Below are 144179 nucleotides of genomic sequence, written 5' to 3' on the forward strand. Positions count from 1 at the left end.
GAGGTGTTGCTTAGCAACCAGTGAAGGTGGCATGATCTTTAGTGACGAGAAGCCTACTTCTATTCAATTTTCTGGGGCAATATTAATAATAATAATAATAATAATAATAATAATAATAATACCTTTTTTCAATGTACAACCTGTGTACAATGAAATTCCAAGGGGCAAGGCTGGTGTATTTGCCAAATAGGGCACTGCCCTGCCAACCTCAGTTTGCCCTCAGCTAGTCCCAATCTGCCCCTTTTCTACTTAAAAACCCGCCCCTCAGCAAACTAGCATTTGTTAGCTCTGGCGCCACCTAGTGTTTACCTCCCTGCTTTCCACTCCTCCACTTTTATCTTGGGCGGCCTTTGAAGAATTGCTGTTTGCTGGTAGCTGTTCGTGGTTTCTTTTATTGCTTTTTTATGATTTAGGGGTTAGTTTGACAGCTTTCTGATGACTAGTTTCCTATTGGTGTATTGGTTCCTTTTGAAAGCTGGCTCTGATGAGACAGAGTTATGTGTTTTAATAAAATAATAAATAAATAGAGCGGGTTCCATTTCTTTTCTAAACATGATTCTCAGTAAACTAATTATTGTGTTAATTATGGGAATGGATTTTATAATCACAGCAGCTCCTGCAGCAATCATAGCGTGGCCTGCAGAGCCGCAAACTTCACTAGTAATTATTTTGCGGGAGCGCATTAAAGGCAATGCTGAACAAATCTGCATACATTAGTAATTCCATCTCCCGCCCCATGTTTCTCGTATGACTTCTGTTTCAATGACTATGTTAATTGACAGCCGGAAGTAATGGAGAAGAAATTGCATGCACTCTTTAAGCTGCATGTACTTCCATTTAAATTGACAGTGTTTATTTATCTTTTTGTTGTTTTTGAATTGGCAGCAGAATTAAACATTCTAAGCTATGTTCATTTCCCATAGGTGCACGTTAACCGCAGCAAGACTTTGGTCTAGATGCCGCTCTAGGCACCAAATGCAACTCTTAGTTACCGAAGGAGCGCTTGACACCTCTTGCTTAGAACGTCAGGTGAGCAGAGCGAGGTTATTCCACTTATGGAAGCATCGCCTCTAGAGAACTAGCTTATGCTGATTTGTAGGGCCTGCCCACCCATGAGGCAAGGCAAGCTGGCTGCCTCAGGCGGCAGGATCCACAGGGGCAGCAGATTCAGTATTCCTCCTCTACATTGGCCTCTTTGTGAAATAGGTGCTGCTGGTCTTCTCCCACCTTTGTTCCTGATGCGTCTCCAACCGCATCGTTCTGCCTGGATACTGAGGTCCAGCGCCGAGGACCTTCTGGCGGTTCCCTCACTGCAAGGAGTGAGGTTACAGGGAACCAGGCAGAGGGCCTTCTCGGTAGTGGCACCCGCCCTGTGGAATGCCCTCCCACCAGATGTCAAAGAGAAAAAGAACTACCAAACTTTTAGAAGACATCTGAAGGCAGTCCTGTTTAGCAAAGCTTTTAATGTTTAATAGGTTATTGTATTTTAGTGTTTTGTTGGAAGCCGCCCAGAGTGGCTGGGGGGACCCAGCCAGATGGGCAGGGTATAAATAATAAATCATCATCATCATCATCATCATTATTATTAAGATAGTCACTTACCCCTTCTTGCCTGGCAATGCCATTTAGTGGTTGGCCTCAGGTGCCAAAATGTCTTGGGTCATCCCTGCTGATCTGTCCCTTCTACAAGTGCTTTGTTGAATGGAAGCTAGAGGCTATTAACTTTCCATTTGCTGAGTTTTTCCATCTCTTAATTCCTCCTCCGTATCGCTCATTTACAGAGAGAACAAAACGCAGAGGATGCAACTTATTAAATGTCTTTCCCGTTGTCCTGTCACCCACTGTTAATTTGGTCTTGCATAAACTTAGCAAATCAATATTGCCCCTGTGACCCTGTGCAGGTTCTGCACTCACCAAAGGTTTAAAGAAATCCCAAAGCACTTGCAAGAAGCAGGGGGAAGAAATGAAGTCTCATTCACGGGTGATAAAAGCTTTTTGAGAACTGAGGGGAGGGGGCAGATATTGGCACAGCGCAGGAAAAAGAGCTTCAGGGAACTGGGTATAGTCTTCCTCTCTCAGCCTGAGCAGTGTTGTTGCTGAGAAAATCAGGAAAATTGGGTGCTATAGCCCCTTACACCTGCTCTTGTATTTACTGCAAAATGGTTCAGTGAGATTAAGCAACGAAAGCTTTGATTGAGACTGGGCAGAGGGGCGGGGAGCATCAATTGTAATTGCCTTCTAATGGACACCGTATTACTTCTGAATTATCGTTGCATGATCATCTCTTTACCTGCACTCAGCTACATTAATCAGCCAAATCTCTTATGTTAAGTGATAAAAGCAAACTAACGGAGGACGCAACTATGTTTCTGAGGTGCTGGCTATTACAGAAATGGGATAAAAAAACAGCTACAGTGGTACCTCAGGTTAAGAACTTAATTTGTTCTGGAAGTCCGTTCTTAACCAGAAACTGTTCTTAACCTGAGGTGCCACTTTAGCTAATGGGGCCTCCTGCTGCCACCGCATGATTTCTGTTCTCATCCTGAAGCAAAGATCTTAACCCGAGGTACTACTTCTGGGTTAGCGGAGTCTGTAACCTGAAGCGTCTGTAACCTGAAGTGTCTGTAACCAGAGGTACCACTGTACTAACATTTCCTTATTATAATGAGCACTGCCATTGTTTATTAAATTCGGAATCCCCTTAACTTTTTCTTCCACACAAGATGCTACGCTGAGACTTTAGAGGTGTGAACTACTAGGCCAACTACTAGGGGCTGAGGGGTCTTTGCCCCCCCCCCCCCCAGTAAAATATTTGAGGGGGCCGGGCCCCAAAGTTGATGGGCATTGCCATTCAAATGGTGGGCGTGCACCGTGTCATGTGGTCGATTATGCAGGGTGGGGCTTACCTGCCCCACCCCCCACATTTTATTTAAGTTGCCAGCCCTCGGTGTGGATATGCAATGTTAAGAGAGATGATTCATCCACTATGCTCTGCAGCAATGCTGGGGAGCCTGTGGCTTCCTAGATGTTGTTGGACTCGCCTTCCCATCTTCCCTAGCTTGTGGCCACGTCGGCTGAATTTGATGGGAGTTGGGAGTCCAACAAGGCCACAGATTTTAAGTGACTTCCTCCACGGAAATCAGTTGCCGAGTCTGGTTTTAATTTTCTTGCTGCTGAACAAAATTGCTGTATTTTCCCATTTCATCTTAATAGTATTCCTGCTTAATTATTTTCAAGTAACAAAATTAGTGCAGCGGGTAATTTAACATTTGAAGCAAAAGGATCTAATTTTGTACGTCTTGGTTTAATTTAATTTTTTTAAAAAAAAATATATATTTTCCCCACGTTACACAATGCATTTGCCAACCAGAACAGCTTCAAGTTCATCCAACCTGCAATTAGCATGTTTAATCATGACATTGTGAATTTGTGTGCAATTACATTATTTGTACAATTACAATGTTTCAGCATGTAGTAATAACATTTTTGCACAGGATAGTGGCCAACCTGCAGGTGTAAATAAATAGAGTGGATACTTTCCAGGCACTTGAAAACCTGCCTGGATTTGCTGACAAAATTAAGGAATTAGATTATTTCAGATCCACAGCGATAAGTAAGAAGGGAAAAGAATTTGGCCAGCTGGAGCAGTTGCAACGACACATTGTGTGCTAATTCAGAAATAAAAATTGAATGTAGCATAAGCTTATTATCCTAGCTGCCAATGAGAGACCAAAGCAGATTGGTTTCTCAGTCATTCTAATTTTTTTTTAACTCCTGCTCGTGACAGAATCCTCTACGGGTGGCGCTGTGGTCTAAACCACTGAGCCTCTTGGGCTTGCTGCTCAGAAGGTTGGCGGTTCGAATCCCTGCGACGGGGTGAGCTCCCGTTGCTCAGTCCCAGCTCCTGCCAACCTAGCAATTTGAAAGCACACCAGTGCAAGTAGATGAGTAGGTACCACTGTGGCGGGAATGTAAACAGCGTTTCCGTGTGCTCTGGTTTCCGTCACGGTGTCCTGTTGCGCCAGAAGCGGTTTAGTCCTGCTGGCTACATGACCCGGAAAGTTGTCTGTGGACAAACGCCGACTGCCTCGGCCTGAAAGTGAGATGAGTGCCGCAACCCTATAGTCGCCTTTGACTGGACTTAACCGTCCAGTGGTCCTTTACCTTTTTACCTACACATCATTTCCTTGCTCATAGGGCTACATGTTGGTGGGTTAATCTGGCAACAGAAAGGGCAGCAAAAGCAGGCATAGCAATTCCTTGGAAGCACGCGAGATCTGAACTGTGGGTTTAGAGCATCCATGCTTGTCCCTAAGGACTGTTCCAGACATTTAAATGGAGGTACAACCGGGGGGTGAAGAACGCACTCTCTCCCCTGCAGTGAATGACGGAAAGCCAGCTGACAAAGGGACTGAGCAGAATTTGTTGATATATTTCCATCCCACCTTTCCTGTGAGGAGCTCAAGGTGGAAAACATGGTCCCCGTTTTATCATCAGTGAGCTTCCTGTCTGAGTGGGGACTACAAAACAAGACAACACAATAGCTTCTGAGTAGGTAAGTGAGAACAGCAGGCTCACCACCAGCACCCCAGGGCAGTATATATAAATTGATTTAATACTTAAATGGTAAGAAGGGGTCCATCAGAAGGAAACTTCCCCCGGGGCCTACTCAGGCCTAAAACTAGTTCCGGGAAGCTGCGAGATACGTGAGGTCCCTCTTTAACAAGTATTCAAGCTCCATTTTTATTTTTTTAAAAAAGAAGAAATAGTCTGGATTGGTTTTTAAGAGTTATCAATGCCTTTTTATTCAAAGATTCAACTAAGAACACACATATTTTGCACATTAGACTTAAATGTGCTGCTACAAAAAGCACTTCTAGGCAATTTGTTATGCACTATACGTATCATCACATAGATCTCACAGAAGCAGGTAAAATACAGATCTCTAATAAATTAATCATTACACCATGCCTGCAAATATAGCAAAACTTCTACATACAGCAATAATGGAAGAACAAGACCATGAATTACAAAGCAATTGGTTAAAACACACTGTAATAAACAAATTAAATAGAATGGATTAAACCTAGTATGGGTCTTTTCAGCTTCACAAAAAGTATTTTACTGTAAAACTATGTCTCTAAATATTATGGACAAATTTCAACTTATTACACACCTATATTATTTTTTTAGTGTAATCCCTCCATTTATACTCTGCTCAAGTGAAATTTGATAGTTTTTACATCTTTAGAAACACACCAGTGGATGAATCAATACAGTAATCCTTACCTTAAATAGCCACACAGCATAAAAAAATACAACTCTAGGAGATATATACACACACATACACATGTGGAATTTATTTAACTTCAATAGGCCTCTAAAATGCTTAAGAAATACCTTGCTGATGTTTTAGCAATAGAAATTTAATACAAACTGTCTTAGAAACTGTGTACAATCCCTCTGACCCAAGATAAAAAGAGAAAAGGATGATGGATGTGTAAATTACAATAGGATGGCTTCAGACTAAATCGCACTTGATGAACTTAGATCCCATTGAAATCATCACCCACTTTCCCCTCCATTTTAATGGTACCTAAGTAGAATTAGCTTAGTCTTGCCCCAACCCAGTATTTTGTATGTAGCATTTTGGATGTTTCCAGGAAAAAATGGTGGATGGTAATTAGTGCACAACACTTAATTTCCTAGTTAGTAAGAAAAAAAACCTCTTGCATAAGTGGAGCCCACCAATCCTGAACATCTAATCTTCACAATGCATATAAAGGTACTTTTTTATTTAATACCCACTGATCTGGCCCTACTACAGCGATGGCTTAACTCCATTCACTTTAACTAATTTATAACAATATATGTTAGCAGTTAACGGGGCCCATTATTAGCATTCAGTTATCAGCCAATGACATATCAACGTTAGACACAAAATGTCTAGTTTTGAAAAGTATCGGCTCTTTATTACAAGCAAGGCTACAAAGAATTGACAACCACTTCTCTAGGCGTTCCTGGCAGTGGCTTCAGCCAGCTGGGCATTGATCTATGGATTACATGGTCTAATACCATCATGTCGCAAACATTCTTACAGTACAACCCTAGACATGTCTACTCAAAGGTCAGTCCCCTAGAGTTCAAGGAGGCTTACTCCCAGAAAACTGGGTAGGGGGGTGGCTAACCTTTGGCCTTCCAGATATTGTCGGACCCCAACTCTGACCAGCCCCGGTCAGCATGGCCAATGGTCGTAGATTATGGGAGTTGTAGTCCAGCAACATTTTGGAAGGCCACAGGTTGGGCGACAATGCTGTAAACTGCACAACTAAGGAAAGCCTAGCGCTGTGAAGCATCAACTACAAGTCCTTGCCTAGTGAGTCAATCTCGTCGAGCAGGAAGTCCATGTCCTCTCGGCTCACCTGGGGGCTGATAATGACCTGGCGGAAGAAGTTGACTTTGCCACGATGCGGCTGGTAGCCCAACATCATGCTGCCTTTCTTCATCAATCTCTCTTTAATGATGGGTGCAACCTGAAGGAAGGAAGGAAGGAAGTCATATATTAAGGATGACAGTTTGCAAAGGGACTCAAGTAGGCAAGAAAGGGTCAAAATCCTTTAAAAGAAAATGAAATAAAAAGGGGGAGAATTAATTATTGAATTTATATACCACCCTGGTGCTGGAGGAGACTTCTTGCAGTCTATGGGGCGCTTGAGAGTCCCATGGACTGCAAGAAGATCAAACCTATCTATTCTGAAGGAAATCAGCCCTGAGTGCTCACTGGAAGGACAGATCCTGAATCTGAGGCTCCAATACTTTGGCCACCTCATGAGAAGAGAAGACTCCCTGGAAAAGACCCTGATGTTGGGAAAGATGGAGGGCACAAGGAGAAGGGGACGACAGAAGACGAGATGGTTGGGCAGTGTTCTCGAAGCTACCAGCATGAGTTTGACCAAACTGCGGGAGGTAGTGGAAGACAGGAGTGCCTGGTGTGCTCTGGTCCATGGGGTCACGAAGAGTCGGACACGACTAAACAACAACAAAATATACCGCCCTGTACCTGGAGGTCTCAGAGTGGTTCACAGGAAAGAATCCACATATATGTATCAAACCTTACATATGCTTGGTTTGATAAGAACCTGCAAGTTTGTACTGGCCTCCTTAAAATCTTAGGCTCTGCTTGTTTGCTCAACCAAATCTCCCTCTTCCACAATGCTTCTACATATGGAATTCTGTCCCACAAACACATCCTGGCTGGCTGGCGAACCCAGAAACTGACCTCCCTCCCACACAGGGAGATGTGCGCACAACAACACATTGGCAGGATCATGCCTCATTATCAGTTAGCAGAATTAAAAACTATGGTTTAGATAAAGGGAGAGGTGGGAAGTGCAACAAAGCAGCTAAAATTAACATTATAAAACATAAATCAAGTGCAATGAAATATACATGACACCCCTTTATGGGTGGTAGCATACATGTTCAAAAGCAAGAGGTGCTCACTGTTTAATACCCAACCCATTACGTTACAAAACTCAAAATAGTTCACTGTGGATCTGCATTGTCACTGGCAGAAAATGACAATTTTGCAACGAGCAGCTAGAACCTTATTGGCACCAAGGCGGAGAACAAGTCTAGTTCCCACCAAGGAAGGATGGCAGTGTAAAATGCTTGAATATGCTGAAGTGGCTAAGTCTGATGAACAGGGTAAGAGAAAACAAAGATAAGGAATATAAGGAGGAAGGGATAATATTTATTGAATATTTTAAGAACCAGTATAGACAAATACATAGCTTAGCGGGTCTCGAGTAAATCCACCAGAGTTGAAATAGATGGAGTATTTAATAGATAACAAACTGGATGATTAAAAAGATGTGGATTATGCAGAGTAGTAGAAAAGCAAAGGAATCAGGGAAAGTGTGGAAGGGAAGTCATATGGTATATGTATACATGCTGTATTCGGTACAAAGCTGTAAGTGGGACAGGGGGAGGGAAGGGTATGGGGGTTAAATATGCTCTGTTCCCGTTTTTGAAAATGCAAATAAAAATAGAATAAAAAAAATTCTGGCGCACCGCTTATTTTGTTACTACCTTTGTTTTTCTCAGTCAAAAGAATACACACAAGTTACTCAATTAGTTAATGTATCGAGAAAGAAATGTTGGATTAAAACATATCACTTGAAAATGAGAACTACAAGGGTTAGATTCTGCTCCCTGATATAGTCTCTCTTCAAAACAAGCAATGCTGCTTTAGATTTATGTGCGTGTGTGTCAATGAAAAAGAACAACTGGCCTTACAAAAAGTGTAGTTTTGGGAGTGGGGTGTCGTATCCAATGGAATGGGACATTCCATAGTGGAGTCACCAATTTGGGCGGGTCCCATCTCTGCAATACGCTGAGTATAATGCCTGCTGGAGCACTGTACAGCCAAAGGCTGCCTCGACAGCTGGTCCAATTTGTAATGTCTGGTAAAGGTGGAAGATGACGACGAGGTGGCTGCCCTACAAATGTCCAACATGCGCTAGAACGTGAGATGGATGGGGTAATTTAAGGGACTCGTAAAGCCATGAAAATATAGGCCTTAATCCACCTACCTAAGGTTGCTTTGGAAACTTTAACCCCTAAGGAAGACGGGTGAAAGGATACAAATAAAGAGTCGGTTTTTTCCTCCATGGCGGCCATTAAAACGGCAAAGAGGCACACACATAAACACACAGCCTCTGATTTTCACCAAATAAACACTCAACTCCTTTTGCCACACCGTGGACCGGGAGGAGGATTATAGAAATTCAGCCCCAAAAGTCTCCATTTGCCACTCAGTGGACCAGGAGAATAAGGGGGCAAAAGCCTCACTCCAAACCACTCAACTCCAATTGCCACACCGTGGACCAGGAGTTGGGGGAAACAGAAGCTAGACACACACTCCCCATCACAGCTGCCGACCAGGAGGATAAGGATGAGGGCAGGCACTCCATCAGCGCCAAAGCGAACCGGGAGGCACTCAGTCAGGACTCAATTTCAAAGGCAAACGTAATAGGAACGCTCACTCCGTTGCCCGTGTTAAAACAGCGAACCGGGATTAGGTGGCCAAGTCGTTTTTAAATCCGAGCAAGAGAATGCAAATGCCACACCAGCAGTCACACAAGTAGCACACACACCAAAACGAAAGAAAGAAAGACAGTTGTGACCCCAGAAAAATGGGGGCAGCTGCTGAGGGAAAGAAAAAGAGCGCTCCTGAAGGCGGCAACGGCCATTGGTGCCGCAGCAAGGGCACCGGTTCTGGAGAATTTATCAATGCAAGTAAACAACTAAGGAATAAAAGAAAGGTGGCAAATAAGCAGAACGGCCAAACGTAGAGCGCAAATGAAAGGGTTTGTGGGGGGGAACACAACACGCAAAGAACTGTAAAACTAAAACGACAATCAGGGAAATCTAAAGAAAAAAAGGAGGGTTCAGAAACTAGTAAAAAACTTAGGTGAGTCAGGAGAGCTAGGAGGAATGTACTGTTTGTGTCTAGATAGGAGGAAAAATTGAGGGTTTAGCCTATTTCCCACAAGTCTTTGTTCCTGTCTAGTGTCTCGCGACATGGTGAATACCCATTCCACTGGATACGACGCCCCACAAACTAAAACTAGTATATAACTCAACCTCTCCCTTGTTCTTCACCAGGTTTACACAAAAACACACAACCCAATTCACTTTACAAAGGCAACAAGCTGATGGTAAATTCTTCTGATACACTCAAACCTTTCTCTCATCATGGCACAACTTTCAGATATAAATATTCCTGATAAGGAGGAAGGATTTCATGAAAGGAGAGGACACAGGATCTTCCATTTTGCAAATTAAGTCCAAAATGACACGTAGCACCATCTTACACATGTTCAGGTTTACTCAGAGGATACCGAGTTCGTTGGGAACACTTCCAAGTGAGTGTGCTTTTAGGATTGCAGCTTCAGCATGTGATCTCAGGCATGTTGTTGATAACATAGGTGTTCCACGAATAATCATAGCACAGAAATTCACCCAAGAGTAGCTGCATCTAGGTCTTCCCAGACTATGCTGGAAATCTTGGCCTGACAAGTTCTTAATTAGAAAATAAATACTTGCCATATAACCCTAAAAAATACAGCCTCCATTCAACCTGCTCTGGGCTCCTTCCTATGAGCAAATATACTGCCTGCTTTGATTTTGAAACTCATTGGCTCAACCTCAAAAAGGCAGTGTCAGAAGCTGCTGATCGATCGATACAATAAATATGATGATGCCTACCTTTACTTAATAGCATTATTTCTCCTGCAACAAAGATACACTTCACTTGATAAAGCCCAGGTAATTAATTTTAATATAAATGTCAAAAAATTACTCAATATATTTCCCAACCTATCATATTGTACACACATCCCTTGCTATTTTAATATCTAATGTGCAAGAGAATCTTGGCTTGAAATCAATGTTAGATTCAAAAGATGGCATGTTTTCACCTGAACCTGCCTCTGCTCATTTCGATTTGCTTTTGCAGTAAGTCCTGCTTTTTTTATTATAGGCCAACCCACTCTCTGGATATTAATTACACATCACAACATGACACAAGCACGAATCAATGAGCACAAAATACAGAATGTGATACATGGCCCGAATATTCATTTCAATTTCGAAAGTAAGGAAAAATACAAGAGCGAGAGAGAGAAAGAGAAATAGAAATAGAGAAGGCAGATATTGTTAATAAGACGTGTGTTGCAAAAGATCTAGAGTTAGTTAGGAAAATGTATGGACAAGTGAAAATGATAATTAGAATTGTTGATACCTAATGGAATTCCTTTCGCCCCCTTAACCAGCCTTGTAGAAAAATTCACTAGACGGGAAAAAGAATTTTCCTACCATTTTTCTGTGCAGCCAGATGTGTCACTGGGCTGTTTGAACTGGTAAGCTACACCTCTAAAAGGAGTAAGAATAGCTATAACATTCTCTCTTCAGATGATGAATGTAACCTAAACCTTGTTTTTGTGTTTTATCCCAGACATGTTCATAATGTTGCTGCTCAGTTCATAATCTCATCAATAGCTTGCTTTCTTCGTAAAAGATGTTCCTATACAGAAGAATGGAGATTTGCATAAAGAAATGTTGTTGCACAACCTAAACACTACAGTACTTTAAATAAAACCCATGTAAAAATTGAAGTGGCTTAGCTAAGTTTCTTCCCCGTGTCCTTGTTTTGAAATTTATAGGAACTTGGCCTAGTGACCTACTTGACCTAGGTCCAGGAACAGTAATTTATTCTTGACCTATTTTGGAGCAGAAGCTTAAATTAATTTGAATTTGGGGACATTTCGCTGACCTACATGCCAATATTCAGTCTAGTGCTTGAGGACAACCCTGTGGCTTAGTGAGATTCTCAGGAGATAAATGCTCATCTTGTAGGATGTGCTTGGGAACTTTGCAAAGTGAAAAGATGGAAATGTTTGGGAGATTGCCAGTATTTATTTATGTTTTTACATAAGAGCAATGAAAAAGTATTACTTGGCCTTTCCTCAGTCTTATGCTTTGTCCCTCCCCAATGTCATTTGTATATCACAAAAATAGCAAAATAAATGTGGAAAAATATCTACAACATATGTTTCATTATTAGTGGACAGTGTATGAGTTCTTGGTTTATGAATTGGTTTAAACAATTAGGAAGAAGAAAAAAGGGAAAAAAGGGAGAGGGGGAGTGGCGGAGGGTCGGGTGGTTATGCTTCTACTATTCTACTTAGTGTGTGTCAGTGTTACTTGTATGGGTTCTCATACTATTCACTTGTTGCATGCATTGGGTTTTCTCTCTCAATATATATATCACTAATGTGATTCAAAAATTGTAGGCTCTGTAACATGATTTTTAAACATTGTGTTTGAGAGCTTACAAGTTTTGGAGGCTGTCACTTCAATACCCAAGTCTCTGACCCAGGCTTCCTCCACCTCGGCCCTCCAGATGTTTTTGGCCTACAACTCCCATGATCCCTAGCTAGCAGGACCCAGCGGTCAGGGATGATAGGAATTGTAGTCTCAAAACATCTGGAGGGCAAAGGTTGAGTAAGCCTGCTCTTACCTCACATGGAGGAAAGAGCAAGCTTGTTTTCTCCTGCTCTGGAAGGTTGGACTTGAACCAATGGCTTCAAGCTCCAAGAAAGGAGATTCTGACTAAACATCAGGTAAAACTTTCTGACAGTAAGAGCTGTTTGACAGTGGAACGGTCTCCCTCAGGAGGTGGTGGACTCTCCTTCCTTGGAGGTTTTTAAGCAGAGGTTGGATGGCCATCTGTCATGGATGCTTTAGCTGAGATTCCTGCCTTGCAAGGTGTCAGATAAACCTTGGGGTCCCTTCCAACTCTACAATTCTATGATTCTATGATCTCATAGCAGACTTTGCAGTTGTGAAACAGACTGTGGATAGATGCCAATCATAAGGACATTCCCAAGTCCAAGACAAAAACACCGAAACAAATCCTGTAGTAAATGGGTCAATGAAATTTGCAAATGATTTCTTGCATTTACTGAGCTTTCATTGACCTCTGAGGGTCTGTAAAAAAAAAAAGGCATCATCTTTAGATTTCTGGGCTTTGCCTTTCTCAGGATGTCTTCATGAAAGTGATATTACACATATATTACACAGCAAGTGTTGGTGGTGACCTTTAAAGCTCTAAACGGCCTTGGTCCTGTATACCTGAAGGAGCGTCTCCACCCTCATTGTTCAGCCCAAACACTGAGATCCAGCGCCGAGGACCTTCTGGCGGTTCCCTCACTGTGAGAAGTGAGGTTACAGAGAACCAGACAGAGGGCCTTCTCAGTAGTGGCACTTACCCTGTGGAATGCCCTCCCAACAGATGTCAAGGAAATAAGCAGCTATCCTATTTTTAAAAGACATCTGAAGGCAGCCCTGTTTAGGGAAGTTTTTAATATTTAATGCTGTATTGTTTTTAACACTCGACTGGGAGCTGCCCTCAGTGGCTGGGGAAACTCAGCCAGATAAACAACAACAACAACAACATATTTGTGCTTTGCTTGCATTGCGTCTTTCAGTGTGTGAGGATGTGATTTAAATGTGGCGATTGACACTGCTAAACCATGGCAACCTCATGCCCTCTAGCTGGCAGGAGGCATGATGGGAGTTGTAGTTCAAAACATCTGCACATTTGGGTTGGGGAAGGTGCATGTCTGTGCAGACAATGGCTTTCTAGAAGTAATGACTTTTTCCATGATTAGCATTGCCATTCTGACTTTGTACAGTATGCTTTGTGGATAGCGTGGCTGGACTCTGGTCACCCTCAGCCAGCATGGCCAAGTGGCAGGGATGATGGGACTTGGGAGTCTAGCCACATCTGGAGGGCCACAGATTCTCCATCCCTGCTGCACATTCTGCAAATCGATCATATGTGGGAATTCCTGCCATAGGCTTTTCTATGCTGAAATGCAACCCATAATACCACTACCATCATGTGTCAGCAAAATTCAGCTACCCACTCCCTTTCACCGGTCATCATTCTCATATGGCTGAAAGGAGACCAGATTCCGTTAATAACTTCTGAATACTTTTTTTAAAAAGAAGAGATAAATTTAATTGAAATGAAGGGCAGCATGGTTTCAGAAAGAGCTGCAGCCCCCAGAGCACATTAGAGAATCAGGTGCAAAATACCAAATATTGGGTCTTGATTTCAGTCCTAGGAACTCATCACAACCCCCAAACAGGCCATTGTTTCATGGTGTTAAAACTGCACCCTTCATTTACTGGCGTTAAAAAAAATAAAAATCAGTGAAATGCCACAAATACTTTGCTTGTTTATTGCTTTGTATTGTGAAATTGGTTGCAGATGAATTCAAAGGCTCCCTCCCCCCCCATCATCTCCAGCGGTAATTAAAACCAAACCGAGGTCATTTGTCAGCTGTCACCCCGACTGGGATAAACGAAATACCAAATGTTGGCACTCCCAATTGCAGCTTTGGTCCTTTTGCCAAAGCAGTCTGTAAAAACCCAAACATGTTTTTCTTTTGTCTAGAATTTGTTCTGGGCCCACATCCCTAAACCACTAATAAATTATTGCTGCGCATGAGTGCACCAGAGTTTCCCTTGCACTGCATCGTACAACAAAATGGAGAGATAAAGGCATTTGTCAAAATAATTGTAGCCGCTTCCACATTCCTCAGAGCTACTGGATGTTATGAAGAGGAAGAAACAGATGCCTCCGTATTTGCCCTACCCGTTTCATTTATTGGGGGGATGGGGGACGGTTTCTGGCTTAGACATGTTTAGTCATAATTCCAAAGATGGCAGGTTCACCTCATTGACTTCACCACCAGGCACATAAGCCAGATGACCAGTCAAGTGTCATTGGTCTCTGTCAGCTACGATATGGGGAATTGCGGCCATGAAACATTGTGACCCGAAAGCAGACTTGAGAAATACTGCGATTAGATAAACAAAAACTATTTAGGAAATCCAGGTTGTGAAACGCTAGGGCCCATCCTGCTGTATTCTCCTGTGGGGCCCGAAAGCAGCTGCCAAAAGTCAGGAGTAGGGCTTGGGAAAGGAAAGGAAATTAGCAAAGCCCCATTAGGTGCACCGATGAGTTTCAATGTGTTCTGTATATATGGAATAAGATCAAGCAGCCCAGTGCTTTCTGGGAGCAGAAGACCTCCCTAGCTTGACTATTACAGATAAAGGTAAGGGTAAAGGGACCCCTGACCATTAGGTCCAGTCGTGGCCGACTCTGGGGTTGCGGCGCTCATCTCACTTTACTGGCCGAGGGAGCCAGCGTACAGTTTCTGGGTCATGTGGCCAGCATGACAAAGCCGCTTCTGGCGAACCAGAGCAGCGCACGGAAACGCCGTTTACCTTCCCGCCAGAGTGGTACCTATTTATCTACTTGCACTTTGACGTGCTTTCGAACTGCTAGGTTGGCAGGAGACTATTACAGATACCAGGGACTAAATTCACATGTGCTCTACTACTGAGCTATGGATCCTTCCCAGTCCTCAAAGCTTAACCGATGACATGGAACTAATGGTTTTAAAACAACTTGTTTAAACAGCTTTTAAGAAGTTATGAAGCTTTTTCCTCATTTGTAGATATAATGAACATTGTGCTGGGCTTGGCTACGGAAGGTTCAAATTCTGGTGGCATCTCTGTTCTATTTATGTGCTTCCAGTTCTTTCTGAAGAAAGCTCTGGGAAGCACATGTGGAAGTAGCTCGTTTCATGCTATTTATCTATTTGATTTGTATACCGCTTTTCATCCGTAGATCTCAGCATAAAGATACAAGATTAAAAACACAAAATACATAATGAAAACACGAAGATGATAATAAATAATGGTAAATAAAATAAGAAGAAGATCTCGTTGGTGTTCCGCAGCATAAAAACACAAAACAAAGATTAAAACTCGAGCAAACCAGTAACACCCCTCGCACAACCACGTTTAAAGGTGAAGGGATCCCTGACCATTAGGTCCAGTCATGACCGACTGGGGTTGCGGCGCTCATCTCGCTTTATTGGCTGAGGGAGCCGGCGTACAGCATCCGGGTCATGTGGCCAGCATGAATAAGCCGCTTCTGGCGAACCAGAGCAGCGGGCGGAAACGCCGCTTACCTTCCCGCCAGAGTGGTACCTATTTATCTACTTGCACTTTGACGTGCTTTCGAACTGCTAGGTTGGCAGGAGCAGGGACCGAGCAACGGGAGCTCACCCTGTCGCGGGGATTCGAACCGCCGACCTTCTGACCGGCAAGTCCTAGGTTCTGTGGTTTAACCCACAGCACCACCCGCGTCCCACACACGTTTAGAAGGATATAATTGCTCTTCCAAGTAAATAAAGCTGGGAGACAAGGCTGCTTCAAGCATTCTTTTAGTCGTCCCAAGGAGGAGGAAGGGGAGAAGAGAGATCTTGCTACCCTGCTGGCATGACCCTCTTGTCCGACCCCCATGAGATGACTGCAGGGAGAGGAGGAAGCCTGTGCATTTTAGAACCACGGTCCTCCAGGCTTACAAAGCGAGCCTGCAAAGTAGAGAAGGCTCCTTGCTGTACACAGATGGCGTCCAACTGATGGAGAGTGACAGAGGCAATTGGGCAAGAGGGGGCTTGCTCCCTTCTTCTCCTACATGCAGAAAAGAAGGTGTGTAGATCAGGAGTCAGCAAACTTTTTCAGCAGGGGTCCAGTCCACTGTCCCTCAGACCTTGTGGGGGGCTGGACTATATTTTTTTTAAAAATAATGAACGAATTCCTATCCACAAATAACCCAGAGATGCATTGTAAATAAAAGCACACATTCTACTCATGTAAAAACACGCTGATCCCCGGACGTTCCGCAGGCCGGATTTAGAAGGCGACTGGGCCAGATCCATCCCCCGGGCCTTAGTTTGCTTACCCATGGTGTAGATATTAGCTACTGGCCAACATCTCCTTCTGCGTGAAGGAGGAGCTTGAATACAAGCTCTAACCTCTATCTACTTCTTCCACACACTGGTTTTCATGCCACAATCACTCTTCCTATAATACGAGTAGCATTTAGCAGTTATCGGGATTTATATACCACTTAGTCACTCATAACGTCTAAGCGGTTTACATAAAAATAAACATTAAAAACACTGATAAAAATCTAATGTCAAAAGCAAGTTAACACTGATCAAAAGCCAAGTAAAACCAGATTTTTCTTTTTAAATGTACCGAATAAAATAAAATTGCTTGTTAAAAATGTATTAGCCTAATGGGGCAAAATCAAACAAGAAAGTATTTAACAATGTAGAAGAAAATTGCCTGCCTAATATCAATCCTTGCAAATACAAAGTATGAAGGTCACCAAGAGCACGGAAAATTAAAACTAAAGGTGGTCTATTAATTAGCAGAAGTTATCCTTATCATTGTAGTGTGTCCTGGTTGGTCATATCAAAAGTACAAGAGCTACGGTGTTAACATCTATATCAATATCTATCTATAGTTACAGTGGTGACTCGCAAGACGAAATTAATTCGTTCCGAGAGTTTTTTCGTCTTGCGAAGCACGGTGTCGGAAAAGTTTGGGAAAAGCTTCAAAAATCACCAAAGTCTTCAAAAACCTCAAAAAAGGCTACCACACCGCATGCTATGAGTTGCTCCTCGAAGTCAAGTCGCAACTGTATTAACGGTTTTAAGAAAAAGGAAACAAACTTGCAAGACGTTTCCGTCTTGCGAAGCAAGCCCATAGGGAAAATCGTCTCGCGAAGCAACTCAAAAAACCAAAAACCCTTTCGTTTTGCGAGTTTTCCGTCTTGCGAGGCATTCGTCTTGCGAGGTACCACTGTATTTGTTTACACACAACCAGGTCATTTACTTAATACTCATCTATAAAGCATGTCATTAAAATATTGTTCAGAGAACAGCCCCCAACCGCCTGCAAAGTGATTCCCCCGCCCCCCAGAGTAAAGAAATTGCAGCAAGTCATCTCAAAAGACTATTTTAAAGATCTTTTCATAGTTTGTGTGCACTGGGATGAGTTTTGTTTTTTGTTGCTCTCTTCCTCTAGGGGAACAGAAAAAAATCACAGTACAAATGTACGTTCAGTGGGAAAGGATGCATTATTTGATGATTGGCTATTAAAAGGAGAGAGAGAGAGTTGTACAGTACTGTAGAAAAATAAATGCCTCATGAGAGATTTGGAACGGCTCCCTATTATTCACACTGAATATTACCGTTGTCTGAGCTAGCATGTGTAGCAACCTCCAGATTTGCATTGCAGTAGGGATTAAAGAGTTATAATGATAGTTGTGCCTGTTTTAGGTAGATCTAAAGGGAAGCATTAACATTTAAGAAAGCCCAAACTCTTGTATATGGTTTAGCACAAAATCATTGCAATGACCTTCAGATCAACTCCAAGGAAAGTAAAAGAATCAGCAAAATATACAGCGCTGCGTGGCCATACAACCTCATTAAAAAGAATTAGGGGAAACCTCTATTTCAAAAATCTATTATCCATGTTCTTTATTTCTATGCCTTTCTCGGGGTTGTTTAAAATCGGTCTTTCCCATCTCTGCATATTGAGCCAAGCAGATATTATTGCAAGTAACTTGCATGTAGCAGTCATCTATGGACCAAGGCTGTGCTGAAAATTTCTCTTGCATATATTTTCCCCCCTTACCATTCTCTACCAATTTATGAGAAAAGAACATCTGAAATATCATGAAAGACAGGATAACATTTTGCAGAAAGTTCATGGGCAAGGTATATTGCTTATTTCACTTTCAAGGTGGCAGGGGATGTTTCGGAATGTCCTTCCTTTCATTCTCCAAAGCATCTTTCCAAAGGTCTACATTATGCAGCCTCCCTAGGTGCCCACATTTCTGGAAAACCTCATTGCATCCTCACTTGGGCTTTCCTGTAAGCATGAGAAGGTGGGGAGGCTGCCTAATGTTTTCTAAACAGTGGTAAACTGTGAGTGTTTTCTTTAATGACTTTTTAATATATATATATATTATTTATTATATTTGTAAACTGCTAGCACATTTGCAAAGCAAAGCTGGGTCTGGTATGGTTTCGAATTGGATGGGGGACCACATGTTGAGATTTATGCACTGAAGGGGGTTAGACTATGATCACAGCATAAAAATACAAAATGAGAACACAAAGTACATAATAAAAACAAGAACAAGAACAAACCAGTAACTCCCACTTCCACAGACACATTTAACATGACATAGAATGTTAATCAGCCAAAGGCCTGGTTAAAGAGAAATGTCTTTGCCTGATGCCTAAAGATATGTAATGAAGGCACCAGGCGAGCCTCCCCAGGGAGAGCATTCCACAAATGGGTAGCCACCACAAAAGAGACCCTGTTTTTGTGTTGCCCCATACCTCTCATGGAGGATGCACACAATGATGATCACAGGGTCTGGGTCGGTTCATATGGGGAGAGGTTGGGCGGTGGCAGTCCATGAGGTATTGTGTTCCTGAGCCATTTAAGGCTTTATAGGTCAGAAACAGCACTTTGGGTTGGACCTGGAAACCAACGGGCAGCCAGCATAGTTGGACCAGGATCAGTGCAACATGCTCAAACTGTCTTGCCCCGGTAAGCAATCTGACACGCTGTAAATCAGGTTTTCTAAACCTAGTTTTTCCACCAAAAAAACTAGGCTACAAGTGCATTTATATTTTTTTTAGGCATTTATAAAATCTTTTGAGTGCTGGTGTATTCCCCCCCCCCCTTTGAAATCCTCATCATTTTATTGAGCTCTGTGTAAACTTTCAAAGAGATCTGATCATTGGTTATGGAGGAAAAAAATTAAAATGTGCACAAGCATATCTTGTGCCGAGGGTCTCAAGAGGGACAGACAACTCAGATGTAACGAAACTTTGAAGTGCTATAAAAGTAAAACCGTGTGAGATAGAGGGGGGAAATTTAAGGTTGTTTTTTTCAACCATAAGGGAAGGGTGTACACCAAATTTCATCAATATCCGAGACAGAGGGTGACATGACCTCTTTGAAATGATGTGGAACGACCCGCTTTTAAACAGAGATTGGTTAGCCATCTCTCAGGGTTTATTTAGCTGTGATTTCTACATTGCAGGGGAGACGGCGACTAGATGACACTTTCAACTAGATGATTCCTTTCCAACTCTGCAATTCTACGATTCTATGGTTTGTTGGCAGCTTAAGATCCAAAATAGTTCTTAACACGGGTATTTCTCACAATATGCCTTTTTTAAGTGATCCCAGGAGCATTCACATTTTTTAAAATGAGAGGTTATCTATGCATATTTTCCTGGGATAGTCTCATGTCAGTTTCATAATTCTAGCTGCCATGTGTTTTTAGGATTAGCCCTGCAAAAGCTGTGTAGATCTTCGCAGTGTAATTTCCCCCACTTTTTCCTAATAAAATCTTCCTGGGAATATCAAACATTACATTAGAATAAGTTCTAAATTAAGAGAAAATAACCATATCCGATGTCCACAGAATATTTCTGCTATTTCTTTCTTTCTTTCTTTCTTTGCTAAAAGGCAAAAGCTGTTCACCAGTTGGAATTCTAATTTTCTTTATAGCTATATTGCCAATAAACAATTTTATTAAATGCAGTTATATGGTTCTCATTAAATATTTTACAACTGCTCCAATAAAAACTTTAAAATTAATGCTTGCCCTAAAACGCAAAAGAGTAGTAACCTTTGTTATGTGAGAACATCCCAATCCAAATATTATAATTAAAAATGAATAGCAATAAGCCTTCACCATTGATTAATTACAGATTAATATTTTAAGCAGAGTTAAGAGTTCACCTTACAGCACATTAATTCAGAAATTTTAAATCTAGAGTCTCTTCACTTTTTCCAGAAAGCCCAAGGGAATTAACAGTGGAAACAGTTTGCAGGGGCTTTAGATATCTGCTAATGTAAAAGGACATCTTTATTATTATTACTGCATTTTACAAATGACTTTGAAAACAAATGAGGGGGCAGGACACACAGTGATGAGAATATGGATCCTGAATTTTTTGTTTGGAATATGGTTATTAGGGACGCGGGTGGCGCTGTGGTCTAAACCAGAGAGCCCAGGGCTTGTCGATCAGAAGGTCGGCAGTTCAAATCCCCGCAACGGGGTGAGCTCCCATTGCTCAGTCCCAGCTCATGCCCACCTAGCAGTTCGAAAGCACGTCGAAGTGCAAGTAGATAAATAGGTACCACTCCAGCGGGAAGGTAAACAGCATTTCCGTGCACTGCTCTAGTTCGTCAAAAGCGTCTTAAGTCATGCTGGCCACATGACCCGGAAGCTGTACAATGGCTCCCTCGGCCAGTAAAGCGAGATGAGCGCCGCAACTCCAGAGTTGGCCATGACTGGACCTGACGGTCAGGGGTTCCTTTACCTTTACCTATGGTTATTATTTATGGTCCTTAAAATAATTTCTTTTTAAAAAAGTTTTAACCACTGCGTACTCTTCTTCAGACAGGAATGTTTTGTTGGCGTAGTCACAATCAGAAACAAATGATGCTGTAATAATTTGTTGTGGTGGATGCACCATGAAGAATTTCTGGCCTTTCAGCCTTATCGTAACCACAACCAATGCTTTAAAAAGTGAGCACAGGGTCACAATCTGCCACATTATGTGCTCCCTCTGTATAGATGCTGCTCTTTATAGCAAAATTAATAAAATGCTGTGAGCTTTATTCAGAGTCAATTTTCAAACAGTGTTTTCCAGCTGTGTGTTTAGTGGTTTCCACATGTCACATTTTAATACGCTGCTTAATACAAAAGTCTCGAAACCGGTGGAGAGCCAGCTTAGAGGGTAGAAGAAGTCGAGAAACATAGAAAAATTACAACTGAGCTGAAGTGTCTCGCAAACTATTTCCACTATTACAGTGGAAGGTCCCCCAAAACATGGTGATTTAGAGCACAGCTAGTCCAGAATCCCATGCCAGTCTATTTGCTGGAGAGGAGTGCAAGCTATCTACAGTGAATTAAAGAACAAATTAGTAACCATAATAATATTGGGTGCTGGTATCACATGAAATCAAGGTTTAGAATTATAGTCATGAGCCTCAGGCTCCCCTTGCATGCAGAGTACATAAGTTCTGGTCCAGGGTGAAATATACTCTGGTGAAATATACTCGGAGTCGAGTGTGGATTTCATGCTCTTTATTCAGCTCATAGTAGTGAGGAATGGAAGTTCCCCCAAAATGTCTGCCTTATATAAATTATTTACACAATGGCCCCCATGTGATTGGCTAATTCAGGGATTCTCCTGTAGGCCAATCAGATTGTGGATTCACTTTCACCTGGAGTTGGATTGGATGGCTCCTGCGGACCAATCAGACTGCTGCATTTTGGATCCTATTCAACTCAGTACATAACAATCGGTTTGCAGGCAAATTATTGCACACATAAGTTTGGATGAAACAGCAAACTATGGTTTGCTCCTAAACTAGGATTGGGAACTCTTTAATCACCACATATGAGGTGGTGGAAGGAAGGGAAATGGAGATGAAGACCATGGCTTAGTGTCACATCTGAGTAGGGTCATTTTTAATAATGTTTCTTTATGCTGATTCCCCCCTGTCAATTTAGTAATCTCGCTTGAAAAATCTGATTTTTGAAGGAAAGGACTAGGGTGCTTCTGTTTTGTAATCAGTAAGAAGACTCCTAATCTTCTCACTGATTTTTCAAACAGGGAGAAGTAAAGGAGGTGGGGAGCTGAACTTCACAAACACTTACAGAGTCCTCTATATGGATTCAGGTGCCAGTTTAAGAGAAGGTCAGACATAAGATTTATTGACCTCATATTCTAGAGGCCAATATTTATTCAAAGAGCTATAAATCTCGCTGTTTTGGCTCTCTAACAGATGTTAATCCTCCTATTATTCAATCCGTTCTATTAGTGTTAATTAAATTCAGTACACTTGTGAGTCATGTGTCAATATTCATTACCACAACGCAAGTCGCAATTACCGTAGTCCTGATTATTAAATCTAATAATATTCAATATATCAAAATGTTAAATAGTTGTTGCTGGTTTTTTAAATGCCATCACTTGTATTTCTGAAACTAACTGTATTTATACTTTGTGGGTTTAGATTTTCCTTATATCCGCCCCAGCCTGAGAAGAATATAGCATTAACAAGACAGATGTGGAAAGTTAAGAACGCAGGCATCTATAAGCACAAGTTGAGAATTAGAATGGTGTTAAAAATAAAATAATGAGAAATCACTTCGGTCTCTGGACCTGAAATCCCTTCTTTGAGATACTGTGGTTACAATACGGTCTCCTGCTCCCATGACTCCAGGATACATACCAAACAGTTGTCACAAGCAAGCACAATTTCTTACATCTTATTATACTGTATACACATTCAGTTTTACATTGCTGCATTATTACTTTTATGGAAATACCTGGGAATCAGAAGCGTTATTCTTCTACACCATCAGATGCATTCCAAACTGAATTAGGAAGATGGCATATTAATCTTCTCTACTGCTTAGTAGTCTGTGTGCATTCCCTGACGGCAGCAAATATCGCTAATGTACAAGTAGCAGCTAGCTTCGCCCTAAATTATTTTAGTTTACTTTCACACCTAGAATGAACGTTAGGCTCATTCTCCCCTCCCTTTTTAAGCTAGCTGTTCATAACGTTCTGACAGTTTTGTGTAATTCTGATGCAGAAAGCCATGTCTTAATATAGCAGCTATACTATCACTAGGGTTTTGACAGGGGTGAAATGAATGACATGGCAGAGAGAGGTAACAGCAAAGAAAGGTGTTTAATTCTGCTTGTTCTTCCATGTTTCAGAAATTCAGAAACCTAAAAGGTATCGGGCTTAATGGCTTACAAAAGCCTTTCCACGACCATTACGTTGGACGCCTTTCACCATCTATAATAATGCAGCCCAAGACTCTGCCAAGTAAATGGGAATTTGATATGTAGAATAAGTTTGTCAAAGCTTCAGATGAGGAATTGAAATTCCTTACCTGGCTCTGGAGTTTGGAGTTGCCCTGACCATTCATTACGGCTTCCATTCCAGTGGCCTCTTGTGCCACAGTCTTCTTGTGACTTTCTTGTGTGTCTTTTAGCAAACCGGTGGTTGTATTTAGCATGCTCGGTTCCATTACGGGTGCCACAGCTGTACATACATACAGGTGCAGAATCATGTCCTCAGTGGCCCACAGTATTTTGAGGCAAAAGTACTGTGACCTCCCTTGCTATTTTGGACAATACAAGTGGTTCAGCGGTAAAGTGAAATTGCTTTGACTTTCCTGGGCACCTATGATTGGGGAGAACAGTATGAGCCAAGTTCTCTTATGACAAGGGATAGCTGCTCTTCCCTCAACGGCGAACAGTGCTGGAGTGATGTATTCTCCTTCTGAAGACAATATGGGAGTAAAATACTGCCCGGACACTGAGGTCCAGCTCCGAGGGCTTTCTGGCGGTTCCCTCACTGCGAGATGTGAGGTTACAGGGAACCAGGAAGAGGGCCTTCTCCGTAGTAGTGCCCGCCCTGTGGAACGCCCTCCCATCAGATGTCAAGGAAATAAACAACTATCTGACTATTAGAAGACATCTTGAAGGCAGCCCTGTTTAGGGAAGCTTTTAATATTTGATGTTTTAATGTATTTTTCATATTTTGCTGGAAGCCACCCAGAGTGGCTGGGGAAACCCAGCCAGATGGGCGGGGTATAAATAAAATTATTATTATTATTATTATTATTATTATTATTATTCTGCTGTTTGCGAATGCGGGTGCGAATGCATCCAGAATCAAGGGGCGAAATGCTCCTCCGATAGCATAGTGATGCTTTGCTGCACAGAATGCATCAGCCAATGATGTTTTGAGATCTTCATTGTCAAGATTATTGCATAAAATTATTCCATTACTCCTGCTGCAGTTGTGCCCTGCCACCGTATTAATTACTGGTTAAACATTGGTTGCATTATCGACAACCAAATGAAACACATAAAGAAGACAGCAAGAAAGGATTCAGTTACACAAGATCTAGGTTTCAAACAGAAGTGATCGAAGGGAAAGTGAAATTACTGAAGGCCGCATACAGCATATTATTAGAATGGGAGACGAAAGATGAAGAGGTAAAATCAGTTATGATTAAATGGGCACAAGATGTAGGTCACAACATTATGATGGAAGATTGGGAAAAATTATGGAAAACTGATTTAAAATTTACAGATTGTTCCCTACTGAAGGAGAATTACATGAAGATGATGTACAGATGGTACACAACACCAGTGCAGTTAGGGAAAATGCACAAAACTAGTTCAAATATATGTTGGAAGTGTAAGGAAAAGGAAGGGACATTTTATCATATGTGGTGGGATTGTAATGTAATTAAAATTTTTTGGGAAATGATATACAATGAATTGAAGAAAATGTTCCATTTAACATTTGTTAAAAAACCTGAAGCATTTTTGTTAAGGATTGTAGGGAAAGACCTGCCAAAAAAGCTGAAAAACATCTTCATGTATGCGACAACGGCCGCGAGAGTTCTAATAGCACAAGGATGGAAGACTGTAGAAACCCCAACTAAAGAATCATGGCAAGAAAAATTGATGGACTATGCAAAACTGGCAAAACTGACATATAAGCTACGGGACAAGGATAACTGTGACTTTAAAGATGAATGGGAACCCTTTACAAAGTATTTGAAGACGCAACAAAGCGAACCGGACTCCTTGGCTGGCTTTGAATAAACATTCACAAACTTTTTTTATTGATGATAATCAGCTAAATAGTTTGAGGATCTATACTGTTGGTTTCTGCTTTCCTTCACTGTGCAGCGAAAGGGCTTGTCACGAGACAGGTGTTTACATTCCACAGTCTGTACTGTTGGAGTTTCTCACGGGAAAGGGAGACTGGATGTGACGTACACTGGTTTCCTGTTTTTCACTTTGTGATTCTCTCCGAGCTGTCGAGGAGAGAGGATGCATTTTTTTCTGCTCCGGCAGAGGCAAGATGTCTTTCTGTAATATACCAGCTTTGAACTGTAAATAAAGCAATATAGAGTATGCAGCACGTACTCCTCATCCTTCCGCTGGGCACGAGACTCTGCTTTAAATCAACACGTGGTTATGGGCCCAGAAGTCGAATCGGAGTGCCGGCAAAGGATCGGAATGCAGAGGGACAGATCGGAACGGAATCTGCTCTGCGCGTAAAAGTGATTGATGAGGTATGTGCTACTGCTCCGGGCAGCCTGCCAGCTTCTAGTTAATGGCTTTATGGCTTTATGGCTGGACTTTGAACTTTCAAAGCCGTTTTGCCGGGAATAGGCAAAAGGCTCCCAGGCACAAGTTACTATGCTGGGGAAATCGAAAGTAACTTTTAAGTGCGCTTTTGGAATAAGGCAGCTGCAGCAGTGACGCAGCAAGATTTAAAGCAGCATATATGACGCTGAAGGCTAATGCCAGAGTCATGATGGCCCTTCAGGATGCTTGTGGGATTCCTAAGCTCAACAAGAAAAATTACGCCGACTGGGTTCTGTATGCAGAGGCAATTCTGCGGAAAGAGGGTTTGTTTGAGGTGATTACAGAAACCCCCCCAGTTCCAGTTACAGATGCATGGGAAGCTAAGGATTCCAAAGCAAGGGGAACTCTTACATTGATAGTATCCCCAGAAGAGCTCTGTCTATTGCGTGATAAGACCTCAGCCAGAGAAATTTGGGACGCTTTGAGAGAAGCTCACTTAAGGACAGAAGCTGGATCCACTATGTTTTACTTTAACAAGCTGCATAATATGGCTCTTGCTGAAGGTGGAGATGTGCGTTTACATCTGATGGAGATGCAAAATCTGAGACATGAGCTGCAACAGAGAGGACTCAACTTTCCAGAGGCTGTGTATTCTTTCATGATACTACAATCTTTGGGTTCAGGTTGGGAGTCTGTTGCAACCCAGATTGCTGTGCAACCAACCGCTCAGCTAACAGTGGACTATGTAACTGCCGTGATTTTAAATGAAGCAGATCGCCGGGGTGCTAGCTGCATGGGCAAGGGGGAGTCTTCACAGACGTCATCCCATAGTGCAGTGGAACCACCAGATGGCGCCAAAGCTTTGAAGGCAGTGAAATGCTACTCGTGTGGACGTCTAGGCCATATGAAGAGGGAATGCAGATATCCCAGGGCCAAGACAGAACAGCGCACCGAAAGCTCATCGCGCGGAAAAGGCCGAGGCAAAGGCAAAGGTCCGGTGTCTAAGACAACGCAGCACAAGGCTATGGTTTCACGCTTCACTCCAAAGGTTGCAGAGGTCCAGAAGACGTCTAGATCTTTCTTCGTTGTTGATTCAGCGGCGACCCACATGTGCAATGATAAGAGACTGTTTGTGTCTTTTACACCGCAGGAAGGTGCGATTCACCAGGCGGATGACCACACTATTCCCAGTAAAGGCTACGGAACTGTTGTTCTTCACAGTTTGGACTTATCGATACAGAATGTGCTTTACGTGCCAGACGCCAAACATAATCTGCTCAGCGTTGGACAGCTGAATGAGCGGAACATTGACGTTTCCTTCAAGAACAAGAAGTGCATCATCACAAAGAAAAATGATTATGTATTGCATGCTGAATATGTTGATCGTTTGTTTGTTTTGTATTATGATGATGTTGAAAAGGATGACACTTGTTGCATTGCAGGTTCTAACAAAAGTTTGCATGCAGAATGTATTCACGATTTTCACAGGAAATTTGGTCATTTGCATTTTGAGGCAGTATCTAAAATGCCTGCCTTAGTTGAAGGTATGACTATTAAACCCTGCAGGTACCACATGAAGTGCAAAGCATGCGCAGCAAACAAGGTGAAAATGGCTGCGAAAGGTAAGGTGTCTAGTAGGCAAGCTACAGAACCATACCAGGTTGTTCATGCTGATTTGGTTGGACCACTAGCGCCCTCTTTGGGTGGAAATAGGTACTTCATGGTTCTCATTGATGCATTTTCTAGATATATTTTTGTGTACAATCTCAAGCAGAAATCAGAGGCTTTTCCTAGGTTCAAGGAATTCTGTGCTTGGTTGGAAAATGTGCACGGTAAGAAGATAAAGACTCTTTTCACTGATCGCGGGGGAGAATTCACTTCTCAGCAGTTTGAAGCTTTTCTGACTGAGAAAGGAATTCAACACGATTTGTCTAGTCCTCGCTCGCCATGGCAGAATGGACTTGCGGAAAGGGCAAATCAGACATTGCTTCAAGGGTTAAAAACCTTGCTGCATGATGCCAATCTTCCAGAGAGTTATTGGGCCGAATCTCTCTCGTGTTTTGTTTACAGTTACAATCGCAGGTTATCTTCAGCGATTGGTTGTACCCCCTATGAGAAGATGTTTGGCAAGAAGCCATACATCAAACACATGAAGATTTTTGGTTCTGACATGTGGGTTCGCTCACCACAAAACTCCAAGTTAGACAAGCGTGGATTGCATGGTATCTTTCTAGGTTATCAGAAAGGGTCTTACAGAATAATGATGACTGACTCTAAGACAATTAAGCTCACGAGAAGTGTTGAGTACAATGCAAAGTGGGGGGAGAATGTGGGAATTTTCCAATGTTATCCTGATGACGGTGATGAGACTCAGGATAGTCAAAAGCAACCACAACAACCCACACCCACTGATGAAGGTTCTGAGTCTGAATCTGAAACTGAATCGGGTGATTCAGAGGATTTCAAGAGTGCGAAAGCCTCTATGCGACCCTCTGAAAGCTCTGATCAAGAATTGGAGGAACCATTGTTCACAGTAGGTCGTTTTTCTCCTAAGAAGGAAGAGGAGAGTGTTGAAGACTTAAGGCTAATTCGCAGGTCACAAAGAGCCACAAAAGGCAGACCTCCAAAGAGATTTGCTGATGAGTTTGCTACGATAGCAGTAACAGCTGTTAAAAGCTCCAAGAAGGTATTTGAACCTTCAAGTTTCCAAGACATCCAGGGTTTGGATTCAAAGGAAGCTGAGCCATGGTTAAATGCCATGAAGGCTGAGCTTGATTCCTTAGAAAGGAACAAAACATGGGAGCTAGTTCCAGTAGTTCCAGGAATGAAACTGCTTGGAAGCAAATGGGTCTTCAAAGCGAAGACAGATCAAAATGGCAAGATAGTCAGACACAAAGCCAGATTGGTAGCCAGAGGTTTTGCACAGGTACCAGGTGAAGACTATCACGAGACCTACTCACCGACAGTGAGATATGAAAGCATTAGGCTTATGCTCAAGCTAGCTGCAGAGGAAAATCTACACATTAGTCACCATGATATTAACACAGCTTTTCTGTACGGATCTCTGGATGAATCACTTTATATGCTTCCACCTGATGGCGTACAGGTAAAACAGGGATTTGTTTGTGCTCTGAAGAAATCCCTTTATGGTCTCAAACAAAGTGCACGGTGTTGGCACACAAAACTCACTGAAGTATTGTTTTCTCTAGGTTTTCAGCAAGGGAAAGCTGATCCATGTGTATTTGTCAAAGAGGAGGGGCAAAAGAAACTGTACTGTTTGTTTTATGTTGATGATTTATTATTCTTTTGGAAAGATGTCGCAATGTACAATAACGCCCTAGCTCAACTGAAAGAGCACTTTGACATGAAAGATCTTGGTGAGGTAAACAACTACCTATCTCTGGAAATAGAGAGAGATCAAGATGGTAACATTCTAGTACACCAGTCACGGAAAATTGCTGATGTGTTAAGCAAACTAAATCTGATGGATGCTAACCCTGTAGACACACCGATGACAACAGGTTATCAGGTAGATGACACTGAAGAAGCATTTTCTGACACTACACTGTACAGGAGTGTGCTAGGCAAGCTAAACTTCATTGCCAGATGTTCAAGACCAGACATTGCTGTTAGCTGTAATTTGCTAAGCAGACAAGTCAACAATCCTAGTGTCAAGGATTGGAAAGCTCTGAAACGCATAGCGCGGTATTTGAAAGGCAGTATGCATTACAGACTGAGATTTAACAATCAGAAGTCTGGTGGTCTTGAGATATTTGCAGATGCAAGTTTTGGAAGTGACACTACAGACAGGAAAAGTACGTCTGGAGTTTGCTACATGTACAATCAAGGTCTGTTTGATTGGTCATGCAAGAAGCAAACAACAGTTAGCTTAAGTACTTGTGAAGCCGAACTGAATGCACTGTCTTATTCACTTAAGGATTGTGAATGGTTAGTACAATTGTGCAAAGATATGAAAATTCCTGTCAAATGTCCAATCCAGGTTTACCAGGACAACAAAGCATGTTTGGCTTTGCTGAAGTCTGAAGGTTGTAAGCAAAGCACGAAGCACTTGCAATTAAAGTTGCAGCATGCTAGGGAATGTATTCAGAAGGGACTCGTAACGGTGTCCTATATGCCAGATAATGAAATTCCTGCTGATGTATTGTCCAAGATTGTATCAAGGGATCAACACTGTACCTATGTGCAGAAGTTGGGTTTGTACTGATATTGTACGAACACGCTGCCCAGTGATGTTCACAGAAAGGGGGAGGATGTTGGTTTCTGCTTTCCTTCACTGTGCAGCGAAAGGGCTTGTCACGAGACAGGTGTTTACATTCCACAGTCTGTACTGTTGGAGTTTCTCACGGGAAAGGGAGACTGGATGTGACGTACACTGGTTTCCTGTTTTTCACTTTGTGATTCTCTCCGAGCTGTCGAGGAGAGAGGATGCATTTTTTTCTGCTCCGGCAGAGGCAAGATGTCTTTCTGTAATATACCAGCTTTGAACTGTAAATAAAGCAATATAGAGTATGCAGCACGTACTCCTCATCCTTCCGCTGGGCACGAGACTCTGCTTTAAATCAACATATACAACTGTGTAACATGCAGAAAACAGCATTCTTAGAGAAATCAAAGACTGGAACTGAGGTAAGCTGGGGGGTGGGGGGGTGGGTTTTGTGTGGAGGATGGGGGGAGGGAGGAAAAATGGGGGGGAAGGGGAAAATAAGGACGATATTTTTCTGGATAATATGTTTTGTTTTAATTTTGAATTTAAAAAAGTTTTAAAAAATAGTTGCCCTGCCCTGCTGAGCTCCACGTTACATGTGCTGTGAAGACATGCTGGGCTGGTGTTTCCAAGTATATAAAAACTTGGTGTTTTTTTTATGACCTACAGTCAATACGAAATAAATAGCTACATTGTAAAACTGCTCCATTTCATTTTCTCATCTTTTCCAGCAGGAAATATATATATATATTATTTTCTGTAACAGTTCCAGTGACTGATACTACTACTATTACTACTTAAACATTTGTTTAGCTCTGGCAGCTTTCAAAGTGCTGGAACCAACACTCTGGAACTGTGAAGAGTTCCTGTGAAATATTACCATATAAAGTTTATGAGTCAGCCAGACAGATTTTTATTGTTTGTGCGCAATGACCAGTACAATGTGACTCACAAAAAAACCCCCACAACATCAAACAAGATAATCCAAATGTAGTAAGTTAAAATGCAATGCAAAGTTCCCAGAATCGTTTAGATTCAAAAATGCATCTTGGCAAATCTGGCCCAAAAGGGTAGTCCATAATTGTTTTACTGCTAATGTATATTATTACCCAATTGGTAACAAGTACAAACCCCCGCCAATGACCATCTAATTTTGAAGTCACCTGACTGATGAAATGAGCAGAGAAATCTATTGCTAGGTGAGTTGCATAAAGGACCACTTTTGGTTATCCGTTTTAACACAGATTGAGGAAAGGCCATAGCTCAGCGGTGGACATCTGCTTTGCATGCAGAAGGTGTCCGGTTCAACCCTTGAACCCAGGGAAGGATGCCTGCCTAAAAGCAGGGGTTGGACTAGATGACCCTAGTGGTTCCTTCCAATGCCACAATTATATGAAAAAGCAGCTCTTCCTATGTTTTCTACAACAGTTCCTTCCCAGCAAGCCTACAACTAAGCAAGGAAAGTTAGCCAAAGACAGGGCAAATCGCTTTTCACATATGTAGTTATAATTCAGGAATTCTGAAAGCTAAGGAGGTATTTACATAATAAATATCTTCATGTATCTGAGAAGCACGCTTCCCCAAGACTGTCCATCTCCCCATAGCCCAGGCTGCTACTGCAACAACTATAAAACTTTTCTGCCCAGGTTTTGCTGCTTCCATATCCTTGGTTCCAGGTTCTGACAAGAGAAAGATAGAGAACCTTGTAAAAGGAGATAAGCCAACCAAGAGTTGCTCTCTTAACTGCCTTGGGAACCACACATAACTTCCAAGATACAGTTTGGCCTTGCTGCTATAGATTAATTCCTCTGTTACAAGAATAACAATCTAATTTTACCCCGCAGTTATGGGTCACTTTATTATGGTCAGCTGATAACGATAGGGAGAGAAATGGCTTCCTTTGTGCCACAAAATAAGCAGCACGATAATTGCTGTAACAATAGCACGTAACGATTTAACAGTTCACCATCCCTCCAAACCTTCCCTTCCTAGCTTAATCGCCAAAAGGATTGTGGAAAAAAAGATTAATCTTTCTGGAAGTGGAAAGAAAAAGTTTAAATGCTTGGCAAAGGAGATAGTCGATACGTTTTCATTTTCTGCTAGGTGACTGAGGGAAAAGAGGAGGGGGATATCATTTATGTTGCTTTTGATCTCCATCTAGCGAGCGAATTAAGGAACTGCGCACATGGCGGAGATAATTTCAAAATGGACTGTCATCTCTACAACAGGATTGGGATAATTTTTCAGCACGTCCAGCGGGCTCCCTTGAAAGACTGGATGTTTTAAATGTGAAAGCCAGTATCTTCAAGTATCAGATGTCCAAGATATTTTGGGTAACAGAAGACAAAATCACAGGAACACAATTTAGCAAAAGTAAAAGCAATTATTGATAGAGACATAGACGAGGCAGCAGAAGAATACAACGGACTTCAAACAATACAAGCCAAGGCCATTAAATGAACACAAGCCATTATGTAAATAACATTATAGTTCTTTAGATATACAGGACTTGCACCTCTTTTCCTACTTTTTCAAATACCATTTGGAGACTATTCATGGGTGACAGCTATTAACCCCTTATTCAATCAATTATATATTCTCCCTCTTTCTTCCTTTCAGGAAAATATCACTCCTGTAAATCTTGCTTTGATTCTGTGGCATGTTCCTGGACATTTCAGGGCTTGTTACTCCAAACACTGTGGACCAAAAATGAGTAAGCTTTCATTCATAGACGACAAGGTGAATTTATTTTATTTTTTTAAAAAGCTGAGTATGTCAGCTCTTTTTCATGCAAAAACAAAAAACCCTTCTGCAAAATTTTGCAGTTGAGGGGGTGGCTGGTCAGGTGTGATGGAGAGATCAATAAGCAAACTATGTGTCTGTATGGTGAAGGAGAAGGCAACTAGCTCTCTAGGGCAGGAATCAGCAAACTTTCAAGCAGGGGGTCGGTCCACTGTCCCTCAGATCTTGTGGGGGGCAGGACTATATGGGGGCGGGGAAAATGAACGAATTCCTATGCCCCACAAATAACCCAGAGGTGCATCTTAAATAAAAGCACACATTCTACTCCTGTAAGAACACCAGGCAGGCCCCACAAATAACCCAGAGATGTATTTTAAATAAAAGGACACATTCTACTCATGTAAAAACACACTGATTCCCAGACAAAAAATGTTTAGGGGTACTCTCATTTTGACTCAAGAAAATCACCATTTTATAGTTCAAATCTGGGAAAATAAATACAATAAATGGACAAAAGTACAAAGATTTACAAAATGGGGTATATGTACCCCTGTGCCCCCCTGAAAAAAACACTGCATCCTACCCAATAATATTGGACATATATAATTGCTGTGTGGAAATACATCTACAAACCTTAATACATAAATAAAAGAAAACTTCAGTGACTACTACTGTGAAGGCATCTTCAGATTAAAGTTCTGTTTAACAAGCAGGCAGGGAAATAACAGAGCGACACCCTCTCCTGTTTAATTTTACAAAACTATCCAATTTGCTAATGTTTTCTAAAGCATTGTTACTTTATCATGCAGCCTAACAGTGAATGGGGTGAGGATACCTTCAATCAGCACTTTTTTCTGAATTAATATTAGGTGCATATTGACTTTTAACTTATGCAGTAGTAAGAAATGTCGACCCACGAAGCCCTCCTTTGTATCTCTGAATGAGTCACTGTTCTGGATATGTCTTCTGCTTTGAAGGAAGGGGGGGAAAGCCCAGGGACAACCTCTCTGCAATGGAGTGCAGAGACACAGTGAGCAGGCTCCCTTAAATCCAAGAAATTCTGTTACATCACTAAATCGGGAGTGAGTGAATAATCCAGCCACTCCGATACAAAGACAACAGAATTAGCCCTCTTTGGGAGAGCATGGTAGGAAGAACTCAATGCCAGATTAGGAATGAATGTAAATATGCACTGGGCAGCCTCCTTTGCATTCACAGAAGACTTCAGAGACTAATTTTTTTCCTTTATAGCCCACTAATGTGTTCTCACACATTTGGCGAAATTAGGCCCTAACTGATGTTTTCTGATCCTCTTTTAACAACTTCTGTCATCCTGCTGGCCCCCATCTTGTAAATACTATACTTTCCAACAAATAATACTTGTACTCAATTATAGTCAGATCAAATTTACTAATGTCCTGGGCAATCTGTCCTGCAAAATGAGAAGTTTATGATACACTCACTGAATTTATACCTGCTAACAGCCAATATTGGTAGGCACTTTTCTCAGCTTCAATAAATAGACCTTTCCTATTTTACCAAAGCAATCCTTAAAAAACCTATTCTTACATAGGGATTTGTGTCCCATCACTTGACTCCTAAAAACCCTTACTAGGAAGCAAATCCAACTGAACACAGTCTTTCACTTTTTCTTAAAAAAAGAAGAAGATATGAATTAAAGACTCAGAATACTCCAAAAAATATAACCCAGTACATAAAGTCTCATATAAGAAAGGAGAACAGATATTTGCCTGATGGAAGGCGGAAGACAATACTAACAAGCTGTAAGTTATTCCCTGGTAGTAGCTTAGCTCCCCAGAAAAACAGATCATCCTATAAATGCATCAGAGGGGAAATATGCTGATGTTTAAAAATATATATTAAAAACTGGAGCAGACTTTTCTTTTAGATTAAGATTTGCATGATTGCACCAAGAAGAGATTAAGAACATGCACACTAATTAGAAGTTTAAATACATTTCTGTTGCACTGGTGCCCCCTGATGGCCTATTCTTTCACTACTGGTCAAGACTGGTTTGATAAATGAAGTGGTTTTTTTGTGTGTGTGTTTGTCTTTTTTTGTTAAAAGATGGGGTGATTTGAATAAAAATATTTTTTGGGGGCATATTTCCTGTAACAGTTCACCCTCATTTAAAGCTGATGGAATTAAGAAGATAATTATGTGATGAGGAAAGTAGAAGGAAGAAGGCTTTCTTCTTTCAAAGATATGCTGGGATATATACAGTGGTACCTTGGTTCTCAAACTTAATCCATTCCGGAATTCCGTTCCAAAACCAAAGCGTTCCAAAACCAAGGGGCGCCTTCCCATAGAAAGTAATGCAAAACGGATTAATCCATTCCAGACTTTTAAAAACAACCCCTAAAACAACAATTTAACAAGCATTTTGCTATCTAATGAGACCACTGATCCATAAAATGTAAGCAATAAACAATGTACTGCAGTCACTCACTCACTCAATCAATCAATCAATCAATCAGTAGCTGAACTGGGTTCCACACAGTCACAAAAACCAAACAGAAAAAGAGCTACAAAAATGCAAAATAAATAGCAAAAGCAGGCAGACCTCAGCGTAACACTCAAAATGGAGCATGTTCGGCTTCCGCAAAAAGTTCACAAAGCAGAACACTTACTTCCAGGTTTGCAGTGTTTGGGTTCCAAGTTGTTGGAGTACTGAGACGTTTGAGAACCAAGGTACCAATGTATTGCTTTTTTGCCAGCAACGGCTACTATGTGCCTTGCAATTTCTTTTTTAATTTTTGTAAAACCTGAGCTGCAGATGCTTTAGGCTCTGGTGAAGTGGAACAATTCTGAAACACACGGACAGGATTACAGTGACTGCTTTCTGTTGGTGCGAAAGCCACTTGCCTCTGGTTTTATTTTCCCTGGCATTTTGGTAAAAGAACAGCAGTGGTTCCATGCTTCATTTATATGGCTAACTGGCAATGAAGGGTTGTTGTAGCCAACGCTAGTCCTACTCACTGCAGACCCATTGAAATGCATGGGTACTACTGTATTAAGAATTAAGGTCAGAATGCAAGATGCTCTTTTTCATGAAGTAGCAATAATGAACTGGCTTCTAACAATGAACGCTTAATTTTACATGTTAATGGTAATGCTGCTATGACAGACTGAGCAATTAATAGCAGCCTCCCCCTGCAAATACACAACTTTCCCCTTCCCTTCTAACTTGGTCTTCTCCAGCCTGGTTCTCCCCAGATGTTCTGGACTACAACTTGTGTCTTTGCTGACAATTGGCCATGGTGGCTGGGGCTGATGGGGACTCTGTCTAGGGAGCCATTTTTGACGAGTGACGGCCACCTTTCCTATGCCTGATGCCAAATACATATACCAGGTACAAGAAACTTCCAGCTGCAGCTGCTGCAAAGGAAGAAACAGGAGTGTACATTTGTAGGCAAAATACGGTGCTTTTAAATTTTGTGCCTGTCAACCGGCAGGAAACTGTGAATTTTGCCCACAAAGCATTGGGGGGAGCGGTTCCTGCAAAGGAATAATCAGGAATATACTTTGAGTGTCCTCCTGGGTCTTCCTTACTAGCCACGACTTAATTTCCATAATAATTATATTATATATCCCAGCCCCTCGTTATGTCTGTAGTCAGCATACAAGGGACTCCTTGTGTTGGTGGATGATGGAAGCCAAATTGACCATCCTCACAAAAGTGTCCCAACGTAAAGCACTTTATTTTCTAGAACATCAGTGAATGTTTTGCTTTTCTTTCTGATGGGGCAAAGTAGAGAAGTCTCCTTAGGGACATTATTGGGGAGGAGACAAAAACTGCCCCCTACTCATTGATAATCAAGCTGGTCTCTGTCAGCAGAATCCCAACCTGTTCCTTGGTAAAAGTACAAAAAGAACACTTGAAAACATCTTTTATCATATACAGATAGAGCATAGAATCAGAGAATCAGAGAATCATAGAGTTGGAAGAGACCACAAGGGCCATCGAGTCCAACCCCCTGCCAAGCAGGAAACACCATCAGAGCACCCCTGACATATGGTTGTCAAGCCTCTGCTTAAAGACCTACAAAGAAGGAGACTCCACCACACTCCTTGGCAGCAAATTCCACTGTTGAACAGCTCTTACTGTCAGGAAGTTCTTCCTAATGTTTAGGTGGAATCTTCTTTCTTGTAGTTTGGATCCATTGCTCCGTGTCTGCTTCTCTGGAGCAGAGGAAAACAACCATTCTCCCTCCTCTATGTGACATCCTTTTATATATTTGAACATGGCTATCATATCACCCCTTAACCTCCTCTTCTCCAGGCTAAACATGCCCAGCTCCCTTAGCCGTTCCTCATAAGGCATCGTTTCCAGGCTTTTGACCATTTTGGTTGCCCTCCTCTGGACACGTTCCAGAGCAATATAGGAATGAACTCTCACGGCATGTGTGGTCTTTCTGAGGCACCTAGATCTGTACAGTGGTACCTCCAGTTGTGAACTTAATTCGTTCTGGAGGTCCATTTGTAACCTGAAACCGTTCTTAACATGAGGCGTGCTTTCGCTAATGGCGCCTTCTGCTGGTGCCGCGCCGCCAGCGCGCGACTTCCGCTTGCATCCCGGGGCAAAGTTCGCAATCGGGAGCATCTGCTTCCAGGTTAGCGGAGCTCGTAACCCGAAGCATTCGTAAGGAGGGCAGTATGTAACACAAAGTTCCCCTGTACCTTGGTACCTCGGGTTACATACGCTTCAGGTTACAGACTCTGCTAATCCAGAAATAGTGCTTCAGGTTAAGAACTTTGCTTCAGGATGAGAACAGAAATAGTGCTCCAGTGGCGCAGCAGCAGCGGGAGACCCCATTAGCTAAAGTGGTGCTTCAGGTTAAGAACAGTTTCAGGTTAAGTACGGACCTCCGGAAACAATAAAGTACTTAACCTGAGGTACCACTGTACTGAAATAACTCAACACACAGTATATTTCACAAAACGCTGGTCTTCAGGCCAAAGACAGGAACGGGTCACACACTCTAATCGCAATTTATAAGGGGCTGAGTCACTTCTACAATCCATCTCCATTGTGCAGGATTTGTCGTCGTAAGGTGTATGAAAGCACGTATTTCAAATTGATAGCATTTCACAGATGAAAGAAAGTAATGTTTGAATTTCAGCCCCAGACCCACAAATGCATGACATGGAGCAAAACACCATCTTTATAGCTCTCTATAGGTCACAAACTTCCCTTCCTGTTGGGTTTAATTGCATAATTCTTGTAAGTGAGAAGAAGCGGAAATTCCACCAGGGGGCATGTACAGTACTAGCAAAAGCAGCTCAAGGTTTGTCCCACTATCTACAAAGCTACAGAAGTTTCAATTCAACAGCAGTTTTCATCATAAGGTTAGCAAAAATTATTGTCATAGCTATAAACTGCTAGCTGTTTGTAACATTGGGTTTCCATTTGCCAGGTTATATTTTTGCACAGACAGAAATGCTTTCCTTGTTTCTTACACCTGCATAATCACGCTTATTCAATGAGCCCTGTTTAGCAAAGGGATTCACGATCGCAGTCATCTAATTGCTCACAGCTAATTACAAGTGACATAAGCTCTTAAGGGCAAATACTGATTACATCTAGGCTTTATCATAGTCACCATATTTATTTCATAAGATAAACCAACATATATAATAGACGCGCTGAGCCCAAGAGTATGAATCACTGCTTTAAGCACTTAACATCTTTTAAGGGAACCGAACCATCTACTGGGATTAGACATTCATAAAATTATTGGTTCCTTTTGAATCAACCTGAGACAGCCAGTTTAAGTTAAATGTGAAGCTGCAAATTGTACAGATTTGCTCTGTGTGATATCAAGAGGGAGACAGGGAAGAGGCTCATCCATCTTGGCCTCAGGGTAGCCAAAAAACAGGCAGTCAAATCCAGTTGGTTCTCCCCACTTTGACAAAGAAGCTAGGATTTAATTGAGGAGTGCAGATAAAATCCACAAGCAGCAACAGAGATCACTTCTTTCCATGTGAAACGAACAATGATAAGCAATGCATTCCATCATTTTAAGAAAACTTTACAACAGGTAGTAGATTAAGTCTGAAGTCCTAATCCCATTTACCTAGGTGCATGTCTCACTGAATTCAATAGGATTTGCTTCTGAGTAGACATGGCTAGGATTGGAGTATTAGTGTATAAAGGTTGCCTTTAAATAACACTTCAGAAACAAGAACAGCAGAACATCAATTAATATGTAAATAATGTATATTGCAAAGCCATTTATGTATCAATTTACACATAATGTGTTCATGGTAAAAAGTAACCTTAATTGTACAGACCTACATTCAAAAGCTTTCCATGCTGCAACAGGGGTTGAACAGGCAGCCTGAAGGAAATTCACTTGCTAATCCATTCTCAATGGATTCCTTTTACATCTTTAGTCCTTCAAGCTGTTGTTGTGATATCCACTCCCACCTGTCCTAGCCAGCATGACCCACAGTCAGTGATAATGAGAGATTAATCCAGCCACAGCAGAATCTAATATCCAGTAATACAGGACCAGAATTAACTACACATGTGCTCTGCTGTTGAATTTCAGCTACGTTGTTCTCCTTCCACTTTGGCTTTATATTCCAAGTGCTTATATAGCAAATAGGGACGCGGGTGGTGCTGTGTACAGGAAACAGATTTAATATACATTGTAAGAAAATAAATACGATATATGGATTACAAGAGGGACGCGGGTGGCGCTGTGGGTTAAACCATAGAGCCTAGGACTTGCCGATCAGAAGGTCGGCGGTTTGAATCCCTGCGAGGGGGTGAGCTCCCATTGCTCAGTCCCTGCTCCTGCCAACCTAGCAGTTTGAAAGCACGTCAAAGTGCAAGTAGATAAATAGGCACCGCTCCGGCGGGAAGGAAAACGGTGTTTCCGTGCGCTGCTCTGGTTCGCCAGAAGCGGCTTAGTCATGCTGGCCACATGACCCGGAAGCAGTACGCCGGCTCCCTTGGCCAATAAAGCGAGATGAGCGCCGCAACCCCAGAGTCAGTCACGACTGGACCTAATGGTCAGGGGTCCCTTCACCTTTTATACAGCAAATATTAAAGATGGCAGGAAGAGGGGTGGCTGAAACAAGGCACAGTAAGCAGTATAAGCTATTCCGTATCCTGCTTATTGCAAATTTTTTTCTTCAATTAACTTGATGTTCAACACCTTTTATCAAAAGAACCAATTGCTAAATGTCCCCCCTCCTTTCCTCAAACTCAGGCATTTTCCATCTTTTATAAAGGTTACCAAAAAAACCCTTTGCTATGAATTCTACCCCATTCTGATTTCTAATTCCATTTACAGGCTGTACCACCTAACCATGCTTACTAATAAGTCAAGTCCTATTGAATTTAATGGGGCTTACTCACAGGTAAGTGGGGCTGGGATTTCAGACTTAAGCTTTCCCCCGCCACCCCCTCGTATTATCCATTCATAATGCAGAGCAAGTTCCAAGGACAATGTTAAATGTCTAAAACAGGTAATGAATGCTCTGTCTAGACAATGGATGCAGGCACAGTTGTTCATCTTCGCTCAGGTCTGCCATCTGTTAGCAGCTTTGATAGCAAGCGGAAGGCTTGTATAATGTCTGCATCTATTATATTAAGGGGGGAACTTAATTAGCCTTGTCTAAACTGAGATCGCGGCAAAATTTAGAATCCTGCAGATACCTATCTAGGTTCAAAATAACACTCTGAAGGTGAACCAGGATTGTGAGCACGTGGCAAAAGAAGGTTTCACTTTTATTCCAATGCGTATCAGGAACATAAATCCTTAACCAGTGTACAGAACTGTGATTGCCAACTTCTTCCCTCCTGATAGGGCTCCTATGCCTTTAAGAGCTAGAGGACAAGCAGAAATCCAACAGATAAAGGTATTATCAACACACTGCATACTGGGAAAAGCACCACCTGCTGAGTGGTTAAGAGCGATAGACTCGTAATCTGGTGAACCGGGTTCGCTTCCTCGCTCCTCCACATGCAGCTGCTGGGTGACCTTGGGCTAGTCACACTTCTCTGAAGTCTCTCAGCCTCACTCACCTCACAGAGTGTTTGTTGTGGGGGAGGAAGGGAAAGGAGAATGTTAGCCGCTTTGAGACTCCTTCGGGTAGTGATAAAGCGGGATATCAAATCCAAACTCTTCTTCTTCTTTCAGCCGGAACTCGCCGGAACTCAGTTCCGGCATCTCTCAGGTGGGCGCCATTGCCATTATAAGACAACAAAGGAGGTGTTCATGGAGAGTTCCAGCACCTCTTTCTCCAGAAAACTAGTGCTGCACGCAACTGTTTAAAGCACAATATCCAAGTCAGAAATCCCATGAACAAAATATGGTACTCACATGATTGAGCTTCTCCCAGAACTCCTGCCCTTTCTCCATGTTTCTCAGACTAGGTGGAATGTACCAGAAGCAAATATTTGCATACTCCGGCTAAAGGAGAGAAACAATTTAAAGTTTTCAAGATGCATACGAAGAAAGTTGGCAAATCTACTCATTTTGTACATATACGAGAGACAATATAGGAAGAGGGCAAATTCTACCTCACCCCTGATCTTAATAATCAACCTGCCCTGCCAATCTTATTAAATGTCATTAACTGCCAATCTCATTTAATATTTCTTTATAGCAACACAAAGGTTGACCTTTTACTTATTCCAGGTCTTTCATTCACCCGTAATTGCAGCGTGGGATTCCATTCTTTCAAGTAATGTGTGTGTATACATGCATGTACTAAAAAACCCCAAACCCACCCACCCACACAAGAATTAAAGAATGAAATTCCCCTCTCTGGCTGGATCTAGACACATCAAAGAAGCGTTTCAGTTTAAAGCGTTGTAAATTTAAACAGGGAAACCAGGTAGAGAAAAGGGGGACTCCACATCGCCATCTGCAGGCACAACGTTATATTGCACAAACAACACATATAATTCGCTTTTTCTTCACCAGTCTAGCCGAGTCCTCTATCAACATTTTGGCTGGAAATATTTTGTAAAGGAACAATGGCAGCTGCAGCACATTTCCTCCCGCACATAGCCAGTTCTTTCTGAACACTTCCGATTAATAAAAGTTGGCGGGGGGGGGGGGGAGAGAGAGAGAGACCATAATGGGCGAGGGAGGGCAGTATCTACTGCGCATTGTCATTTCCCCCCAGTGTGAACACTACCTCAATTACAGTTCTAATCTTCCTCCCAAGTGGGTAGAAACTACCAGCTGTGCTAAATTCTTTCATGAAAGGGCACTGGTTCTTTTCATAATATCATTTTCTGCCTTCCTTCAAAGAATGTATTAAATACGGTTTAATCATCAAGGAGAATACAGTTGTCAGCAGGAAGAGATCAGCAAGCATGCCACCTGCTGCTATGAAATGAGATGAAGTTAAGCTTTTCCTCTAGCATGAACTGGGCCCAGGTATGCTATGCATAGACTTGCGCTTGCTGAATACTGAATTTAGTTTTCAGGGAGAAAAAGTGAGAGCCCTATCGCCTGACTATTTTGCTAGCCACAGATAAGCCACTGGGTCATTTAGACTCAGACTTCCTGCCATACTAAGTAAAGCTTGTTCCTTATGGAGCAAGTAATCTAGGCCTATTCATTCAAGAAGAATTCACACTGTCAGTTTATGTTGTTAAAGTTCTGTTTTGGTTTTTTTAGTTCTCAGACAGCAGCTCAGTTAGCTGTAGAACTTACATTCTAAAGGTCTGCTCTCCCGGAAGCAATCAGGATGATGATATGAAATATGAATTCAATAAATAACAAAAACAACCATTATAATAATAATAAATACTGCCTGCATCAACTAGCTTTGCACCACCAGTTTCAAAATGATTGGACATACACAATATTTGGCACAAACCTCCAACAGCAGCTGGAATCCTTCTCTCTTCTTAATTTCATCCACTAGGTATCTGGAATTAAACATAAAGATATACACGAATACACTAACTTTTGAGTTTTAAGATCCTGTCAACTGCCTACATTACTGAATATGAGATGCATTGTTAAACACGCGGTTGGTGTAAATTACTAAGCCTGATGCTTAGCTACAAAATTTACCATGCCTTGCTCAATGTATACACTCATATCTAAAGAATATACATTTGCTTTGGGCTGAAAGACTCGGAACTAATTCTCCAATTCTACTCACCATACCAACACAAATCTGGTCCAAGAATTAGAGAGAATTTATTTGCCTAAAATGACTACTGTATGCTTGGTGGGGTTTGCAAATGGAATATCGGTGGGCCCTTCTTATTGATCCTTCGCGATGGAACTCAAAATGATGCAATGGTGACTGAATGTTTCTGCAGAATAACTTAATATTAATTCCCAAGGTACCCAAAATCTACAGTCATGAGAAGGTGTATTTTATTTAAGGAGAAAGAAGGGAAAGGGTGCAGGGAGTATTCTATCATATTCTTCTGGCATTCAGTGTTGCAACAAATGACTGCGAAGGCGCTCCAGTGATGGGCAAGCACCTGGCAATTTCCCTTTTGGTATTAACAAGATGTTTATTTGGTTAACATGTAATAAATGAAAACAACCTATTTATTCACAAGACCTATATTCCATTTTCTGCTGCTTTGTGTCTCACCCCACCCAAAATTGCTCATCCCAAGCTGCTAACTTTTACCTGCACATACCCCAACTGGTCTAACCTGGGGAGAAGAGCTAAAAGAATATATATGTGTGTGTGTTATAATTATTTTATCATAATTTATTGTTTTGGGTAACCCAAGGAGCAAAGTATGTTAAAAATGGATGACCCCAGTATGTGGTCTGTTCTTCACATCATGGCAGAAACAGTTTGGTTTTTTTAATCAAAATACAGCCCCACATTAGCCAAAGAACAAGAGTCACAAACAAAAACCGAAATTCCTATGATGGCTACATTCAGAGCATTTCCAGGTGGGGGAAAGAACAATCTCTTCTAACAAGAATTAATCGTATCAGCCCACTGTTCCTGAATGGTTGTGTTCGTATTCTAGCTAAGGCTTAATAGCAGGAATATTGCTTGGTAACAAGTCTAACGGACATTATGTCTAATTGCCTATATAGGGCCTCTGACTCAGCCTCCCCCCCTGCTTCTTTGAAGTAACTCTTAACACCTAAGTAGATTTACTGCCTATAGGACCAAGAATAGCCTAGCTGGGTATTCCATCCCACTCTGGCCAGTTCTGTATCTCCCTCCTGCGCTAGGCAATGTCGCCTTGATTCCTCTCTCCAAACTTACACTACCCTTCTTTTCACCTTCCCCAATTCCCACACCGCTTAACCACCTTTAGCTGTGCCAGCAGCAACCCACAATGGGGCCTAAGTTTGCCACAGAAAGACGGGTGGCTTACGAAATGTAATTTTTTAAAAATCATAATTGGCCACGATAAATTTGATGAATAATCGGAGGGGAAGCAAGCAGGAGGCACAGTCAATATTAAGCCCATGCAAAACTCTATAACCACTGGGTTTTTTTAATGGGGAGGGGACCGGCACCATTTCTGTTCCATTGTATTTTTGCAGTATGATTTTTTATATATATATCAAAAAAATCATTATAGTATTTTTGTTCTCTGACTAGTGTTAAACTAAGGCTGTGCAGAAACATAGTATGAAAAAGGAGCCACTGCAGTTTCCCCTGGGAGAATTCTTCCTGCCATCACAATGAATGGCAGAAATACTTAGCCGTGATTCAGTTGCTGATTCCATCATTTGTCTTGCCCTTTCCCCGTGCTGCAAGCAGGGAGCGTGGTGTGTGTGTGTGTGTGTGTGTGTTTTAAACTACTGCATGCACATTACTTGACTAAATGTGCATTTTGAACTACCATATTTTTCGCTCTATGACGCACTTTTCCCCTCCTAAAAAATAAGGGGAAATGTGTGTGCATCTTACGGAGCGAATGCAGGCGGGAGGCTCTGCTCAACGCTCCCTTTAAAGAGCCGTGTGGAGCGTGTGTGTCCGTGTGGAGCTGCCCTTCTCCCGCCTCGGGGAAAAGCCTCCAAGAGCCGCACACATGCTCTGCGTGCTCTTTAAAGGGAGTGCGGCTCTTGGGGGAGCCGTCATCCCGCTGCCCTGAAGAGGCTTCACACGGCTATCCCAGAAGCCAGAACAGCAAGAGGCTATCCCAGAAGCCAGATCCCTCTTACTGTTCTGGCTTCTGGGATTCAGAATATTTTTTTTCTTGTTTTCCTCCTCCCAAAACTAGGTGCGTCTTATGGTCTGGTGCGTCTTATAGAGCGAAAAATATGGGACTTTCAATTTGTGGAAGACAGAAGAAATATTCAGTGGAATAATGTACGTGTTGTTGCTTTTGTGATGTTCCACGGTGTGCAACCCTGTGTGGTATGCATGGAGGTCCTGGGCTGCCCAGATGACAAGACCCTCCCTCTCAGCCTTGCTGATGCGGTCCAAAGGAAAGCAGAGCAATATGTTTCTATGTGTAGCGCTTCAAATATTTAAAGAAACAGACAGCCTGCCTTCCCTGCAGGGAGGTGTGTTTATGACATCACACGTCCCAGCCTATCAGCACTGAGCACAGCCGTTTTCCGCAGTAAACATACAGAAACCATTTCCCCCGACCTGATCAAAGGCTACACAGAACCAGGTGAGCGGACTTCCACAATAGCCTTTCCTTTTGCTGTCCTTTGGTGGCCTGGCTTTCACAGCAAACCCTCAGGCACAAGAAGTAAAGGATGAAGTCCGAGGCAAATAAGTAAAATGAAATACAACCTAGTTTAGAATGGTTCTGCACTTTCAGAATCATCCATGTATATGGCAGCAAAGAGATTTTTATCAAGGCTGCCCAGGGAGTCAATGAAAGGAACACTCTACAGAGTGTTTACGTCAGAGCATGGGGACTTGACAAGATGTTTATTGTTAACAAGACTTGCGCATGTGACTTCTTTCTCTCCGACGCATATCCATGCAACCAAGATTGCCATGGTGAATTGTTGCCACTAGCACCAACACTGTATAAATGAATGCACTGCAACAAAAACGATAATTTCAACTCATGCTTATCATTGCATTAGTATCATTATAACCTTCAATTGCCTGGAATGTTCTTTTTCATTCCTTCTCAAAACATGCTGCACAGAAGGTTGCTATTATTCACATTGTGTAGACCACAAAAAGAAGACAACCAAGGAGTGCGCAGCGGCGATGCTGTGCCACAAGCAGCGAGGCAAACATATCTTTGGAACATATTGCTCTAAGCTCAAATTAACAAGGTTTCTGCAGCACTGCTACAAAGCTCACAAAATGTCCCCTTAGGGATCAGCTGAGCCCTCTGTTGCACTTATCTCAAATGCTAAGGTCTTGTAAGGAAAATGGCTCAACACAAGTCTCGGATCTTCTGTCTAATAAGAAGCTATGGAGCCCAATACTGCCCAGAAAGCAGGGGGAAATGCTAATAAATGGTGAAGGTGCACTGATGGTGCAAGACACGAACCACACTGTAGCATGAGTTTAAAAAAACAACAACAAAAACCTTTGCAGTTCAGTCTGGCAATGGAAAAAATTATTGACCTCAAGATATAAGGTCAGTAGGCTAGCTCCAGAATGAAGACAAGTCTATATTCGGGGACCTTGAAATATTATCTCTGCAGCATCAGAGGGAAGCTTACTGTAACATATCCGGAAACATGCAGTACAGTTGGTCATGTAGCTAACCTACCTGGCTTATCGCCCAGAGAAACTGATGTTTCAGCTGTAAAGTCTTGGTGCCTAATGCTCCAGAGCTAGCTCCTGTGCTGAATATCGCTGCTGGTCATTATCAGATGAAGGCAATTTTCTTCTTTGGAAAACAATGCCACTTTTGCTTAGATACACCACTGGCTAAATGCTAGCCATCAAAGGGAAGTATTGATCTCAACAGGATCATTAATCTGTATATTCTTAGCAAAGTGAACTTGGGGAGAGTGACCCTGATGAGCAATTCTTTTGCTGGTAGGGGGAATCAACCAACAGACTCTGAATATACACAGGATAATAGGATGTGCCTCAAATGGTTTGTTCAGCAAGCTTCAAGGACATCTATTCCGCAAAACCACAACGGCTTTGTTTTTCAGAGTATCTGCCTCTATAGAACTTCATTTCTGGCTGAGTTCATGGTAACATTCTACATAGAGGAGTCTTTTCTGCAGATGTAATCCTGGAGGGGGGAAACCAGGGTATTCCCAGATGAAATCAGAAACCACAGGATTGCTTCTGTAATTCTGTGAATGTCCCGGGGAAATACATTTTGGGGCCTTGAGGCAAACCACAAACTGACACTCCCACCCACCCCAGGACCAGATTAGTGCGATGGAGGTGACAGTACAAATCCAGACTTCTAAACTCAACTCTGATACTCACCACCCTGTAACCCCCCACACAATGAAGCACTAAAAAAAATCTAGGCATAGTGTTCTGTGCCCTCTGAAACTTTCAAGAGGTTACATTTTAGGGAATGTTTAGGGAATCTTTTAATGTTTAGGGAAGCTTTTAATATTATTATTAGAATCATGGTTTACAAGACTAACATTATAATAACTGAACTGTGACAATTCATTTCAGGGTCTCTCATTTTCCCGGCTATACTTTCACATTAGGTAGGCTTGTCATACAGTGGTACCTCGGGTTAAGTACTTACTTTGTTCTGGAGGTCTGTACTTAACCTGAAACTGTTCTTAACCTGAAGCTAATGGGGCCTCCTGCTGCCGCCGGAGCATGATTTCTGTTCTCATCCTGAAGCAAAGTTCTTAACCTGAAGCACTATTTCTGGGTTAGTGGAGTCTGTAACCTGAAGCGTATGTAACGTGAAGCATATGTAACCCGAGGTACCACTGTATTTCAAAACGGAAAACACCAAAATTGTTGACCTTTTTTAAGGAAAACGCTGAAAAATCCACAACTGACCCCTACAAGAAGGCAGCGGAGGCGAGGCAGTGCCCACTGCCCGCCCCACCATCACAGTTAATCCTTTCCATGTAATAATGCAGCTGCCGTAACTGGTGCCCCTCATTTCCCCAAAGCCCAATACGCACCCTGGACCCTCTGCCTTCCTGCTTTCCTTGGTGGACACCTCTGGCCATTGCTGCCCTGCTGTCTCTGCAGCTCCCCTTCAAATCCACTCTCCTTTCCCACCGCTGCCTGCAAGGACCCACCCAGCCTCCTGCAACCATAGAGTTGCCTCAGGCTGAGAGGGGAGGGTGGGGGAGAGCCTATTCTGCTAAGGCTAGAGGCCACCCAACCTCCCTGGATCACAGAGCTCATGGAGAGTGAAAGCAATGCTCTCGCTTCCAGTTTCTGGAATAACACACACACAGACACACACACACACACACACTTGCACACGAGCCCACGCTGCCTTCCATTTACCTGCAGGAGACAGTGGGAAGCGTCGGGGAGGAGCGCTCACACCTTGTTGGCTGGGTGGGCAGGCTCACAGATGTAAACGGTGGGTCCAGGGCCCAGGGAAAGGCATGCCAGGTGATGGCACTGCAAGGGGCCTCCGAGCTCAGGACACAGTGCTGCTGCCTCATGCTAAAGTGGTTCCCCGACAGGGCAGCCACGCACACCCAAGCGAGGGAGGCAGCAGCCAGTGCCAACAGCAGTGGCGCCATGGGTGGATGGAGCCCTCACAGTGCACTCCATGAAAAGCCCCCGGAAAAATATTCCCCGCGGATGCCATTTTAGGCGTCCAATTTACGTACATGTCCAGAATTTTCCGGCAAGCCTACGTTAGGGCACTTAGTAAAAATACATGTTAAGCTTAATAGATGGATCTTCTCGCAACAACTCATCATTCCTTAACTTGACATGATTTTATACACTTGGTGTCAAAACCTTCAGAATTGAAAGGCTAACGCCTGGACGCGGGTGGTGCTGTGGGTTAAACCACAGAGCCTAGGACTTGCTGATCAGAAGGTCGGCGGTTCGAATCCCCGCGACGGGGTGAGCTCCCGTTGCTCGGTCCCTGCTCCTGCCAACTTAGCAGTTCGAAAGCACACCAGTGCAAGTAGATAAATAGGTACTGCTCCGGCGGGAAGGTAAACAGCATTTCTGTGCACTGCTCTGGTTCGCCAGAAGCGGCTTAGTCATGCTGGCCACATGACCTGGAAGCTGTCTGCTGACAAACGCTGGCTCCCTCGGCCAATAAAGCGAGATGAGCGCCGCAACCCCAGAGTCGGTCACGACTGGACCTAATGGTCAGGGGTCCCTTTACCTTTACCTGGCTAATGCAAGGGCTCTGTTTACTCTCTCCTCCAGGCCAGTTGTGCCCAGGGCCTTCCAGGTCATCCAGAACTTGAACGCATCTGCTCTTCTGCTACACTGGATCGATTTGTCACCTGTGTCGTAGCTGACGTCATAGAACTTGTCTTGCTGGAACAGGTAGGACGCGTTGGCAGAGTAGCATCGCTTAAGCAAGTCCTGTTATAAGAGGCAACATGAGATGAAACAGCATGAGTCTTACCTTTACAGTATTCACGACAGGTAATTAAAAATGTTGGAATGCAATAATGCTTCCCTTTTTTGTGTGCAGCACGGACCCTTTAAGTTCTGGCTTTGCTGTGGGAGCTACAGTTTCAAAATAGGAGCCATGGTTACCAAGATACCAGCAAAATGATGAGCTCAGCAATTCCAAACCTCTTTGGAAAAAGGAGGATTTAAGGGGAATGAATTCGGGTAGCTGGTGGCTAACTTATCTCCATCTGTATTAGGAACTGAATTTCATTCCATAAATTAGTAGGGCCTTGATTTTATTCACAAAACAGATTTGCTGTAATTTAAATTTAATGCAAGGCAATGGGTGTAATTACTTGGCACATTGAATCCCTACAAACCTTGTGCTTGAACCGCGCTATCCAATTCTGCATCTGTCCTATAGCTCGGAATAACTGCTGTAAACTCTTTCCAGAAACTGACTCAACAATAGCCAAGGAGCTCCAGGAATTTGTATTTAAAACACAGACACACAACATCTCCAAGTTACAGGGAACCAGGCAAAGGGCCTTTTCGGTAGTGGCACCCACCCTGTGGAACGCCCCCCCCATCGAATGTCAAAGAGAAGAACAACTACCAGACTTTTAGAAGACATCTGAAGGCAGCCCTGTTTAGGGAAGCTTTTAATGTTTAAATAATAATAATAATAATAATAATAATAATAATAATAATAATAATAATTTATTTATACCCCGCCCATCTGGCTGGGTTTCCCCAGTCGCTCTGGGAGGCTTCCAACAAAACACTAAAATACAATAACCTATTAAACATTAAAAGCTGCCTTCAGATGTCTTCTAAAAGTTTGGTAGTTACTTTTCTCTTTGACATTGGTGGGAGGGCATTCCACAGGGCAGGTGCCACTACCGAGAAGGCCCTCTGCCTGGTTCCCTGTAGCTTGGCTTCTTGCAGTGAGGGAACCGCCAGAAGGCCCTCGGCACTGGACCTCAGTGTCCGGGCAGAACGATGGAGACTACAATAGACTATTGTATTTTAATATTCTGTTGGAAGCCGCCCAGAGTGGCTGGGGAAACCCAGCCAGATGGGCGGGGTATAAATAATAAATAATAAATTATTATTATTATTATTATTATTATTACTACTACTACTACTACTACTACTATCTCAGGCCAAGATCTTTTTATGTTTGTCCCCCCCTCCCTCGTAATCCTATCCTCACTTATTTGAGAGCAGGCCCCATTGAACTTAGTAGGCCTTATTTCTGAGTAGACATGTATAGGATTGCACTGTTAAGTAAATTGTTGCTGAATCTTGTTCAAGGCTACATGATGTTTCTTTCACAATTCTCAGTGGTTTATGGGCTTCAGAGACAAATGACAGCCACATGCTCGAAGGTTTTCCACATTAGCACCTGCACCGATGGGCAGTGAAATGTTTCATTATTACCATGCGCAGCTTCTAAATGTTATCATATAACTCTCTCACTCCGCACCATAAAGATACACTCAAGAAGAGCATCAACTCTGATCTCTCTCTAAAATTCTATAGTGCTTCACATTTAAAACCAGGCAGCAGGGAGACCATTTTATTACATGATGATTCCAGCTTTAAAATGAAATTATTTCACTCAGTGATTCATTGGCTTTTTACTCTCCAAATTAATTCCATAGAAAATGCCATTGCAAAACATCTAGAGCACTGGAATCTTAAACTGCAATGAATGTGCCTTGAAAATGAATTTCAGGAACAACACCTGCAAACAGAATGCAGAAGGAATGGGAAACACAGGACTAAAAGTAAGAAATTGAAATGTAAATGTGAGGTCTCTCAATAAACAGTCAATATAAAGCCTGTGGATAGCAGATACTTGCTATGCAATTTTTATTGGTTTCAGAAGGCCTGTATGGTGGGAGGGAAAGGAAAGTTAAGAGGTGGAAAAAATATTAAGTATCCTGAGGCACTTTCAGGTGAATAGCGACTCCAGAGACTCGCACACAGGGCTTTGCGACCTTGTGGTACACAATATGAACCACTTTTGAGGGGAACCTGGGTCACTCACTCCAGGTTGTGCAGCTTGGGGAGGCCATGGATGGGGAACATCTGCCTTTAAGGGTGCGGAAGAGGGGAAAGAGTTGGGTTTAAGACCAGCTTGACACTCTGCGGGGTGGGCTAGCCCATGGCCAGCAGGCTTAGGAGTTTAAGAAGCTTTTGGGATTTTCCACCACGTGGTCTAATTCCCCTGATGCAGTTCAGAAAGTTTAATAAGTTCTTAAGTGCTGAAGTTATAAAGGGCTGTCACATGGAAGATGGAGCAAGCTTGTTTTCTCCTGCTCTGGAGGGTAGGACCCAAATCAATGGATTCAAGTCACAAGAAAGTAGATTCCAACTAAACATCAGAAAGAATTACAGTCATACCTCGGGTTGAAGTAGCTTCGGGATAAATATTTTCGGGTTGCGAGCGACCCAGAAGTAACGGAGCAGACGGTCAAAATGACGTCATGCGCATGCGCAGAAGACGCAAATCACGACCCGCACACACGCAGACGTGGGTTGTGTTCGCTTCTGGATGCGAACGGGGCTCCGGAACGGATCCCGTTCACATCCAGAGGTACCACTGTATCTGACAGTAAGATCTGTTTGACCAGGCTTCCTCAAACTCGGCCCTCCAGATGTTTTGAGACTACAATTCCCATCGTCCCTGACCACTGGTCCTGCTAGCTAGGGATCATGGGAGTTGTAGGCCAAAAACATCTGGAGGGCCAAGTTTGAGGAAGCCTGTGTTTGACAGTAGTACGGACTCCCTTGGGAGGTGGTGGGCTCTCCTACCTTGAAGGGTTTCTAAGAAGAAGTTGGGATGACCACCTGTCAGGGATGCTTTAGTTGAGATTGCTGCATTGCAGGGGGCTGGACTAGATGACCGTCAGGGTCTCTTGCAACTCTACAATTGTGTGAAAGTGGCTCTAGTTTATCCCACAACCTGTGTCTTTGCCTCTTTATTTCTCACCTCCTAACGCATAACATCTGAGTAGTGATGAGCACTGGAATAGTAAACCACAATGAATGTGTCTTGAAAATGAATTTCAAGGACAGCAAAATCAACCAATATAGGTATGTAAAGAGCAAGCTGAAGGAATGAGAAACACAGGGCTAAAAATAAGCTGCTCAGATTAAAAGGTGAGATGTCTCAATTGCTATGCAATTTTTATTGGTTTCAGAAGTTTTCTTAGAATTCTGACAGTCTAACCTTTGGTATTTTCTCGCATGGTTGTACAGAAGATTGTTGGAAGAAGAAAAAGAAAGGCCCTCCCATCCCCAGGCTCAAATTATAACATTTTATTAACCTAGGATTTCTAAGACTATGTCTTGAACTTAACCATTAGGTTTAGGAATCTACAGATAACATTCTAATAACTGTTGTGGGCTGGTACAAAAACCTTTTCAGCAGAGAACCTCAACTGAGATGTCACTTTTGTGCACAGAAAATGTACAAAAAAACATCGATGAGACTTCTGGGTATAGGGCGGTATTCAATAAATAATAATAATTCCAGGTAGCTTCTGACAGATGTGAACTAGGGGCCAGATTCAAATCTCACATCTTAGCCACCAAACTACACCAGCTCTGAATATCTGATTTTTGTGTTAATAATTTATGATTACTCAAGGCTAGCCAACGTAGTATCTTCCAGGTCACTGGCCAGGGTTGATAGGCATTGGAGTTCAGCAGAATCTGGACAGTACCCTAGACTACCTGTCGAGGTCTTGGGGATGTAATATATTCCCAGCGTGGTCTTCGCAGCTGGGTACATAAGCAGAGCCTGCAGAATCAGGCCAAAGGCCCTTCTAGTCCAGGACCCTGTTATCACAATAGCTGACCTTTTTCCAGCAGCTGGCATGGGGGCACAGCACCGTCATCATAGCTAGAAGCCACTGATAGCAGTATCCTCCCAGAATATGTCAAATCCTCTTTTAAAACCATCGAAGTTGGTGGCCATCATCACTGCCTCTTGTGGGAGTGAATGCTGTAGTTTAACTATGTGCTGTGTAAGGAAGTACCGTATTTTTTGCACCATAACACTCACTTTTTTCCTCCTAGAAAGTAAGGGGAAATGTCTGTGCGTGTGCCTACGGGTGGCGGGGGGGATATGCTGCAGTCGTGAGCAGAGGATCCATGGTTCCCCTTCCTTCCTGCCTCCATGGCTCGCTTTGAAACAGCAAAGCGGGAGAAGAGCCGGGAGAAGAGCCGCTGAGTGGGGAGGAGAGAGGGACAGAGAGCCTGCTTCTTTAAAGGAGCAAAGCGGGAGAGGAGAGGAGCCGCTTACACGAGTGTAAGCGGCTCCTGTCCAGTTGGTTCCTTTAAAGCAAGCAGGCTCTCTGTCCCTCTCTCCTCCCCACTCAGCTCGCTACATAGCAGCAAAGTTTTTCAGCTCGCTAAGCCAGGGATGAGCGGGGAGGAGGAAGAAAAGCAGAGCCTGCTTGCTTTAAAGGAGCAAAGCGGGAGAGGAGAGGAGCCTTCTCCCCTTATACCCCTCTTCTTCATTATTAGCAGCATCCTTCTCCACCCACCCCACACGTGCTTCTTCTCCCATTAAACCCCTCTTCTGCATTATTAGCAGCATCCTTCTCCACCCACCCCAGGCGTGCTCCTTCTCCCCTTATACCCCTCTTCTTCATTATTATTAGCAGCATCCTTCTCCACCCACCCCACACGTGCTTCTTCTCCCCTTAAACCCCTCTTCTGCATTATTAGCAGCATCCTTCTCAACCCACCCCAGGCGTGCTCCTTCTCCCCTTATACCCCTCTTCTTCATTATTATTAGCAGCATCCTTCTCCACCCACCCCACGCGTGCTCCTTCTCCCTTGAGTGCTTTTCCTTCCCTCCCCACTTAAAACGTGGTTACAAAGCATGGATCCACATGGATCCTCAGGATTTTTGCATTGGGCTACTCCAAACTCACTGTCAGATCACATGTCTGTGGCCACAGCATGAACCACAAAAATCATACATCCACTGTTTCGTTTAGAATATTTTTTTTCTTGTTTTACTCCTCTAAAAACTACGTGCATGTTATGGTCGGGTGCGTGTTATAGAGCGAAAAATACGGTAGCTCCTTTGACCTCCCTGAGTTTTCCAACATTTAGCTTCACTGCATGTCCGAGAAGGTGAAAAACTGTTCTCTATGCACTGTCTCCCATGCCATGCATGATTTTATACATTTCTGCCTTAACTCGCTCTTTCTCTTGACTAAGAAGTCCCAAATACTGCGACTCTCATAGGGGGAGTCGCTCCAATGCTACAATACAGTGGAACCTTAGAAGCCGAACGCCTTTGAACTCAAACGTTTTGACTCCTGGAATGATCGAAAACCAAAGTAATTGTTCTGGTTTTCGAATGGTTTTCAGAAGCCGAATGTCCAACGCGGCTCACACAGCTTCCAATTGGCTGCAGGAAGCTCCAGCAGCCAATCGGAAGCCGCACCTTGGTTTTCGAACTGTTCCAGGAGTTGAATGGACTCCCAGAACGGATTAAATTAGAAAACCAAGGTATGACTGTACTCTTTTTTTGAGTACAGTCTTTTTGAGGTAAGGTGACCAAAGGTGTACACACAGCATAGATTTGTATAATGGCATTATGGAATCAGCACTTTTATCTTCAGGTTCTTTCCTAACAATCCCTAGCATAGAATCTGCCTTTTTCACAGTAGCCCAACACTGAGTTTACATCTTCACCGAACTATCCTTGAAAAAATAAATTTAAAAAATGTTTATTGATACTTATTGAAAGATATACAAAATTACATACCCATTACAAAGTATATTTTTTATAACACACTGAGATAAAACAGCTACTTGGTCTAAAAGAGAACAAAGCCAGAAGGGAGAAAAAGGCAAGGAAAGGAGAAACCCAAAGAAAAAGAAAGCGAGATACTGTAAAAGGAAAATAAAGAAAAAACCAATGTGGAAGGACATGTGAATCCAGAATTGGCCTCCACAGTCACTTACAGACTCATTGTTAAAACCGTGTTTATGGAAGACAATCTTACTTGGCTACGAGTGATCGCCAAAGAAGAAGATCACTCAGGGAGCTACTGGTGGACACCCCATGTTTCCCAAGATGCTAAGTTCTGACCACTGAGTCACAAAATTGGGCACATGAAAAAGTGAGAAATGATACAGAGAAGGGCTTGAAAAAGGAAAAGGATGAGGAGAAGCAAAGTCTGTGCATCCATCAGGTATGAATTCTGCACCAAGGAACACCAAACGTTTTGACTACGAAATCCTGCACACTTATGGAAGTACGAAAATACTTGGAAATGCATAATAATAATAATAATAATAATAATAATAATAATAATAATTTTTATTTATAAAATTTATTTGCATTAGAGGCACACAGGTCAGAATGGAAAGTTGTGGGAGAAGGATGCAGATTGATAACTGGGCAAGAGGCGCTGAGCAAAAAAGTCACTGGAAGCATGTAGTCAGAAGGTGCTGGAGAGAAACAGAAGAGCTAGAAAAGAGAATTAAAGCCAGTAATGGGGCCGATTTCAATTCTGATTCAGCTCTGTCCAATAAGTTGCTTTTGGAAATATAATTGGCCTGCAAGCCAGTGTTCAGGTTAAAGATATCCTGCCCAATTTCCCAGCAGAGCGTGAAGGCTATAGAACCGCACACCGATTCATAATGATATTGCCGAATATCATCTCACAACGCAGCACACAATCCACTTTAAAATTGAATATAGAAGATGTCCACTGTGAACAGACAGAAAATAAGTTTAGTATTTGATGGCACTTCTCTGCACCTCTTCCTGCCTGTCTGCTGCAGGAACGGGTTTACAAGGACTCTGACATTATGCCTAATGAAAGTGTCTGTATTTCTGTAACTGAATGTACAGCCTTTAATCTGCATTACAATATAGCACAGATAGCTCTGTCAAGCTTATAATAAAACAGAGGGGGGAATATGTCAAGGCAAAACCTAAAACATATGCATACCAGACACAAGCTATTCAGCATCATGTACAAAACACAAGTCCTGGATTGAAAAGGAGCCAATTTTCTCATCTATGGGTACTGACAGGTTGGAGCAGAGGATTCCTCTCTGCGTATCTATCTATCTATCTATCCAATATTCATCTGCTAAAACATTTATACCCCGCATTTCCTCAACAAGGAAGCAGAGTGAATTAAAACAATAACTTAAGCAATTCTGAAACCATTCACAATAATAATAATAATAATAATTATCTAAAGCAGCTATAAAGCACTAAAACAGCACACAATATCAAAAGTACAAACAGCTTAAAATTTTTTTTTAGCCAGACAGCTTCTGACAATTAAATCTACTTAAGGAAGAGAGGGGGATGTGGGTGGCGCTGTGGGTTCAACCAGAGCCTAGGACTTGCTGATCAAAAGGTCAGTGGTTCAAATCCCTGCGACGGGGTGAGCTCCCGTTCCTTGGTCCCAGCTCCTGCCAACCTAGCAGTTCAAAAGCACGTCAAAGTGCAAGTAGGTAAATAGGTACCGCTCCAGCGGGAAGGTAAACGGTGTTTCCGTGCGCTGCTCTGGTTTGCCAGAAGCGGCTTAGTCATACTGGCCACATGACCCGGAAGCTGTACTCCGGCTCCCTCAGCCAATAAAGCGAGATGAGTGCCGCAACCCCAGAGTCGGCCATGACTGGACCTAATGGTCAGGGGTCCCTTTACCTTTACTTTAAGGAAGAGAGGAGCCATTTATAGTCCTAAAAGGGAAAATTTTAACAATCCTTTAGGGAGGCCATTGGAGAGAGAAGACTGGATGTCAATCGGTCTTGTTCTAAATTTAGCATCACTGAGGGAGAAAGTTTAAAAGATGCAAAACACCCATACGCAAGGTAACAAAAGAGCCTGCCCACCCCCTATTCTAATCCCGCATCCCAATTCTACAGTGGCCAACCAGTTGCCTTTGTTGACACAAACACAGGACAAGATAGCAATCTCCCTCTCCGACAGTTGTTGAGCAGAAAGTGGAGTTCAGAGGCATCCTTCTCCTCCTGGAGGCAGCATGTAGCCATTGTGACCAGCAGCCATGGATAACATTAACTTCCGCAGGTTTGCCTTATTAGCTCTTTTAAAATCCACCTATCCACCTATCACTACATCACATGGAAGCAAATTCCATCAGCTTAACTATGTGCTTGAATGTCAGGGACTGGACTGAAGGGGACGAGATGGAGGAGGAATGGTGAAGATCGCCGCCCCACTTCTCCTGAAGCTTCCAGAGAAGAGGAAGGCAGCGTTGAATTACAGCAGTGGTTTGAGGAAGGTCACAGCTCAGAGACAGACAGACAGAAGAGTTGGGAGAAAGGAGAGGGGAGGCAGAGCCAGGGGAGGCAGAGCAGCCAGTTAACATGTTCTCACTGGAGAGTATTTCTGAACCCCCTTTCTCCCAGATCGCGGCGTTCGTTGAGAGTGCAAGAGCAAAAGACTCAGAGAAAATTAGCCCCTGGCAGCCACCGTATGGGGAAGTGGTGTTGCTTGGAAGGGAGGGGGAAGGAGCTCAGTTGGAGCGACGCCATTAATGGGAGACGGACTGCCTTCCTTCATCTCTCGCTGTGATGATTGAATAAACTCATTAAGTAAGAACTCTTCTTTGTTTTTCTATCTTTTCTATGCTTCTTGCTGCGACCAGGGGAGGGATAGAATTTCCCGAAGCCTGACATTGAACAAATAAATAGATCAATGGAAGTCTCTAGGAGAATATTTATATATGTATTTATTTTTAAAAATAATATTTATATACCACTGTATCGGGGGCGAAAATCACAGCCGTTTACAACAGTATGAAAACGTAAAAACCAGTTGATAAAATCATAAAAAGTTAACAGCAGAAAGAAATGAAAAACAAACACCAACTGACCATTGTGGGGGTGTGTTCTTAATTGCCTGGCAGAACAGGAACGTTTTCAGCAGACATTCAATATCTATGTGCAGTATGACATCTCACAAATGGGTGACTTGCGGAGACTCCACGGGCACAACAGTTCTAAGCAATTTGTGTGACAACCTCCCTGATCCTGTGATTTTAACCAGGGTTGTCATAAGATGGAAGAAATCTCTGCTGATTAAGCAAGGATTTTAGACCTTGATGCATATAAGTTTGTGTTACAGTGGTATCTCAGGTTACATACGCTTCAGGTTACATACGCTTCAGGTTACAGACTCCGCTAACCCAGAAATAGTGCTTCAGGTTAAGAACTTTGCTTCAGGATGAGAACAGAAATTGGGCTCCGGCGGCGCGGCAACAGCAGGAGGCCCCATTAGCTAAAGTGGTGCTTCAGGTTAAGAACAGTTTCAGGTTAAGTACAGACCTCCAGAACGAATTAAGTACTTAACCTGAGGTACCACTGTATCTGAAAAATAGTTCTAAAGAAAAAACAAGACACATTCTCTGTTTTCAGATGATGTATCACAGCAGGTAGCATCTTGGAAGGAGAACTTCTCTCTCACCCGGGAAGCAATGCCTCTCTTTATCTACACTTTTTAGAGCTGACAGGTGGGCCTTTTCATCTACAAGGTTTTTTTAATAGTAGTATTATAGTAGTACTACGAGATTTGCTGCCGGGTTAACTGAGGACCTTTTTTTCCCCCCAGTCAATCAAAATGTTTTCAAACAATTCACCTAACCAATTAACTGACTAAACATTGCAGCCCATCCCAGCAAACTGACAAATAATTATGCATGGAAATTAAGAATGAGCAACACTTTGCCAGCAAGAAGCGACTAATCTTCCTCATGAAGACGGATGGCTGCAGTAGAGTGATTAACAATGCAATCCTAGACATGTCACCTGGAAGTTAAGGCCTCATGTATTCAATGTGTCTGGCTCCCTGTTATGTTTGTGGTTTGCAGTATGAGCAAATGAGCTTGGAGCCACTAAGTCCTCTGGCTGAAATCTCACTTCAGCAATGAGCTCATGGCGGCCTGAGGCAAGTCCCAACCCCTTAGCCTTAACCCAAGAGGAAACAAACGAAGAAATCGAAACATTGACTCAGGAAATGGAGCCTGCAGATTGAAGGGCAAAAAGAAAACCAGAGGCCTTTCTCCTGGGCATAGTCGGCCAAATGGTGTTAAAAAAGGATAGAACTTTCTTTATGTATGCAACAGCAGCAGCAAGAATACTCATCGCAAAGTATTGGAAGACACAAGAACTTCCCACGCTGGAGGAATGGCAGAATAAACTTATGGACTATATGGAACTGGCGGAAATGACTGGTAGAATCCGTGACCAGGGAGAAGAGTCGGTGGAGGAAGATTGGAAGAAATTCAAAGACTATCTTCAGAAACATTGCAAAATTAAAGAATGTTAGAGTGATGTTGGACTGAAAATAAGCGGTTTCCAGCTGTACAGGTTAAGGTTAATGACAGATTAAGACTAAAGATTAGGATTAAAGATGTTTAATGAAATGGAAATTTGACAATTAAGAGGTAAAATTTTAATGTTACATTACATTACATTAAGACTAAAGATTAGGTTTAAAGAAGTTGAAGTTATATATTTCAATATTATATTAAATTAAAGACTGGGATTAAAAAGGTGGAAAAGAAATTGCTGGACTAACAATTTGGATTGGAATACAAAAGAGGGAGGTACGAGGAAGTCCAGAAAATAAGTAAATTTAAAAACGTAAATGGAAAAGAGATATTGTTTTTAATTGTTATGTTCTTTTTTATTGTTGATTTTTGTCTTTTGTGTTTTTTTTATTTTCTCTTTGAGATTTGTATGGTGTATCTGTGTATATTTCTTTGATGTTTTTCCTTTCTTTTTTTGTTGTTTAATTTCTGATTGAAATTTTAATAAAAATTATTATTAAAAAAAAAAACAGATTGAAGGGCAAAAAGAAGGAAAAGATCGGCGAATATATCAATATGATCAGGCATGTCCAAAGTCCGTTTTGGGGGCCTAATCCGGCCTGCCGGTTGGTTTAATCCAGCCCCTGTGGCAGTTTACTTCCTGGGGTAAAACCCTTAAAAAAAGGTCAACAACTTCAATCCTAAAAATAGGTCAATAACTGGTTGGCCCTTTGGTCGCCCCTCACGGCCCTTCACTTCATCAAATCTGGCACTCTTTGAAAAAAAAATTGGACACCATTTGTTGAATGGTTTATTTAAATATTAAGGTTCATTGTATAGCAGGTGCTGTTAAGTTGTGTTAATTAAGCTGTGCCAGCAATTGGGTATAGTATATAAAGAGCAGTGTGTGCCTCTCTCAGTACCCTGGTGAATGGGTCATACTCATAGATTTAATGTAAGAGGAGTTTTTGTTTTTGTAATTAAAGCCAAGCAAAATATATTTTTGCGTTTCTTCGTTGTTTCCTGAACGTGTGGTCTCCCCAGCACGCTTTCTGCAGCGCAATTAATCTGCTAAATACGCAACGCCGCTGACTTAGATAATTATCTCAAAACTGCAGGAATTCAACATGTGTGTACTTTTTTTTTTATAATAATATTTATTGCTTTTACAACAATTTAAACACTTACAAAAGAAAAAACAAAGAAAAAACAATACATGATAATACAAAAAACTACATAAAAATTAACAAAACAAAACAAAAACAATTTAAAAACACATCAAAAGAAAGAAGAAGAAGAAAGAAGGAAAAAAAAGAAAAAGAAAAAAGAAAAAACTTCCAATATCTTATCTTTCTTTCCCATATTTCCACGGCCTCCTCACACCTCCCTTTTTGTATTCCACTTCTATTAATTATTTCAGCAATTCCTTACCATCTTCCCCTGTTTTCTATCCTATAATTATCTTAACACCTTTTAACCTTATTTTCCTTTAATACTCTATTAATCTATTTATGCTTAATTCCTTATAACATTTCTACTGAAGCCATATAATTTCATTCCAACATTCTTCTAACATTCATTAATTTTACAATATTTCTATAAATAGTCTTTAAACTTTTCCCAGTCTTCTTCCACCGACTCTTCTCCCTGGTCTCAGATCTTGCCAATCTTTTCCGCCAATTCCGTCTAGTCCATCAACTTCATCTGCCATTATCCAACACTTCAGTGCTTTTAAGAGACAGCCATTCTCTCAGCCAGCAAAAAGCAGATGATTCACAACAAAGTTTAGGTGTCTGGCAGGGCAGGTCCACCTCCTTCTTTAGCATCCGTCAATATCTTAAGTTTTACTCGAGGCTTCCTGCCCTGCCAAACCAATCCAGGAACATCCCTCTGCCACCTCCTGAAACAATCCCTCCCATCCAAAACTTGCACTTTTTGACACAAAAGCAACATCCCCGGCAACACAGCAACCCTCATCCCCACCACAACAGCTCGGCCCAACCATAACAACTTCAGATTTGTCCATATTTCCCAATCCCCCTTCTCTTCAATCCAACGTCCTTCACAGTTGCCCTTAAGTAAATTTACATTTTTGGCGGTCCTACTGACCCCCAAAAATCTCTCTTTCTCAGCCGATGTTGATCCTGTCTCCTCCTGAAGCTCTGTCGAACTTTCCTTTCCCAGTTCTGGTGGGGTTCTGATCCTCAAATTCATTTGTTTTTCTTTAAGCTCCATCATAGCAAATGTCAGCTTATATTCGTCAAGTTGCTTTTGAATGTATGGGGCTCTCTCACACTCCAATTGTGTTGTTTTACATTCAGCAGCAAAGGTTTTCTCCCTGACTTCATCCGCAGTTTGCCGTATTAAAGTAGATTCCTGTGTCAATTTCTGTGTGGTTTCTGTGTTGGTGTTCACCTTTTGTCCCAGATTATTTAAACTTTCTACAATTAAATCAATTTTATTATTTGCAGCATCCGCTTTCACATTCATCACTTCTGTTTTCTTGTGAAGCTGTTCCAGCGAGTCATTTATTTTCAATAATGCGACCACTAAGGCCTCTTCTGTTAACATTTCATCTGTTCTTTCCTTTCCATTTGCCATAACACTTAAGAGATTCAAGGTCAATCCCAGAGTCACGCAGTTTTTATCTTGCAGCTGGAAACTCCCCTAGCCCAGCTCTTATAAAGTAATCAATTTCAGAAACTTCCACTAGGGGGAAACAGTTTCTATTTATAATAATCAAGAATGTCACCTTTAAGCGCAACTCGTACAATCCAAAGTTAGTTTCAGTTTTCAGTTACTTTATTACTCGTTTTTAGAAGCAGCCGGAGACAGTAGAAACAATATATCTCTCTTATTTTGCTAGCTGTCAAGGAACATTCTAAGTGCTGTCAATGGACATTCCAAAACGTCAGTCCTACTAGCAGCCCGTTTCCAGGGTCAGAGCAGCAGTATTTTAACTCTCTTTACTCTCTCCTGCAGGCATACTCAGTCCACAACTTCCCCCCCTCTTCTCCTGCCTCCAAGGGGGATTTTATACTCTTTGCCGATGGAAATTTAATCTTTTACAAAAGGCTTTCCAAGACTTCAGCTTACAGACTCCTTGCCTCAGTCTATTTACAAATAGGGAAGGCGGACTTCCTGTTTTGAACCTCCCCGTTTCGATGCCCAATTAAACGTTTAAAATCCGATTCTCCCGTATCAGCTCTACTCACGGGTAATTACTTTGGAGTCAAATTGTCCACAGGAAAAAGTCAGTTCTCTCCGGCAACAGCTATGCGGCTTCGCTCCGTGGAAGAAGCAGACGATTCGAAGCACCGCGCCACTCACCCCACGTCGCTCCGGGTCCCCGAAATCGGGTTCCCCCGCGAGTAGGGGAGGCGCAAAAGGTGCCCGCCGAATCCCACGTTCACAGGCTTCTTCCGCCTGTGATTTTTACAGGTCTCCACCTTCGCCGTGGCGGTACAGACCCAAATTCCCACGGGGCAAATTCCTCCCGATCAGAGGAATTCAGCCATTGCCGGAGGCACCAACCCAGAAGTCAACATGTGTGTACTTTCAACCAGTTCCAAGTATGGAAACAGGTATCTTTTCAAAATACTGTATACCTTAAAGTTCTTCCCATCTTTCCTTTGCAAGTGCCTTGGTTGTAAGCAACTTTGGATGAAGAATGAAGAATTGGGGGTATACGTATGAACCCAGCCTTACAGTGGCCATGGATGTATCTTCTTGTTTTGATTCCATGGCTATTGCTACCCACCTGCCATCACTCCCTTCATCCTTTTTCCCCCTCTACGACCTCAACACTGCAGAAAACTAAATTAGCAGTTCTCTGAGAAACTGTGTCTCGGAATACTAATTATGCAACATGGGAATTGGAAAGGTTTCCCGGTTTGCAAACATTATTCTCCACTGTGGAACGTGGCCTTTCAAAGTCGTGGAGCAGACTTCCTGATGCGATTTCTGTCACCCTTGTCAGTTAAGCTTGAGCCATATTGTGCTTCGATACATAACCATGTTTTCTTTTTCCACATAATGCTTTTTGTTCTTTTGTATCTGTACACCAGTGCATGAGTATCTCACATCTGCCTAGCCACTGGTATATGGGTATACAGACGTAGAGTTAGGATGTAAACGAAAACTCAGAGATTCTAACGTGCCGCCCAAAGCCTGCTGAAACAGGAGCTCACAACGCTCCTTACGATGCTGATGAACAATTCATGTACATTATGAACTATGTGCATGAAACATCTTCCCCTGCTAAAGTGAATATTCATGCAGTATTTCTATATGTACATTCTGCTCTATGCTAGGACAGCTCTACTGGATCCAAAATAATTACCAACTAATCATATGAAAAAATAACCTGTTCGCTGAATTTTCACAAATCTGGAACCTTTATATATTTGATGAACCAAGGTGGATAAAAATCAATGATTATTATTTTTTAAATTGGATTTTCTTTATTTAAAACAGATTTTTAAAATAAAATGCTTTTGGAGGAAAAATCTTCCTAAAGATAGTTTTCTAATTAAGAAGAAGAAGAAGAAGAGTTTGGATTTGATATCCCGCCTTTCACTCCCTTTAAGGAGTCTCAAAGCAGCTAAAAATCTCCTTTCCCTTCCTCCCCCACAACAAACACTCTGTGAGGTGAGTGGGGCTGAGAGACTTCAGAGAAGTGTGACTAGCCCAAGGTCACCCAGCAGCTGCATGTGGAGGAGCGGAGACGCGAACCCGGTTCCCCAGATTACGCGACTACCGCTCTTAACCACTACACCACACTGGCTCTCACTGGCATAACATTTAAGTTATGTTATAGTCCAAAAGCTATTCATCAGGAAATGATTTAAGTTTTTCAAGAGTGCTAAAACGCAGTAAGTTTTTTTAAAAAATTGTTTAACCACATCAGTTAACAAATATGGATACATATGCTATACTGTTATTGTTTTAGTTAAATAAATTGTTTAAATTGTTATTAAGGAAATGATTATTTTTCTCCTTCCATTAAAGTACAGCAGAAAAGTTGTACAAATATAAGCAGTTAACTTACTAAACCTCACAATAATTTCATAATTTTCTGTCAATGTATTTCTAATAGTATAACCAAATCAGTAATTTTTGATATAACGGTAAAAACTACTCTGAAAATTTATCATTCAAAAAATAAAAACTTTATCTGGTTGTAAATATTAAGATTATACCAGCAAGAATGAGTCTTTCTGTAAAAAAAAGAGACTTAAATCAAGTCTTACTGACTAGTGATTTAAATCGTGATTTAAATCGATTTGATTTAAGTCAAATCCACCCTATGATGAACAATGTTGTAATTTGGAGATGCAGTCAAACATCAACTTTTGGTATAAATTTTTAAATGACAATATATCTATATCATGTTTTTCAGTACAGTGAACATTTTATTTTCTAAAGGATCTCAAATGTATAAAGGCTGTATGCCAGCCTACTTGGTTATGATTCTCCTAGCTAAAAAGGCAGACACTTAAATGCAAGCTTGTGGTGACAGGGTTCGTTTAGGGAAAGGTTTATTTTAACAGGACAGCCTGGGAGACACTGTGATCTTCCCCAGCGCTTCCTGTCAAAGTAAGAGGACACCCAGCAATTGCTTTGATTGATCTGTGCTTTTACAATGGATTTACTAATCTCTGCATTTCACTGCCTCTGCATCCCAAGCGCTTTCCCATTTCAATCAAATTAAAAACCCTTTCACCTTCCCCCAACTTTTTTTTTGTTAATTCAATGACATTCCGACATGCCTTCCCATATTTTCCAAAGTCCTATTCATTTAAGTCATTATTTTGCCCACTAATGCATTTAACTTCTAAACACTTCCTAATCCCGTTCATTCCGAAAAGAATGAATATATATATCTCAAATAGAATGATAAAATGTTAACTGTATCTATATTTGTAGACTCCAATACACATTTCTTAAATTTGATCTGGATCCAAACCTATTTAAAATCATGCAATCTATTGCTAAGGGATGTGGGTGGCGCTGTGGGTTAAACCACAGGGCTTGCCGATCAGAAGGTCGGCAGTTCGAATCCCCACAACGGGGTGAGCTCCCGTTGCTCGGTCCCTGCTCCTGTCAACCTAGCAGTTGAAAAGCAAGTCAAAGTACAAGTAGATAAATAGGTACCACTCTGGCAGGAAGGTAAATGGCGTTTCTGTGTGCTGCTCTGGTTTCACCAGAAGCGGCTTAGTCATGCTGGCCACATGACCCGGCAGCTGTACGCCGGCTCCCTCTGCCAATAAAGCGAGATGAGCGTCGCAACCCCAGAGTTGGTCACGACTGGACCTAATGGTCAGGGGTCCCTTTACCTTTACCTTAATCTATTGCTACTTGAAATGGGCATGCGCACAATCCTAAATTAGCTAATCACAGGTCTGTTAATTTTAAAATACAGTGGTACCTCGGGTTACATACGCTTCAGGTTACATACGCTTCAGGTTACAGACTCTGCTAACCCAGAAATATTACCTCAGGTTAAGAACTTTGCTTCAGGATGAGAACAGAAATCGTGTTCCGGCGGCGCGGTGGCAGCAGCAGCAGCGGGAGGCCCCATTAGCTAAAGTGGTGCTTCAGATTAAGAACAGTTTCAAGTTACGTACGGACTTCCGGAACGAATTAAGTACTTAACCCGAGGTACCACTGTACTGGCAAATAAGTAGAAGTTTGGGTGTCATTCACATGCAGAAATCAGGTATTTCCCACCACCCCTCATCAGCACCTCATGCACTGTATGCAATTGTCTGCAATGTTATGCTTTTGTATTGGAAAACCTAAGTTAATTTATCTATTTTCTCAATGCAGCAAAAACACACTTCAGTTGCATTTGGGAAATTAAAAAAAGAAGACTTACAGAACTGTCTTTCACCAGAAGGGCGCAACACTGGATCCCTGCCATTAGCATCTTATGAGGATTCCATGCCACTGAATTGGCCCTATGAACGTGATAAATGGACAAAAGCAGAAAATTACTTTGCAATTGCCGTGTGATTGCATATGATAAAGCAGACTTTTTCTTCGTTTTTTTTTCCAGGTTTCCAATCATCCTCCTCATAGTGAGCATGACACAATCTATCCGAAATGAAACGTGAGTGTCTGTGGTTTCAATGAGGAAATGATGGTCACCCTGAAGTCAATGGGACTTCAAAAACGCTTGCATTTGACTTTAATTATCCCCTTTCCAAATTAAACGTCATCTACCTGTGGATGCCTTGCAGAAGTTTGCGGTGCTTCCTTGACAGCAAAGCTGAGCCTCCCCACGATGCCTGTGGAAATATTTATTAAAAGTTATAAAGTGTTAGTTCAGCACTGTATAATTTTATTATTACTCTCATTATAGGGTTTTAAAAGTTTAGACGGCAGGGACGGTACAAACTGGATTCTCTTGATTATGCCACTCATTTCAAAGAATCCAAAAGAAGATATATATACTGGCTTGAATAAGGCCTCACTTACACAAGGACAGTATGTCACTGTAAGTACCTTCTCTGAGCTATATACGTACGTATATCAGTCTAAAGTTTGTTTGAAATTCTTCAGAAATATTTTACTATTGTTCTGTCAGCAGACTAAGTTACGGAACACTGAATAGCTGAATAAAACCAAAGGTGTTTATTTACATGAGTAATCATGGAAACTAACCATAACTAGTGAGAATCTTCAAAATGAATTCTGGAAGATTTATATTCCCATCTCTTAATCTGGAAGATTTATATTCCCATCTCTTTATCTCAAACAGAGTGAAACCCAGCAATTATTCTATCTAACTTGATATTACATAGCCTCCAACATTCTTTCAATGAAAATGGGCGGCTGCCAACTTATGTAAAAACATAATGAAACATTAAACATTTAAAAACTTCCCTATGCAGGGAAGTTAGTTAGTTAGTTAGTTATCTCTTTGGCTCAGGGGTTGCATAACCCCATACCCTCCAACATGAAAATAGCGACGTCCTAAGGAAAAGGGACGCAGGTGGCGCTGTGGGTTAAACCACAGAGCCTAGGACTCACCGATCAGAAGGTCGGCAGTTCAAATCCCCACAACGGGGTGAGCTCCTGTTGCTCGGTCCCTGCTCCTGCCAACCTAGCAGTTCGAAAGCACGTCAAAGTGCAAGTAGATAAATAGGTACTGCTCCGGCGGGAAGGTAAACGGCGTTTCCGTGCACTGCTCTAGTTCGCCAGAAGCGGCTTAGTCATACTGGCCACAATGACCTGGAAGCAGTACGCCAGCTCCCTCGGCCAATAAAGTGAGATGAGCACCACAACCCCAGAGTCGGTCACGACTGGACCTAATGGTCAGGGGTCCCTTTACCTTACTAAGGAAAAGTGGGACATTCTGGGATCAAATCAGAAGCTGGGACGGCTTCTTTACATCCAGGACTGTCCCTGGAAAATAGGGACACTTGGAGGTTCTTGAATTATTGTCAGTTTTAGGAATAATTGCAACGCTGGACTGCTTTAGGAGGAAGGGAAGAATTAAATTTTAATAAATAAATTTAATAAATGATAAAATAACCAGACGACACACACAGCCACTACTGAAGCTGCTATGCCATCATGGAATATGCTCTGAAGTTGTGGAATACTCATAAGCATTCTAGCTGCACAAGGAGAATTCAGAACATGTGGAAGGTGAAAGGCCGTTTCAGCAGAAAAGGGTGTTTCACGGAATTTAGGAACAAGAGAGCAGACACATATAGGATCACGCTGTATATAGCCTTGGGTCATAAATAACAGCCTATATTTGGTGATCTGAATCTCTTCCCAAGCCACTGCAAATTTAGCACATTTTATATATAGCTTTTTCTCAGGAGGCCTGGACAGAAGAGAGTGATAAATTACAGCAGACATGCCCTTGATAGACTCTGCATCCATCCCTCTGGGATCAGCTCATACCTGGAAGACATTTTTCCACATCCTTAAACAGACAAAGAGACTACTTGGGCCAACTCTGTAGAGAAATCTTCCCACCACAATTATGAATGGTACCTCTTCTTCCCAAGGGAATCAAATAACATCCCTATGACAGCTAGATCAGCCGATGACATGAAACGTAATACTAGGGAAGCAATTTATTTTTAGCTTCTCCAGATGATTTACTCTGAAGAAATAAAGAGCCTTATCAAAGGCATTATTGCCAAGCAATCAACAGCTCACTGATTCCGAAAGAAGGCACTTTTAACAACAAAAAGATTTGCATATTTCCAATAAACCATCTGCAAGAAGATCAGGAAAATAGTAAAAACTCTCAGGTTTTTTTGGGGGGTGGGGGGTGGGGAAGCTTACCAAACTTTCATGTTACGTTAATCCTCCTTAGCTGTGTTTGCAAAAACTGCTTTACTGAAAGCCTACAGTAATATCACTTAGGTAATCTGAAAATTATTTAGTCATTCACCATGAATGGATATTTCTGCAAGTCAGACAGTTTTGGAATGTTTAGATGTTAAGCAAACAGAACTGTGCTGGAATTCCCATAGCGAAACCTACTGGAAGAAATCATGATAACAAACTTTTTTTATATATAAAAGAATGGAAATGGTTTGTTGGATATTTACAGATAAATTGTAAACAGATAAAAACACTGGCAGGATTATTGTAATAACCTGCAGCTATATAAGGGGTGTGTGTGTGTGTGTGTGTGTGTGTGTGTGATCAATAAATAAGTTAATTTGGATTTGCAGAAGATATTAAAAATAAATTTAAGGAACCTCAGAAAGAGGGGAAGGAAGTCAAGTTTTAAAATTAAAATCAGTGAAAAGTATATAACTGAAAAGTATAATTCTTTTTAAAGGAATTCCCACAGAGAAACAATGTATTGCTAAAGGATAGTACCACTGGCACAGAAATGGAAATCTAGGAGTCATTCTAGATATTTAGGATAAATAACTCAACATTCACTAAACAATAGGATAATAAACTCCTAACCACCATCGTCCTGGACTCAGAAGACCAATGGCTCAGCCAACCAGACTAATATTTTCTGACTAATTTTTTCAGGAGTTCGAACAGACATGGGGAATTGCTCCCACTGGGAGATTGCAAGCAGTCTTCAGAGCTCTCGCCTAATCCTCACATAGTGGCAGGAAGGGGAACCCAGTGCCTGGAAGAAGTCCCCCTCAAACTCCCCTTCTTCCACTAAGGAGCCTATGAAGAAGAAGAAGAAGAAGAAGAGTTTGGATTTGATATCCCGCCTTTCACTCCCCTTCAGGAGTCTCAAAGCGGCTAACATTCTCCTTTCCCTTCCTCCCCCACAACAAACACTCTGTGAGGTGAGTGGGGCTGAGAGACTTCAAAGAAGTGTGACTGGCCCAAGGTCACCCAGCAGCTGCATGTGGAGGAGCGGAGACGCGAACCCGGTTCCCTAGATTACGAGACTACCGCTCTTAACCACTACACCACACTGGCAGTGTGGTTCTTTCACCACACTGAAAGAACCACGAGCACCTTGGAGGAATAATAAAACAAAAGGTTATGTTATGTCATACACAACCTTTGAGGAAAAGTCCAAGTCTACAAAAATAAACACCCTGAAGATTTTGGGCCCCAGGGAGATTAGACTGGCCTCGACCAGAGCCAGGGCCTTTTCGGCCATGGCCCCGGCCTGGTGGAACACTCTCTCACAAGAGGACAGGGCCCTGCGAGATTTGACATCCTTCCGCAGGGCCTGCAAGAGGGAGCTGTTCCACCAGGCCTTTGGTCACGGTTCAGTCTGACACATTTCTCTTTGTATAAGAAGAAGCACGAAGGAGGGTTCCCAGCCCTCTCACAGGTCCTTATAATATCAGTGGAAATAGTTGGTCCTGGCGAGTATTAACCGCTTTCAATTTTAACCTTTAACAATTTGTTCAGTTTTAATTTTAATTTATTTGAATTAATTTTGGGATGCATTTTAGTCTATTGATTGCTTGTTTTTATTGTATTATTTATATGATGTTAGCCGCTCTGAGCCCAGCTCTGGGCGGGGTACAAATAAATTTTATTTATTATTATTATTATTATTATTATTATTATTATTACTACTACTACTACTACTACTACTACTATGCAGGCAAGCTCTTAATATTACACAATGAAAAACTAATGTAATGTTGTACAGGGCTTAGATAGTGAAAGTTACCAAATATGTCTGGGCAAAACAACCTCTCAAGCTAAGCTACATCAAAATAAAGATACACTGAGCTCTTCAGAGAGAGACAGTCCACAGATTTATGCATTAAACAAAATGTAGTTCGGTTTTTAGAACACCATTAGTTGGGTTTGCAAAATCGGCTGCACTTTTCCCCCCAGCATGTGTGAGAACGGCTCCACGGTTAAAAGGAAGGCTTAATAAAGTGAAACAAAGAACAAATGTTAATAAAACTAACTTACATCAACATGCAGCCAAAGGTCATGTTTCTCGCAGATGTCGGCAATTTCATCCAGAGGATCAAACGCTCCCAGAACTGTGGTGCCAGCTGTAGCGCTGACAAAAAATGGTGCTGAACCCTGCGGAATGATCCAAAACAAAAGATTGTTTGCACTGTTCAAATTCTCCAGTGAGGGCGACACGCTAAATACAGTAAGGTCTGGGAATCTAGGACAAGACTAACAATGCCTACATTTTACATTCTCAGCAGCAAACTGGTCTTTTAGAAGTATTCTATCCAAAACATTGGAAAAACCTGGGTTACTTAAGTGCCAGAATGTCAAACATCGACTGTCAATGATCAATGCTCTCTCGCGGTCTGGTCCCAAAATCTTTACACCTATGTCACTGGAAGCAAACTGATTCTCTCTCTTTCTCTAAATTCAGGTTGGAAAGATTTCCGTTATGGCAGGGCTAGCTTAAGACATTTGCGGTACCTGAAGGGGAAAATCCAAACTGCAGCCTAAGCAATGGTTCACCCTCCCAAGCAGTGGAAAATATAACCAAATAAACAACTGGCAATTTCCTGCCTTTTAGATGGTACCAAAGAACACCCGCCCCCCAGAAAATAACCTGATGGTGCTGGCAGATTCTGCTTCATGGCAAGGCAAGCCCAGCCCGGCACAAGACTACTGCGATATTTAAGATATTCCAACCAATTGGTTGGGTCAACATTAAAGGAGAAGTGGGTTCTTCTATAAGGGACAAGTTGTGCCTGGCATTTATGCCTTTCTGAATTTAATGTGAATCAAAACCTGCAACTGAGGCATGTGGGGGTGAGTACCCAAACCTTTCCTCCACTGCTATGGTCCTAATAAACCTGCCCCCCTCCCCAGATTGCAATTTGCTTCAGGGTGGAAGAGTGATATTCAGCAAGCTCACAGCATGGGAGACAAGGGTCAATTGCTTTTAAATGGAAAAATAATAAACCATCCCCTTCCTGTGTGCCATGATCCTGATCTGAATCAGAAATCTGAGGGGCTATTTCAGATCCCCCCCCCCAAAGGTCACATTGCATGTCCCAAAAGTGCATGTCCCAAAAGAGCCTTGATTCTTTGTGAGCGCTCCAAACACAAATGGACTAGCCATTCTAAGCAAGTGAGCACAAAAGGGATTTATCCACTATAAGGGGAAAGTGCCCTCCAGCTCAAGGAAATATCACATTGCCACCAATGAGGGCAGGTTCAGTATGGGTCCCAGTGCTGGTTGATAGACCAAACCCCAAGAGTGCTCACTAATGGTTCCTCGTCATCCTGTGACAAGTGGGTTGCCACAGGGTTCTGTCCTGGGACCATTGTTGTTCAATGTCTTTATAAAGTCAGGCATAGGCAAACTCAGCCCTCCAGATGTTTTGGGACTACAACATCATCCGTGACCACTGGTCCTGTTAGCTAGGGATGATGGGAGTTGTAGTCCCAGAACATCTGGAGGGCCGAGTTTGCCTATGCCTGATAATGCACTTGAGTAAAGGTATTAAAGGTAAAGGGACCCCTGACCATTAGGTCCAGTCGTGACCGACTCTGGGCTCATCTCGCTTTATTGGCTGAGGGAGCTGGCATTCGTCCACAGACAGCTTCCGGGCCATGTGGCCAGCATGACTAAGCCACTTCTGGCAAACCAGAGCAACGCACAGAAATGCCGTTTACCTTCCCGCCCGAGCGGTACCTATTTATCTACTTGCACTTTGATGTGTTTTCGAACTGCTAGGTTGGCAGGAGCAGGGACCGAGCAACGGGAGCTCACCCCGTCGCGGGGATTCGAACCACCGACCTTCTGATCGGCAAGTCCTAGGCTCAGTGGTTTAACCCACAGTGCCACCCGCATCCCAAATAAAGGTACTGGGGGGATGCTAATAAAATTTGCAGGTGATATCAAACTGGGAGGGGTAGCTAATGCCACGGATAACAGAATTGGGATTGAAGAGGACCTTAACAGATTGCAGAACTGGACACAAACTAACAAAATGAATTTCAATAGAGAAATGTCAAGTTCTACACTTAGACAGGAAGAACCAGCTGCACAAATATAAGGTGGGGGACACCTGGCTTGCCAGTAGTACATATGAAAATGATCTAGGGGTCTTAGTAGACCACAAGCTTAGCACGAGTCAACAGTCTGATGCAGCAGCAAAAAAAAGGCCAATGCTATTCTGGGCTGTGGGGACAGAAGTATAGTGTCCTGATCAAGGGAAGTCACAGTAAAGCTCCAGTCTGCCTTGGTCAGACTATGCCTGGAGTGATGTGTCCAGTTTGGGGCATTACAATTTAAGAAGAATATTGACAAGCTGAACATGTGCAGAGGAGGGCGACCAAGATGACCAAGCCTTATGAGGAACAGTTGAGGGTGCTGGGTATGTTGAGCCTAGAAAAGAGGAGACAGGGGAGGGGAGAGATATGATAGCAATCTTCAAATATCTAAAGGGCTGTCACACGGAAGATGGAACAAGTTTGTTTCCTCCTGCACTGGAGGCTAGCACCTGAACCAATGGATTCGAGTTAGAAGAAAGGAGATTCCGACTCAACTTCAGGAAGAACTTTCCAACAGTAAGAGCCATTTGACAGTGGAACGGTCTTCCTCGGGTGGTGGCGGACTCGCCTTCCTTGGAAATTTTTGAGAAAAGGTTGGGTGGCCATCTGTTACGTATGCTTTAGTTGAGATTCCTGCACTGCTGGGTGTTGGCACTTAGGTGACCCTTCCAACTATGATTCTATGAAGGATAGGTCCTTAGCACAAATGGACCTGGTGCACAAATGGTGCACGGGAGAATGTAGTCTTGGTGCCCTATTTTGCAGAAACATATGGTTTTCCCAGTAGTGATGTATGGAAGTGAGAGCTGGACCATAAAGAAGGCTGATCGCCGAAGAATTGATGCTTTTGAATTCTGGTGCTGGAGGAGACTCTTGAGAGTCCCATGGACTGCAAGAAGATCAAACCTGAAGGAAATCAGCCCTGAGTGCTCACTGGAAGTTCAGATCGTGAAGCTGAGGCTCCAATACTTTGGCCATCTCATGAGAAGAGAAGACTCCCTGGAAAAGACCCTGATGTTGGGAAAGATGGAGGGCACAAGGAGAAGGGGACGACAGAGGACGAGATGGTTGGACAGTGTTCTCAAAGCTACTAACACGAGTTTGACCAAACTGCGGGAGGCAGTGGAAGACAGGAGTGCGTGGTGTGCTCTGGTCCATGGGGTCACGAAGAGTCAGAAACAACTAAAGAACAACAAAGCTCCATTGCCCCTGCTGCTGCTGCTCTCCCCTTCCTCTTCTCTTTCTCCACGTAAATTTAGAAGCTCGATGGGAGCAGCAAAGGAAGGAGTGGTATAGGTTCAAGATGTATAGAGACCTTTTCTCAAATAATGAACCAGAGGCACTCACTGTTATAAGCACTTTTTGACTATTAACACATTTAAAGAAATGCACAGTATAGCCTCGAATTTCACTGTTGTCAGAAACCATAACGTGAGCAGATAACAGCATAACTAGGCAGGGTGCTACTACTACTACCTTGCCATAGCCATGCCTTTCTATAGCATAGCTATCTTTCTCCCTTCCCTGTTACTTTCTTCTGAACTAAGAGTAGAAAGAGTCCCTGGTATTAAATGCTAATAACAACATTCAGCTGATGATAGTACTAATTAGCTCAGCTAGGAGGCTACTCATGCAAGGAAGAGATTCCTCACCTCTCAGGGGATCTTACCTGCATTACATAATTAGTGCTTATTTTTCCTGCCATCAACAATCTGAATCTGCCGCCAAATGTGAATAGAAGGTCTACCAAAGGACAGGATGTATGTGCGGAAAACTCCCACGCAGTAGCAGGAGACCATGTGCATGAGAAGTGGACAAGACAAGCCCAGGGAGGCAGGACGCACCAAAAGCACAAATCCCAGCAGACATCAGGTGTGGAACCACCATAGACTGCAGTTATTGGGATGAGAAGACTGCAGGGATTGGATGTGTGGCAACTTCACATGCAAACCCCTCCAGAACTACAGTTATGAATGAGCCCTGACCCAATGACATATTAATCACAATGGGTGGGTTCTTGAGGGAGGGAAAGCCCTGCTACTAGGTAGGATTTGTAGACAGATAGCTGCATCCTATCACCTCCTGGCAAATAGAAGGGGAGGAAATGGAGGCAGTGAGAGATTTTACTTTCTTGGGCTCCATGATCACTGCAGAAGGTGACAGCAGTCACGAAATTAAAAGACGCCTGATTCTTGGGAGAAAGGCAATGACAAACCTAGACAGCATCTTAAAAAGCAGAGACATCACCTTGCCAACAAAGGTCCGTATAGTTAAAGCTATGGTATTCCCAGTAGTGATGTATGGAAGTGAAAGCTGGACCATAAAGAAGGCCGATCGCCAAAGAATTGATGCTTTGAATTAGGACGCTGGAGGAGACTCTTGAGAGTCCCATGGACTGCAAGAAGATCAAACCTCTCCATTCTTAAGGAAATCAGCCCTGAGTGCTCACTGGAAGGACAGATCCTGAAGGTGAGACGCCAATACTTTGCCCACCTCATGAGAAGAGAAGACTCCCTGGAAAAGACCCTGATGTTGGGAAAGATGGAGGGCACAAGGAGAAGGGGACGACAGAGACTGAGATGGTTGGACAGTGTTCTCGAAGCTACCAACATGAGTTTGACCAAACTGTGGGAGGCAGTGGAAGACAAGAGTGCCTGGCATGCTCTGGTCCATGGGGTCATGAAGAGTCGGACATGACTAAACGACTAAACAACTAAACAACTAAACAACAAGAAGCTGCATCCTATGGTCCAAATGGTCACACAAGAAATACGTAGCAGGGCTATGAAGTAGCCCCTTTTGACCATTGTGTGCCATAACCCAACTCTCTCCAAACGTCAGGAGTAGCAGCAGACAAAACGTTAGGGGCTGCAGTTGGAAAGCAAAAATCAGATAATACTGATGTGCATAAACTCGTTGGGTCTCCGTCTCAACATTGGCATCGTTATCACGCAAGTCTTCATCAATCTGCTGGAAAAGACTTTCCACCCAAAGTATTAAACTTACAACAGGAAGTAGGGTTTCTGTTATTTGTTTCCAAAGGCATGAGTCTCAATTGCCGTATAGAACTAAAACTAAAATTTCAAAGTGCACGCTATGGCCTGGTTTACACAACACAGTAAGCCAAACTATGGTTTACAGGGACCGTGCAAACCATGGTTTAGTGTGTCACCTGAACAGAGTCTTATATTTAAGTTTTCTCCTCACTAATCATGAGCTGTAGTAAGGTTTCTTCAGGTGACCATACTAAGCCAGGCATGGGGAACCTTTGGCTGCCCAGATGTTGCTGAATTCTAAATCTCATCTTCCCTTGCTATTGGTCATGCTTGCCAGAGATATAGTTAAACAACGTCTGGAAAGTCAAAGATTCCCCACACTTGCAGTAAGCCACATTTTGGGCTTACCTCCGTGTTGTGCAGGAGCAAAAAGAAATGGGGAGAAACAAAGAAGCTGCAAACTCTTATCTGGGAGCCTGCATCTTTCTGCAGTCCCATAAAGTCATAATTTCATTTACTGTACTGTGCAAACTAGGCCATTATATGCAGTTGTTTGTGAACAGGAGTGAGTGAGCCTTATATTGCATTTATACATATGCTGAAGCTATGGAGCTAACAACCTAACCATCTGCAATGCTTAGGACCTTTCTTTTAAATTATTCTCACTGCAGTATCTTAAGAAACACTATCTCCTGAAAAGCCAAACACAAAAAACCGCTAAGTAACATTTTCCTCCCAAAGCAACAGCTGTAAGTTTTCATTACGCTGAACTATTGATTAAAGTGACTTTCAGGTTACGAACTTAAAACGCTGAACAAAAAAACCCCCCAAAATAATTTCTCCTGCAGCCAATGGAACAGCCTCATAAATCCTACTAAACTGGATTCTTTTGGCTTTGATGAGACTTTAAATAGGTTTTTAGCTTAACATTGGGGGGAAAGGAGGAGTACTTCTCAGAAATTGTCTTTTCACTTTGCCATGAGACTCTGGAGCGAGCTGAAATGATTGCCAAACGCATTTTCAGTGGGAAATATTTTTTTAATGCTTCAATGATATTGACATGCATTCGGGCAGAAGGAACGGAAAGGGAGACATCCTGTGAATTAAATGGGCTTTCCCACCCCTCTTCCTTCCTTCTCTCCACACTTCATTCTGGATAATTTAAATGTGAATTTAAAACCATAATCTTCCATGAATGTCAGGCTAAAATAAAATCATACTTGCTGCAGTCCAGTGATTTCTTCTGGGGAAAGGTAGCTTCAGCGGCAGCTTTATTCAAACAGAAGGATTCGTAGAGAGACTGACACATTGCCTTTGAAAAGCACCTAGAATTTTCAACTGGTGCAGAGTATAATGGCCCAGTTATTAACAGGGGCTGATCACCACAGCCAGCGTCTAGTGAATGTTTTCACAGATTGAACAGTTGCTTCTGGACCCAAACCAAAGTGCTCATGCCATACCCTCCAACATTTCTCTGAGGAAAATAGGGACGTTCCGTTCCATAATGATAATTTTACTATTTATACTCCCGCCACCACGTCTTCCTGGGTTGCCCCAGCCACTCTGGGCAGCTTCCAACATATATATAAACATTATAAAACTTTAAACATTAAAAAAACCCCTTCCCTACACAGTGGTCCTTGGTTTAAGAACAGCTTAGTTCATGAACAACTTGGATTAAGAAAGCTGCAAACCCGGAAGTAGGTGTTGTGGTTTGTGAACTTTGCATTGGAATAAGAACATGTTTCGCTTCCTGTTGAGTGTGTTCCATTTGTCAGTTGAGTCCCCCACTGCTATAGGAAAGCACGCCTTGGATTAAGAACGCTTTGGTTTAAGAACGGACTTCCGGAACAGATTAAGTTCGTAAACTAAGGTACCACTGTACAGGATTGCCTTCAGACAGCTCGGAAGTTGGATAACTCCATACCCTCCAACATTTCTCTAGTGGAAATAGGGACATCCTAAAGGAAAGCAGGGCATTCTCCAAATCAGGGACGTCCCTGGAAAATAGGGACACTTGGAAGATCCATCATGCTTACCACTAAAGCTAAGTGGCTGACCAGGATCTGGATATCAAAAAACCCAACTTCTTCCAGAGGAATCATTCTACCAATTCAGATCCTCTTCAGAAATCCTCCCCTGGATGTCCCTGTCTTCAAAAGTTGGAGGTAACTCAAGAAGGCCTTTTCAGTGGTGGCACCCAAATTCACTTGGCACCACCACTGTTGTCCTTTAGGTGCCTGTCAAAGTCTATGCTATTCTCAGATGATTTTAATAGTGCTGGAGCTATTTATATTTTCTCAGCTTGCTTCACTGGCTCCTGCAAATTGCTTCTTACCTGTTCTATTTATTGTGGCTTATTATAATTTGTTTTTTTACTGCAAGCTGCGTTGAGGCTCTTTTGGGAAAGGAGGGGGTAAACATACCTTAAAGAAAAGAAAAGAAAATGCTGTTCCTCCATTGAAGTGAATGAGAAACCAGGGAGCTCTGTGTGCGCATTGCAACAAATGAAGAACTCTGGAACCGTGTTAGGGAGCCATCATAACCCATCACAACACGGACAGAATATCCCATCATGAAGATACACACAACATAGTTCTTTTCTACCCAATCCCACAACAAAAAATGGTAATGACACTACAACCTTTTTGGGGTGGGGGTGGGGTTAGATAGATATTACAACCATCAAGCCCAATCAATATGAAAACGATAGGATCAAAATAAAAACTATTTCAGTTTGCTTCTTTTACTATTTTAAAGCCTCTATTTCTGCCAGACCAAGATTGTGTGTATCATACTAATTTTGTTTCTACCGTTTCGCAACTTTAAAAAAATATTATTTGGCACATAAAAGTACCTGAGGGGAAAAAAAACCCCTCACAAAATTTGCATTTATAGGAAAACCTGTTGAACAAATTATACACCATAACAAATTTTGTTTTCATGGGGCAAGGTCTCCATAACTGGACTGTGTGTCCATCTTGCATTTTCTTTAATGTTTGAAGAGGAAGTTACATTCAGGAACCTGCCCTTGAGACTATCATGAGGTGAGGAACCGAAAATATGTTTCCCATGTCTTTGCATCTATGGATCTCCTTTCAAACATTAGAATCTGTTCTGTGAATACCCTATGAAAACACAGGCACCAATCTTTTTCTGCAATCTGTGAAGCAATGCACAGCAAAGCAGAGAAGATAGGACACCTCCCACACCAAACACTGTTATCGAATGGAACTCAACAGAGACACTTGCAAACATGAAATGAGATAAGAGAACATTTCAAATGCTTATAGTCTTCACTTCAAGGAAATGAAACCATATTAAGCACAGATAGATGCATCCGCAAGGATAGTTTTTAAAAGAAGAGTGCAGGACGAGAAGCTATAGCCAAGTACTGTTTTCACTGCAAAACACTTTAAAATCAAAGGAGATTTTATCACCAATAATCCATTTAAACAATGAAGGGAATGCTGTTTGCTTGTCAATAGTTGTTTTGCCCAGAAAATAGCAGCTGATCTTTTATTCATGAACAGATTTATTTTAATTCTATTCCACATTTCTCCTATCTGCCCAAACTGAATGAAATGTCTGATAAAATGCCATAGTCATTAAGCATATACTGTATCCTGAAGATACTACTGGCCTACTAAAGCTGGGGTGTTCCTTAATTTTGAGCACAATTATAGATATAATCTCAGTGAGAAGCATAATGAGAATGGCTCAGGTTTGCAGTGCAAGAGTTATTCTTTCATGCCATTTTGTGAGTTCTAGCGTTATTATTTTTTAAGCGATGAACTAAAATACCTGGGGATCACATTGCCCGTTCACGACTTACCGTGCAATCTGTGACAAAGCAGACTGGACCTGAAACATTTGCAACACAAGAAACTACCCTGTTTTAACTTTCATTCACGTTCATTCACCCTTCTTCCATTCTAACAATGCCACCAAAAATTGAATTTATGATTTTTGTTGTTGCTGCGACCATCACGGCCTTTCAACCACCACTAAAAAAGAAATATATGCATACTATACAAAATATACACCATTACAATGTAGTATCACCCTAATTGTACATATATATATGTATTGTGTGTGTGTATATATATATATATATATATATATATATATATATATAAAATTGTGTGTGTGTGTATGTATGTGTGTGTATAAGCTTCCAAAATTCATTTCTGATCAGATCTTTACAGCCCATCATATTATCCTTAATGCACCTTCTTCTCAATTTTTGAGCAGCAGCTGCAGCTGCAAATCTCGCAACGTTGTGTTGCAAGATTCACGTGCATGATCCGACGAAAGAGGCTGAGGAGGAGAGCCGGGACAGGCCACGATTTATCCCCCTGGGAGTGGACCAGGGTGGCACTCATTGGCCGGCTGGGCCCACCCCACCCCCCAGGAAGCACCTGCCCGAAACCAGCCAGCATTGGTCAATCGCCAGCTGGCAGCCATCCAGCCCAGCCATTTGCCAGATCACTCCCGTGGCCCGGGCGCAACACTGCCCCCCATTGGAGCAGATTGCCATACACAAATGCACATAAGGTATGCCTTTCACAGGGCACACAGACTCTCTCTTGCTCTCTCACTCTCTCTCCCCCTCTCACCTCTTTCCTTGCCCGCTGGACTTGTTTCTCCAGTTCCTCAGGTATCATCTTACCTCTATGGGACACAGATTTAAAACTTTTCAGTTATGTAATAGGTTACTCGCTTTCAGCACTACTTCAGCATTTTAAAAGGATCGTCAGACGGCCTCGACGGCTTCGGTCGCCTTACCTTTCGTCACTTTTGACGAAGTAAACGTTTTGTGTGCCGATCCCCAAGAACGATGCTGCCTTCTTCACGGAATAATGACACTGAGTAAGGGTAAAAATCAAACAATTAACAGCAGACATATCGCCAAATAATTTTCCTGAGGCACACACGTTGCAGATTTTAGGCAAAAATCAAGGCTTCACAAAACCAACGACAGCCACAGAATTGTAAAATAGGTGAGCATTATCCTCCCCTCTCAAAGTAGGGGAGGGGGGAATTCTGAGCTTTTTGAACCTTAAATTTAGTTAAGCACTGGACATAAACCTCTGGTTTCACGGCTCAAAGTAATTGCTCTACTGACTGAGCTATCTAGAAAAATTTAGGAGAGCTTATTTATTTTAGTAGAATGATAATAATAAAATAGGGAGGAATAAGAAACTGGAGCAAATTGTTATGTTATTTAAGGGTTAAATTAATATATTTGCCAACCACCCTGAAAACGCCTTAAATTGTTCCTTCGCATACAGCAGGTGAAACCAGGTGGTTAATTAATTCAGTTTTCTTCAAGAGAGTTCACACAAATGCAGTTAAGGAGGAACATAATTATGAAAAATACTGCACTTTTATGTGTGGGTATGAATATATTAAAGGTATTCAATCCTGTCACACTTTTTCTGATGAGATGGATCGCCCCACTTTTTTGACAGGGCTTATCCCCCCCCCCCCATTTTTAACTAAATGCACAGAAGATATCACCAGCTACTACCAGCCAATCTTTTCTAACATGGCACATTCACAAAGGCTTTAGAACCCATTCACTCAGAGTGTTGTGTGAATAATAACATACATAGGTGGATAATTAATCTTCTGTTACATTGAATTACATCAATAATGAAATACGTGTGCAAAGCTACAATGTGGCACTCACTAGAGATTTGGACTCTTAAGCAGCAAGGTTTCATTCAAATTGCGAGTGATTCTCACAAAACAGCTCCTTATTAGTAAGCTATGAGTCACCTATTAAGCTCAATCAAAGGGAGTGTGACATTGAATTACTAGAAAATGTCAAACCTCTCCGGGCTCAGAAAATAATAGATCAGCAAAATCTCCAAAGTGGGCAGGGGGATGGGGGACAAAGGCAGCACAATGAATCACAGCTCTTGTTATGAACAGTATAGAAGTATGAGAAGATCACAATTAAGGGCCCACGATAATTTGGTCCCGACTTTGTTCTAATTTCAGTTAGCTAAAACAAACAATGGAGTTCTCAAGAGTACAGAAATAATGGAGAACTGTGGTTGGTCCAAAAGTGGAAGCTTTCAAGAGAGGGAGGGCATGCAACCTTTGGCTTGTGTAGCCACATTCCCACAAAATGTGTTCTCCCTAGCAGAGAGCACGTGTTGCGGTGGGGGATACAAGCCACCCCATTGTTGCTGGGCGGATTTGCGGAGTGACCCAGGCAGTGAATTGGTTAATTGGGTCGCTGGGGAGAATTGCTTGTTGCCAATTTTGAAGGAGGGGTCAGAGGTTTTAAATACTGGACGCCCAACTTTGGGTGTCCTCTTGGCTGCTTGCACCGGATCACCCGCCCACCCTCCCTGTATTGGGGGGGTTGTTCGCTTGACCTTGCTATGCCTGTCATGGGGTCGTCTGCTTTGAGGCAGGGGCCTGGTAGGAATTTTGTCCATTTGGCTCATTGGCTGGTGCCATTTGGTTTTTGCCTACTGCGTAGCAAATCATCACAACTTGTAAGGTTGGCGGTTAGGCATTGGTTCAAATTGGTTGGTGGAGGGGTAAGTGCCTACCCCTCCAATGGTGGTGCGGAAAGGGAATTCTGTTAAAGGAATCCAAGGGCTTGCCATTCTTTTCGTCCTTGTCCCTGGCATGGGACTTGGGCCGTGCAATCCAGCAGGAGCATGAGGGTGAGAAGTGAGGGACTGAGGCCCAGCTTCATTTTCTCCCCAAAATTGTTTCCCTCACTGGCTTCCGCTGGAATCCGGAAGTCAGTTCTGCCCCTAGGCAAGGAAAGATAGTTGGAACCAATGCCTAAGCAACCACTCACTTGTGTATATTTAAATAAAGTTGTGGTCAAAATCGTGCCAAAAACCCAAACCAAAATTGATGTGTGATGTGTGAATTATTGGGGGGTGGCTTGGGGACCTCGACACGCAACAACCAACATGGCTTGTCATTACGTCCATACCTGGTCAAAGTCCCCCCAAATTTACTCCCATAATTTACTAAGCGGACCAAAGTAGGCAGTTAATAGAAGTGTTTCAATGAAGTACCGTATTTTTCGCTCCATTGGACGCACCGGACCATAGGACGCACGGGATCATAGGAGGGGGAGAACAGGGAAAAAGATTTTTTTTCTTGTTCTCCCCCTCCAAAACAAGGTGCGTTCAAGGTACATTCACCAGAGCTTGTGGGGCTGGCGGTGGGGGAAAGTGCTGCTTTCCCCCACTGCCAGCCTCAAAGATCCCTGAAGCCTTTGGAGCGCAGCGCCCCGCTGCCCTGCACAGGTTTGCGCGCAGCCGTCCCCAAGCTAGAGCAGCGAGACGGAGCCCTCCATCTCGCTGTTCTGGCTTGGGAACAGCCTTGCTAGCTTCTGCAGGACAGCGGGGTGAAGGCACCCCGCTGCCCTGCAGAAGTTTGCGCGCAGCCGTCCCCAAGCTAGAGCAGCGAGACGGAGCCCTCTGTCTCGCTGTTCTGGCTTGGGAACAGCCTTGCTAGCTTCTGCAGGACAGCGGGGTGAAGGCACCCCGCTGCCCTGCAGAGGTTTGCGCGCAGCCGTCTGCTCTAGCTTGGGGACGGCTGCGCGCAAACCTCTGCAGGGCAGCGGGGTGCCTTCACCCCGCTGTCCTGCAGAAGCTAGCAAGGCTGTTCCCAAGCCAGAACAGCGAGACGGAGCGCTCCGCAGTGCTCCGTCTTCCTGTTCTGGCTTTGGGCTTAGCGGTGCAGCCTGCATTCGCTCTATAGGACGCACACACATTTCCCCTTAGTTTTTGGAGGGGGAAATGTGCGTCCTATAGAACGAAAAATACGGTATTCAGTCCGGCATTTTTCTTACGTTTTGATCTGATGAAACTACCTGTACATATGAGGTGGGAAAAGGTTGTTCTCTCATTGAATGGAAATAAGCTGGGTAGCTGACAGCAGCCCATATCTGTTCCCGGGACAAAATGTCCCTGAGAATGAGGCAATGCCATAGTGTTTTGTTGTTGCCAAGGGCATCCTTGATGGCAAAAGGTGGCTGCCCCCATAATATAGCATTGTTTGTCCCAGTAACAAAACAAACCCTTGGCCACCTCTTACTTGACAGGTACCTCCTTCCCACCCACAAATTCTTAGAGTGCACCTTCCCTGCAAAAAGACATTGACTATCCCAGACATGCTTCTACACAGGATAAATGGTCCCACAAAAGAGGGGGAAACATTTTGTCCAGTTTTTAAATTGTTTTGCCATGGGGAGAAAAAATGCAGATTACTGCAAATTGCTGTTAAAATACAATCACTGAAGAACACAACACTCCATTTACATCAGCTTGAAATAATAAATTCCAAACAATGCATTTCAATTTGTTCCTGGACTAGATTATTCCCTCTTGACAAACCATCAAGAACAGGCTTTTTTTTGGTCACTTTTAGGGAGATGTGATTCATCATTATCAGTTGAGTAGCGTGTAATAATCAAGTAAAGAAAGCCCCTTGAAGTAAAAAACAGATGTTTTTGTTGTGCCGTTGTTATTTTTTATTTTAACTGAGAAATGAGCGTGGAACCGTTCTGCTGTAATTTAAAACAGTATCTCTCTACTCCCAACACTGGAGCGGTGGGTGGAAATAAATGAATGTTTCGTCTCTTAACTCACTGTAGGAAAGCTATCTCCAAGGGAGAGGAATACAGCAAGGAACAGAAAGACTGCAGGTAAGCAGACAGGTGTGTGTCCCCCACCCACAATGTAAATAAAGTCTATCAATAGGCTTCTCCCTGTGGGCAAAACTTGTAGGGAGCAAGAGTGCAGAGCAAGTGAAGCGGTGCTGAAACAGCATATTGTCTACTACATGAGCTTAGAAAAGAGCAGAAGAGAAACAGTTCTGGAAGGATTTCCAATGAGACTTCTTACAATTATATTTTATTTTTTTGCTAACTGGGGTATGTACACACTTCCATTTCCTCTGCATCCAGTGTGATCCCACCAAGTGCCGGATTTACGTATAAGCTAAACAAGCTATAGCTTAGGGCCCCACTCTCTTGGGGCCCCCCACAAAAAATTAAAGGGAAATAAACCTGGGTGTACATTTCCAAAATAAAAAATAAAAAACCAAATGAAATAAAACCTACATACAGCAACAGTGTTTTGTGTTGTGTAGGCTCCTATAGTTAAAGCTATGGTTTTCCCAGTAGTGATTTATGGAAGTGAGAGCTGGACCATAAAGAAGGCTGATCGCCAAAGAATTGATGCTTTTGAATTCTGGTGCTGGAGGAGACTCTAGAGAGTCCCGTGGACTGCAAGAAGATCAAACCTCTCCATTGTGAAGGAAATCAGCCCTGAGTGCTCCCTGGAAGGACAGATCGTGAAGCTAAGGCTCCAATACTTTGGCCACCTCATGAGAAGAGAAGACTCCCTGGAAAAGACCCTGATGTTGGGAAAGATGGAGGGTACACGGAGAAGGGGCCGACAGAGGACGAGATGGTTGGACAGTGTTCTCGAAGCTATCAGCATGAGTCTGACCAAACTGAGGGAGGCAGTGGAAGACAGGAGTGCCTGGCGTGCTCTGGTCCATGGGGTCACGAAGAGTCGGACACGACTAAACAACAACAGGCTCCTACGATATAAGTAATGGGCCCCGCCTGCTATATAAAGGGCCCCATTACCTTCAGTAGCTTAGGGCCTCATGAAACCTAAATCCGGCCCTGATCCCACCAACACAATCCATATCAATCCTGCCGTTTCTTATGAAATGCTGTGTTTCCACGCATTTCCCCCTCAATTAACTTTCCATCCAAATTGAGAACCGAGCTGTGTTTTAACCGGGTAATGTGTACACAGCCTCAGAGATTCAGAAGCGGACAGAACCAGTTCAAGCCTGGATCCTAGACCAGCATTGATTCTCTATGCTAGTGGTAAGCCTTTTATGCTTGCTATAACAAATACATTTTCTCGAACAGGGCCGGATTTAGGTTTGATGAGGCCCTAAGCTACTGAAGGTAATGGGGCCCTTTATATGTCCATCTGACCTTTGTCAACAACAAATTGTCGCTGTCTTGAATATATGCTATATGGCCATTTATGAACCTAATAGGTATCTAAAGCCATTTGCACATGTTGCCATGCAACTAGTCCATGCAGAATGTAGGCATCCTATACATAGAAATGAGCAAACCAGTGATATTTTAGGGAGCAGGCTAGCAGGCAGGGCCTGTTACTTACATCACAGGAGCCTACACAACACAAAAATCTGTTGCTGTATGTAGGTTTTATTTTATTTGTTTTTTATCTTATATTTTGGAAATGTACATCCAGGTTTTTTTCCCTTTAAATTTTTTTGGGGGCCCCCAAGAGAGTGGGGCCCTAAGCTATAGCTTGCTTGGCTTATACGTAAATCCGGCATAATGTACTGTTTGAATAATTACAAAGGAGGAAGGTTGGTTACCTCTTCTGACGTAAATACCACCAGTCGAGGCATCCCTGAAAGGCCCCTTTCCTTTATGTCAGGGCAGTATCTGTATCTTGCTAAGTTCATCGCATACATATTAGAAACAGAGCCACCTTTAAAAAAGGAAAAGGAAAAGATTCATACAACACTCATACTCATTAATACTTTGCATTTCCATTTTATAAGCACTGAGGTGCCCAATGTTCAGGCGTGGACATTTGCCATGTCAGCGAAGGGTTACCAGCAAAAATTAGCCACATCAAGGTACAACTTTCTGAATGTTTAACAGGATTAATATACCACATAATGATTAAAAAAACCTCTACGCTGCTCACATGAAACCATATGAAATATGCATTTAAATTATCAATAAAATCAGGTGTTAAAACAAGTTGACCTAATTTTTGTAAGGTAAATAAAATCTGAAGTTTTAAAAATATATACACAGTAATACATTTAAAAGATGAAAGCTTTTAACAGTGCGTGGAAAAAAAGTTTAAAAACATTTTAAAATTAAAATAAATATATCTGGGCTTTTGGTTACCATGAGGTTCCAATGGTAACCTTGTCAAAAATGCTTTCAAGGAGATGAGTGAATAACAACAACAACAACAACAACAACAACAACAACAACAATTTTATTATTATTATTTGTACCCCACCCATCTGACTGGGTTGCCCCAGTCAGCTTCCAGCATATACTAAAACTTCCCTATACAGGGCTGCTTTCAAATGTCTTCTAAAGGTTGTATAGTTGCTTATCTCCTTGTCATCTGATGGGAGGGCATTCCACAGGGTGGGCGCCACTACCGAGAAGGCCCTGTAACCTCACTTGCCTGGTTCCCTGTAACCTCACTTCTCGCAGTGAGGATCATATTTGGAAGATCATTTGAACATTGGTAGCACATTTGAACCTCAGAGTACGCAAAAATGGTACGGATCTGGCCTCATATTTCACGGCTGTTCACACAGCAGGAGGAAGCACCATGAACTATGTAACATAAATTGCTTCTATCCCTCTGTAAAAACCAGGCTGCCCAAGCAGGGGAATGTACTTGCCTAAAGCAAGGCAACTCCTGTATGGACATTGCCTAAGAACCACTCGTGACCTAACGAAGGCTTTACTCCAATACACAGCACTGGCAAAAGCAGTAAAATATAACTTTAAATTAAATTAAATTAAATTGCATGCAAGAAGAAAAGGGGGGGGGGGAATACTTTCTTACCTGGATTAAATATACCGTCACCTTCTTCCCACCCAATGAATTCAATCATTTTCTTTAGGACTGCTTCTTCCACTAACAAAAACACTGGGGACACTTCATAGGTATATCTGAATATATATAAACGTGACATAAAAGGCAACTGTGTGAACAATGCTTTGACAAAATGTGTTTAAGAAAATTGAATGAAAAGGTAGTGAGGTAGAGAGCATGAATAGCTGAACAAAGAAGAATACGAGCTAAATGATGGATCCCTTCCTTGAGTGTAGTCAGTATTCCAGGGTACCAGGGATAACAGCAGTCAAGCCCACGTGAGGTTTTATAGTGGACGCAGGTGGCGCTGTGGATTAAACCACAGAGCCTAGGACTTGCCGATCAGAAGGTCGGCAGTTCGAATCCCCGCAACAGGGTGAGCTCCCATTGCTCGGTCCCTGCTCCTGCCAACCTAGCAGTTCGAACGCATGTCAAAGTGCAAGTAGATAAATAGGTACTGCTCTGGCGGGAAGGTAAACGGCGTTTCCATGTGCTGCTCTGGTTCTGCACCAGAAGCGGTTTGGTCATGCTAGCCACATGACCCAGAAAGTTGTCTGTGAACAAACGCCGGCTCCCTTGGTTAGAAAGTGAGATGAGCGCTGCACCCCATAGTCACATTTGGCTGGACTTAATCTTCCAGGGGTCCTTTCCCTTTCCCATCCATAGCCTTAATAAATAATAATAATAATAATAATAATAATAATAATAATAATATTTTATTTATACCCCGCCCATCTGGCTGAGTTTCCTCTGCCACTCTGGGCGGCTTCCAATAGAGGGTTAAAAACAATACAGCATTAAATATTAAAAACTTCCCTGAACAGGGCTGCCATCGGAGGCAGCATAATACCAATTGTTTGGGAACATGAAAAAGACACTGATATTCCTTGTGAGCGTAAGGTTGGATCCTATGCAAACAGAGTGTTGGACTAGTGTTTGGTCTGATCTAACATGGGTATTCTAACATTCTTAAGCCAAGAGTTTCCTCTACATTTTTACTTGAGTGTCTATACTGAACTTACAATATGACAAAATAAGCTTTAATCCATCCGACATCTGAAAAACCACACCCCTATCATCAATGCCGTTAAAGTACATGGAAATCTGCAGGAAATAAGATTTTTTTACACTGAAACAGCATGGCAGACCCAGCAGATCAATTAAAAATAAAAAGCACTTACACACTCGGGTTTAATGCTTCAGTAATGAAACGCGCTGCTAAAGAGTAATAATCAATACCAGCGTACAACTGATTAAAAAATCTTGGGTGATCTGTAGATTAAAAAGACATAAATCTGGTTAGCGTAAGTGGTGCAGGAAAACCAATGCGCAAGCCCTCCTCTCAGTTTCAGCTAGAGATGATGATCAGCCCTTCCTGATAAATATCAGAGGGCAGAGGATGTTCGTATCACTTGCTTGAAAAGGTTGGATTTTTAAGTCCCACAAGTACCTGCAGGAAGAGATACACTGTGTATCCTTGCAGCCTCTTCTGAACAGATAGAAGCTCTGCGCTGACTGTTAATCCTCCCCCCCCCCCCGGCTCCAGGCTTTTTCCTTTGCCTGAGAGATGGACTGTCAGGGAGGGACAAAGGTAGCGCACAGGACCACTGGACGCTGAATTTGAGCCAGGCCTCTTCAAGGCACACCTGCTTATTGATACACCTGTGTCCCCTTAGAATTGGGTCTGATCTATTTGATGAGGTGGAACGCCTCTCCAAATGAAAGAATAACCCCAACTCTACTTCTAACTACAGAAGTAGAGAGATCTCTAAATTGAAACTGGGTGGCATAAAGACAAAAAGATAGTATTTTTTAGGGGGTGGGGGGTTGTCTCCGTTTCGTCGCTAAGAAGGTAAACTTCTACACACCTAATTGCAGGGGTCCTGGGGAAAAATTGAGCATTTGAAATTTCTATTATCTGCCCTCACTTTCTATATACAATGAGAACAAGTTTACCCAATAGGAATAGTGGATATATAGAGCACATAGGGCTTTAAAAACATGCATGGAAAATTATGGCGACTTAGTGAAGACCTTCCCCTTTTAACAAACCTTTGAAGGAGTGGTCTTCCCTAGTCTCCATCTGTGCAAGAATTGTTTTTACATGTTTTAATTGTTTCATCACTTGAGAGGAAGGGTGGGATATAAATTTTAATATTATATTGTTGTTGCAGTTTTATCACTGATGTTTATGCTCTTCACAGCAAGTGTATTTTTTTCTTAACATAAGGTAAAGGTACCCCTGCCCGTACGGGCCAGTCGTGACCGACTCTAGGGTTGCGCGCTCATCTCGCTCAAGAGGCCGGGAGCCGGTGCCGTCCGAAGACACTTCCGGGTCACGTGGCCAGCGTGACGAAGCTGCAGCTGGCAAGCCAGCACCAGCGCCGCACAGGAAACGCCGTTTACCTTCCCGCTATAAAGCGGTACCTATTTATCTACTTGCACTTAGGGGTGCTTTCGAACTGCTAGGTGGGCAGGAGCTGGGACCGAACGACGGGAGCTCACCCCGCCACGGGGATTTGAACCGCCGACCTTACGATCAGCAAGTCCTAGGCACTGAGGTTTTACCCACAGCGCCACCCACGTCCCTGTTTTCTTAACGTAGGCAGTATATAATTTCTTGCAAATAAATATATTATTACACTGCCCATAATTTGGGGGGGGGGGGATTCTCCAAAAGTTTCAGAAAGGTATTTTCTTCCTTTATCTATACTTTTTAACTTATGCTGTCCCCTTTAAGAGACACACAAGAGGCTCTGTTAAAAGACGAATAATTAAAAGCTTATCAGAGTTTGTTATCTTACATGGGAATAGTTCAAGCTGCATAAGCAATAGGTAAACAGCATCAATAATGAAAAAGAGCATATTAAAGCTATCTAGCATTCTGTGATAAAAAGAGTTAGAATTAGATCCATCATATGGGATGTTAGAACATTAATGCACACTTGGGAATTTTACCTCTGAAGCTTTCGTAAGTATTGATTAGCTACAACCAGTGCTTTTTTCTTCTAGAAAAATAGGTGCTAGCATTCACCATGAAGTTGTTATAGTAAGTGCCACACTTTTTAACAACAACAAAAAGAGGTGCCGGTTCTGCGTACCCTTAAGTGCGCCCTGGAATAAAGAACTGGCTGGAAGTCCTAGAAGACCTGTTCCCTGAATTGCCGGTCTTTTTCCACCTGGCCTGGGAAGGAGGGGCCTAGATTGACTCCAGCTACAAAATCAATCAGTACTTGATTCTCTTGCTAATTATGCTGTTTTAAATGTGCATTTTATATTCCTTTAGTAATGTTTTCTTTTGAAATGCTTTAGATAATTTTTTTTTGTTATCTTTGCTGCACTATATGTGCATTCTGTAGTTGACCTCCTTTGTAATGTATTATCTTTAAGATAATATTTTAGTTTCCATTTAGTTATGTTGCTTTGAATGTATACTTTATATTTGGCTTTCTTCAGTAATGTTTAATTCTGGATAGTTTTATTTGATGTTTTAATGTAGGTCGTAAACCACCTTGAGATTCCCCCCCTTAAAAAATATAAAGCGATATAGAAATGAAATTAATAATAATAGCAATAGATTAACATTTACTGTGGGCTCTGTCTGCACATTTATTTTCCTCCCACACCCCTACATAATAAAAGCTTTAGAAGAAGCCGTGAAATATTCATTTCTTCATAAAGTTAGGTTTAAACTTAATTATACCATGATTTGCATTTGCATTTTACAGGAATGTTGTCCAATATATTCCTTACCGATAAGTCTTGACACCTTGAGAAAAAAAATATCCTCAGTCTGTGATATGATATTATATAATGTGACCCAGGGCCATCATGTACTGATTTTTTCTGCCACAACAGCCACAATTGCATATTGGCAGGGAAACTCATTTCATGATGTTCCCAATTCATACAGTAAGTGCAGCATCACATTAAGGCAAGACATAGAAAACTCACCCACAGATGTCAGTTTTCAGGAACTGCCCCAGAGCAACAGTAAAATAAACTCTTACAGACTTAGGTTCCTGGCTTCATAAACCACAGTTTATGGAGTCAAGAACGAATACTTGAGCCATGCCCTTCTTCCTGTTTTCCATTTACACACCAACTTCAGCATTAGGATGTTGCTTTGTTTAAACCAGAAAACTCTGGTTTAATGTTGGTTAACCAACCAGAATATTAAGCCGCAGGGGTGAGCATCAGGAGGTGATGGACAAGCGCACAGCCCTGATGCTCAATCACAGCTTCATAAACCATGGCTTATGAAGCTGGTGTCGTACATCCAAAATGGGCCTTACGGGTCTTTCTGGTTTGACATAGCAGAAAATGAAGAATCTGTCAAACTGTCACCTTGTTTGTCAGACAGCAAAAGCAAGAACAGCCTGACGTTCCGAAAACCTATTTCAAAGAGCATCATAGTATTTAATGGAATAAAAACAGTAGATAATAGACATAGGATCCGTACTGGTTTTGACACTGAAACGTATAATATCCTGGCAGAACTGCAGGAGTCTCTGATGGGTCTCTCCGGTGTCTTTCAATTCCAAATCAAGCAACGTTTTCAGCTTTTCAGGAGGGTGCCACTCACACACCTAATTTGGGGAAAATATCGGGTTAGTGGAAAGAAACGTGCTAAGGACACAGCATTCATATATTATCTCCCACTACAGACCCTCAGTTAAATACACAAATGTAAATAACTGAAAATAAGTCTTTAAAGAAGAACTGTGCCAATTTTTAATCACATACAGTCATACCTTGGAAGTCCAACGGAATCCGTTACGGAAGTCCTTTCAATTTCCAAAACTTTCGGAAACCAAAGCACGGCTTCTGATTGGCTGCAGAAAGCTCCTGCAGCCAATCAGAAGCCACGGAAGCCCCATCGGACGTTCAGCTTCCAAAAATAGTTCGCAAACCGGAACAGTCACTTCCAGGTTTGCGGTATTCGAGAGTCAAACCATTCGAGAACTAAGCTGTTCGAAAACCAAGGTACGGCGGTACTAGGAAAAAACTGGCTTCTCGTTTAGGATAATAGCATGTGAGGGATGAGGAAAGTGACAGTTTATTGTGAATTATGTACTGAAAAGTATTACATTTGAGATCACTACCTTTTCTGTTACATCCGCAGCTTTCTTTATCACTTCCTCCATTATGATCTTGCTGGCCTCTTCCACAAATTTCTCTCCGGCTTTTGCATCTGCCACTGGGCCGTTTAAAATTACGCCATCCACTAAGATTGCGTTCTTCTTTCTCTGCAGTGCTTCCCGCTGGTTATTCATTTTAGCTGTAAATTAGTAAGATAAAATGGGAAAAAACAGTGACAATTGCATCATGCACTGAATTAAACTATATATAAGACTGTCACAACTATAATTGCAAAATGGCAGGCAAAGCTCTGTGAGAAAGATGACAGGCTTATAAGTATTTGCTGATCCTTTTTTATATACCATATTTTTCAGTGTACTGGATGCCCTCATGTATATGATGCCCATTTTTGAGGACTCCAAATTAAGAAAATGTGGGGAAATTGCCCTGACTTGTTGAAATTGGGGGGGGGGGAGGATTGCCCAGAGGCTAACAGCCCCACGTGTCTAACAGGCTGCCTATCAGCTGTTCCCTTGCCGGCAATCGCTGAGCGGGGGGGGGGGGAGCAGAGTTGAGCTTTTTTTGGGTGGGAGAGTGAAGCTTTTTTAAAATTACTTTTAGCACACTATTGGGGTGTGTGGAGCGTTGTGATGAATAAAATGTGTGTGTTACTCATGTGAACGTCCAAATATGCAAAACATCTGGGTTTTTCTCATCCTCTTCGGCAGCAGAGCATGAAAAAGGATGTGCGTGCATGTGTCCTTGTGCATGTGAATGCATATATACAAAAATAGTGCATACATGCAGAGGCAGAGAGAGAGAGAGAGAGAGTGAAAGAGACTGATTGTGCACTGTAAAATAAAAAAATTAAGAAAGAGTACCGTCTGGTGTTTCACAATAAAAACAGAGCAATAACTCACAAAAAAGGGGATGGGCGCTTGGTGCTAAACAAACTGTCCCTCCATACAGAAGACCAAATTTCACTCGCTTAGTCAGATGGGTACATGAATTGCAAACTGATGCAAGAGAGGCTCAGCAAACAGGAACAGATCAGTCATTTGATCAGCACACCCTGGCCTCTGCCATCAGCCAGGGGACCAATAGTCACCGGGCAGCTGTACTCCCTGCCTCCCAGTGAGCGCATCATGGCAAGCGGGAGACCAACCTGGTCCCATCCATCAGCCAAAAGGTTGGCTCCTCCCTGCCTGAAAGGACACTAGCTTCCAGGGGACCCTGCGGCTGACAGAAGCAAGGGGAAATGGCTCTCTGCTGAAGAGACAATGGCACCAGTTGACAGACTACCAATCAAGGAAAATCAGGCTGGCTCAAACTGGGCATAAGTGCTTTTAGCTCAACACTTTGTTCTGGCTTTAAAGAGCTGGTTTCCCACCGCTACCTGTTACTCCCCTTTCCTTGTGCGTCTTGTCATATTTTTTTTAGTTTGTAAGCCTGGTGGCAGAATTCTCTCTCTTTGTCTCTCTCTCTATTGATACGAGCTGCTTTGAGAAACAGCAATTGTCTGCAAAGAGGGGTAAAAATATAGTAAGTAAATAATTGAATGCAGTGGTATTAGAACTATGCATATTTAGAGCATCAACATCTCTTAAAATATCACTATCCTTCATTACTTATTCATGGTAACTGCCAAGAGAAACAGACAGCGCTTCAGAATAGATCTCCTGTTGTACCAATTAAATTTTAAAGACGAACCACAATGATTTTAAGCTGAATGCCCTACAAGGAATATTGGTTTGTTGCCATCGTACCGTGCATTGTGTTCAAAAGCTTATATCATTATTTATGAATGGCAGGGAATTCACTTCTCATGCTGATTTCGTATAGTCGCCACTCTGTGAATTCACACTATTAAAATAATGGTCAGTCTCAAGATGAAACAAATACATTTCTCCACAGTAAATCTATTCTGTGTATTTGTCAAGCTACAAAAAAGAAAGTTTTGTCGACGGCAGTGTAGCTCCCAGCATGCAGCGCTCTGAAGTTTTCTAACGTGGTCAGAAATTTGCAATGCAGAAAAGTTAAGATTCCATTTGCACAGAAATAGCAGATGAAATACTTCTTTTTCCAGACTACATTGTTTTACTGGTGAGAAATTATGTGTCTAAATTGTTGTTGACATCTGTCTGTCTCGAGAGACAATGGAGTGTGCCTCCAGGGGTAAAGTCAAACTACCGTATTTTTCGCTCTATAAGACGCACCAGACCACAAGACGCACCTAGTTTTTGGAGGAGGAAAACAAGAAAAAAAATATTCTGAATCTCAGAAGTAAGAACAGCAAGAGGGATCGCTGTGCAGTGAAAGCAGCAATCCCTCTTGCTGTTCTGGCTTCTGGGATAGCTGCGCAGCCTGCATTCGCTCCATAAGACGCACACACATTTCCCCTTACTTTTTAGGAGGGAAAAAGTGAGTCTTATAGAGCAAAAAATACGGTACTGTGTTAGCAGCACAGAAGGGACCTCCCTGGGGCATAAGCCTGAGCAGGGTCCTAGCCCAGATGTCAAGACCCAGCCTTGCCTGTGTGGTCCAAAAGTAAGCAGAGAAAGATGTTTGGCATCAGCTGGCTGCAGGAGCTACCGGAAGGAGGCGCACAGGGCGCCATTCAACCATTTTAGGGACCCTTCTCCCAAAGATATTCCTACAAGGCCACAGAGGCTTAGGATCAGAGTTTTTCTTCTCCCAGATAGACCACCATCCCAGGTTGACATGCCCCATCTAAGTGTGTCTGAATGCTAGGGGCGTAGTGTCTGGGGTGGCAGGGAGGGCCAGGGCTCCAGGCAGACAATTTTTGTGGGGGCATGAACCAGGTACCTCCACATAGGCGACCCCAGCCTGGCCCAGCCCAGTGCTCCTCTCCAGCTGCCAAGGGCCACATCAGCAAGGTGGGCTCCCTCCTACGTGGGTGGGCAGGCAGCTCAGTGCAGCCCCACTTTGCTCTGGTGGGAGTGGGGCCGCTCCAGCAGCATCACAGTCCCAGGAAACCATGGCTAGGTTTACCCTGGCATGCATATTCAGATACAAACCCAACTTCGTCCACATTACCAGTATAGGGTTATAGGGTAGTGGTGGTTGTAAATCAGATTAAAATGGGATAATCTGGGAAGGAATTTTGGTTAAGAGTGTTATGTGGCTGTTGTGCAAAACTAAAACGTGCACGATCAGCAGCGATACCACAACAAACTGCAGTGCGGAAGTGCACACATTTAAAAAACAAGAATGTCTAAAATTACAAGCAACAGTAGAGGTTGTTTCGCCTCTTATATAACACATGATAAAAGTCCTAAGAATAAATACTAGGTAATCCTCATGTATCCACTGTATAATGGAATTTCAACAAAACTGCAAACTCTCGATGCTAGAGAACTCACAAATTATGATACAAGAGCAGCTAAAAAAAATGTTTAAAACAATTGCTTTGTTTAGCTGTTGCAACGGGATTTTAGAGACTTCCAAAACATGCAATGCAATACTAAACATTTTTACTCAGAAGTAACTAACTAAAATTTCAGAGAGTACCGCCCCCCCCCCATGAAAGTATACATGGAACTGCAGCGTTTTAGCACAATTCTATGCATGTTTACTCTGAAGGAAGTCCAACTCTGTTCAATGGGGTATACTCCCCAGTAAATGTTAGATCCTATTCAGATGTGTGCAAATCATCTTTTTTTATTTATTTAAAATATTTATATAGCGCATTTCCACTGAAGAGTTTACAAGCCTACACAATTCAGATAACACACGTCAAAACAAGTCAATCCTAACAAACAAACAGCAGCAGCTACAAATGTAAGCTCTTGGTTACCTTTCAAATAAATCAATTTTAACTTCATTAACATCATAAGCAGCCATAATATAGTAAGAAGCCATAATACTGTGTTCCAAGAACCTGCGTTTATCAATCCCTGTGGCATGTTTCCCCGACCTCAATCTACAAACTTCAGACTTATGTGACATCATTGCTTGCACAAGCAGATTATGCAACAGGTCAATGCTTGAACAAGCACACAGTGCAACATGCAAAAAAATATGCACAAGTGAAAAAATAAATTTTGGTCTCACCCCTTTGGGGAGTCAATTTTTCAAACTGAGCTTCTGGAGCTCTGGAAATTTCTCAGGAGTTCTTCAATAAGAAATTAAATACAGTGGTACCTTGGTTCTCAAACGCCTTGGTACTCAAACAACTTGGGACCCAAACACTGCAAACGCGGAAGTTAAGTGTTCCGGTTTGCAAACTTTTTTCAGAAGCCAAACGTGCTCCGTTTTGAGTGTTACACTTCCAATCTGAGTGCCACACTTCTGTTTTGAGCGTTACGCTGAGGACTGTCTGTTTTTGCTATTTATTTTGCGTTTCTGTGGCTCTTTTTTGTGACTGTTTGAAACCCAGGTCAGCTACTGATTGATTGACTGCAGTACATTGTTTACTGCTTTCATTTTAAGGATCGATGATCCTGTTAGAAAGTAAAATTCATGTTAAATTGCTGTTTTAGGAATTGTTTTTAAAAGTCTGGAATGGATTAATCCGTTTTGCATTACTTTCTATGGGAAAGCGCACCTTGGTTTTGGAATGCTTTGGTTTTGGAACGGACTTCCGGAACGGATTAAGTTTGAGAACCAAGGTACCACTGTAATGGCAGTGCTTCTCCCTCAAGGCTGCCTGCCACCCCTGATCTTGCCCTGCAGTGTTTAGCATTGGAGAGAGGTTTTGCTGCATTCAATGCATTCTGAGTTCACACTGGGCTGCCATGTGGCCTAAGAATCCTGGCCTGGTTGCTTGCATCTTGCAATTTTTGGGCTACTCAAGCATGCAACCTAAAACATTCCTCAGGACTTTTCTAACGGGCAAGAATTTTGTGGCAGATGCACTGAGATTCTTTGGCAGACAAACCAATATGGGAAGAGTTCCCTGAAAGCAGAAAAGTGGGGGACATAATACAAGGGAAACTGCCAGAGGCGAGCAGAAATCATAAGCAAAACAGGGAATGAGCCACTCTAGTTGTTTTAATATTCTCAGTTATTTAAGATATAATTTGAAAAATTAAAAACTGAACCGTGACTTCTTCTGACATTTTAATGGCCAAATATATCACAGGAAGTTGCTTTATACCAAGACCCATATCTCTTTCCCAGCAACAGCCAGGGTGCTGTTATCTGGCTGCCACCCACAGGATAATTAATCATTCAGGCATAAAGCTTTTCTTCAGGAGAGGCCTGGAAGCCATTTGCTGCCGATTCCTGTTTTGGATTACTTTTAAATGAACTGCTGTAGTTTTCCATACTTTAGTGCTTGGTGTTCCACACATAACCACTGACTTTTACCAAGACACAAATCCTACACACACACACACACACACACACACACACACGGGGGGGGGGGAATTAGCTTGAATTACTTAAAGCAGAAGAGAGAGAGAAATCTGGCACATAAAATACAGCTTGTCTAATAAGCATGAAAAATTGAGTTAATGTGCAACAACGATCCCAATGCATTAATGTGATAGCAATTTCGGAAGCTTAATTGACAAGATAGTTTAATGAAGTATAGGATGTTAATTTGTCATTCGTCGTAAGTTTTCCTTAATACCGTCTCGCTAACATTTACTAGAAAAATGTAAAATTGAGGATTTCCCCCCATTATACACATTCTTGATCCCCCCCCCCCACATTTCTTTGTCCACTGTTCAGCTGGTACAGTCATACCTTGGAAGTCGAACAGAATCCGTTACGGAAGTCCTTTCGACTTCCAAAACGTTCGGAAACCAAAGCGCAGCTTCTGATTGGCTGCGGGAAGCTCCCACAGCCAATCAGAAGCTGCGGAAGCTCCGTTGGACATTTGAGTTCCAAAGAACGTTCGCAAACCGGAACAGCCATTTCCGGGTTTGCGGCGTTTGGGAGCCAAAACGTCCGAGTACCAAGGCGTTTGGGATCCAAGGTATGACATATGGACACCATTAGCTATACTTCCTAGGTATAAGAAGTATGCCTAAGTATACCTTAGGTAAGACCCATGTATAGTGAAGCCATGACAAACTCACGCTTGTTGGCAATGAAGCTCTGCTCAGAAAAGACCCACTCAAATTAACGAATGCAAGTTAGTCCATTCGTTTCAATGGGCCTAATTCTTGCATATGGCTAGCACTGGACACAACAATCCTGTTCTGTGGTCTTGACGTGCATTAAAAAAGCAAGAGATTTAGCAAGGTTCAGTTAAGCAGATCACAGTTCTGTAGCCCTGTGGCTAGAACCATGACTCCCTGCACACATTTCTCGTTTCTGGAAATGCCACCTAATATCCTTGATTCTGGGTTCTCTGTAACAAAGACACATAAACCTATGGTAAAGTTCACGGCTCAAACTGGTTGCAGCACTCAAGGATTTGTTCATGGTAGCAACTATTTGATGGAGGGAAGCCGTCCACTCTTGCCATGGGTGAACCTCACAGCAAGTGGGGCCTGTTTTAAGACTTCCTGGAAATTGCAGCTAGTTCAAGCTGCTGGTGCGGCCTGCTAACTAGAAATAAACATTGAGTGCTGCTTTTTAAAGCTTTGCCCTATATGCCCTGGGGCCAGTTATGTTGAAGGATAATTTGCCTTCATGTCAGCCTGCCTGTCTGTTAAGATCTTTTTTGAGGTCCACCTCCAGATGCCCCCCAACATCTGAAGCGAGGTGGCAGATCATACCAGTGGTGGCCCACTTGTAAAATGATCTCCTTTGGCACGTACTTCGCCATATTTCTTTTCCCAGGCCATCAAATGCTTCTACTCATTCTGGTACTGGTGTTGTGCTGCTTCTGTTCATTATGTAAAGTTCTCTTTTGTATGTGTGTTTTAAAGCGTTCTGTTTTATTTACTATATTGTTTTTTTTTACCATGCTCACCTCTCCATCATTACTCGACGGAAGCGATTACGTGCCAAATTTAATGCACCTGTACAGCTGATCTAGTCCGAAGATAAACCCATAGTAAAATCCAGTAAGTTCCTTCAATGACTTATCCCTTACTGCGAGAAGTGAAGCTACAAGGAACCAGGCAGAGGGCCTTCTTGGTGGTGGCACCCGCCCTGTGTAACACCCTCCTATCAGATGTCAAAGAGATAAACAATTACACAACCTTTTGAAGACATCTAAAGGCAACCCAGTATCAGGAAGTTTTTGATGTCTAGTTGTGTTTTTATACTACGCTGGAACTCACCCATAGTGGCTAGGGCAACGCAGTCAGATGGGATATAAATAAAATAATAACAACTGTTGTTGTTGTTGTTGTTGTTGTTGTTGTTAGGGATAAGAACAACATTTGTGGGATGGGTGTTTGTTTTTTAAAGCTGTCTGGAGGGTTATCCCCATTAATTTGCCCTTTTAGGAACAATAAATATCTTTCCAAATTACACTTCTTTCCAAGAAGACACAGACTATGTCCCTGTTATGTCTGCATCTATATTTAGCTTATATAGAAAAGGTCACTTTTACAGACTGACCCATACTTGGAGCTCACACTTCAGGGCAAGCGTGAGCTTTCTGTGACAAAAGGCCCCTTGTCAGAGTCACTGGGCATTCAAGCATTTGTACTGAAATTAAATATGGGCACTGCTTGAGTAAGCACAGGGCCTGGATATCTTGCAGCACTGAGTTTCCAAAAACAGTAACTTTCTGAACAGAAGCTGTTACCCGATGCAACTTAAGTTAACCCAAAGAAAAATGCTTTGCCCTGCTGGAAACTCTGCAAAGAGAAAAAGCGGTATTACAAGTGTCTTATTCTTTTAATTGGGGGCTGGCACAGGATAGGGCAAGGCTGGCATACCAAAGAGTCAAACGCAACTGGCCCCAAGAATTCCCCCTAGCTGACCTTTTTTTTTGCACCCACCTCAAAAGCGTTTGCTTGGCCGGAATGAGTCTCTGTGATAAACTGATCTTGCTCGCTGTTGGGACAATGGAGAGATGCGCAGGCAAGTATAGAAACCGCTGGCTCTGATGCATAGTGTACTATACAAAGGTAAGAATCATTAAAAATCTTACATTTTTATCTCACTCGTCTGGAGCAGGGTTGATAATTTTCCTCTACTTATCCTCTCAACAACCCTGAGAGGTAGGCTAGACTGAAAGAGAGGTTAGCTAGCCATAAGCCAATGAGAACCTTCACGATGGAGCAAGGGTCTCCTTGGTACAATACGAGTAATCACAATGCTAGTAGTGTTCAAATTTCCTTTTGCCCTATGCAGCATGTTTCTTAACACCTCCAAAAAATGGAGGGTAGTCTTTGCTATCCCATCACCATTGCAGGAAAGCAAGGAGAGCCTTCAACTATAAATGAAGGAAGGTGAGGACAGGTGACCTCACCTAGGCCCGAAGTCACCCCCCACCAAAGCAGGCTCAAAGCTTCTCAAAGCTTCTCAAAATCATTTTCCCAGCAGCTAAGCACCAGAAACATTCCGCTCTGCTGTAACAAAGGTAGAGAACAGTCCATTGTTTCTCAGGCCTTTCTCATGCCTTCTGGCCTTGCTAAAGAACCACATTGCAACTTGCTTTCTGTCCGGGAACCATGCCAGAACAAGAGATTGAAACATATCTGAACACTCTGAAACCCCTTTCCTGGGAAGGGCGCCAAGAGTCCAAAATAGTCCCAAGACAGCTTTCTGTTCATGCTCAGAGGAACTCATGGAGCAGGACTCTGGAAGGAGGAGAAAGGAGGAGGGAACTGGAATGGGTATATATAAACTCTGTGCACATGATTGTGAACTCGTGCATGCTTTTTGTGACTTATCACACTTGCTCCTTCTACCAGTTCATGGATGGTAGAAATAAAACCTTTTTCTCCGAAACTATTCCTTGAGTGTCTGTTGACTCCCACTTCCCTTTCCCAGACGCAATATTTTTCCCACCCGAGGGCAAAGCCTCATAAGGCTACATAAAGACTTGATTTAATTGCTAAGGTATGGAAAGGAGAGTCTACTTCCTCAAAACTAGACTGAAAGAATAAAATGTTAGAATATGCAGAGATAGCAAGATTGACAGCAAGGTTTTGAGACCACACAGATCAAATACTTAATAGAGAGTGGAATATTTACAGAGAACGCTTAAAAGAACATTGTAATAATCTAAATTCTTTGGTAGGCCTGGATTGATTTCTGCATGAAATAAGAGAACATTACAAAATTAACGCAACTGAATAACCTAGGAGAGATAAAGTTAAGTGTGCAGTTGTAATGTAAATTAGGAATCACAACGGGGGGGGGGGGAGGTTGGCATTCGTGACATGTGAATTCAATCTTTTCTTTCCTTTTGTAATGAGTGTTGACCTTGGATTGCCTTTTGTTGATGGTTGCGTATTGTTTGTTTTGTAATTGTTTTTAAAACCAATAAAGGATTTATTTATTTTTTAATGATTTCAACTTAACCCAACCTAAAATTCAACACTTTCCATTACAAACTATATAGCCTAACTCTTCTGGCAGTGCACACTTTGCCCGTGTTCAACACACAGCAGCCACATCTTCCAGTACATAGTTTGGACTGCAAACCTATCCAAATAAACTTATTCGGGAGTGAGCCCCATCGAATGCAAGTTAAGTTTGCTTCCAAATAACCCTGCACAGAATTACTCTGCCTGTCAACCTTTTATGAAGTTTAAGTGCTTTCTTAGGTCTCACGGAAGCACAGTTTTAAGTTATATTCTACCTTTTCAGTTTGATGTGCCGAATAAATTAGTCATCAATGTCATTGGGTCCATAGCTATTTGAGTCATATATGATCATCATGGTTAGATTATTTAAGTAGTCCTACCACTAAAACAGCTGGGAAGAATGCTCCAGTACAGGAAACTGATTTAATATACATTATAAGAAAATAGATATAATATATGGATTACAAGCAGGGGTAGGCAATCTAAGGCCCATGGGCCACAATCGGCCCACGGGGGTCGTTTAACCGCCCCCCAAGCCGCTCCCGAACCAAGCCGCTTGCTTGGCAAGTCCCCGCACGCTGCGCTAAACAGTGCAGGGACTCACTTCCGTGGGGCCGAAAATTGCATATGTGCAGACGCAGACACTGGAAATTGTGTCTGCACAGACGCCGGAAATCGCGGGCATGTGAGCAGGATCCGGCCCACAGAGGGTTCTCCGCTGGAATGAACCGGCCCAGGCAAGTTAAACCTTGCCTACCCCTGGATTACAGGGTACACAAGTTTCATTGTTCATTTAGATTGAATCACTGCTTAGATCTAAGGTATGGAATAACTCACTAACTCCTTGTTGGGGGGGGGAGGAGTAACAGTTCAATTGGTGCCAAACTGTGTGTGCCTGTCTGAGGGATGGTCATCAATATGTCTAGTTTTTGTACAGAAAGAAGAAAAGAAAAAAGCCATGTTGGCTATAAATTATTTTAAGCAGCTCAGTCTGTGTGCCTGTCTCAGACAGCACTCTTAAAATCATGATCATTTCCCCATAGTTTTAAACCAAACCTTCTCCAATTGCAAATCTTCAGGATCCAAATAAACGAATTTAAGTTACAGTACTGTACAATCAGGTGGCACTGTGGGTTAAACCACAGAGCCTAGGACTTGCTGATCAGAAGGTCGACGGTTCGAAACCCCGCGACGGGGTGAGCTCCCGTTGCTCAGTCCCTTCTCCTGTCAACCTAGAGTTCGAAAGCACGTCTAAGTGCAAGTAGATAAATAGGTACTGCTCTGGCGGGAAGGTAAACGGCGTTCCCGTGCGCTGCTCTGGTTCACCAGAAGTAGCTTAGTCATGCTGGCCACATGACCCAGAAGCTGTACGCCGGCTCCCTCGGCCAATAAAGCGAGATGAGCACCGCAACCCCAGAGTCGGCCACGACTGGACCTAATGGTCAGGGGTCTCTTTACCTTTAATGTACAATCTAATGAGGAGCCAGGGTGGAGCTACCTTTGTGTTTGCTTCTAATTCTCTTTTTGCTGCACCAGCTTGAAGTTAGCACAGCGGAGGGAGCCAGATTGGGCTTTTTCACCTAGAAATTGGCAGGTTTTTAAGCCAATGAATCAATAACTGGCCCTGCTCCTCCACAAGACGTTTAACACTCCATTTTGGGAACCTTGTGTTAGTTACTGCAACCACACACATTCTCAGCAGGTGTAGAAGAGTTCACTATCAGCAGAGGGACCCACCTCTCGGGACCCTAACTCCTTCCAGGAGCAGTTAGGACTGCATGATTAACTTAAGTCCATTGATTTTATTGGTCTGTCCATAGTAAGACTTAATTGGATTCAACTCAGTATTTTCAAGCAGTGGGGACCCCCCCCCCCCCTGTTTAATTGAGCGTTCATCTCAGTTTGTTTGACTGGAGGTTAGATGATGCTGAATCTAAAAAGAGGATGACAAGTTTTATCTCACCCTTCCCAGTGCATTTCCACATCACACTCCTTATCAGAAAAAGTCTGATCTTTTTGGGGAAAGGATTTTTATTTTTTATTTTTTTGCAAGACTCCCTGGTGACTTGTGCAATCTTAATTTGCCAGAAAGTGATGGAATCCCATACATTGGAAAAGTGATAGTTTCCTCGCCTACGGCTTTTTATCTAGGCGAAATCTAGTCAGTTGAAAGAAGCAGAATAAGTACCTTGGACACCAGCATGGACTAAACGGAACTTAATTTTATAAGATTATTACTTTGCATTCATATTTTTCCATCAAAGAAAGCTGACATCAGCAGGAACATTAAACAGATCTATCTGGGCCAATTCATTCTTCACTAGCAAACAGAACTGTAATATATTAAAGGGGCATGCTGTGCCAGGTAATAATATGATTTAATTTACTTGTTATATGTTTAACAAACATTAAAAGCAAAGCTAAACTGATGTTTTAACTACATCAAGTCATTTGTGTTCAAACAAGACTCTTGAGTGTACAGTAAGAGACGCCAAGATAGTAACTTTTCCAGCTGTACGTAAAAGAGATTAAGTTTTCGTCCATGGACAAAAAAATCCCAAACCCCCAAAATGGGTTATTTATTTTGTAAACACAAAGGATGGCACCTTGGCAACTACAGGGAGCACTTGCGCAAGAGATCTGCCATGAAACTGGACATGCAATATTCAAGGGAGGGGTCACAGCTCAACAGTACAGTAGTACCTTGGTTCTTGAACACTGTGGTACTCTTACGTTTTGGCTCCCGAATGCTGAAGTGTTCCAGTTTTCTAATGTTTTTCGGAAGCCAAATGTCTGACACGGCTTCCACTTGAGTGCAGGAAGCTCCTGCAGCCAATCAGAAGCCGTGCCTTGGTTTTTGAATGTTTCGGAAGTCAACCGGACTTCCAGAACAGATTACATTCGAGAACAAAGGTACGACTGTATTGATGAGGCTAGGGTTGCCATACGTGCGGAATTTCCCGGACATAGCAAGAATACAGATATCAAAAAGTGTCGGGGCGAAAATCTCCAAAATGACCGGGAAAATCCAGATGCTTGGCAATCCATGAAGTGTAGATTATGGCGAAAACTTCATTTTTTAAAGATATTTTGCAAAAAAAATCCAACCAACTCAACCTACAACTTTGCCAAACAAAAGCTCAACATCTTTTGTGTCTGGATCTTCCCTTTCTGAAATATGGCACCCCTAAACAAGGCGCATGCTTTCAGTTCAATCCCTGGAAACGCCATAAAGGTAAAGGTAAAGAGACCCCTGACCATTAAGTCCAGTCGTGGCCGACTCTGGAGTTGCGGCGCTCATCTCGCTTTACTGGCCAAGGGAGCCGGCGTACAGCTTCCGGGTCATGAGGCCAGCATGGCTAAGCTGCTTCTGGCGAACCAGAGCAGCGCACGGAAATGCCGTTTACCTTCCCACCAGAGCGGTACCTATTTATCTACTTGCACTGGCATGCTTTCAGACTGCTAGGTTGGCAGGAGCAGGGACCGAGCAACGGGAGCTCACCCCGTCGCGGGGATTCAAACCGCCGACCTTCTGATCAGCAAGTCCTAGGCTCTGTGGTTTAACCCAGAGCGTCACCTGCGTCCCTGGAAACGCCATGCAGGGTAGGAAATATTTTCATCTGAAACCCTGGAGTGCTACTGCCATAGTGGCCTGGTTTGCACAACCACATTGAGCCACACCATGGCTCAGAACAAACTTACAGGAGGAACAAACTTACAGAGGAGGAACACACCCGCCCCATACATGTAAATCATCATGTCTTCCCACAAAGAATCCTGGGAACTGTTGTTTGATAAGGGTGCTAGGAATTGCAGTTCTGTGAGGGGTCCCAGTAATCTTTGGGGTACGCCATGACTGTTACAGTGGCGCAAGAATGCTTTAAATGCATGACCAAGATCACAGCTGCTTTTACTCATCCCTGGTCATTCTGCTGCACCATGCTGATCTAAGCCATTGAAGGACAGTGGGTTGTCTGAACTGGATTCAAAGTTCAGCGCTCCCAAACAAACCATGCACTTCAAACCATAGGGTAAACCTTGGCCTATGGTTTGCATATGAAATACCCGAGTGTGAATTTTTACGAAACTCGCTGGATGACCTGTGCTTTATCATTATGTCTCTGAGCAAGCTACTGAATTGGGAACACGGATGCGTGGAGAAAGAGAAGAATCACGGAATAAGTTCCTTAAAGGAAGGACAGGGAAATAAAGCATGTGGCTACATTATGCTGCTAAACTAGCAATAAGCTAGCAACATTTTTGAAAAGTTGTTTACCAAAATTAAAGTTAGTAAAGGAAAACGTTCACACTGCTAAAAGAAAGCTCTACACACTCTGGGAAATACCTGGAAAACTCGCTTGTATTACTCAAAATAAAAAAATCCTTCCAGTAGCACCTTTAAGACCAACTAAGTTAGTTCTTGGTATGAGCTTTCGTGTGCAAGCACACTTCTTCAGATACACAGCAGCTTCTTAGAGAAAGTGTTGCATAGTTTTCTTGCATATTCAGTGGGATACGTGGATTGTAGAGGGTTCTTAATTCTAAGACCCTTGGGTATAATGTCCAGGTTCTTGCATTTAGTAAGAAAGAAGATATCAGTCTGTACCTGTGCAAGTTTCTTGGTGAGGTTGATGGACTTCCATTTCATGCGGCTCAATGTGGTGCCTTCCATGGTTCCAGTTACAGATAGGTAGCCGTGTTGGTCTGCCATAGTCAAAATAAAAAAATCCTTCCAGTAGCACCTTTAAGACCAACTAAGTTAGTTCTTGGTATGAGCTTTCTTGTATCTGAAGAAGTGTGCTTGCACACGAAAGCTCATACCAAGAACTAACTTAGTTGGTCTTAAAGGTGCTACTGGAAGGATTTTTTTATTTTGACTATGGCAGACCAACACGGCTACCTATCTGTAATTGTATTACTCAGTTTTTCACTATCTCTAACCTTTTGAAAGCTTAATCTTCCTATGTGTGCAGTATGAGCAATACAATGTTATATTGAATTAGGTGCTCCAAGTCCATGGAAACCGATGGCTTGGGCACACCCAACTCTACGTAAGAGCCTACACCTGCAAGTGTGTTCACCTCTTATAATACATTTCCTCAAACAGGTTTCATCCTCACACTACAAGTCAACTTTTGGGCCAATCCTACTCACAGCCAGGCAAAGCTGATAAAAACTACATGGAGCTCTCCATTTCTCCAGTGGATCAAAGACCTGATTACACTTGCTACCTGTAAGCAGGTTGCTTATAGAAGGACAAATATGCTTATTGCATGGACAAGTATAATGGAATTTGGAACTCATTTTTGCAAAATACAATAGGTTAAAAATGTGATCAATTGTTATAGCAATATACTATACCCTATTCTCCCCTCCCCCCCTTTTTAAAACTTTTTTAATGTATTTAAATAATAATTAAAAAGAAGTGGATGGAGCTACCTGGCAGCTAAACTCAAGCAAGCCCCACGAAATTTTAAAGGGGCTTACACTTAAGTTGATTGTGACTAGGATCGCTGCTCAACTCTTGAGGATGCCAGTGTGGTTATTATTTACATGGCCTTAAAACATTGGCAGTCCATATAGGTTCCGTGTAAAATAACGCCATAAACTTTATGCTGCGGTCTTCTCTTTGCTGCGACCGTATTGTATAAAATAAGAAAAATAAAAATATCTGAAGAAGTGTGCATGAACACGAAAGCTTATATCACAACAAACTTAGTTGGTCTATAAGGTGCTACTGGACAATTTTTTCATTTTATTTATTTTATTTTTATTTCGACTGCGTCAGACCAACACAGATACCTACCTCAATCTAAAAATAAAAATGCAAAAACTTTGGATCTGCCAGGCTTCATTGCCAGTTGCATTCTGATAAAAGCACTGGACTTTTTTTTTTTAACCATCTCCTCTGGGGCGTTTCGCTAAGAACTTCATTTTTGTGCCCATAGCAATGGGAATACGTTTTATTGCACTACATCATCATTATTATTGCTGCTGCTGCTCATTATTTTAAAAGGACACGCCCACTTGCTAAAAACTGAGTGAATGTGGACAAACTTTTGGGTTGCTGGGTTCTCTCCCCCCACCCCCCACCCCGCCTTTGAAGGTGTGCGTTTGTTTATACTAAGTGGGTGGCGGCGTGTTTGGGTTTCCCCTCCCAAGCGCCCTTGCAAAGCCAGAAGTTAATGGTGGCGACTGATAAGCGCAGGAGAACCATTAGTCACTTGCTGCTGGGGAGAGATGCCGGCTTCCTCCTCCCCCCCCCCCCCCGCATGCCTGACTCCCACACACGCACAGTCCCCCCCCCCCCCCCGCCCGCCTGGAGGAGTTCTTGGGAAAAGTCTGCCCCGTTTCACCTCAAGCTCTCCATTTAACTCTGCTCGCGCGCCACCGAGGATGCTGCTGCTGCTGCCCAGGGAGGCGCAGCCGGGAGAGTCAGGTTGGCGGGGAGAAGGAACACCAAAAGCGCCACACACACACAACCACGCACACCAAAAGCGCCACACACACACACACACAACCACACAAATACTCAATAAAGCACTCAGAACAAAGAAGCGTCCCTGGGCCGGTGCAGTTCTGCCTGCCGCCAAAAGGCACCGTCCGCCTCAGGAGCGCACAAACGCGACCCCAGCGCGCGCGCGAAAGGGCGGCGGGAGCGCACGACTTCGCTCCTGCTGTATCCCTCAAAAAGGAGGGTTTTGAACCTCCACATTACGAGAAATAAAGCCTCGGGGCCAGTTTGCTTCTTTACCCTCCTCCTCCTCCTCCATCATCAGCCCGCCTTCGCCGCCGGCGTTGCCGTTCATTGGGCGCCGCCACTCCTTTTGGTCAGGGAAAGAAAGGCGGAGAGGCGCGGCGGTGGTGGCAGCCGGTGTCGCCGGGGCTCCGCGCTGTCGCCTAGCCGCCGAAGCCGCGACGCAAATGGCTGCAGGTGGAATTATAGCCGGGCTCCTCGGCGCGCCGTGCCCGCCCCGGAGCTGCGCTCGGCTCCGCCCTCAGGCGCTCGGCTGGACTCCTGGTGCCGCCGCCGCCGCCGCTGCCGGATTGTAGCGCAAGGCCGGCTATAAATACCTCACACGAAGGCGCGGAGACCCTCCTGCCTGCTGCCTGGCCGGGGAGGGGCCGGGTTGAGCTGAGGGGACGCTGAGGGCAGAATTCAGGGGGCGCCACGAGAGAGAGAGAGATTTCCATTATTTCCTTCGGAAATTTGACCTGTCCCCAGAGGCAGGAACTAGCCCTCTCAATAAATACATTTTTAACCCCTCTTCCGTGTCTCACGTGCACATACACAAAAAGGAAAAGTTGCATGGAGAGGGTCAGTTGTCCCCCTCACGCCAAATTTGGGGGGGACTATTTCCCCCCCAAAACATTTTCTACAAGAAAACTATGTGTTGGGGGGGGGGGGAATTTGGAGACATAATGAAAGTGCTTTATGCAGGTGACACTATCCTAAGGACTGTGTTGCAGGTCTTCTGTATGAAGTCTGCAATGTGCCCAAGGTGGATTCTAACAGGGTTTTGTTAAGAAATGCTTTTCATCTATTTATCTTGGCTATATATTAGGTTAACAGGCCTATAATTTATTGACGCCCCCTAGCTCCCTTTCGAAAAGTATGTGCTAACACCAGCTGCCTCTGGAAAGTAACATTTTGCTGGCTTTTTTTGTTTGAAAACCAGCGGTTTCACTTGGTGCCTTCTGCAATACTACTATGTGTTTATTCCCCCTCCTGGGGGGGGGGCTACCTTACATTTTTAGGTTTAAGTGTATATTTGTGGGTGCTTTTTAAATTTATTTCTATATATCTAAGGGCAGTTCACAACACAAAATTGCAATATAAAAACTACAAAACAGAGAGTACAAATAAGAACAAATAACCAATAACACCCCCCCCACACACACACATTTAAAAGGGCATCGGATGTCAGTCCGCAAAAGGCCTGGTTGAAGAAGAAGGTTTTTGCCTGGTGCCTAAATGTGTAAAATGAAGGCACTAGTTGAACATCCCCAGGGAGAGCATTCCACAAATGGGGGGGCCACTGCAGAAAAGGCCTGGTCTCATGTCGCCACCCTCTGGCTCTCTCGTGGAGGAGGCACATGAAGAAGGGCCTCAGAGGATGATCTTAGAGACCGGCTAGGTTCATATGGAGAGAGGCAGTCCTTGCAGTCCCTAGCCATTTAAGGCTTTATAGGTCAAAACCAGCACTTTGAATTGGGCCAGGAAACTAATTGGTAGCCAGTGCAGTCAGACCAAGATCGGTCTAATATGCTCAAACCATCTTGCCCGGTGAGCAACCTGGCTGCTGAATTCTGCATTAGGTGAAGTTTCCAAATCATCTTCAGAGGCAACCCTACTGTATAATGCATTGCAGTAATAATCTAACCTAGAGGTTACCAGAGCATAGAATGCCACTTCTGAAATGAAGCATTTCTTGCCTGCTACAGCTTCATTTTACTATCTGTATTTTAATAGATTTGTTTTATAACCAAAGGCTTTCACTGGTTGTTGTTTTTTCCCCGCAACATGACCCCTGTGACTAGAAATGAAGGCTGTGTGCACATTATCATTTACTCCAGCTCCAGTGCACTCCCACTACTGGTGTTGGAAGCACATGATGTTAGCCACAACTCATATCTACCTGTTGGAAACATATACCTGAAACCACCTTCCATTCAATTTGAAGATGTAAGTCACATTCACTTTGCAGTTAAGGTGGGGTGTATACATTTCAGACATCTGCTGCACATGAGCAAATGACAACCGGGGCCAGCCCCCCACATGAGGCAAGGTGAGGAGACCACCTCAGGCAGCAGGATCCACAGGGGCAGCAGATCCTGGTGTAGATCTTTATCCCCCCCCCCCTTGTTCCTGATGTAAATCTTCACTCATCCCTTCTTTCCTGGCAGGGAGGGAATGCCATTTTGTGGTTTGCCTCAGGTGCCAAAATGTATTGGGCCGGCCTTGATGACAACACATGTGTAGATGGTAATTTCAAAAATAAGGAGGGCGAGGGTTGCAGGTGCAGGGAAACCAACAGGTAAGATGCTTTGCATGAATACACCACTGCCCTTCTCTGGTGTGTACAGCAATGTGCAAATGCAAATTGAAACAGAGCTGGGTGGCGGAGGTGGACAACCTGATTGCTTCTGAAACTGCAAGTTCTGCCTTGCAGCTCAGTTGGTGGGATGGGGTGAACTTGAATCCTAAAAGATGAATTGCTCCCATTTATATTTTAGAGGCATGGGCCTAAAATGCTGAAACTCGCTCAAAGTCGCCCAATCCCCCTGTTGCAGAACTGCAAAGATGCCATGTGGGTAAGAATGATTACTATCTTAGCACTCAAGGAAATGTGATGGGGAGATGTACCCCACTTGTCCCTTTTGAGTGGATAAGGAAGTCGAGACTAAATAAGTGTGACTGATTCGCCAATCAGTATTTTCCCCCTCAAGGCTGGGTGCACACATGCAGATAAATTAGGTGGAAGAATGCTGAGATGGTGAAATGGACTATAACTCTTCAGGCAGAAGACGTAGGATAACCCCTAATGCTTCCCCATGTTTGTTTACTTTAAATCCCTGCAAACAGAAAAAATTAACACCAGAGAGAGAGGTTGCAAGCCAGCCCTTCACTGGCTCCGACCTGGTGGAATGCATTGTCCCATGAGACTAGGGCCCTTCAGGATTTAACCTCCTTCTGTCAGGCCTGTAAGACAGAGCTATTCCGCCTGGCCTTTAATTTGAATTCAGCCTGATCTTTTATTTCCCTTCTCTTCCCTCCCCCTCCCCTTTTATGAAGATTAAGCGCTCTGAGACCCCACAGCTAATTCTCCCCTGGCCTCCTCCCTGGCCCAAGTAGGACTAATTCAGCCAGCTAGCCCTGGTGACTATCTAATGCTTATTAGATGGATTTCCCCCAAATTGATTTCTGAACTTTGAATTTTATTGTTATTCATGTTTTTATACTGTATTTTATGCTGCTTCTACAATTAAGTGTTCTAAATTTGTTGTTAGCCACCCTGAGCCCTGTTTTCTGAACCGGGAAGGGCGGGGTATAAATAAAAAAATATTATTATTTATTATTATTATTACTGTGCTGGCTGTTTGTTTTATGGAGTTAATGCAGGGCTAGACTGCAACGCCCACCAACCCTGCAAATTGACCCTAGTGGCATGGACTGATGGGAAATGGAGTCCAATCACATGTGGCGAACTACAGGTTCCTCACCCCTGACACAGTGGTGGGCATTAATGTGATCTTTCATTTGCAGACTATAGTGGTTCAGAACATCCTAGCACAGCATGCTACTCCTTTAATGTTCCGCATCTGTGTAGACTTTTGCCCCTGCAAGCAAAAAATATTGCAAGTCCAGATCTTATAATAACAACGGCTCAATCAAATATAAAGTAAGGTTTAAGTCACTAATCTCATTTTATGGCTCGGAAACTGAGATTGAACTGGAATGACTTGCTCAAGATGCCTGCCCGATACTATTTTCCTTCCATAACAATGGCAGAGCTGCAGTCTCCTACACATGAGCAAGTCCCACTGAATTCAGTATGTCTGAGTACATGAGATTTCATGAGATTTCAATACATGAGATTTCAGTGTTGGGCACTCTGACCAAACAGCAATTGTTCACAGACACTTGCCGCCCCCGCCCCCCACCCACTGATCCACCATGAGCTCTTCAAACAAATATTTTGGAGGGGGCAGCTTGCATTCCACCCTTTTGTGAGTGGGCATTGAAGAAACAAGTGCGGCATTCTTTTTGAGGATGTTTGTAGAATTTGCAGCTAAATTAGTAGGTAACAACAGTCTCAAAGCAACTTAAATGAGGGCCTGTGGAAATGAAAGAAGAAGAAAAAAAACCCAAGAGTGTGATTGCAGCTGAGTGATTGAAAACACACACAAAGCAAAAGTCCTTCATCACCAGGGAAGAAAGCTTGCCTTTAAATTAATCCCAGATGAGACATTCTACCTCCCTCTGAGCTAGCTGGTAACTGCCTCAGGAAAATGCAACAGCACCATCCCTCAGCATAACTGATGCTGTTTTCCCTCTTAAACCAGCTTAAAAAACCACATTGCAGATTATAGATATTGCTCTTTTCTTATCAGAGAAAGGGGTTGAGGATTTTACGGCTTTGGGAGGCAAGCACACTGATCTAGGCTAGAAAGTTCTTTGTCAACAGTTTCTTACCTCAAAGTGCTTAGTTCTTCCCTGCTGATTGATTCACCAAATATTTCAGAAAATGCCTTCTTCCTTAATTTTACTGACTCCCCCTCAGTCAACTCATTTCACTAATATGTAACAAAAGAACCCTGAGTTGCTTTTATGTGTATACTAAATGCTTGCTTGCCACATTTTTAACACTCTGGCCCGATTTACACAACAATAAACCATGGTTTGTGTTACATACACAAGTCATGGCAAGCCTTTGAAACATGTTCTCCCCCACACCCTCTTCTCCCCACCTCCTTTCCGTGTGAGGCCAGGAAATTAGAAGATTCTCTGTTGTTGTTTTGCAAACAAATAGGGGAGAAGCTGTTGACAAACTACAGTTCCATATATATGGATAAAATGAAAAACTGCACTTTGTTACAAACTGCAAATGAAAGCAGGTAATATACAGCGGTACCTCAGAAGTCAAACAGAATCCGTTCCGGAAGTCCATTTGACTTCCAAAATGTTCAGAAACCAAGGTGTGGCTTCTGATTGGCTGCGGAAGCCACGTTGGATGTTTGGGTTCCAAAGAACGTTTGAAAACAGGAACAATCACTTCCGGTTTTCGATTGTTTGGGAGCCAAAACGTACGAGGATGAGTTCCGAGGTACGACTGCACTCGCCTTATGCCTCTGCCAGGTTGTGGTGGGGAGGAGGTCTTTGAACCCCTTATTGGAGTCCCCCATTCGTATATACACCAGCTGCTCTACTCTTCTCCCTCCTTGCAGCTAAGGTGAGGGAGGGCCTATGCTACATACTTTATTTCACTGCACAATGGGGGGTTCATTTTATTTTTTACACACAGCAGTCATGCAAGCTTCCAGCGCAGCAGCACTTCCTGGGATGCCCATGGGACTATGCAATGTTGTGCAGTCCTAAAGGCATCTCAGGAAAAATGCTTCTGAGCTGGGAAGCTTGCATGAACACTCCATGCTGCAGGTGAGCATGGTGCTTTTATATACCGAAGTCCTCAGTCGTGGCACAGTTGGGGTGTTCAGTACAGCACTGGCCAGCCCAAAGCCCTCAGCTTCACAAGGCCCCATACCTGCACCTGCTAGTCATGGCACCCCTACATGCAGAGCAAGGGGAATGTGAGCCCAAGGCTTGCTACAGTTCATCCACACATAACAACATACCAGGCTGAAGCAGGTTTATATGTTTGTGTTTATTTGTTTTATTTTATTTTTAAAAAACCACTATTATTAGTTCTACCGGTCCAAAGTTTAATTAAAATAAGGCAATGACACTCTAGGTTATGTTCCCTGTGTCAGAGCCAAGGGGGTCAACTTGAATAAAATATTGGCGGGGGGGGGGCTGCTGAGCGCCACCCCACATAACTGACCACAAGATGCAGAGCACACACACCATTTAAATGGCAACGCCCACCAACTTTTAGGGCTCCTCGGCTCCCTCAATTAGGTTAGGGGGCACGCGCGAAGGGACCTCAGCCTCTAAGAGTTGGCTCCTATTTCAGAGACAAATGTTCTTAAGCAGCCATCTTTGGCCAAACCAGTGCTGTTTCTCTAGAAAAAGAGATGTTGGAGCTCACCACGAACTTCTCCCTTGTTCTCTTAGGATGGCAATGGCGCCCACTTGAGAGGGGCCAGAGCTGAGCTCCTGCGGGCGCTGGCTGGAAAAAAGCCTTGGGCCAAACCTTTAGTGGACTGTTTAACTTCACAAAGGAAATCGGGTTCTCTTCCTCACTCTTCTATTTTTTTAAATAATATTTTTATTAATTTTAACATATAAATTATAAAATGTACCACAAAACTTATCACTTATACAATCTTTTTGGACTTCCATCAGCACCTCTGATGATCCACCGTTTTAACCACTTCTTATGCATTTCTTAACTTTATATTGCCTTTACATCTCTTAACAAATCATCCTCCCCCTTATCCATTTTTACAATACTTCTAATAATACTCCTCACAAAACTTCTTGCAACCCTACAAACGTCATCTGTTCTTCACAATTACTTTTCAAATAGTCCGTAAATTTACTCCAGTCTTCCGTGAATTTCTGGCCTCGCCGGTTTCGAATACTTCCTGTTAGTTTATCTAATTCTGCATAGTCCATTAACTTCATCCTCCATTCTTCAATCGACGGTAACTCTTCTTGCTTCCATTTTCGGGCCAATAATATTCTTCCTCACTCTTCTAATCCTTTCTCGTCAACAGAACACAGCCTTCAAATCTACACAAGTTTCTTTCGTCCCTTCCCTATTCGAACAACTCAGTCTCCCCACCCACCTATCCTATGAAGGATACATTCCATTCTTTCCTTAGGCATTGGGGGAGATATTTCCGCATCCTTCGTCTGTCTCCTCCGTTCCCTAGCGCTCAGCCTCCTTCACTGATCATATATTGCCTCCTGTCTCTATTCTGTGTTGAGATTTATCTTACTTGTCTCTTCCACTCCCTACTCCCCAAGATCTCTCCCCAGATCATGGCACGCAGGCCTAGCACTCCTGCAGTATATCACCCCAATTGCACTTCGATCCTGTGTGAGAGGTTTTCTCCCAGCCAAGCCGACGATGCACTTCCCTCATAATGGTTGCCAACAACATTTCCGTATCCCCTTCAGCAGTAAGAGTGGTCTGAACTCTATAGCCATTATTGCTAGGGGTGGGGGGGAGGGCAGTGCAGAACGACGGGGGACAGAGAGAAGGAATAATGGGTAGCAGCTGGGTCCTAAACAAACGATGGCAATGCTAGTGAATACCTGTTGGTAAAACGTTAGGGAATTACAGTGCCAAAGCATTCGGAGATTACTATATTTTGCTAGCGGAGGATGAAGATAACCGGACGTGGGTGTTGATGGTGTTTTGAAGGTAGGAGATACTTTACGAAAACATTCTTTTATAACGGTAGCTTGGCAGTGGAATCAAAGGAATGGAATTTAAAATAAAGAGTGTGTTTAGTGTGAACAGCGCTATTGTATTATTTTAGAGCAGAGTGAGGTAAATACGGATACGCTTTAGCAAAATGTCTACAGACAAGAGAGAAGGGGAAGTTGCCATACTGGCCTGTGAACAGGAGCAAGGGCTGTTTAGGACAGATGGGTTACAGAAAGTCTCTGGCCTGGGTAGTTCTTTCTAAGCAATTAGCCACATTTCCCCCCTCATTTTATTTTCTCACATGCTCGTATTGAGTCCGTAGCATTTACTCCCAGGCAGTTGCTACCTTTCTGGCATAGTTAAAAACAGACAGCCTCCACCATGTGGAAGTATAGCAAGTAAGGAAATAAACAACCAAATCAATCTGGCTACCTGATTCATCTTCTGCTATTCAGGTTGTACATAATTCTTGTGCGCAACGCCTTTTATAATAGTATTATATTCCATCAGCAGGGGTTCTTACTTTTTATCGTTTTAAATTAATATTGCTAAACATTTTTGACTGCTTTACAAAATAAGTTCAGCATGAAAGAATTTGTTATGTACTCAGTTGAATAGGATCCAAAATGCAGCAGTCTGATTGGTCCTAGTACAATAGGATTCAGAATGCAGCAGTCTGATTGGTCCTAGAACAATAGGATTCAGAATGCAGCAGTCTGATTGGTCCTGGAACAATAAGATCCAGAATGCAGCAGTCTAATTGGTCCACAGGAGCCACCCAATCCAGCTCCAGGTAGAAGTGAATCCGCAACCTGATTGGCCTACAGGAGAATCCCAGAATTAGCTAATCACGTGGGGCCCATTGTGTAAATAATGTATATAAAGCAGACATTCTAGGCGAACTTCCATTCCTCCTCACCACTATGAGATGAATAAAGAGCATGAAATCCACTCTCGACTCCGAGTATATTTTAGAACCTAAGGGCAAATGGGACATTTCCTTCTGGGACGGCCTGTCCTATTTTCGCTGCCTGAGGTGAAATGGGAAGGGGACGCCCTCGCTGAAGACTCACTTACCAGGGTTATGCAGTGATGGCTTCCAGTTAAATCATGCAAAAGTTCTCTAGTTGGTATCTTGTCACTTTTTCACTTTTGGGCTACAAGTATCCTGGCCGCCATTGTAGCATACATGAAATTTTTCTTCTCCTCTTTTGGGAGATCTTGACCTGTAATGGCAAGACAAATTGATGGACTACGTCAAAATGGCCAAATTGACTGAGAGACTAAGAGATAAAGACAATAGGGACTTTAAAAAAGAATGGGAACCATTTATGATGTATTTACAGAAATATTGTAAAGAAATGAACTCACTAGCAGAATTGGACACTTACAATTACAAAACAGAAAAGAGAAAGCACTCAATTTAGAGAATACGGTATTAAGGTATAATTAAAAAGCAGGGAAATCACTATACAACAAACCAGAAGAGGAAGTTGAGGGAAGTCGTAGGGGGTAATTATGTCTGTGTGTATATTTGAGATGATAAGATTGTGATGAATATAAAAATGTAAAAATCCATTTTTAAAGAAAATTGTGCAAATGTTCCGCATGATCTCCTTGGAACCTACCACTGCTGCAGCCACACAACCCCAGAAGTGGAAGGGATGGCAGGTGGCATGGAGCCCCTCCCTTAGGAATTCCACCACCCAAGGTAGCTGCACACTATTAACTCCATCCATGCCTTCCACTTCCCAGTGGCACGCGGGAATAATAGCTTCATTCTGCTGCTGCTGCTGCTGCCGTCATTGCCGAGGCTAAATTTTGTACATTCTGAACATTAGTTTTATATCTGTAAAATGGAAATAATAATAATTATCTCACCATTTTGTTCTGTGAAAGACTGGAAGGCTGTAAATACCTTACATTTTATTTATTTAGAAAATGTTTAGACTGTTCCTTCATCCAAAAGGATTTCAGGGCAGTATGCTTAAGAATTTAAAATCTACAAAGTGGTTTTGAAGCAATACAAAAGATTATGCAACCATACGGTAAAAATGAGAGGAATAAAACTACTTAATTAGTTAAAAATACAATAATTTAAAATGCCTGGAGGTGCTGTTTTTTTTAAAAAAAGTTTTAACCTGGTGCCTGAAAAATCATCTCCACCCCCATCATTCAGCCTAGACACTGAGGTCCAGCTCTGAGGATGTTCTGGTGGTTCCCTCACTGTGAGAAGTGAGGTTACAGGGAACCAGACAGAGGGCCTTCTCAGTAGTGGCGCCCACCCTGTGGAACGCCCTCCCATCAGATGTCAAGGAAATAAACAACTATCGGACTTTTAGAAGATATCTGAAGGCAGCCCTGTTTAGGGAAGTTTTTGATGTTTGATGTTTTATCGTGTTTTTAATATTCTGTTGGGAGCTGCCCAGAGTGGCTGGGGAAACCAGATGGGTGGGGTATTATTATTATTATTATTATTATTATTATTATTATTAATAATAATAAACATTAGTGTAATGCGTAACTTCCTTGGGAGCGCGTTCCACAGATTAGGTTCCACCCCAGGTAAAGGGACCCCTGACCATTAGGTCCAGTCGTGGCCAACTCTGGGGTTGCGGCACTCATCTTGCTTTATTGGCCGAGGGAGCCGGCGTACAGCTTCCGGGTCATGTGGCCAGCATGACTAAGCCGCTTCTGGCGAACCAGAGCAGCGCATGGAAACGCCGTTTACCTTCCCGCAGGAGCGGTACCGATTTATCTACTTGCACTTTGACGTGCTTTCAAACTGCTAGGTGGGCAGGAGCAGGGACTGAGCAACGGGAGCTCACCCCGTCGCGGGGATTCGAACCGCTGACCTTCTAATCGGCAAGTCCTAGGCTCTGTGGTTTAACCCATAGCGCCACCCACGCCACCCCAGAGAAGAGCCTATTTTGTGCATGTACAATGCAATTTCCCAATAGATAAACCATTGAGAAAGGACTCCCTTCGCGATACTATACAGGAAGATTGATGTGGAATGGCACAGTCTTTCAGATATGTGGCGCCCAAACCATTTACGGCTTTAAAGCACCTTGAACTGGGCTTGACAGTGTACAGGCAGTCAACATTGTTCCTTTGGAACTGACGTAACAGGCTCCATCTAGAGAAGCCAGGTCAGAATCCTTGCAGCAGATGCTGCGCTTTAAAGATACTACAGCAATTGTTAGGAAACTCAAGTGCTTTTCTGAAAAGGCGTTTAGAATAAATCTTCCCTGTGAGCACATATTAAAATAGGGTTAAAGCACTAGCATTAAGGGCCAATTAAGAACATGAAGGAATAAATGGAGTGTTGTTGCGGACTTTTAAAATTACTATTACGAAACCCGAGTCAAGACAATCGCGTAGTTTTGTCTCATTATGCTAAGCTGGCTGGATTTCACTTTGGCTGGAAGAGCTTAAGGAGGAGCCGTAGGAGGTGGTTGGTAGCACAATGCAGAATTAAAGAGATGCGGCCCAGCCTTCACAAGTGCTGCTAGACAGAAGCTGATAGTTAATTCCATAATGCAATATTACACTAGTAAATAAGCACCTATTTAAAATATTTATGTGCAGCTTGCTTAACTTGTGCATTAATGGATTGAGTTACTGCTGCTGCTTTAGCTGTGATCCTGCATAATGAGATCAGCTATGCAACAGAGACTTAACAGGGGTTGACTCTGAGAAGCAATACCTTACTGCTGGGAAACAAACGGCGCTGCCCAGCTGAATTATGTTGCTGCTATGTAAAATAACGCTGGCAAAATAATAAACACTCTGGCTGCACTTGGCAATTTATTTCCAAGGCGGTAGCTGCGCTAGTCTGTTGCACTAAAAGCAACAAGGAATCCTGTAGTACTTTTAAAAGCAGGCACTGGCAACCTTGGGGTGGGGCTGGTGGGATTCGGGGGAAATGCCATGGGTAAAGGTAAAGGGACCCCTGACCATTAGGTCCAGTTGTGACCGACTCTGGGGTTGCGGCGCTCATCTTGCTTTATTGGCCGAGGGAGTCGGCGTACAGCTTCCGGGTCATGTGGCCAGCATGACTAAGCCGCTTCTGGTGAACCAGAGCAGCGCACGAAAACGCCATTTACCTTCCCGCCAGAGCGGTACCTATTTATCTACTTGCACTGGCGTGCTTTCGAACTGCTAGGTTGGCAGGAGCAGGGACCGAGCAATGGGAGCTCACCCCGTCATGGGGATTTGAACCGCTGACCTTCTGATTGGCAAGTCCTAGGCTCTGTGGTTTAACTCACAGTGCCACCCGCGTGCCATAATGCCATGGGTACCAGTTGCTAAATGACTGCCATGCAGGAGTGGCATGACACAAAATAGCTGGTTTACCTAAAATGTCAGAAAATAAGGTATGTGCCCACCCAGCGCTGTTTTTCTAGAAAAAGAGGTGCTTAAACTCATCATGAACACCTCCCTCGTTCTATTATAATGCCAATGGCGCCCACCTGAGAGGTGCCAGAACTGAGTGTCAGCAATTTCTGGCTAAAAAAGATGCCCTGGGCCCACCATCAATTAGGAAAAGGTTATCTGCACCAGCCACTGCTGCACTACCAAGTGGTATGGGATATGGTCAGTGCTATTTTTCTAGAAAATAGAGGTGCCGGAACTCACCATGAACACCTCCCTTGTTTTCTTATAATGGCAATGGTGCCTACCTGAGAGGTGCCAGTGAGTTCCGGCTGAAAAAAAAAGCCCTGGAAATGGTGTTATTAGAAAAATTAACAAATAAGATGAGGATTGGACGTAGTGTATAATATTTGTTCTGACAGCCATTATATGTTTTTTCTTTTTATGTGTTTTAAATTTTGATAAAGATTAATTTGAAAAAGAAAAGAAGGATGGAAGGACGGAAGGAAGCAAGGAAGGAAGGAAGGAAGGAATTACAGTGGTACCTTGGGTTAAGAACTTAATTCGTTCTGGAGGTCCGTTCTTAACCTGAAACTGTTCTTAACTTGAGGTACCACTTTAGCTAATGGGGCCTCCCGCTGCCGCTGCGCCACTGTCACATGATTTCTGTTCTAATCCTGAAGCAAAGTTCTTAACCCGAGGTACTATTTCTGGGTTAGTGGAGTCTATAACCTGAAGCGTCTGTAAGCCGAGGTACCACTGTACTTGTACATCTCCTCAAAACACATGTGAGGGTGTTTAACGCACTCAGTGAAATGTGGGCATGTTTAAGGAAGCCTGTTCAATGGGGGAGAATGAAGCAGTACAAAGAGGAGGTGAAGGAGGAAGAGCAAACAATGTCTCATGCATTGTGGATATTTGAGGATACATTTACTTTCACAGGTACCACAGGAGGTCCCAGCAGAAACATTGGTACCCACAGATGTTGCATGGGCAACCCCTGCTTAAAGAGGAGCAAATTTATTATGACTCAAGCTTGCTGTTAGTCTTTAAGGTGCCACAAGACCCTTTATTGTTTTCACAAATGATGTGTAATAAGATTGTTCGTCCTTTTTGTGGAGATTATCTGAGCAGACAGGGAAAGTGTCATGTGTGAAACGATTCTAGGATTCCTACAGTTAAGGCAGCTTGCTAACAATCACTTTTCATATCTGGCCTAAATACCTTATTTTGTCACGTCTCAGATATTTGCTCACTGTAATTTTCTCCATCAAATCATCCTGTACAAAGTTCACAGACGGAAGAAAGTAACTGAGAAAGAGGACGAGCCAGAGAGAGCCAAGGATAGGAGTATCTTCTCGTGCCAAGAGAAGCTGTGGTTGTTATGACAATGAAGGTCAACTAAAGGTGAAGGTAGCTCACGGTGCACCGTAAACAGAATAAATGGCTATCAAGTTCCTTTGGCACCTTTGGTTCCCCTTACTTACTTCTGCTGTTGAATCTGAAAGAGCGCATCTCTATCGGAAAAGTACCAGGAAGCTGTCGGAAAAGTACCAGGAAGCTTGTGCCTCAAGAACAGCGGAGATCACATATACCGATCTGAATGCCACGAGTTAACTTGATGAGAACTGTGTTCCTAATTGCCTATTCGAGCATGGGATGTGGGTATCTGGTTGCGCCAGGTACAGTTATCACGGTGTGAGCATAAACACTTGGCAAGCTGGTCACGTGTCACAAGCGATGAGAACTTCACCATATCTGATTCCCTGGACTTCTGTTGGTCATAGATGTCTGGTTTAAAAAATTCCATTAGCAGACGAGGAGAACAATGGCAATAGCCAGCTTACCCAGTTTATGGTATGCTGGTACATGGCTGCATTTTCCCAGTTAATGCATGCAACTTAAGCAGATGCGCAGTCAATGCAAAATTCAGTGCATTTCAAAGCAGCAATCTGGGTTTACAAATTGGGAGTGCTCTGTGGACGGGCTTACTCCTGAGGGCACATTTTAAAATTATTCAGATTCGTCTGCCGCACCTATATAGGGCCCAATCCTAAATACCCGTTGTGGCGATCACACAGGATCCCTGGACGTTTGACGGTCTATTGATCCCTGTGCCACCACTGTGATTGCTTCCCCGTTGCCACCAACCCGTTTCTCTCGGGTACACACGGAGTCCAGACAGTTGTTAACATTAACCCAAAGAAACAAGTTTATTTTATAAGCATTAACAAATTTATGGTTTCAGATATTTTTTCTTGTCAGTTTCTTAATCTTAGTTTCTTTAGTGTGGAGCCAGTGTGGTGTAGTGGTTAAGAGCGGTAGTCTCGTAATCTGGGGAACCGGGTTCGCTTCCCCGCTCCTCCACATGCAGCTGCTGGGTGACCTTGGGCTAGTCACACTTCTCTGAAGTCTCTCAGCCCCACTCACCTCACAGAGTGTTTGTTGTGGGGGAGGAAGGGAAAGGAGAATGTTAGCCGCTTTGAGACTCCTTAAAGGGAGTGAAAGGCGGGATATCAAATCCAAACTACTCTTCTTCTTCTTTACCGGCCTATACCTTCCTAATAACTTCTAACTGATTATCCCAACTGTCTATCTGACTCCTCTTAACAGATTCTCTCACTTTCTTACATCAAACTATCCCAACCCACAGACTTATCCTCCCTCTCTCTTCTCTAACACCCGACTGACTCCTCAACAACTCTGACTCCTCCCCTTGGGTTCCTACTTGCCAATCACTTCACACTCATTTCATAGAATCATAGAATCATAGAGTTGGAAGAGACCACAAGGGCCATCGAGTCCAACCCCCTGCCAAGCAGGAAATTTAATCCTTTCCTTATGACCCAGCATGATGTCACCTATGAGGGCAAACGCCACACCTGTTCATAAGCAAGATGTCTTATTTTCAATACATTCCGTTTGGAAAAGAAACTGTTTATCTTAGCAGCTTCGTTTCACAGACTTGGGACAGGTTAACAGTATATTACAAACAGAGCGCTATATAAAATAAGGTGATGGTTGATTGGTCTAAAGAAGTGCCTTGTCGAGCACCAGGACTTTGGGCTGTTCAACAGAACTTCCCTTCTCTCTCTGGCCATTGCATGCACCCTAAATTTGTTCTGAGGGTTTGCCCAACCCTCCAGAGCATATTGTTTCGTGGGGAGAAGAAGTCCCATTACACAAGCCACCATTCTTGCATTAGCAGAAGCACTTCTTTGGATATTATTATTATTATTATTATTATTATTATAACATTAGACCAGTCATACCCCTAATTATGGGACGCGGGTGGCGCTGTGGGTTAAACCACAGAGCCTAGGACTTGCCGATCAGAAGGTTGGCGGTTCGAATCCCAGCGACGGGGTGAGCTCCCATTGCTCCTGCCAATCTAGCAGTTCGAAAGCATATCAAAGTGCAAGTTGATAAATAGGTACCGCTCCGGCGGGAAGGTAAACGGCGTTTCTGTGCGCTGTTCTGGTTTGCCAGAAGCAACTTTTTCATGCTGGCCACATGACCCGGAAGCTGTACGCCGGCACCCTTGGCCAATAAAGCAAGATGAGCGCCGCAACCCCAGAGTCGGTCACGACTGGACCTAATGGTCAGGGGTCCCTTTACCTTTACCCCTAATTATCAAAAGCCAGTCCAAATAAAATGTCTTATCCTGTTTCCAAACTATGCTTGGGTTGTGGCTCACTTCCTTGGGATGAAAGATTCAAAACTGAAGTGCTGCCACATTCAGTAAGTGAGGCGATAGCTGGAGCCAGTTAAAAGTCAAAGTATATTTTGCTCATCTGTCGATCACCCCTTTACAACCTAAGAAAACCAGCCTAATTATGATGGCAAATGACAAAACAGTAATAAAAAAGTAAGCAAATTTACAAGTACAGCACCTCCAATACTCCACCTAAATGCTCTCATCTCTATCAGCCTAACAAAAGCTCCATTAACGTCAATGGAAGATGGCAATGCCATGTACACCTTTAGAAACATCCACATTCTCTACTGAGATGAATGGGCACATTTGCATTTGTAAGAGCTGGATATAATCACATGAGCACACATGAGACTCCAGATGGGGGTGTTTGCACTTGGGTACGTTGTAGAAAATAATCATATTTTGAGTCAGTAGGTGCCACTGTGATAAAATAAAAACAAGTAGCAGAAGAAAAGCTGGTTAATTATTCCATTGTGTAAATGCAAAATGCATTATTTAGATAAATGGCAATTCTTCAACCTACAGAAGCTGATCAAAAACAACACATTATTTATTTGGATCTGCAGGAGAAAAATAGACCAAGAATACATTTTTATGCCCTTTTTGAAATACATAATGGAAGGTTTCATTCACGAGAGTTAGATGTGTTATTTATGCAAATAATAATCAGGCTCTGTTGTAGCGGCTCTGTTCCAAAGAATATTATAGAGACTTCTGCAGTCACAATTCTCTAGGGGGCAAAGTGTTGTAATACATTAGGGGGAAACAGGTGTGCCTAGAATCTTCCATTCACAATCTAATGTATATTTTAGCACTAGGAATGAGAGTCCGAGAAGTTTATTTGCTTTCTGCATCAGGCCGTCAGTTTGTTTTCACATTATTGTTGTAGCTAGAGCAGGGATTCTCAAACTGCCTTAGTGAGACTCCATAAGTAAGTGTCCAATCTTCAATAATGCACAGCTGAGACATGTTTCTCAGGCTGTGTCCTGACCCGAGAGAGGCAAGCAAGGCAAAAGGAAAAGAGTTATGTTGTGTCATTAAACCAGATCTTTGTACAAAGACAGCCCATTGGCCATGTATAGCATCACACTAAGCTCTCAATAACTCTCCTAAACTATGAAACCAGGTGGAGAGGTGTACTTAGCCATACATGGTTGATAGACAGTTCTTGGTTGATAGACATGGTTGATAGATGGTTGATATACATGGTTGATAGACGGTCACAAGTTGACCAGGTCCGCCTTAAGGTCATGGCAAAAGGAGAGGAGCAACAGAATTTCCTACAGTGGCTTGTCACAGTGCTACAACAAGGGGTGAACACACAGAAGCAGATACATTGAGCAAGCCTCACAGTGAAGAGCACGTTCAGGAGAATCTGTTTTCTTTTTCCAACTTCTACATCTGCCTAAAGAGCACTATTTCACACAGAACTATTGTGCTTTTTCTTTAATAAAAAACCCCTCTTAATCTAATCTTACGCTGGATTTGATTAAGCCTGCTCTGGATCACTAGATTGGGGCGAAAAGAGGAAGCCCTAGCCTCGTGCAAGGAGTTTTAGCATTTCTGGCTGTCAATCAACAAATGGCAACATTAACTTCTTCCCAACAACAAGGGAAGCCCCAATCGCATCAGTGGCTAACGATCAATTAGCCCGCCCCCAACTTTGGAGTGTCCTGGCAGCCCCCACTGCAACACGTGCTCTCCATGAAGGAGAACACGCTTTAAACTATGGTCTCTTAATTGTGTTTTATTGTCTTAAATGTCATGTCATTTTGCATACATACAATCATAGAATTGTAGAGTTGGAAATGACCCTGAGGGGGTCCAACCCCCTGCAACGCAGGAATCTAAACTAAAGCATCCATGACAGATGGCCATCCAATCTCTGCTTAAAAATCTTCAAGGAAGGAAAGTCCACTACCTTCCGAGCAAGACTATTCCACTATCCAACAGCTCTTACCATCAGCTCTTACCATTCTTCCTGATGTTTAGTCAGAATCTCCATCTTGCTCCATCTTCCTTGTGATAGCCCTTTAGATATTTGAATATTTGTTATCATATATTGTTATGTACTGAGCTGAATCCTAGAACAATAGGATCTAGAATGCAGCAGTCTGATTGGTCCTCAGGAGCAGCCAATCAGGCTTCTGGATGAAGTGAACCAGCAACCTGATTGGCCTACAGGAGCAGCCCGGAATTAGCCGATCATGCGGGGCCCATTGTGTAAATAATGTATATATAGCTAGACGTTTTGGGGAAAATTTCATTCATTGCTACTATGAGCTGAATAAAGAGCATGAAATTCACACTCGACCGAGTGCATTTCATATATATACATACATAATTATATTTGTATGCCGCCTTTCCATAGTTAAAACCATGCTCAACGCAGCTTACAACATGATTTAATCAACAATAAATAAACCAGCAAAACCATTTTGTTGATTGTGCTGGAAATATCTTTGTAGCTTCGTGTGTGTGTGTGTGTGTGTGTGCGCGCGCAGTTTATAAATGCTGGAAATAAATAAATAAAAAGAAATGCATCACATCTTTATTCCAACCTTTTAAACTTTTTTTAAAAATACAACCACCACCCAAGTAACACCACCTTTCCGCAGAAAATTAGACAGCTGCTAATAGCCACTTGCGTGCTAACAATTAAGACTTGAAAGCTGCAGTTCAAAGTACAGCATCTTTCAGATGAATTATGCAGATTCTTTCTGATAAAGTGTAATGGGAATAGTAGGGCCAGGGCAGAAAGTAGTATTCAAAAAAATGTGCTTTTCTATAGATCAAAAACTCGAAGTGACTTCAGTTCTGCAATCTCTTTGTTTCGCTCCAGGGGGGCTTGCAATTCAGAGTTTAAAGAATTCTACCGCTTTGTTGCTCTTTGGGACACTCTGGATTGAATAAGCACAGAGCGAAAGACACAATCATTCATCACCAATTGAACGAGGCTTATTTACAAGGAGGTAAAACTGATAACTATGTCCACAGGTCAGAGAATCAGTGTAGGCAGAATAAACACAATTACTCTGCACAACAAATGAGGAAGGAAAGTGCTGATTACTTAAGAGCAGAGCTTGCCAGGGATGCAATAAACATTCAGAGTAACACGGTTGCTGGCATCGTTCAGCAAAGCAAACTCAAACGGAGGGAAGATATTGTACGTGTGTTAAAATAACTTAAAATGCGTGAAAAATGTATCAATACGTGTAATGGAACAATCCAGTTCTCAGCCAAGGATTACAGGAATGTGACAGGTCTGCATTTAAGTGCCCTTGTGCTGGAACAATACCCAAAATGTCAAATTAGACTTGATGTTAGAGTAAATGGGTGCCTAAAAACCACTAGCGATGGAGTGATTTGGATCAGGACTATTAGCTGAAAAGGGGAAAGCACGACTCCACCCTGCCCAGGTCAAAGTGCACAATACTTACCTTAGGACAAGTGTATAAGTATATTGTTATAATATGTTAAAGTATCTTGAAAGGTCACATTAAAACACACACACAGAGAGACTAGTCTTCTGGGAGAGAGTTTCTCTTGCAAAGATATCAGAAGCCTGCTCTGCAGTATATTGCAGCAGGGCTTTTTGTGTGGCTGCCCCTGTTCTGTGGAATAGCATTCTCGTCCAGATACAACAGGGAAGAGCACTGGAAACTGGTGAAAAATGAAAAGGCACAAAAATGGAAACAAGAAGAATTACTGACGAAAGAAGAGTGTCAAATGAAATTAATGGACTATGCAGAATTAGACAAATTGACAGGAAGGATTCGAAACCTGTGGGACCAGAGATTCTTAGAGAACTGGAGTAAATATTTGAACTATTTGAAAAGCAATTGTAATAAACAGATTACAGTAGGACTGCAGTAGGACTGCAAGTAGGACTGCAAGAAGTTTTGGAAGGAGGATTATGCGAAATATTGCAAGGAAGACTATGAAGAGACTTATTAGCTAAGGACAATTAAAAGTAATAGAAAAATTAAGATCAAGTGATAACAAATGGAAAATCTTCAGATGTAGTTGACGGAAGTCTAAAACATTGTATAAGATAAGAAATTATGTTAAATGACTGTCGGAAATGATATGTTAAAAACAACAACTCTCTCTCTCTCTCTCTCTCTCTCTCTCTAGATATATATATATGAAAAATGAAAAGGCAAAGCTCCATTCTACAAAAAGACACACACTTTTGCCAACAGTAAGACAAATCAGATAGAATCAGATAGAACTAGGAAAGGGGAAGGCAAGGGAAGGAAGGAAGGAAAAAAAATACATTATCATAATTTTCTCATGGGCTTCTGGGAATGAACACCTCCTAGACTGAATTTCTGATCCTATTGTTTTAACTGTTTTTTATTGGTTTTCATTGTTATAGATTCCTTTGTTGTATATTTTGATTTATTTATTATTATTATTGATTTATTTGATTTATTGATGTATTAAGGACTCAGGGGTTAGTCCATTTTAGTTATGTATTGATTTTATAGTTGTAAAGCGCTTAGAAGCCATTTTGGCATACAAGCGGTGTATTACTTATTATTGTTAGTTATTAAATTCCTATCCTGTCCTTCATCAGAGGATCACAAGGTGGTTTGAAAGATAAAAACACGAAAATACACAAGGTAGTAGCAAACAAAACAATAACCTTCCGCCACCACCGCACACAGTTTAAAAGGCTTTGTTTCATTAGCCAAAGGCCTGGGAGAAGAGGAAAGTTTTGCCTGGGCACCTAAAGATATGTAATGAAGGTGCCAGGAGAGCCTCCCTGGGGAGAGCATTCCACAAGCGGGAAGCCACCACAGAAAAGGCCATTCCTTATGTTGCCGTCCTCCAAACCTTTTGCCCACGAGGAAGGGCCTCAGAGGATGATCGCAGGGTCTGGTTCAGATTCTGTGGGACAATAGATGTATATGGCCTAAGCAATCTCTTTGCTTACTGCTTGAACCTAGAGCTAGAACCTGCCCTAAACAAACAGATTTCAAGAATATAAGAGTCCATCAGAACCAAGAACAGACCTTCCAAATAGCTGTTTGGAAATTTCCAGTCTCCTCGTTGCAATTAGCCCTCAAGGGTAAGAGCTCATGATAACTGCTATGCTCATTAATGATGTAGGAATTGAAAGTATCTCATTCCCACAGGTCCTTGGTATGAAAACAGAATGTCGTTTGCCCCATAGGATCATGGCCCCAAAACATTCCATATGGAAGCTCTAACTGTACGAGGAATAATTCGCCAGCAGACTCTAGTCATGTGCTGAGTTTACCGTTACTATGTCCATAGCTACCTACAATTGCGGGAGCACTGAAACGCTGAGTTCAGAACATTTCGAAACATTAACCATGCAGTAAGTGGTTATCTGTTTTCACCCTCCAGAGAAGAGTATTAAATAGACTCCAACGAAGGGAGAAAGTTTAGTGGCAGAAATGTATCCTCAGATAAGCAACCTGACACAGAATAGTAATTAAAAAAATAATACTCACAATTTCGTTCCTCCAAGGGGTTTTCCAAAGTAATATTCTAATTATTACGGCAGCAAGAAGAGGCTGGTGCTAATTAGGTTCATAAGAGAAGCTAGCAAACTGGAGAAAAAACTAATCATTACGATCTTCCTTTCTAGTTTCCGTGTGTGTGTGTGTGTGTGTGTGTGATTTATTTAACCTGAACGTTATTGCTGAAGAGGGAAATGTTAAGGGATTTATATCAACCTCCTCAACATGGATTAAACATTTCTGAAAGCCATAGGTAGTCAAAGATTTCACTTAGTAAGCTACATAGGACATGATTGGAAGGGAAAGCAGTGCTGGATTTGTATCTTGCTGGGAGCTAGTATTTGGTTGTATAGAACTGGTGTACTGTCTCTCTGGTTCAATTCAGACACCAATTAACTTAAATGGGAAGGTATGTAGCTATGTCTATTCAGAAGTAAGCCTCGTCAGTTCAGCAGGATTTACTCCCAGGTGTGTGTCCATAGGATTGCAAATTGTAGTTTGAGTCAAAATCCCAACCCTCCATTTAGGAGCATAGGAAGTTGACATACAGTACTGCTTCAGACCAGTGGAGATCTGAGAACACTTTCAGGGCACATTTTGCCTCTCCCTATAACCACCCAGCCCAATTTTTGAACCAAAATGTCTACAGATTTACATATTCTCGGAGATTTATTCTAGGAGTCCCATTTCACACGTTGATGGAAGGTAATAGTATTCTGCAAACTGGTATCTATCTATCTGTCTATCTGTCTGTCTATCTATCTATCTATCTATCTATCTATCTATCTCTATCTATCTATTTATATCTATCATTTATCATCTATCTATCTATCATCTATCTATCTATCATCTATCATCTATCTATATCTATCTATCTATCTATCATCTATCTATCTATCTATCTATCTATCATCTATCTATCTATCTATCTATCATCTAGCTATCTATCTGTCATCTCTCTCTCTCTCTCTATATATATAGTGCTGAATTAAGGGAATTATAGCAGATCTCCTACGTACTATGCCCCTGATTTTCCAAAAGCCAGCCCAAATATAAAGGGCTTACACGTTTACAACGCTTCCAAAATAAAGCAAGGGACAGCAGGAACATCTAGAGAGCAGCTGCTCGCAAACCTGATTAGATGCTGTCAATAACCTAACCACTGAGCTTGGGACCAGCCCTATCATTAGGCAGTAGATGCTGGGGTGCAGCAGAGGGCTGGTCTTCCTGTACCCTTCTGTTGAAGAACAAAGCTCCATGTCCTTCATGGTCTGTCTTCAGGGCCGGTCCAACCATGAGGCAAGGTGAGGTGACCACCTCAGGCGGCAGGACCCACAGGGTGGCCGATCTCGATGTAAATCTTTATACCCTCAATACTAGCCTTCTGCCTCTGAGAGTGGTGGAGAAGATTCAATTGCCAGTCCAGTCTGAACCTGAAACGATTGGGGGTTCCATCTTGTCCTTCACCCCAGGCAGCAAAATGTCTTGCCACGCAGAATGGCTGCTGTGTGGCAGTGGGGACAGTTGGGTGACAGCATGGGTTGAAGCCCCGACATGTAAGACCATTAAGAAAATAAGTTATCTGATGGTTTTTAGCCCATTGCTTTCTTATGGATAACAGGCACCAAACCAATTTCCACAGTAGCATTGTAATTAGCAAAAAAGCAACAATGCATGATATCAGAGCAAGATGGATGAGCCAGTTTGGGAAAGGATCATTACTTGAGTTTTCCAAAACCAAGCTATTTCGAAAGTGGTGAGTTGGAGCTCTTCCAGGGTTTGGGTGGGAAGGAGATAAACATTTCCACGGTTTTACTAGGGTGCTGGAAGCTGGGAATAAGGATAAAGAAACGATAAATGCCAAATGGTTTCATTTGTAGGCTTGGAATTAGAAACAAAGTCAGCATCCTGAACATACCAAAGAAAAAGAAAACCCCCAGAAAACCACACACATTAATATTTTAAATTCTGAGAAACACTGCAATAAATGAAACGGGCATCAGGTCAAAGACAGCCCCAACATTGTGATGCCTGGGACACAGAACACAAACAGAACTCCTGACTGTGGTGGCAATAATAACAAACGGGCCATTTGCTGCCCTTTAATGATCCTCTAGCACATGCCACCAGATTCACCAGCTTTAAGACAAACACATCCCTCTCACGAACTGTACTCTGGCTCCTTCTCCTACATTTGTTGTTGTTGTTTAGTCGTTTAGTCGTGTCCAACTCTTCGTGACCCCATGGACCAGAGCACGCCATGCACTCCTGTCTTCCACTGCCTCCTGCAGTTTGGTCAAATTCATGTTAGTAGCTTCGAGAACACTGTCCAACCATCTCAACCTCTGTCGTCCCCTTCTCCTTGTGCCCTCCATCTTTCCCAGCATCAGGGTCTTTTCCAGGGAGTCTTCTCTTCTCATGAGGTGGCCAAAGTATTGGAGCCTCAGCTTCAGGATCTGTCCTTCCAGAAATCACTCAGGGCTGATTTCCTTAAGAAGGAATGGGTTTGATCTTCTTGCAGTCCATGGGACTCTCAAGAGTCTCCTCCAACACCAGAATTAAAAAGCATCAATTCTCCTACATACATTACCATGAACAGGATCTGTTCAGAAGTTGCCCAGTTGCTTTGGCTGAAACAGGTGCAAAAACTGGGACAAGCCGTGTCTGTTTTAATAGATGCAATGCCCTTGACAACCTTTTGTTAACACCACCCTTTGCCACTCTTGGTTGTGCTACCATCAAGCATGACCTGAATTGTGGTTCATATTGATAAAATGTGTGTGTGGGGGTGTGTGAATCTACACTCATGGTTTTTAAATGTTAAGGAAGGATTAAGGAGGGCATAGGCAAACTTGGCCCTCCAGATGTTTTGGGACTACAACTCCCATCATCCCTGACCACTGGTCCTGTTAGCTAGGGATGATGGGAGTTGTAGTCCCAATAATAATAATAATAATAATAATAATAATAATAATATATTATTTATACCCCACCTATCTGGCTGGGCTTCCCCAGCCACTCTGGGCGGCTTCCAACAAAATATTAAAATACAGTAGTGCATCAAACATTAAAAGCTTCCCTAAACAGGGCTGCCTTCAGATATCTTCTAAAAGTCTGGTAGTTGTTCTTCTCTTTGACATCTGGTGGGAGGGCGTTCCACAGGGTGGGTGCCACTACCAAGAAGGCCCTCTGCCTGGTTTCCTGTAACTTGGCTTCTCTCAGTGAGGGAACCACCAGAAGGCCCTCGGCGCTGGACCTCAGTGTCTGGGTAGAACGATAGGGGTGGAGACACTCCATCAGATATACTGGACCGAGGCCAAAACATCTGGAGGGCAGAGTTTGCCTATGCCTGGATTAAGGTATGGTTTTGATAACGTTGATAGACACATGACGTCCTACTTTTTACGTTTATTACCTTGTCTTTTTAATCACTTAATTTTAAATCATTTTATGCTGCTTTATTGGTGAAACTCTCCTCATATGTACTTATGTAGCGTTGTCCACCCCCCTTTTTTTACTGCATTCAAACTCCAGCTCCTCTCCAATGGTATTTGAGGGGCAGATAACAAAGGAGAGGGAGGGAGGAAGAGCTAAAATGTGACACCAGAGGGGAGAGCAAAGCAACCAGCAGCAGTGGAAGAAACAGTGTTTTGGAAAATGGTGTGGCCAGGTATTACATTTGATTGGGGGGGGGGCGGGGAAACCAAGGTAAAAAATGTTTTAACTAGCAAGTATGCCCTGTAATGTTTTAGAACGACGTCTCTAATATCGTTCTAAGAGGGGAAATAACTTGAAACAGGTCCGTGTAGATCCAGCCCTGGATTGTTGTTCATAATGATACAATATGTGTAAGGGACTAACATTCCGTAATGAATCTTAAATGAATCAAACGTTTGAAAAATATGCATGTTCAGGCACAGCCCAGTGTCCAAATGATAACAGCAGTGCGATATTAATCAAATAATAAAGATTATTGTAGCACCTTTGGGTTGTTTGTTTGTTTGTTTTTTGCTGCCACAGACTTCACACACCCTGGAAGTACTGAGGCCTGTTCTTGCATACATACGCTAATGCGTATTTACATATTACTTAATCCATCATTTTTATCCTGCAGCCCATCAATATACCTGACCTAATTTCAAAATCCCTGCTGTTGCAGATGCCACTGACACACAGGGTGTTTAGCATATTGGGAATATACATCCATCAGAGCAATATAATGCAGCAGAGCAGCGGTGTCTTCTGTCAGCAGCAGCTGGAGTTATTGCTTGCTGGTCACCCCAAGGCATTCATAATTGAAAGGCAGGAGTCATGCATGCCAATATGGGCTATAAAAGACAATTTTTTATGCCAAAAGCAGGTTGGAAATGTCTTTGTCAGTACAGCAAATGGTTTCATTTATAACTTAATGAAGGCAATTTTCTTGGATTTCAATTTTGTAGTTTGCATAAATACATTTGATCTGGTGCAAAGAGGCACATTATGATCAGTTGCAATGGCCCGGTCCCAAATTGTTATTTCCATATGAAAACACACACACACACACACACACACACACACACACACAACTGAGCAGATCACAATATGATTTTTGCATCCTCAACAAAAACTCAAGGTATAACCTTCATTAGCTGGTACTGTACATTACATTACATTACTGTAGTTCAAAGCCAGCTTCATATATTTGACATAACTGGAACCAATAACCAGCCATAGCAGTAGTTTTCAATACCAGCTTGCTTATTGTAATATTATTAAGGGTAAATTATCTAGCACTTGCTTCTTCTCAAATCAACTCTGTGAGATACTCCTGTTGCAGCTGTCCATCTTTGCAAGATGAAAGTCTTGCAGCACCTCTTTGGATGATTTGAATTAAATTCCCTCTGTTGTGCGAAGAGGCCAATACCAGATTGGCTTCAGTAGGAAGGTCTTAGTTGACTCTCTGCATCTGATGGTTGTGTTTGTTCTGGAGCTGTAGGGGCCATACCTCATCACAGTGTTGTGCCAGCCTACATTCTGTGGCACCAGATGTTCCTATCATTTGCCAGAGCTTTCCACTCATTCACGTCAAAGCCTCTTACTCAAACATTCTTACATCAGAGCTTTGAGCGACCTCTGGGTCTCTTAGAATTGGCTATTTCACTTTTTGGGATGGATCCATTTTGCATCCTGTGCACGTATCCAGGCGAACGCAGCTGTTTCTGTTTGAAAATTTGTCTCAGTGCTGAGTAGGCTGGTTTGATGCAAGGACATCCACAGCAGTGACCTTACCTTGCCAGCAAGTGGCAAGGGTGTGACATGAACTCTGAAGCGGTCAAGTATGAGTCATGGCTCAGTGTCATACGGCAAGGAAATGAGAAGCAAGGTCTGGTGGATCAGCATTACGAGTGGCCAATCGAACATTGCCCAAAGGGAGGAAACGCATCGCCTTAGAAGAGGACAATAGAGGATACTGGTTTGCATAACACACACATGTGCTAATTTATGTAAAGGTAAAGGTAAAGGGACCCCTGACCATTAGGTCCAGTCGTGACTGACTCTGGGGTTGCGGCGCTCATCTCGCTTTATTGGCCGAGGGAGCCGGCGTACAGCTTCCGGGTCATGTGGCCAGCATGACTAAGCCGCTTCTGGCGAACCAGAGCAGCGCACGGAAACGCCGTTTACCTTCCCGCCGGAGCGGTACCTATTTATCTACTTGCACTTTGACGTGCTTTCGAACTGCTAGTTTGGCAGGAGCAGGGACCGAGCGACGGGAGCTCACCCCGTCTCGGGGATTCAAACTGCCAACCTTATGATCGGCAAAACCTAGGCTCTGTGGTTTAACCAACAGCGCCACCCGCGTCCCTTCCGCTAATTTATGTATATAGATACATATTCATAAAGAATTGCTATCATTTAAATAGAAATACTGTGTTTTTCCATGTTAGACTATAGTTTTTCCCATTATTTTTTTTGAAGTTTAAAATTGGGGGTCGTCTTATACACGAAATGTTGCAATTACAGTGGTACCTCGGGTTAAGTACTCAATTCGTTCCGGAGGTCCGTTCTTAACCTGAAACTGTTCTTAACCTGAAGCACCACTTTAGCTAATGGGGCCTCCTGCTGCCCCCGCACCGCTGGAGCATGATTTCTGTTCTCATCCTGAAGCAAAGTTCTTAACCTGAAGCACTATTTCTGGGTTAACGGAGTCTGTAACCTGAAGTGTATGTAACCTGAGGTACCACTGTAATTATTTCTTAATTTTGGGCTCAAAAAATAGGGGTTGTCTTATACATGGGGGCGTCTTATACACGGAAAAATACAGTACGTTTTGCCACCATGCTGTAGAAGACAGTGGCCGAGTGATCTGCTCAGTCTGCTCTCCATCTGCTGCTCACTATCAATGGACAACGTCAAGGCCACTCCTTATCTCCCTTCTAATGGCTCTTTAAACCAACGTTGGTCCAGACAGCCCTTCACAGAGAATACATCTTCCAAAGGGTGACTGCTCTGGGAAAGCCCTTCAGACAGAGGACTGTCCTCTGCAAAATAGGATGCATGACCACACCCTTATCTCATAATTTCATTCCTCATCATTTCAAGTGTGGTACATGGCTCTTCCATGAGGGGTGGCAGATTTCTAGGTGTCTCTAGCCAAGTATCAACTGAAACCAAGAGAAAGCCTGCCACCAGAAGCTGTGGCTCTGCTTTACCACATGACATGCTCTTATTATTAATCTGTAAGAGGCTTCTTTGCTGTAATCCACTGCTCTGACCAGAGCTTGGCAGGAGCACACTGGCAGAATCTTTGCCTGAAGCTCCTGGAGTTCCCAACCAGCTTGCTCTACTCTCTGCAGGGCATTTTTTTTTTTTTTGCAGATGGCACTGAGAGAAAAATCATATCCACTGTTGAATCTCTCCACTCTAAAGCTACACAGCGATTCAGGGTCTACTCAATTGGACATCAACCAAAATACCCAGGCAAATGCTGTCCCTAATGGTGCCAGAAGGGGGATTCTTCCACAATAGCTGTTACAGTCTTCAGTTGTCTTTGTCATGTTTATGCACATCCTATAGTATCTCTCTTCCCTTCCAGTTGGAAGAAGGTAATAGAGGTGTACATACTGGCTAGACATTCCAGATTTAAGCATTTCAGCTGCAGCGCCATGCTTCTAGGTGTCTTCCTGCTGCCTTTGGAGCTCCCGGCTGAGGGGACATTAATGGCCCTCAGCTCTTTTTCTTTAAACAAGCCTTGGACCACTGAGGTGATTTATTTTTCTCTTTTGTTTTGTGCATTAATCTGTATTCCTGCTTTGTGTTTTTAACTGGCTGCCTCTTTTTAAATTTTAAAAATTTGTGATATTTGTTGCAATACTGCTTGTTTATTATGTATGAGATATTATCGTCAGTCACCTCAGGCATTTTTTGTGTGTGGAAAGAATAATAAAAAGGTAAAGATAAAGGGACCCCTGACCATTAGGTCCAGTCGTGGCCGACTCTGGGGTTGCGGCGCTCATCTCGCTTTATTGGCCAAGGGAGCTGGCGTACAGCTTCCGGGTCATGTGGCCAGCATGACTAAGCCGCTTCTGGCAAACCAGAGCAGTGCACGGAAACACCGTTTACCTTTCTGCCAGAGCGGTACCTATTTATCTACTTGCACTTTGACGTGTTTTCAAACTGCTAGGTTGGCAGGAGCAGGGACCAAGCAACGGGCGCTCACCCCGTCGTGGGGATTCGAACCGCCGACCTTCTGATCGGCAAGTCCTAGGCTCTGTGGTTTAACCCACAGCGCCACCACGAGGGTCCACCCCCCTGCACTGCAGGTGGGGCATAAATGTAGCAAACAAGCAAAAAAACATAGCTCGGCTGTTGTAATGTGGACTCCATCAAGGCTGGCCCTACTATTAGACAGAATGAGGCAGCCAGATCAGGTGGCAGATTCTGAGGGCCAAAAAGCCCTCAGTCTGAGCTGTATGTGTCCCTTAGCTTGCTGTGGAGAATGCACCATCCATTTTGAAGTAAGATTCAGCCATCAGTTCCCTATATGCATTGTAAAGTAAAGGATCCAATTTGACATTTGCCTCAGGCGGCAATATATCATGGGCCAGCCCTGGGCTCCACTTCATATTCACACAGCAGTACATCAAGTGCTATCTGGAAACGTTTGTTCCACAAGAATAAAATTCAAAACAGTGCACCACCCAGCATGACATACTTGTTCCCACTGGCGATCTCCTTGCCTTCAAACTTTCCAGCAGTGGGGAGAAGGTCTTTCTTAATCCTACCAAGCATGGCATAAAGGCTCCCTAGGTCTGGCACGATTTGCGCTTCTTGGCGCAGGTCATATGTAGCTAAGTTCCACACTGTGGTTTTAAGTTCCTTGAGTGCCTTTGAAGTTGGGTAATTGTTGTGTTTTAGATGGGCTCTTTACTTTAACGACTGGCATAGTTTTATCTGAGGAGGCCTCAGATTAGTTCTTCTTGCAAGTATATCTCAAAGGCAGCTGCGGCTGTCAAACTGATGACTGTTTCTGAACGCACCGCAGACTTCTTAAATATTCCCCCGCAGGTTTACTGTAGGTGTTGACTGCTTAATAGTCTCTGGAAATGCCACATACTTCTCCGGGTTGTTTATGCTGGGGAGTGTTAATACTTGAAAGGGCTCCAAGTTCAGAACCACGCAAGCTGCCCTTTGGCTTTGGAAGAGTCCATTCCAGGATGAAATGTGTGGTTCCGAATTGACATTTGGGCCACAATACATTTTTATTCTTTATTCAGTATTATTCCCTTTTAAACCTCAGCTTGTCTTCCAGCCTACCACCAGAAATTAAATGCTGGACAACTTCATATCTGTTTTTTTTAATTAAATTTTATTAATTTAATTTAATTATTTAAAATACAAGCAAAATACATATGAATACATACATACATACATACATACATTTTTCAGATAAGCACACATATATAAAAAAAACAAAAAAGAAAAAAGAAAATGAAAAAATTAGAAGAAAAATTGGAAGAATGTCTTCCAAATTTATTCTACAAATATCTCAATAATAAAATTTTATTGATTGACTTCCATCGCTTACACTGCACTTCCTATATACATTTTAAGCAAATTTGTATCTGTTATTCCGTATTTTTCCCATACAATCTCATCCATATATTTTAATCAATAAGTTTTCTAAATCTTTCATAAATCTATTCTAAACACAACCAATACCTTACACTTAATCCAGATCTATTTATGTGGTAGTGGCTTCCCCACAAAAAGGCTGGCCTTGATTCCAAGCAGGCAACAGCAAAGCCACTCTCACAGGCTCACTTGTCAGCAGTGGGAACTAAGAAATGCTGAAAAAAATAAAATAAAGGATGATAGTCATCTAAGTTGAGTTCATTGATTTCAGTGGGTCTGCTCTGCGTATAACTTAGCTTGATATAACCCACAATATTTCCAGTAAATAACAATTGAAAACCTTCAGTTTGAACTTGCATAGATAGCACCAAAATAGGTTAAAATTGAGGAAGGTGCACACTCCCTTTTTGCAATGTCTTGGGGGGGGGCGTGTCTACACAGGGAACCAAATTGTCATGGTCCATTTTTACTTCCTTGCTTCAAAATCTACAATTTATATATTGGCACACAGAGACACAGAGGGGGAAATAAGGCTTTCACCTGTAGCACCCTGGGCTCCTTTGGATGGAAGAACAGGATATAAATTGACTAAATAAATAATGGTTGTGACCAGAGGAAAGTGCTTCTAATTCTGAGGCCCAAACTAAACACAGCTGTCAATTACAGATGTTGTTGTTTTGTTTTATCCAATTTCTTTTTAAACCAAAAGCAGTCACGGGGTCTATAAATTTCAGTAAAGGTTGGGGGCAGGAGATTGGCCTACCTGATGCTTATATATATAAATAAAACACACTCAAAATGATGCTGGAAAGTGTGCAAAAAAAGAGGGGCATGCCAACACATGTGGTGGCCATGTGTTAAGGTAAATTCTAGGACACCGTATTTCTGGAAATGATTAGAATATGTAAAAGCCATTGTGAAAACGCCTCAGCTAGCCTTACTGAACATATATGGAGGAAAAGAAAAGCTTCCTCTTTAATAATTTAATAAGGTATGTGTTAAAAACAGTGAGAATGATGGTAGCCTAAAGGTAGCTAATATGCAATCTGTCAAATTATGGCACATTGCCTTGAATGAAATACTCACCCTAAAGTTTCCCATACTAAACAGAAAGAAACACAGAAACACATGCACTGGTATGACTTTATTGTATAAAAATCTAGCAATAGCAGGGAGGTTCAGAGGTACAGGCATTTGGACCTTATGACTGCAATTTCTGTGCAGTCAGAAATTGTCAGTGTAATGTGCCCATCTCTGTTGTGTTCACCTGGAATACCCTTTAATGTTGTATGAGATTATATTTTCATTTTTTATTCTGTTAAGTGTTGGGAAAAAATAATTAAATATATATATGCAAATCCTAGCTTCAGAGGAAGGATATTCCTCGGGATTCCCTCTCTGTGCTAGCTAAAAATCCCATTAATTATCCGCCCCCACAGTAGATGCAAATTGCATTTTTAAAACCTGCAAGCCAGATGCAAAGATGCATTGAAAGTGCTGCCTAGTTTGGCCTTGAACTGAATAAACTATTGCAATCAACACCCAGACGGAGAAGGGAATTGAATTTTGCCCAGTGATAGAATATTGCATTTGGAGTTATGTGTAAATTGCATTTGCCTGCAGCAATTGAGAAACAACAGCACATTTATCATATTTTTAAAAAGATAATTGACTGCTTGGAAGGCCCTACGTTTAGTGAATCACCAGGAACTAGTGAGCAGATGTGGGCTCATGAAAATGTCAAGGTTACTAAGAGACATGGGAACCTCCATTTGGAAAATGCAAAAAAAGGAAAGAAGTCTTGAAAGGCAGGAGGTTTACAAAATTCCCATTTGTTGAGACCTGTGCGACCTTAACAGTGGGGAGAATCAAACTGCAGTCCCGGTAAATCTGAGAGAGAGAGAGAGGAGGGAGGAAAGAGAAAGTTAAACACAGCTCTTTTCTGGCAGCTGGGCTGAAGGGAAATCTCAGGAAAGAAGAATAGACAGCTTTGAAAACTAGAAGTCAAAAGCTCACTTGAACTTGGAGCTCTGCCTTGAAGACAAGAGAACTGCCCACATTTCAATACAGTGGTACCTCAAGTTACAAACGCCTCAGGTTACAAACGCTTCAGGTTACAAACTCCGCTGACCTGGAAGAGTTCCCTCGAGTTGAGAACTTTGCCCCAGGATGAGAATGGAAATTGTGTGCCGGCGGCGCTGCAGCAGCAAGAGGCCCCGTTAGCGAAATCATGCCTCTAGTTAAGAACAGTTTCAGGTTAAGAATGGACCTCTGGAATGAATTAAGTTCGTAACTAGAGGTACTGCGAAATGGAGGGGAGCAAGCAATATCACTTGCAAGCTGAAAGAGAAGCACCCATTGGTGCGTGAAACAAGCAAACATTCAAGAGCTAGTTCTCATGACCAGTAATTAATCAAGGAGCACAATTGCAGTGGCATTTGTTTCACAGAGCAGGTATCATCAGAAGAAAATCCCATCGAATTCCATAGGAGGGGTGTTGAGGATTATAGTCCACAAGCTAAAAGCATGTGAAATTCAATAGATGGGAAAATCTAGGTATTTTTTGTCCTTTCCCCGGTTTACCTTACCTCCATCCCGCAAAGCCATGCGCAGCACTATCATTCCCACAGAAGACGGGCACTTGAGTCACCATTAACATCGAGTGTAAAGACACTCTCCATTCCTGGTGACCCCCCATTGATTAAGGATCAAGGATTTTTATGTCCATTTCTTGTTACAGTCATGTGTGGTGATTTTTTATTACCTTCTTCTTCTTCTTCTTCTTCTTCTTCTTCTTCTTCTTCTTCTTCTTCTTCTTCTTCATTATATTTATTAGTTGCAGTCCCCACAAAAGTAACCCAAAGTGAATTACGAAAACATTAAAGCCAATTATAACAAACAAAACTGATAAAAACCTTAAAACATATCTATGCAGATGAAGGCAGGTCTTACACATGTTGTTTAGTCGTTTAGTCGTGTCCGACTCTTCGTGACCCCATGGACCAGAGCACGCCAGGCACTCCTGTCTTCCACTGCCTCCCGCAGTTTGGTCAGACTCATGTTTGTGGCTTCGAGAACACTGTCCAACCATCTCGTCCTCTGTCGTCCCCTTCTCCTTGTGCCCTCCATCTTTCCCAACATCAGGGTCTTTTCCAGGGAGTCTTCTCTTCTCATGAGGTGACCAAAGTATTGGAGCCTCAGCTTCAGGATCTGTCCTTCCAGTGACCACTCAGGGCTGATTTCCTTAAGAATGGATGCATTTGATCTTCTTGCAGTCCATGGGACTCTCAAGAGTCTCCTCCAGCACCATAATTCAAAAGCATCAATTCTTCGGCGATCAGCCTTCTTTATGGTCCAGCTCTCACTTCCATACATCACTACTGGGAAAACCATGGCTTTAACTATACGGACCTTTGTTGGCAAGGTGATGTCTCTGCTTTTTAAGATGCTGTCTAGGTTTGCCATCGCCTTTCTCCCAAGGAGCAGGCGTCTTTTAATTTCGTGACTGCTGTCACCATCTGCAGTGATCATGGAGCCCAAGAAAGTAAAATCTCTCACTGCCTCCATTTCTTCCCCTTCTATTTGCCAGGAGGTGATGGGCCCAGTGGCCATGATCTTCGTTTTTTTGATGTTGAGCTTCAGACCATATTTTGCGCTCTCCTCTTTCACCCTCATTAAAAGGTTATTTAATTCCTCTTCACTTTCTGCCATCAAGGTTGTATCATCTGCATATCTGAGGCTGTTGATATTTCTTCCGGCGATCTTAATTCCTGCTTGGGATTCATCCAGCCCAGCCTTTCGCATGATGAATACTGCATGTAAGTTAAATAAGCAGGGAGACAATATACAGCCTTGCCGTACTCCTTTCCCAATTTTGAACCAATCAGTTGTTCAGATTACCCTACTCAGTGGTTTCATGTATAGTGGTACCTTGGTTTTCAAACTTAATCTGTTCCGGAAGTCCATTCCAAAACCAAAGCGTTCCAAAACCAAGGTGTGCTTTCCCAAGTAGTGCAAAATGAATTAATCCATTCCAGACTTTTAAAAACAACCCCTAAAACAACAATTTAACATGAATTTTCCTAACAAGACCATTGATCCATAAAATGATAGCAATAATCATTGTACTTGTAAAATAAATAAGACAGTATTATAGATGATAAAAATTAAAATAACTTTTTTTCTTACCTGCACTGATGATAGTCATTGTTTGGATGGGTGGGGGTTTTTATCCATTTCCGCAGTCACACAATCAATTAATCACTAGCTGAACTGGGTTTCACACAGTCACAAAAACAAATTAACCGAAAAAGCCTCAAAAACAAAAACGCAAAATAAATAGCAAAACAAAAGCACCAAACTTAATCAGTTCCAGAAGTCCGTTTGACTTCCGAAATGTTCGAAAACTAAGGCACACTTCTGAGTGGTGCAGGCGCCCCAGAAACAATAGTTGACAGCCGCATTGGATGTTTGGCTTCCGAAAAATGTTCGAAAACCAGAACACTAACTTCCAGGTTTTCGGCGTTTGGGAACCAAGGCGTTTGAGAACCAAGGTACCACTGTAGATGTTAAAACAGCATGGGCGATAAAATTGAACCCTGTGGAACATCTCACTGAAGGCTCTATGGGGTCAAACGATATTCTACAAGCACCACACTCTGAAAATGACCATCTGATGAGGTGTGGAAACCACCAAAGGGTGCTACTCCAGAAGAATACCGTGGTCATTGAGATTGAGAGCAGGTAAGAGTTCAAGGAGAATTAAGGAGGACACACTCCTCTGTCTCTCTCCCAACAAAGGTTATCATGCAGCAGAACCAAAACTGGATCTATGCCCCAAATGAAATGGATCCAGGAAATAGTTTTCACCCAAGACAGCATGGATCCGGCATGCAATAAGCTGAAGGAATAAGTGAAGCAATATACGTTACCAGTTAAGATGCCTAATTCAGTAAGACCATTAAGTTCAGAGTTTAAAGTTGCCTACTTCCACCTCCACCTCTGTCCTCCAGAACATGCTATACTACTGTTTCCCATGAACATTGGTGATAACAGTTAAGCTCCAGCAAGTCAGCCTCACAGCTCTTTAGAAGCTTTTGTCTTTGTTACTTTGCTATCAATATTATTCCACCTCGCCTGTTTCCTTTTCCTGCACCTCACCTCCTGCCAATCAAGTTCCCAATTTATGGGAGAAGGGAGTCAAATTCTGCATATAGGTATTTGACATCTTTCCGCAGGGCCTGCAAGATGGAGCTTTTCCACCTGGCCTTCGGCTTAGACTCACTCTGACCCCTTATTTGGTATATAAATTTTCCCTTGGCTTTTTTGCTGGCCCTTGTAGGCTTGGGTGAATATCTGATGTT

The 144179-nt window shown here is 42.7% G+C and overlaps 1 protein-coding gene and 3 long non-coding RNA genes across 6 annotated transcripts; 3 read left to right on the forward strand and 1 right to left on the reverse strand.

Moving 5' to 3' along the window:
• Window positions 1-4775: 4775 nt before the first annotated feature.
• GADL1 (glutamate decarboxylase like 1) lies at window positions 4776-109029 on the reverse strand. Of its 3 annotated transcripts, none has more exons than XM_080974834.1 (15): window positions 108807-109029; window positions 92669-92844; window positions 92026-92152; window positions 88745-88835; window positions 87534-87640; window positions 86305-86420; window positions 80671-80750; window positions 80502-80556; window positions 70823-70939; window positions 66656-66720; window positions 66309-66390; window positions 48865-49064; window positions 42513-42564; window positions 41000-41089; window positions 4776-6533 (listed from the first exon to the last, which is right to left on the reverse strand). In XM_080974834.1, exons 1-15 carry the CDS (start codon window positions 108859-108861, stop codon window positions 6360-6362), a joined length of 1587 nt encoding a protein of 528 aa, XP_080830960.1. In that variant the 5' UTR covers window positions 108862-109029; the 3' UTR covers window positions 4776-6359. The 3 variants fall into 3 exon arrangements, with proteins under 3 accessions (XP_080830960.1, XP_080830959.1, XP_080830961.1); XM_080974833.1 differs by lacking the exon at window positions 108807-109029 and adding an exon at window positions 96463-96505; XM_080974835.1 differs by lacking the exon at window positions 108807-109029 and adding an exon at window positions 94042-94164.
• LOC308459604 lies at window positions 49024-54450 on the forward strand. Its single transcript, XR_013978213.1, has 3 exons — window positions 49024-49127; window positions 50765-50890; window positions 54372-54450. It is a non-coding gene; the product is annotated as an uncharacterized lncRNA (long non-coding RNA).
• On the forward strand, window positions 56661-69599 carry LOC308459582. Its single transcript, XR_013978182.1, has 3 exons — window positions 56661-57713; window positions 66489-66542; window positions 69452-69599. It is a non-coding gene; the product is annotated as an uncharacterized lncRNA (long non-coding RNA).
• Window positions 70946-77002, forward strand: LOC308459624. Its single transcript, XR_013978236.1, has 2 exons — window positions 70946-72329; window positions 72695-77002. It is a non-coding gene; the product is annotated as an uncharacterized lncRNA (long non-coding RNA).
• Window positions 109030-144179: the final 35150 nt, after the last annotated feature.

The sequence above is a fragment of the Podarcis pityusensis genome (assembly GCF_964106645.2).
Source record: "Podarcis pityusensis genome assembly, chromosome: 12".
Taxonomy (NCBI): domain Eukaryota; kingdom Metazoa; phylum Chordata; class Lepidosauria; order Squamata; family Lacertidae; genus Podarcis; species Podarcis pityusensis.

What these genes read in the sequence shown, in the direction of transcription:
- GADL1 (XM_080974834.1), bottom strand. Translation starts at nt 108,861, where the DNA reads ATGAACGGCAACGCCGGCGGCGAAGGCGGGCTGATGATGGAGGAGGAG. An exon ending in GAAGCATTAAACCCGAGTGT is followed by an intron (nt 87,641 to 88,744) that starts GTAAGTGCTTTT and finishes ATATATATTCAG; the next exon opens with ATATACCTATGAAGTGTCCC. An exon ending in TCTGGGAGAAGCTCAATCAT is followed by an intron (nt 6,534 to 40,999) that starts GTGAGTACCATA and finishes TCCTTCCTTCAG; the next exon opens with GTTGCACCCATCATTAAAGA.